Genomic DNA, 142,158 nt, shown 5'->3' on the forward strand with positions numbered 1-142,158 from the left:
TAATCATCGATGGAAGGCGGAAATCAAGTAGGTAGATATCGAATGGGAGAGCGAGTGCATGACAAATGTTTATGGGTTAGATACGAATTCAACTTTACCACTTCTCAATGTGGGAATGACTTTGATATTCCATATCCTTGCGTCGATGCCCAACAAAGTACCAAAGTCATACATATACTGGCTCCAACTGAGGCTGATGCTTCCCAAAATTACATCTGACTACTATCCTCATCCTCTACGTACAATTGAAAAAAAAAAAAACAGAGAATGGTAATTTTAACACTAGGTGAATTTAAGTTATAGCGTTGTAATTTGAATATGCATGAGTTTTGAGGTAATATGAAAAAATGATAGGTTAGGATTCTTGGAAAGGTGATCGACTTATTTTCATTTAATTTGAAATTTGACATAAACACAAAGCTTATTACGTAACTTGACCCAAATAGTCAAACAAATTAAAATTAACTATCAAGATGAATTTTAATTTGTACTAACTTAGCTTGAAAAAATCCAATCGATCGAATATCCACTCAATATCAAAACAAAATGATGTGTGGGCCTATTCTCATCCAGTATCAAAATTATATACCTACTTGATTACTACAAAACTACCTCTACTTAAACTAGAACTTATGTGACAATAATATCGATTGTTTGACTATTTGTATCATGCACATAATGAAATACAAATACGTAATACTAGTATATATGTTCTTAGAATGAGAAATTCCATGTACAATTTTACTTAATTACTCTCTCTGTTTTTTTTTTTTTTTTTTTTTTTTTTTTAGAGTTGGATTTGAGACACAACTTTGACCATTAATATCTTAAATTAGAGGTTAGTAAAAATTATGAAAAAAATAATTTATAAAAGTAGACATTATGACAAATCCAACAACATATTATATGATCATATTTATATATTATATATTGGTAAAAAAATTAAGTCAATGATGACCTATGAATAGTGAAATTTTCCAACTTTAGCTTATAAAAAAAACGGAGGGAGTACATATGTTTTTTGATTCGAAAGAGGAACAATAAAATTCCAGCAAGAAAGAAAAAACAAAGCAGAAAGAAAAAACAAACTAAAGCAAAAACATCAAAAACCCACCCCAACTACTTCTACTCCTAACCTAAGGCGAGACTAGGCGAGGGAGAGCCACTCACCTAGCATCCTCCTCAAGAATCCTACCAAGCTCTATTGGAACAAAGTTTACAATATTAAGTTGTACGTCTTGAATGACGTCGCACTTGGCCAACCAATCCGCCGCTCGATTTACTTCACGATACACATGAGCTACTACCACTTTCCATCTATCATCAGCAATTTTTAAGGGAGTACATATGTAAAATAAGTAAATAACCCATTGTAACTTAGACATTCTACTTGTCTCTTTTTATCAAGTAGGCACCTCATCACAAAGAAAGATAAAAACAAGTGTAGTTACTCTAATGTGTTGTACCATATTCAAAAACCTAATTAATAAGTCAACCAAACTTTCAATCTCAACCCTCCCCAAAAACACAAAGAACTTCAAAACACTTCATTAGGTCATCACCACGTGTGATCATCCATTTTAACACTCATAAATCTATCCCCTTTGACCCCTACCTCACACTTAATTAACTTCATTGACCAAAAAAAAAAAAAAAAACCCACTAATTTCATTAACCCTCCCAATACAAAAATAAACACCCAACAAACACTCAAAGTCTAGTTCTTGTTTTTTTTTGAAACAAATTCTTCTTATGTTCATTTTTTTTACAATGAAACCATTTTTTTTTTAAAATAATAAAAAATAAAAACACAAGAAAAACACTCAAAGCCTAATTTTTTATTATTTTACTTTGATATAATCAAAATATTAAATATTATATTAAAAAAAATAACCCAACAAAAATACAAAGCCTAAAAAGTTTTATTATTTCACATTTTAACAACCAAAATAAAAATTAAAAATGCTGTAAAAAAAAAAAAACAACAAAACACTCAAAAGCCTAATTTATTTCAATTTACTTTTTAACAATCAAAATAAATAAAAAAAAATTAATTCCCCTCATTTATTTTAATTTTCACCACTACAAAAAAAAATTTCCCTAATTATATCTCACTTTCTCTCTCCTCAAAAACACCTTTCTCTCTCCTCACAAAAACCCAAACCAACCCTATCATCCTCCTCTCTTTTTACCCTTTCCACCGGGAAACCGCCTTTCTCTCTCCTCTTTTACGGCGGCGATCGTTTCTCCGATTACACTCTCCGTTTTCACAGTATATTTTTTCCGTATTAAACAAGTATATAATATTTTTCCGATTTCCCAAAAAACCCAACAAAAATTAAGGAGAAAAAAATATAATTTTGTTTTTTTTTGAAATAGTAGTCCCTCCTTTTTTTGATTTTCCGGCCAATTTTCCGACGGGTTTTCGAGAAATTGTGCGCGCGATTATTTAACCGGCGCATTATTTTCTCTTTGATTTTCATTAATACTTCAATTGGGCTTCGATTTTTGCAGGTATGGTGGATTTGATTAGTGGGTAGTGAATTGTTTTTGAATTAGGGATTGATTTAGGGTTTTTGGTGTTGGATTTTGGGTCTAGATTCGATTATTAGGGTTTGTTTGTTTAGGGAGTTTGTTAAGTGTTTAGCTCGTTTTGTTTGAAGTGTTCAGTGGCCGATCCATTGTTTGCCTATTTTAATTTGTGTTTGATTGAATTTGGATTTGATTGATTGTTTTGGTATTTGGGGTTGATTTAGGTTTAGTTTGTGATCAATTGGACGTTGAATTTCAATTTTTTGTGCGGTGTGCTAGATATTAACTGTATTCTTGGGTCTTTGTCTAATCATTGCATTTGCTTTAAACATTTCTGGAAGTTTGATTTAGTCATCAAAAAATTTGTTTTTTTTGTTGCATTATTGTCTGTTTGTGTTGTCGTCGAGCTTGCTCTGCTTGGTTTCTCGGACAGTGATTATGGTTGATCACTCAGAGTTAAGGAAAAAACGGGTTTTAATGATAGTCAAAGTCGCCACATATCGAGTCAAATGCCACCATTCTGCAAAGGTTTCTCATAAAATTCAGCTGATGTCCCGTGTTAGTCGACTCTGGTCTCTTCATTCACTCGTCTTACATTAGTTTTACCGACTTTGTACTGCTGTTCTTCGGAGCTCTTACTAGATGCTTGCTTTAGTTTGGCACATGCAATATGAGGATTTTTTTGCTTCATCTGATTGTTTTTTTTTGTTCTTGTGTATTCCTAGGAATTCATTAGGTTAGCAGAGCTTTTGGAATTAAGCTGGTAGCTAATCTGTAGATTATAATATTACAATTCCATGATAGAGGATGGCATTTTTTAGGGATTATTCGAGTGAGGCAGTCACCCACAGAGCCATGGAGGACAAGAATGCTAGTCGCACTGTGAATAGAGTACACAACTCGATAGACATAGATTTGAATTCAAGTGAAAATGACTTTGAAATGAAGATTGATGGACACTATCAAAGTGATGTTGAACCGGATGCTAGCAGACTACCTAATGAGGTGGCTGTCAATGGTGGTGCTGATATGGAACCATCAACTTCTCATACATATGAGAGAAGAAGTAGAGGTTCAGCTGAGAAATGGGGGTCTACTTTCTGGAAAAGCAGTCAGCCAGTTGTTACTCATGATATTTCGGACTCTGGTCATGAATCTAGAAGTGGCTCTGAGTATAAAAATGATGAAGGTTCTGAAGGTAATTCGTTTGGTGGGGAAGACAGATTAGAATTAGAGGAATATGAAGGGCAGAAGGAAACAGAAAAGGTTCCTGCAGACGAGATGTTGTCCGATGAGTATTACGAGCAAGATGGGGATGATCAGAATGATTCATTGCAATATAGAGGTTATAATGCTGCTACGTCCAATCCAAGACCTCAATCAAGGACTATTATGCCAGCTAATGCAAATCCACGAAATCGGAGGAGAGCTTATGATAATGATGAATATGCAGAGGTGGAAGATGATGAAGATGATGATGAAGCAGATGGTTAGTCAATTATTTTTCTTCTATGGGTTTTCCTTATGAAAAGCATTGGTCATACTACAAATATATGTTAGGAAATCACTCCTATTACTTTTCTTCTAGCTGTTTATAGAGGTGCCAGAATTTGGAATATCGTGCTTTAGAATTTGCACTTCTTTGGCATTGAAAGTTTCCTTTCACAATTCTTGCAGAGGATGACCCTGATGATATTGATTTTGAGCCTGATGGAGTTGCTGACGACCGGACAAGGACGAAGGTTGTCTTATGCAAATTTTTAATGTCGAAGACTTTTTATCTGTTTTTATTTATTGTGTTTTATGCTTCAGCTTTATTAGCGTACCTTGTTAAATGTTACCGTGTGAATACCTTCAGGACGATGATTGGGAAATTGAAGATTCAGAAGTAGAGGTTGAAAGTGAAGGGGAGGTTGATGTTTCTTCTGACGATGATTCATACTATAAGAAAAAACCTAGGGGTGGTCAGCGAGTTAAAAGTGGAGGAAATGCAAAGGCTAGCAAGGGGCAGAGATCGCTCTCTGCCCCTACTCGAAGAAGAAAAGGTAGGGTATCAGATGATGAATTATCTGCTGAGGATTCTGAGGATGTCAGTGATGAGAATTTTAGGACAAGGAGAGGTGCTCATCTCCGCAAAAATAGCAACTTGGGACGAAAAAATGAGGCACGCACTTCCAGCAGGTCAACTCGCAAGGTTTCATATGCTGAAAGTGAGGAAAGTGAAGAAGTTGATGAAGGGAAAAATAAGAAGTCTCAAAAGGTTTGTGATTCTCATACTCAGTCTTATATTGCTGCATAATTGTGCATTGGCCTCTTTATTGTAGTAAGATGGGCTAAGGTACCTTTCGTCTTTTCTCTTTTCTGACTAAAAAATGACATGGAAACTATCTGCCTTTTGAACTTAAATCTTTCATAATCCAATTGAATGTTGATTGTCCTTGTGATTCCAATAATTATATACGCTATACTATGTATCAGTTTATTATGTGCCTAAACTTATCACTTCAAGCTTTGTCGGTACCCTCGTCTAGAATCTATGATTAAGTGTAATGGACTCCATTTTAATGGTGCTATTCAATTGGTTGACTTATCTCTGTGTTGATGACTTGCTTCTCTTAAAACTTTGAACAGAATGTCTTTTTTTAATTGCTACTTCAACCCTCTGTTTATTTTTGCTTGTAGGGTGTATTGGACTTGTATTTTTTCACGTTCCTTTATTAATACATTCTTCCTTACAGGAGGATAATGACGAAGAGGATGCTGATGCAATTGAAAGGGTTTTATTTCATCAGCCAAAGGGAATGGCCGAGGAAGCTATGAGAGCCAACATATCTACTCAGCCTGTATTGCTAGGCCACTTTTATGATACCGAATTAGACTGGAATGAAATGGAATTTTTAATTAAATGGAAAGGCCAATCTCATCTACACTGTCTGTGGAAACCATTAGCTGAGCTGCAAAATGTAAGTCTGCATTCATCTGATTTGCCTGGTCATTTCTGTGCTGTCCTGACGAGGAATTATTTCTAGTCATACTGAATGCTGTCCTTAAATTTATTGTGGTCCTTTTCTCCTGTCTGTTCTTTTGATTTTATTATCTTTTCCTTCTCTTTATTGTCTTCAGCTCAGTGGTTTCAAGAAGGTTTTGAACTACATGAAAAAGGTTGCGGAGGATGTAAGATTTCGGATGTCTGTATCCCGTGAAGAGGTGAGTTTCTTTATATATCCTACTTCTTCAAAAATAAGATAGTTCAGATTTAGCTCTTCCCAGAGCATTTGCGGGTTGGAGGTCTGGGTGTGCTGGAATATTGAGTACTATTTAGTTTCTGTTTGATTTGTACTCCTTTTATTATGTGATTTATTGCAAATTGTTGTCACTTTTCCCTTGCCTTTGTGTTTATCGTTTATGTGATGGAGCTATGGGCGGTAGTGGCAATTTGCCTCTGTTTTGTTGGTGGAAGCCATTGCTGAACAATTTATCACTCTCAGTATTCCACAATGTATAATGTGTCAAACAGTGTTAGAATACTTGCATATGTGCATGTTTTTGATTTTTTTCTTGCTCCAGCCTTTTCCATAGACTTCAGGTGTCATTACTTTTGCTTTTTTTTTTGGATATGCTGACATGCTTTGGCGCCCAAAGTTTGACTTTAGGATTTACGTATTAACTTAATAAAAAGGCCGCCATGACCCTTACTTGATTATAACATAAACCATGTATGATCTGTAACCCTGACAGCCCTTGATCATATGAAAGTTAAACAGGAATTGAAAATTGTTTTTGCAAAACCCAGGTGCTATGTCTACTTGCATATATAGTGTCAGTAATTCTGTCTGAATGTGCAGCTTTATGATGAAATCTTTGGATATCAACTTATGTTATCTCCGTAATATGTTTTCATATATTAAACTGCGTTCTTAGCTGTTAAGTACAAGGCTTTGATAAGAAATTTTAACTGCCTTTGTTTTTGCAAATTGATTTCATAGTTCAGCATGACATAATAGTTACAGAGTAATAATTTCAAAAGATAAGGACAGAAATACTTCTTCCGTTTTTTAGATGCATCACTTTCTAAGGGGTTGTTTAATTACACAAAGAGAAGGGGGGAAGTGGAAAATCATGGGAATTTGACAATGGAGGAGTTGTTTAGTTGACAATAAAAAGTGTAAATGAGGGAATTGCAAATTCATGGGAATTGTGACTTCCCACAAAACATGGGAAGTTAATTATCCAACCCCCCCTAGGTAAGTCAAAATTCCCATGATTTACAACTCCCTTCATTCCAACCAAACAACTTTATGCAATTCCCATGAATTTGATGTAGTAATTTAATTCCCATGAAATACAAATTCCTATGGGAAGTAAATTCCCATAGCAACCAAACGACACCTAAATAAGGAAATTTCAAATTAGATGCATCACTTTCCTCTATTTCTCTCACATCACATGGGTCCTCCGTTTACTTTCTCTCCATTTCTCTCATCTCCAAAAACTCCCTAGGAGTCCGTATTTTATAAAATGATGCATCTAAAAAAAACGGAGGAAGTAGCAATCATTTGGTGTAGTAATATGGACTAATATCATGCCCACAACTGTCAGATCTATGCCTTTTGGAGTGTGGACCATTGTACTAATAATTGCTTATTATTCTTGTAAAAATAACTATAATTGCTTATGTACCTTTTGCTCATGTGTCTTCTCCCTTCTGTGTCATTGGGGTTCAAAATCTGCTTCAAAATGGCCTCCCAAGTCCCAATGTAAAAAAAATTAATGACCGTCTAATTTGCATCGATCCCGCCAATATTACTCACATGGCTTTTTAGTTACTTTGTTGGCATTCTTAATTAATATGCTTTTATAAATTTGATAACTCTTAAATAGGAAATAGGCCTTAATATGGTTCACCTACTCTTTGTAATGTAATATTGCTGCATGATTTGTTAGATTGAAGTCCATGACGTGAGCAAGGAAATGGATTTGGATCTTTTCAAACAAAATTGTCAGGTATTGTCTCATAGACCTTGAATTTCGCGTTCCTATTGGTGCTTTCATATATGACCCAATATATTTCTATGGTTACCTCTGGTGTAAGTTCATTTGCAATTGTGAAGATTTGTATCTGTGTATTACATATATAGGTTGAGAGAATTATTGCTGATAGGATCAACAGAGATAGCTCAGGTGAGGTGACTCCTGAGTATCTGGTGAAGTGGCAAGGATTATCTTACGCAGAAGCCACCTGGTATGTTTTTGATCTCTGTTTATTGGTGTGTGTGTGTGTGTGTGTGCGCGCGCTTGCTGTACAAATCTTTTGAAAACAACTTCTATTAGAGTTTAGGTGGTTTGCATAAAAGTGCATTTTGATCTTCCAATGACAAAGCTTTCTAACATGGTGTTTTCTTTGTTGTTGCTGTTTTTTTTTTTTCTTCACATGCATATGATTTCTGGTCAGATAGCTTTACAGATTGTTTTGCTTCATTGGTTTTAATGTCCTGCTGTTCCCCTGAATGCCTATGGTTATTACTGGTTGAACTAAAATTTACACATTGTATCACTTTGTAATTATGAGTTACATGTTATTGCAGGGAAAAAGATGTAGATATTGCATTTGCTCAGGAAGCTATTGATGAATACAAGGTAAAGTATTCAGGGCACTGTGTTTTATTTCCTCTGTATATATTTTTTTCTTTCACATCATTTCTCTTCTTGGTTAGTATGGGTTTGTGTGCTTGTAATTCTTGGACTATATTGCTTTATCTTTGCGTCAGATGGATGTACAATGGTTATATATGGGTCAATAAAGAAGTCACAAGCTGATTTGTGTATTGAACACTCATAGTATTAGTTTGGTTGCCTCATAATTTTTTTAAAGTAGATTACATGTGGATTGTGTGTTTTTGGTCAACATAAGTGTTCCGTTTTATAGCCCTGGAGTTTTGGGTCTATAATTATGAATTTGAATTGTAGAATTGCTTTTGATGCTGCAAGATAAAAACCATTACTATGCTTATTTCATGGATGATCAAATAGCTTCTTCACGGCTAATCATGATATGTTTTCATCCTCTATAGATATGAATGACTTGATTGTGGTATAACTGGTATCTTGTAAAAATGTACATATGTAAACTTCTGCATGGTACCCCTTTGGTAGATCCAAAAACTCCATATGTTACCCTTTTCTTTCAACTATATACATTTTCTGACAATTCAATGGCTCTATGCTCTGCGCTCTCTTTCCAACAAATCTTCCATAGAAGCTACCCAACAATTCCATTGGCCTTCCCTCTTACCACTCTCCCACTCCCCTCTTTTTTACTCATTCGCCAACCACCAAAACCAGAAATTTACATATCCACTATCATCTCGTGCCAATTTCACCAATTCTTTTTCTCTCCCATCTTTGTCCACAGTACCCCCTTCAATAAAATTATTATTGCTGCTGTAATAAATTAGACCACGGTTTTGGACTTTTTGGTCACTAAATAGAGTGAAAACTGCCAGCAGTTCTAGATTTAGGCAGCCAGTCTTGACTAGCTAGGGACAAATATAGCCTATCATCACCACTAAGAAAGGTTTCCCTCTTTTTCCCTCCTTCCCCTGATTTGTGTTCTGGTTGGGAGGCGGTGAAGAAGTTGATGGCTGTGGTGTGATTGCTGGTGTAAAGTGCAGACTATTGGTGGGGATGATTATGGCTATGAAGGGGAACCGTTGAGTGGCTACCATGGGGGTTTGGGGGTGTGGTGTTAGGGATGGCTATCTTTGGAATGGGATGGGTGTGAATGATTGGTTATGAGCAGTTGTTGGTGGTTTTGTGGTGAATAGTGGAGGTAGCGATGCTGGTGAGGGAATGCTGAGGTGGGTTAGGTGTTGGTGAATTGGTGGCTTGGTGGGAGAAAAGAGAGGGAAAGGATGGTTTTGTCTCCTTTTCCTTATTGTGAGGTGAGTGGTATATCTAGTTATTTCAGCTATGTGAGTATGTGACATGAGTACATAAATAAATAGTTCACGGAAATTGGACTGAATGTTATGGTGTAAAGTTGGTTGCAATTGATATGGTGCCAGATAAATTTCTAGAAATTTTGGTACCAGATTGAATTGATGATATGATTATCTGCCGTTGGTTGGTTGGGTTGGGAATTTGTAATGCTTGATGGTAATATTTGTTCTGCATGTGGCATTGGGGTGTTTTTTTTTTTTTTTTTTTTTTTTTTTTTTTTTTTTTTTAAACTATTTATTTGTGAACTCACTGTCTTACTTTTTTATTTTTATATGTGCATAATTTGATTGTTCTTTATTATATGTGGTGCTTTGATCAGGCTCGTGAGGCCACTGTAGCGGTGCCGGGAAAAACAGTGGATGCACAGCGTAGGAAGATTAGAGGTATGGCATCTTCAATAAGTGCTTCTTGTTTTCATAAATGAAGCTACTTCTTGCTACAAAATTATCGTAGGTGCATGATTTTTGGTTTTATATTGTAAGAAGTGGTTGTGTTCTGGTGGATGTTGTCAAGTACTTCCTCCGTTTGTTTTAATCTCAACGTGTGAAATTTTACACTATTAACTCGCACTCATTTGATCGTCTTTTGTGATTTATATGTTGGAAACATATAACCACGTGGGATTTTGTTAGATTCGTCTAGAAATATACTTTCTTAATATCAACTTTTTATAATTTTTTTTTTACTAAAATACAACTTAAGATATTTAAGTTATAAAATGTGCATTGGCAAGCGTGAAATCCCCAACGTTGCGATTGAAAAAAATCGGAGGAAGTATTCTGTTAAACTATTCCTTTTTATGTAGTTACTTTGGATTTAATCACATTATGCTGTTAGCACAAACAATCCCTTCTATATCGATATTTTTTTCTGTGTAGGAAGTTTGCGGAAGCTGGATGAGCAGCCTGAATGGCTGAAAGGTGGAAAACTACGTGATTATCAGCTTGAGGGCCTGAATTTTCTTGTTAACAGGTACAGAGTGATCTTATGTAGTTTTCAGTGTGACTCCTGAGATTTGTAAATATTTTTTGGATAAGCAACGGTTTTTTTAATTTTTTTTTTATGATCCTTGATTCTTATTAACTTTTTATGATCCTTGATTGGCTTCAACGTAAATTAGCTTCAACGTAAATGTTTTTGCTGTACTGGGGCATGAAGTGTTAATTTAGCTTATGTCTGGTTGAGCATACGGTGGATATATACTGCATACTTAATGTGTGAATCCTCTGAACAAGCAAGTACTTCAGAGGGCTTTTAACACATAAATGAGCTTGAGTGTCCATTCTTTTCCAGTTTGTGAATAAACTATATAAGTTATGATCCTATTACAAATTATTTTGCAGTCAACTAGCCAACTAGGTTTATATTTGTTTTGGGATGCTTTCATATTGTTTATTTTGTTTTAAATTTTTTTATTTATTTAACTTTTTTCCCTTGTGTTTCTGGGGAATGAAATTGTCATTTAAAACTGCTTGGTAGCTTTTTTATTTGCAATGATTGTTGCCACTTTCTTGTTACAGCTGGAGGAATGATACTAATGTCATTCTAGCTGATGAAATGGGTCTTGGCAAAACTGTTCAATCTGTTTCTATGCTTGGTTTCTTACAGGTAGAATTTTGTTTGTATATGTTCAATAAATTTGCTTCCCTTTTTCCAATCAAATCTGTAACTGGTGTTTTGCCTTTTTGCAGAATGCCCAACAAATTAATGGTCCATTTCTTGTAGTTGTACCATTGTCTACCTTATCCAATTGGGCAAAAGAATTTAGGAAATGGCTTCCAAGTATGAATGTTATAGTTTATGTTGGAACTCGTGCTAGCAGAGAGGTGATTATTTCATTTTTTTTTTAATGTTTACTTCACTATTCTTGCATGTTTTATTTCTTATTTTTCCTTGGCAGAGTTTGTCTTTCTTTTTTGTTCTTCCCCTTTTTGTTATGTATCTGATCCTACCTTATGAAGAAGGCATTGATCCATTGTTAATTCTCGAGTTTTTGGATGTTTCACATTGTGAACCATATCTTTATATTTAAAGGAAGTTCCAGATGCAATTTATTATCATAACCTATTTGCAAACCTTGGTTGCCAGTACTTTTTTGTAAGGGAAGTTTTTCTATGGTTTATGTATTCTCTTTTATATGGTTAAACAGTGGGGGCTAGTTTTTCTTTCACTTGCAGTAGTCTGTATTATGTGCTTATGTGATGTAAATTTATTAACATTGTCCCTACTTTATTAGAGTTAATTGCTTATTTTTTTTTTCTTTATTTGTTTTGTTTTGTTTTGTGGAAGAGACACTAAAGGAAAGGATGTATGTTGTAAAAGATTAGCTTCAAGATATATAGAAGTCAATCCATCAAAGCTTTAATCCCATAAGTGGGGTCGGCTTTCAAGGTATATAGAAGTATTGAAACCAAAATAAAGTAGGGACAATGTATTACCATCTGCCAGATAAGGCAGGGCTAATTGTAGACGACCTGATTTTTTGAAAGATATGAAACTCGAATTAAAACCTTACCTACTTACCTCTTGGACCACATTGTGTTTGCATGCCAGTTTCCTTGTTCCCCTGGCCCTTTCACTACAAAAATTGATTTTTTTTCATGCAGTTCTATACTTTCCTTCTCTCTCTTTTCAGACACCTTGAAAACATTAAAGGATGATTAGTGGAAAAATAAAAATGCATGCCTCCTTAGATGAATATAAGCCCAATCATTTTTTTTTCCATTATTGAATAATGCCTTGATCTTATATATTTTTGAATATATGGTTTGTTTTGTTTTCTTTCCATGGGTAATACTTTGTATGAGTCTACCGTTTCTGGGTTGTTCCATGTTTCGTGTATCCATCTCTAATCGGTTTGGAAAATTCTAGTCTGTTTTCCCCATAGTTCTTCCTTTCATTTGATGTTAAAAAGACCATAATCCTTCGTATTGTAATGTTTGGAAGATTTTAGTACCATTATGATTATTTTGTTTAATGTATAGCTGGAAGTTCTGGATGTTTTGCATGTAATGTAATGGTGGACTGCTCCATTCTCTGATTTGCAGGTTTGTCAGCAGCATGAGTTTTACAATGAAAAGAATACAGGCAGAACGATTAAATTTGACGCCTTGTTGACAACATATGAAGTTATTCTGAAGGATAAGGCAGTGCTGTCAAAGATCAAGTGGAGCTATCTAATGGTTGATGAGGCTCACCGGCTAAAAAATTGTGAAGCATCGCTATACACTTCTCTCTTGGTATGCCCCGTTTGCCAAATATTGTATTGGGTTACTTTTATATAAACTTAGTGTCTGTTCCTTAAATTTTGGCAGGATTTTAGCACGAAGAACAAGCTGCTTATTACTGGAACTCCATTACAGAATAGTGTAGAGGAGCTATGGTAATTATATAATTACTGAAGATATTTCTGCCTTTGTGGATGCTTACTGTATTGTTGTCATGCGAATTAGTATAGCACCCAATAGAATTACATGGAGAATGCAAATAAATTACGTTGTGGTAGAGGGGGAGGGAAGAGTGGTGAAGGCATTTATTAAAGCTGATTAGATATACTCTATGTAGATACCAGTCATATAGATGGGAAATTCATCTATTTTCTTAAAATCTGATATTGGATTGAATCTTGCAAGTAGCTTGATACAACGTGGACTGTGGAGTGGATTATTGATCGCTACAGGAGCTCTTATTCTCTGGGTGTAGGTGATAACATATGGCTTAAAAGGTTTTGTTTCTTTGAGGCCATGATACCCTTTGTATGACTAAGCTCTCAGCTCCTGAATGACTTTTGTGATATGTTGTTATTAGAGATGAAAATGAGAATTTGAATTTTTTCATTTGTGGAATCATTCTATTGTTTGGACTAACATTTAAACCCTTAATTGTCTTTTTATTAAAAAGTTAATAAGAATTATTGCTTAATTGTTTAGATTAGTAGTAGTCTTAGGGGGTCAAAACCCTATTAAATTAATCTTTGTGAGAGTTGGATTAGTTCTCTTTCTAGATCTAAGTATTATTTTTTTAACAACTAATTGACATCGATTATTGAGCAATCCAGTCACTTATTCCAACTTCCTTTAAAGCTCCAATAGCTGAATTAAGATATGTCTCAGCCTAAACGTGGGCATTCTTTCTTCCATCTGCATCAAGCTTTTCAAGGAAGCAGATGGGTTACTTTTTGAATAAGCTCTAACAGCTGACTACATTAGAGTCATAGCTACTGTTTTTTCTTATGCCGCGTTAGCTAAAAGGCATCTGAGTATGAGGAGTGCAGATGTGTGTGATAAATTGTCTCTAATAACCTGAGCACCATAATCTACAACAAATGCCAGGATGCACTCACCCCCAGCTGTCTCTAGCGCTATGTTTGTAAGCTTCTGGGGAAGCAATGGTAGAGTAGCAGATCAGATAATACAAAAATTTTAGATAATACAAGAGTATGATCAATATAGATTAATTGTATTTTGTATGAGGCTTTCATACCGTAGTATATCCCAAATCCGCCATTTAATTGCTATTGCTTTAACTTGGCCCTAGATTAGAAGCCTTAATTCAATTAATCCCCGAGGTATTGAGTCAATCAAAACTGGTGGTTTCTGGTCAAATTGGGTGAGTAGCCTTGGGAAGCTCTTCAAAGTTTGCATGGGTAAAAGAGAAATTTACTAGGAGGACTGTTGGTTCTTTGGAGTCAGTTGTCATGTTATAAGTAGTGAGTCTGTCAAAACTGGTGGCTGGCGGTCAACTTGGGTGCGTAGTCTTGGGAAGCTCTTCAAAGTGTGCCTGGGTAGGTGAGAAGTTTACTAGGAGGCCTGTTGTTGGTTCTTTGGGGTCTGCTGTTACTTCCAAAGGAGGGAGTTCTAGGCTTGGTAAAGTCCTGAGAGGCCTACAAAGAGGAGAATAGGATCTTGTTTATTGTTCTACCATGGTTTCCTGAGTGATAATAGCCATTTGGGGTTGTGGAATCCGTGTCTGTTGTTAGACCTATTATTAGGTTTATGAACAGATTCTCTGTTGAATGCTAATACTTCTTGAATAGACATTTTTCTGAGAAGAAGAATCTGCTCACTTTTATAGTTGGCATAAATTATGCCTTTTTTATTTTATTTTATTTTATTTATTTATTTATTTTTTTTTTTTCCGGAAATAATAAATGTCTCCTTGCAAGTCTTTTGGAAATGGATTCCCAATGCTTTGCCTTAGTGAAATTAGCACTGTTTAATTTATTGATTATTTCCTGGTTGAATTAACTCTTGCCCTGTTTTGATCACAGGGCTCTGCTTCATTTCCTGGATCCTGATAAGTTCAGGAATAAAGATGTTTTTGTTCAGAACTACAAAAATCTTAGCTCATTCAATGAGATTGAGGTAAGATTACTTTTGGTAAATTCTTTTTGTTTCAGTTATAATGATTAGAAAACTGTATTTTTATCCTTAAAAGTTTTGCTGGATTTTTGCTAGCTTGCTAATCTTCACATGGAGTTGAGGCCTCACATTCTCAGGAGAGTTATTAAGGACGTGGAGATATCTTTGCCACCTAAAATTGAACGAATTCTTAGGGTTGAAATGTCCCCATTGCAGAAACAGTGAGCACTTAAACCAGTGTTCTTTTTTCTTATTCTTTTTTTTTTTTTTCAGTCGTCTGCTGTTCTTTTATTATTTTTATCCATTTTAATGCTCTTATGCCTTGCATATAGGTATTATAAATGGATTTTAGAACGCAACTTCCATGACTTGAACAAAGGAGTTAAGGGAAATCAGGTAAGTTGTCTTCATTGATGTTTTTAGTATAGCAGATGTTAAAGATTTTATATCTTTTTCCATACCACATTTCTTATAGGACATCTTGTTGTGCAAGGCTACATGTTGAATTAATTACCTTTTAGCCTCTTAGTAATTTCTGATAGGAATTTATATTGATTGTGCAGGTTTCACTGCTGAATATTGTGGTGGAGTTGAAAAAGTGTTGCAATCATCCATTCTTATTTGAAAGTGCTGATCATGGCTATGGTGGGGAGTCTAATGATGGAAGCAAACTTGAGCGAATGATCCTTAGTAGTGGCAAACTAGTGATTCTTGATAAGCTGCTTGTAAAATTGCATGAAACAAAACATCGAGTTCTTATATTCTCACAGGTTTCTTCTGGAATCTTTTTGTAGTTATGAAATTATTGTTGTTTTTATTGTGACATTTTTCTTCATCTGTTTTGAAGTTGCTTATTAACTTTATTTAGCTGTTTAATCATTATTTTGCAGTACTGCTGATTGTTTGCATTGTGTTAAATGCTTGATTATCTGTGGTTTGCATCTCGTATGACTAGTATGAACTTTGTGCATCACTGCATCTTCATACAGACCTATCAAGTTGGATGTTTGGCTACATTATATCTTGTGAGATCTAAGCTGTTGTCAGGGGGTCTCACAGAATGTGTGAAACTATGTGCCTCCTGGCATCGAAGTATTTTGTGTAATTTTGCATGATATGTCCCCCCCCCCCCACCTCCCCCTCATTCTTTTGTATTGTTTATTACACTCTCCATCCCGTAATATTTGCTTGTATTCTTTTTTTGGTGTTCTGAAAATGTGGTATCTTTTTTCTAATACATAAATTTGCCATAGTACATTAGTACCCCAGCTTTTTTCCTTTTCCTATATAAAATAGTAAAAATACCCCAGCTTTTTTTTTTTTATTTTTTTCATTTTTTTTTTAACGTTTCCTAATATAAAAGTAATAAAACACCTATGTTCCTTAAACTTTTCCTGTATATAAATGACCCCTTTTAAGATTATTATTCACTCCCTCTTCTACCCTTAATCCCCGTGAAAAATGAGAAACGAGCACTATATTGTGGGACGGAGGGAGTATCATGTAGATTTAGGTATTGATGGTTGAAAAATAAGTTAATGGACATGCTATGAATTAACACAGCTTAAGCATCATTAATGGCAGATAATAGCAAGAACACGGTTTTTGATTAATCAACTGAATTACAGCACTTTTGTATGATAATTAGGGAGGTGGATTTCATCTGAATTTTGCTTTCTAAAGCTAACCCTAAGCATTAAGCAATATTCAACATAGTGATATCTTCCTAATTTTCTCTTCTCATAGCATTTCATCCCTAACAAACTCCTTAACTTATTTCCCAGGCTTCCCCCATAACTAACTATAATGATACTGTCTAAAATGCCCCTGTCCCCTTAAATCAGTTGATTGCAGAACATTAGTCTTTGACTGTGGAGATTCATCATCTATGTGTACTCTTGTTTGGTGACTATACTTTGGCTAGAAAAGAGGAGTTTTTTCTGCTATTTGTATGTTCGTGTCACTCTTAATTCTTATTTTAAAATACTTGTAGACTCTTTTTTTCTATTGTTTTACTTGTGTATGCAACTGGTTAATCGGAGATAATTCTAGACTTTTTTCTAAGTATTGTTTAATATGCAGATGGTAAGAATGTTGGACATATTGGCAGAGTATTTGTCTCTGAGAGGATTCCAGTTTCAAAGGCTTGATGGTAGTACTAAGGCTGAGTCACGGCACCAAGCTATGGAGCATTTTAATGCCCCAGGAAGTGATGATTTTTGTTTCCTTCTGTCCACTCGGGCTGGTGGACTGGGCATAAACTTGGCAACTGCTGACACAGTTATTATATTTGATTCAGATTGGAACCCTCAGAATGATTTGCAGGTTTTTAACTAGAATACGTGAACTCTTTACCTATTTGTAGAAACAAGAACTTTTTTTTTTTGTAAGAATTCATCCTTTTATTAGCAATTTAGAGAACTTAAATCCTGTACAAAACCTCCAGGCAAAGGTGAGAACATAAGAAGATGATACGGTATTTTATTCAAACAAAAGCAACCTTGTCCTAAGATCTGTAGCACTTACTTGTCTTGGTAACTAAATTTTGGACTGTTTCCATCATTGCTACTGTAATCTCCTCTTTTTCTCTCTACTTCCTCTTTTACTTGATTCTTTGCTGATTTTTATATTTTCCACTGTTGTGGTAGGCAATGAGTAGAGCTCACAGGATTGGGCAGCAGGAAGTTGTTAACATCTACCGTTTTGTAACAAGTAAAAGTGTTGAAGAAGATATCCTTGAAAGGGCAAAGAAAAAGATGGTAAAATGATTGACTCTTATTTGGCCCTTGATGATGGTATATTTTCGTATTTACATTGTTAAATTTTAATTGTATTGTTTCCTTGTTATAGGTCCTTGATCATTTGGTGATCCAGAAGCTAAATGCAGAGGGTAGACTAGAGAAGAAAGAGGCTAAAAAGGCGGTTACCTTTGACAAAGTAAGATGAGTAACTTCTTATCTTATTGATTACTTTGGCCTTACCTTTGTCTCCTTCTTTATGTTTCCTTGGTATTTAAGTTTTGACTTTTTAATTTCTGTTTTTTATTGTTCGTCTTTAATTTGCTGTTATCTTTGAGACTGTCTGATTTGACATCTTCTTTCACTGTAGAATGAACTTTCAGCAATATTGAGGTTTGGAGCTGAGGAGCTATTTAAGGAAGAGAAAAATGAGGAGGAAAGCAAAAGGAGACTTTTGAGCATGGATATAGATGAAATTCTCGAGAGAGCAGAGAAGGTTGAGGACAAGGGAACTGAAGGGGAACAAGCCAATGAGCTTCTCAGTCAGTTTAAGGTATGATCTGATGTTTCATTTGTTTGATAAAGCTCCTGTGCATCTTTAGGCAATGAATTTTAAATAATATTGGGGGCAAACATATGTAGGTTGCAAATTTTTGCAATGCTGAAGATGATACTAGTTTCTGGAGCCGTTGGATAAAGCCAGATGCTGTTGGGCAAGCAGAGGTTCAATTTATTGCTTTGTGTACTTCATCATTTGGTGGCATTTTACTACAAATCCTTTATATGTTTCCTTATAAAATTGATATATGCAGGAGGCATTAGCTCCTCGAGGAGCAAGATATACTAAGAGCTATGTGGAGCCTGTCCAACCCGATGGAAGCAACAAAAGGAAAAAGAAGGAAGCTCCATCAGTGAGGGCAAATACAAAGCGTCGTAGAGGTGAATCATCTCATATGGTCCCAATGATTGATGGTGCTTCAGCTCAAGTAAGAGATTGGTCTTCCGGAAATTTGCCAAAGAGAGATGCAACTCGTTTTGCAAAGGCTGTAAGATTCATATATCTTGCCTCCCTAGTTTGAGTTATGGTCTTATGGATTGTAGATTTATTTGGGAGAGGGAATTTGATTATTCCCTATATTCAGTATAATTTTGTTCTGTAGGAGGGGTGGTGGAAAAAGGGGCTGAGTTTTTGTGGGCATCCCGTTAGATTTGTGTTCCTTTAATGAAATTTTGCTAATATTTATTTGTATTGGTCTGATGGAATAGGTTATGAAGTTTGGTAATGCAAGCCAAATAGACTTAATTGCAGCTGATGTTGGAGGTGCAGTTGAAGCAGCTTCAGTCGATTCTCAGGTTGAGCTTTTTGATGCTTTGATTGATGGGTGTCAAGAGGCAGCTAAAGAAGAAAAGATTGATCCAAAGGTATATATTAATGTAAATTTTAAAGGCGAAGCCTATTCAATTTTGTTATGGCTGTCTCTTGGCTGTGTGGCGCTTGCTTATGTTTTCATGTTTATCTGCAGGGTCCTCTTTTGGATTTCTTTGGTGTTCCTGTGAAGGCTAGTGATATGGTAAATCGTGTAGAGCAGCTTCAACACTTAGCTAAGCGAATAGGTCGTTATGAAGATCCCATTTCGCAGTTCCGAGTGCTAAAGTACCTGAAACCTGCAAATTGGTCAAAAGGGTGTGGGTGGAATCAAAGTAAGCGAATAGTATGATCTATTCTGTTAAGGTTTATTTATTTATTTCTTTTTTTTTTAACTGTTTGTTCATGTTTTTGTGAAATTTGTGATTTGTCTAACCTGATGTATACTTGTTAGTTGATGATGCAAGATTGCTTTTGGGTGTGCATTATCATGGTTTTGGCAATTGGGAAAAAATTCGGTTAGATGAAAGGCTTGGCTTAACAAAGAAGATTGCCCCAGTTGAGCTTCAAACACATGAAACTTTTCTTCCGCGGGCTCCCAATCTGAAGGATCGTGCTTTGGCACTACTTGAAATGGTATTTGAACTTGGATTAAGAAAGCTGTACTGGTCTGGATGTGATTTATATATATTTTTTTCTCTATTATTGGTTCATTCTTTGCTTCCCGTTGTGTGTGAATGAATGTAATGCTGGTGTTATTCATCAAAATCTTCGGAACTTATGTATAAAGTTCGTTTATGCATTGTCCAGGAAATTTCTGCTGTTTCCGGGAAAAATTCTAATCCTAAGGGGCGCAACAAATCTTCAAAAAACATGGAGAATCTTCATAATGTAGCAAAACCTCGCGGCCGAGGGCGGGGGAGGCCGAGCTCACCCAAGCTTAACCAGATGGATAAAATCAGGTCCCAAAGATCCCAGAAAGTAGAACCTTTAGTTAAAGAAGAAGGAGAAATGTCTGATAATGAAGAAGTTTACGAGCAATTCAAGGAAGTGAAATGGATGGAATGGTGTGAAGATGTCATGATGGAAGAGGAAAGGACTTTGAAACGTCTTCAGAAGTTGCAGACTACTAGCGCTGACCTTCCTAAGGAGAAGGTTGTTTTGTCAACTTTTGCTATGTCAACAACTTTGATGTCTTTGAAGCTAACGTTTGTCTTTTTTGTAACCCTGTTCCCTTCTTGGTACAGGTACTCTCAAAGATCCGCAAGTATTTGCAACTTATTGGCAGGAGAATTGATCAAGTAGTTTTTGAACATGAGCGTGAACCGCATAAACAAGATCGTAAGTTCAATTGCTTTCTGATAATTTTGTTTTACCTTATTTTCATTTGTGCCAACCTGGCTAGTTTGGGAGCTCTGTTTTCAGATAGTGAAACAGTGTGTGCTGCTTATCATCACTGCTCTTCAGTTGAATCCGGATTTAGTTCTTTTCGAATGATATTTTAAGTCTGATGATCTGATCCTAACTTTCTCCGTTTGTTAGGAATGATGATGCGTTTATGGAAATACGTTTCAACCTATTCTAATTTGACCGGGGACAGGTTGTGTCAAATTTATTCCAAACTTAAGCAGGAACAGGAAGATGAAGCTAGGTTGGGGCCGTCCCACATCAATGGAAATAACGCCTTCCAGCGTCAGTCAGCTAGACTGAAGGGACTACAGAACAATAACTCTTATCAAACAGGTGAACCGGGTCTCAAACTCCATGATCCAGCAAAGTTTGAGGCATGGAAACGGAAGAAAAGAGCTGAGACAGATGCTTTCTTAGTGGCGGAAGACCCTTTCCAGAAACCTTCGAGTAATGGTCAGAGATTGCCAGCGTCAAATTCTTTGGGAATATTGGGTGCTGCACCAGCTGACAGCAGGCCTTATAATAATGAGAGGCCGTACAAGATACGTCCAGGCGGTTTCCAACAGAGGCAGGGTTTCTCATCAGGTATTAGGTAGCTGTCCAAATGAAGGTGGACTGAATGCTGTTACAGGAAAGATTTCAGATTGCTCTTTTGCCACCTGATGGGGTCATGCTCTTGCAGCGACTAGCCCCTCAAAATTTTATTGGCCCGCGGGGATAATAATATTTTATTTGTTGTCAAAATGGCCAACGTTAAGCCTTGGGATGCCAGATAGCAGCGTCCTGGTTTAATGGTTAGAAAGTACAATCATCTACACTTTGACATAAGCAGTGACAAGTAACACAGACAAATGAAGATGTATTTGTCTATTTGAGTCCTGGCAAAAGCTGTGTTTTGTTTTTTCTTTTAGATAGAGGCCAGCAATTTGCTTACAAGTATAGTTTAAAGTAGAGAAAGAAATGTAGAGAGGTCTTTAACCTAGTTTCTTTGTAATCTACTCATACTGGGTGGATGCTGTATTTAGTACTTACCGAAGTTAGCGCGCCTTCAGAAATGTACATTATTCAGTTTTGTTATCAAAATCAATTTTGGTCACTGCAAGCAGCTTGTAGATACTTTTTGATTGATGATAAAAGTTTACATTCCCATTTATACAACATTGAGATTGATTGCTTTTGTTTTTGTTTTGCAATTGTTCTGTTGCTCTCTTTTTCTAACCCATTCACCCAAATCAATGAATATCTGCTGTAATCTTTGTTTTTATACTCCGTTACTGCTAACTGTGCTTTTCTCTGTTGTTTTTCCTTCACCATCTGTATCTTGAGTCAGATGAAGATCTTTTTCTTAAGATGGTGAAATTTGATCGCTCAAGGTGCATCGCCAATATGAGGTAACAGTGCATTCCATTCTTGTCACATGTTTGCTATCGAGGATAGGATATCTTTTACAGTTTTATTCTATTGAATGCAGCTGGTTTATTGCCAGATTCTTGAATCTCCTGATAATATATCGTTTTGATTGAATTTACGCTGATGCTTCCAATTGATGAGGGCCTGACTGCCTGATGTTCAAAGTGAATCAAGATCTGAATATTCGTGCGTGATGATTCTCTTGCCATTTGTTGATCTGGACTTCACTTTAAGGTCAGTTCTTGCTAAACAGCTTAAGTATGATTCTTGTTGGAGTCTACCTTATAATGACACCCAGGTTATCTAGAATCCTAAGCGGTGTTTGACAAGAGAGCTGTCACTTGGACTCAGGTGGTGCTCATGTGAGACACGGGTATGTGTCCAAGTGTCTTACTGAGCTATATTATGAAAAATATCGGTGTATTGGTCCATAGTTTAGAGTGTTAATTGTCTAGGATAGAAGAAATGAGCTTTTGCAAGTGAAATTAAGAGTACGAGAATCATAGGCCAATATTATGTGTTTGGGAATCTTTGTTACATGGGCAAGTTTAAACTAAGTTTACTACTAGCATTAATTCATGAACTTCAGTGTTTATTAGACAAGTGAGAATTATAGAACTTCAAGAACATGTTTCAGACCCAGGGAACTAAATAGAATCAATAATTGGTTACCAATTAAGATCTTTATATTTTGATGATGTCTTTTTCTATGTAATTAAAATGATTTCCATTCTTTTTGTAAGTATTTGCAATTGGTCACTCATGTACTGCTGGCGAAAGCTCGGACTTTGGAAGTATGTTTGATAGCCTAATCCTAATGTTTTTGACATTGCTAAGATGAGGTTCTGGAGGAATGCTCCAAATGATCACACGTCCCCGGTGTTTGGTTTCTTGTTTCTCTATAATGTATGTACAAATCTACAGTAGAGAAGGAACAAAAATTTGAGAAGGATCCACATCATAGGAAAACACATCGGAGCAGCTATAGCGCGTAGTTGTGTGGTAGTTGCCTTCCTGGGAAGATTGTGGTTGATGCTTCGTTATCTTATTATCTATTACTTAGCTTTCTCAGCCCCAAAATAAAATAAAATTAAATGAATAAAGGATTCTACATTATGTAAAATTTAATTTTGCACTTTTTACAATTTTGGGAGGTTTTATGCTTCAACTTTGTTGATGTGTATGGTTATTAGAACTTTTTCTTTTTTTTTTTTTTTTTTTTTTTTTTGAAAGGATATTAAGATTTTTAACTTTTTTTTTTTTTTTTTTTTTTTTTTTACGGGATATTAATCTTATTGTTAAGGGCTTGTTTGACATTGTTTTTTATTTTTAATTTTTTGTTTTTTTAAAACAAAAAACCAAAAACAAGAAAAGATGTTTCCACTTTTCTGTTGTCGGTTTTCAAAATTATCATGATTGACTCATTTTTTATTCATTATATAACATATATCATATGACAATGAAAAACAAAAAACCAAAAAACAAAATACCACAACGATACCAAATGAACCCTAAGTTAAGTGATTAAGCGTTTTAAATTTTTATTTTTTATTTAAATTGCCATGGATAAGTGGTATTTGGTCGAACATAGGAAGTACTAGGGGTGCTAATCGAGTTGAGCAGCTCGTGAACAACTCGAACTCGACTCGGTCAAAGCTCGGTCAAAACTAAGTTCGAGTTGGCTCGACTCGAATTCGGCTCAACTCGAGATGTAAACGAGCACGAGTTGAGCAAGCTTTAACTCGACTCGATAATCTCGTGAGCAACTCAATAATATATTTTATTAGTATATAATTTACAAACGAAGTTACAATGTTTAAAATAATTTGACACTTAATAAGAATTAATTTATATTATAAAAAAAGAAAGAGTAAATCTTTAATAATAATAGATAAATAAATAAGAAAACTATATAAAGTGAACAAAAAAAATTATGGCCTATAATTTTAAAAGGACCAAAACTTTCACGAGCAGATCGTGAGCTACTCGACTCGACACAAAACCTCAACGAGCACGAGTCGAGCAGGTCTTATTGACTTGTAACTTTAGCGAGCACGAGTTGAGCACATGTAAAAAAATTTTGAGTCGAGTCGAGCACCTCTTAGCTCGTGATCGACTCGCTCAATTAGCACCCCTAGGAAGTACTCTAGGTTTGTTGGAATCATTGATACACATTTTTCAATTATTAATACAATATATTTAGTCCAATATACTACCTCCGTTAACAGTTATTTGCAACGATTTGACATAAATTAGAGAGGAAAAAATGTCTAATCGTTGCAAATAACTGTTAACGGAGGTAGTATTAATGGTTAATGACTCAATTCATGTTGGATACTCTGAAAGTTCCATTTAGTTCAAAAAGGAAAGAAGAAGCATTTAAAAAGTGCATTGATTTATTAATAATTAAAATTTGATAGAAAAAAATTGGAAAATGATAGATGAATTTTTATTTTATTTTTTTTTTAAAAAAAAAAAAAAAAATCATTATCATGCATTTAAAATGAACAGCTACAACATTAATTGAGGAACTACATTCCAATGTGCAATATGCAATATGCTATAAGCAACACAATGAGAGATCTTATCTCTAATACTTCGCCAACTTAGACTATGTCTAATTGCTGTTCCAACTTATTTCGTGAAACTTATTAATTATACGTATAAGAATCATATCATATTAAATTACTCGTAGACTTGAATAATCCGGGCAATATAAATTATCTAATTTGCATTTAAACATTGCCAGTTATTTAGGATAATATTGTAATAATTTTAAAATTAAATATTTGAAACGCATACTATTAGCATGCCGTTTATAATGTTTTTTTTTTTTTTTTTTTTTTTTTTTTGTTTTTTCCCTCCAAATAAGAACATACAAATATATGATCAAAGTTTACTCAAATTAAAAGATAAGATACTATAATAAAATTTAAAAAAATTTAGACCAGAACAATTTATTTCAATTTTTTGACTTGAAGTGTAATTTTTTATTTATTTCTTGATAATATTGTTGAGCTCTATTTTAAGAGCTGATGTAAGCAATTTTCGGCCGCAAAGGTTGGAAGAAGGAGAATCCTTATCTGCCACGTTTAAGGATATGGCGTGGGATCCACCTCAGTGTACGTTAAATAATATCATATCATATCCCTCCTTGTAAAAAAAAAAAAATCATAAAAATGGTGGTTTATATAATATTCTAAATTTTGTGTTTTCTCTTTTAAAAAATTTTCTTTTTTTTTAAACAATATTTAATTGGCATACCTTAACTCTTTTGGGTTGGTTAGTACTTAGTATCAGTCAGTTTCCTCTGCAACCTGCTACATCATTTGGGAGTTTGAAGCAAGATTTTCTGGTAATCATGCCTTTGACTTCTGTTTTTGCCTTTTTGCTATTTTTAGTAATCTAATATATAGTCCTCTATGTTTTAATAACTATTTGTAAATATCCTACTAGATGTTTTGATAATTTTTCTACTTGAAAAATCTCGGAATAGTTTATTGGTAGTCAGGCTGAACGGAAAAATTTATACTTGTTGATAAGATTGCGATTATAAAGAAGTTTCATTTCATAAGGTTTGTAATCTATGTAAACCATTTGTAGGATGTATATGTTATCAATGAAATAGTATCCTTAGTGTTTGTCAATAAAATTCTATTCAAAGTAGTGCTTACTTTGAGACTGGTTCTCATGTATAGTTATGAATCGACCAAATAAGTACACTTTACATTCTAAATTCAACTTTTGATGATATGAAGTTAAGTTGACGAGTGGATGCTACTTTAGCTCTAAAATCCTAGGACGGTTGTATACAAATCCCAAGTAAAAAACCTTCTATAGCATTTGGTTTTATAGTGGGGTCCCTACTCTTTTGAGAAAATATATTCATGCAAGTATGTAACCCAAATTGACTGTGGAACTATTGATTGACAGAATTCTTTATTGTTGATTTGATTTAATGAGAAGGGTGGGCAAATATGTTGTGCCTAAACATTGTACAATTGATTGACAAATGCTTTTATGCCTTAGCATGTGGACTTTCATGTGGTTTTCATCTTGAAGATTCATAAATATAAAAATATGTATGTAAATAATCTTTGATGGCAAATATAATTTCTGTACTTGTGACATAGTGCAGGATTCCTTCAATGATACTATTTTCTGTGTTGGTTTTGCAGTTTCAGTGACTTAATTTAACAATAATTTGACATTTTAGTTAAGGGGAGGAGAAGATGGACTACATGAATGGGCCAGGGAGACATCATCTCTTTGTTCCGGGACCTGTCAATATCCCGGAACCTGTCATTAGAGCCATGAATCGAAACAACGAAGATTATCGTGCACCTGCGATTCCAGCACTGACAAAATCACTTCTTGAAGATGTCAAGAAAATTTTCAAAACTACCACAGGAACCCCATTTATGATCCCCACTACAGGTACTACTGTCATTTTTTTACTGTAAACTGCAGGCATCTTTTTTTGAATTTTTTTTGTTACTTCATGATTCATTAGGTACCTAGGTTTACTGCTTGCATACTATCTTTGTACCATAAGGTATGTAGCATAGATAATTGTATGAATCTAACGGGACACATCTCCTTGCTTTAATTATGAAAAAGCCACAGGTACTAATGAATCCTACAAGAAAAAAAATGCTTGAACCTGTTAAATCTTTGTAATATTGATGCTTGAACCATAATATTGTAAATTTTCAGTGGACATATCAGTTAATATCTACTATATGGCTCTTTTACAGGTACTGGTGCATGGGAAAGTGCACTGACAAACACTTTATCTCCTGGAGACCGAACTATATCCTTCCTGATCGGGCAATTCAGCTTGCTCTGGATTGATCAGCAGAAACGCCTTGGCTTCGATGTTGATGTCATAGAGAGTGAGTGGGGTTATGGTGCCAACCTTGAAGCCATGGCATCAAAACTGGCAGCTGATACTGCACACAAAATCAAGGCTATCTGCATTGTCCATAATGAGACTGCAACTGGAGTTACCAACAATCTGGCCACTGTCAGGAAGATTTTGGGTAACTTTTCTACCTCAGATCAGATACATGTTATAGCTTATATGAATTTTTCAGTATCGATTACATGAAAATCATTGAATACAACAAATATTTAATTGATTAATCGTTATCTCGTCAGCCTGCAAAAACTGGTCAGAGCTGTTAGAGAAATAGAGTACTTTGTTCTAAAAAAAAAAATGGCCTAGTTAAAATGAAATGTACATGGTTTTATTACATAGGCACCATTTTTCTTGGGACTGCTTGGATAATTTTTTTGTCCATGTTCTTATTTCTTGAATATATGAAAGCTAACTTGAAGATTGTTCTGACTATTTTCAGACCACTACAACCACCCTGCACTCTTTCTTGTTGATGGAGTGTCCTCGATCTGTGCTCTAGATTTCCGCATGGATGAGTGGGGAGTAGATGTTGCCTTGACTGGGTCTCAGAAGGCTCTTTCTCTTCCGACTGGGATGGGTATTGTTTGTGCAAGCCCCAAAGCTCTAGAGGCAAGCAAGACAGCCAAATCTGTCAGAGTTTTCTTTGATTGGAACGATTACTTGAAGTTTTACAAGGCAGGAAGTTACTGGCCTTACACTCCATCCATCCAACTCCTCTATGGTCTCAAAGCTGCTTTGGAACTGATTTTTGAGGAAGGCCTTGACAATGTCATTGCAAGGCATAGCCGCATGGGAAAAGCAACCAGGTATGCCTATTTAAATCCATCCAATATCTGTGATAACGGCTTTGTTAGTTCTTCTCATGTCAAAAACACCATCTTATCATATTTTGTCTGCGCGTAAAACTATCTGAACTTATTCAAGCTTAAATTTTCCTGAAACTTTTTTTTAAAGGTGATAAGAGCTATAGTGAATGCAGATAGAAGATTCTTTCTCAAATTCACTACCATGCTCTTCTGAAACACCTGCAATTGCACACATATTGTGAATTCAGTTCATATATGTGATTAGGGATGATCATTTCATGCTCTAAATGTGGATGTTACATAGCTTGTCCGGTTAAGTACAGTGTCTAGGTGGGTGTGGGGTTTGACACATACATTGCCTCTTCATCAAAAGAAAGATTGATAGGAGAATATATTGTAGATGCTTATGATCTTGAGATGCAGACTTGCAGTAGAGGCTTGGGGTTTAAAGAACTGTACACAAAAAGAAGAATGGTTCAGTGACACCGTGACTGCTGTGGTCGTTCCTCCCCACATTAACAGCAATCAAATTGTGAAGAGAGCATGGGAGAGATATAATATGAGCTTGGGCCTTGGTCTTAACAAAGTAGCTGGAAAGGTTTTCAGAATAGGGCATCTAGGTCACTTGAATGAGGTACGCGCAGTTTCCTTGTTCAATCATGTAAGAATATTAAGCACCTTCAGCTCTAATTTGTGTCTAACCCTTCATACTGTGTTGCAGTTGCAACTGCTTGGTTGTTTGGCTGGGGTGGAGATGATACTTAAGGATGTGGGTTACCCTGTAAAGCTGGGTAGCGGAGTTGCAGCAGCCGCTGCATACCTGCAGAACAGCACACCGATGATCCCTTCTAGGATCTGAAGCTAAATCTTGTTTCATTTCCTTGTAATTATCCTTGTTTATTGGTATACTCCTGTAAAAAATAATGTGTAATATTTGCCTTCTTCCTGCCTGTACTCTTTTAAGGCTTCTTTGGACATTGACAGCCATTCGCTTCTCATATCATGAAACCCAGTATTTTTTAGTAACTGAAATCATATTATTGTACTTGAAATAAATTTACTAAACTTAAAATTATTTTATCTAAATACGGAGCATTATTTCTTCAAGGAGAAGAGAACGGGGCCTAGAGAGTAGATTATGCAAGATACATTCAATTGTCACTGTACAACATATAACAACTGATCACAAAAACAGAAAATAGTCAATTAAATCAAATCAGAGTGATCAGACCATCAATCTTTAAGTAGCTGCTTTGCAAGTTCCCTATAGCTAACTTTCTTCTTCTTCACTGGTTCTCCAGTGGGTGATTCCATGGAAGAATCCTCTTGTGTTAGTGTTGATGGTAAATTAACATTCGCATCTTCAGACAACCTTTTGAGACTTGGGATCAAATCTAGCAACATCCCTGAAGTAGAGTAATCACTATCTTTATCAGGTTTACTGCAAGTAACAGAGCCAGCATTGTCCAAGCAGTGTGTCCCTGTCGCATTTAAATCAGGCTTGTGCTCAACCGTATTCTCTTCATTCTTTTCAAGACCAAACTTTCCTGTTGCATTAGTCTTCCGGTGACTAGGCTTATCATCCAGTTCATGTTCAGGGCTTGCTTTCATCAGTTCATCAGTCTTGTTTTCTTCCTTACTCTCCTCGTTACTGCTTGATAAACCATGTCTTGAACCTAATCCAATATTCTCAGTTTCAAGACCAGATTTTTCCAGTGTATCAGTATCTTGCTTGGCAGGCTTATGATCAAAAGCAATCCCCTGAAAAACATGATCATGCATTTTATGTTCAGGGCTCGCTGCAACTGGTGCATCAGCTTCTTGCTTACTAGTCTTGTGACTCTCATTATCAAAGGCAATTTCCTGTAATTTAGCAGGCTTGCTTCCAACTCTGGCCCTTTTTGTTACTGGAGGTTTGCTGACAACGGTTTTGCTTTTCTTAGTGCTAGTTCCAACAGGCCTTCCTCGTTTTCTTCTGGGTTCCCTAATATGAGGAATGGTTTCTAAAACAGATTCACTCGACTTTTCTTCATGAGCAGAGGAAGTTGGGTGCTTCCCATAAACATTTTCATCTCCACCTTTCTCCTCTTCAGAGGTAGATTCTTCATATGTAGTTGGCTTCAGGTTGTATGCTACTTCTGGCAATTTCTGCCCCTCCTTGAGACAATCCTCCAACCACTGTGATCCAATAACATGTAGTCTTTTTCTACGTAAGATGTACTTTTGGTCTCCTGGAAAACTCTGCAACAAGGTTTCAAACTTCAGCTCATGTCCGGGAATTGACATGACTACTATATGAGTTGCTTGAGAAAGGTTGTCACAAACTTTCCCACCACCTACAGAAACTTCTGCTTTCATCCTCCTTGTGGCTATTTTCAAAAAGATGTCCCAATTAGAACAGTGGGACTTTGCACATAAATAGAAATATATGCAGCAACCATGGAAACGACCCCATTTTTCACACGGACAGTACTTTTTTTTGTAATGGTCAACCATTTTTGCATCTTCTGATCTATTTACATTGCCAAAAGTCTGTTTCAACTCAGCAACATCAACGTCCCAAAAGTAAGAGTCTGAGAATTCATCAATCTCCTCCTGTAACTTCTTTCTTGAAGAATCCGAAAGGAAGACAAAATGTTTGGGCCTCAAGGGAAGAAGCTGCTTCTGCGAGCAACAATCGAGAACCCAAGAGTAGTGGATAATGTCACATCCACGGCTCTTTGTTACCTCATACTTGATCCCTCGACTCTCTGCACCGATGCAAAGAGTAACGGTGTCATTCAAATTCATGGAGAAAGTTCCACCATTCTCGACAGCCAACTTGTGCATAGAATCCAAGGAATGATCAGAAGGCACATTCACAAAGTAAAACACCTTATTAGAAAATATTTGTGATTCCCCCTTCACACTAGAAACATCAGTCCGAGTGAAATGAGAAGGAACTGTGACATTGAGCCTTCCTCCCTTTATTGCAGCCCTTCCACGTTTTGATTTACCATCTGAAAACCCTTCTGCACCTCCTCTTCGTGTTGTCCCACTCGATTGTATTATCTCCAAGAAAGACTGAACATCAAGACATTCATGCCAAGGCTTGTCATATCTTACCCAGTCAAACCGAGGAAACCTCAAGGAGTAAGGTGCGGCATACACATCAGAAAGTATGGGACGAATATCACTAGAAATTGACATAATCACTGACTTCTCAGGGCTCTCAACCCAAACATCGGGCTTTTCCTTATTAGTAACTTCATAAAAACTCGGGGCTGACTTCTTCTCAGACTTCCTAAAATACGGCTTCAACTTAGTCACCAATTCATCACGCTCTTCATCAGTAAGTCCTGTACCCACCCTAGCAAAGGAAACAAACCTCCTAGGGTAAGTACCTGGAGTAAGCCTCTCTGCAAGGCCAACCAGAAACTGACCCACCTCCCCTCCTTGACGACCTGAACCATAATACCCTCCAATGATCAGAACATCCAAATCAGACCCAGCATTAACATAATCAGGCTTCACTTTAACCCACTTCTTCTTATTCCTATCACCCGGTTCCCACTTCGAACCAAGGTCTTTTATAACAATCCCTTCTTCCCCCTCATTCCCAACCTTCTCCTTAAAAAACCTCTCAACATCATCCACATGGTTAGCCACAATAGACCAACACGGCTCACCATCACCGCGATTGGCATTTGGCACCGAGGTCTCTAAACGACCCTTTACAGTTCTCACAACCTTCCTAAGATGTTCATGCCTCTCTTTCAATGTTTGATGAATCACACTAGTATCCCCAACATACAAAACATCAAAAGCAACATAACACAATTTCCTATCACTCTCTATACCTTCCCTAGCAGCCTTAGCCATCTCCTGATTCAACCCGAACTTGGTAAATTTATTCCTCGAACTATCCCAACCCAACAGCTCCCCATCAAGTATACACTTATCAACTAACACATTCTCAATTATAACATTCGACATAGCAGGTTCATATTCACTATGATCTTTATAATTTTTAGAATAGAATTTTACCTTCCCGCCATTCTTATGAACTTGAAACCTTTCTCCATCGAACTTAACCTCGGCGACGACTTCCTTCCTATGAAGCCTCTTCATAGCTTCTCCACAGCTCGCAGCTCTCTCAGCCATCTGAGGTTTCACAGCTTTCCCAACCTCAATGTCCTGCCGCTTATGCCGGACTTTCGGATCAGTCAATTTCTCACAAACTAGCCGTAAATCACACGTTACGTTGAACAATTCCTCAGCATCAGGATGAAACACATCAAATATACTCTTCTCAGTCATCCCAATCTTCAACTCCTTCAATATGATCACAATTATCCACTTCATCTCCGACGGATTCGTCTTCCTTATCATCTCCCCCAGCACATCCACCTTCGCATTGCGAGTATCCGCATTCGCAAGCCGATCGAGGAGATCATTCACTTCCCGGATAGTCAACTCGCCGGAGACGGAAGACTGCCGCCGTTGGAGGAATTCGGCGGCGACCATAGAGAAGTTTCCGGCGTATTTTCCGGCGATTCTGGAACCTCCTTTTCGCCAATTGATGAGCTTCTGGGCATCTTCGGAATCCCGAGAAACAGCGAGTGCGTCGAGAAGGAGGAGAGCGAGGGAAGCTTCTTTGAGACCATAGGAACCTCTTTCGCGGTCTAATGAAGGTAGAATTAAGCGGATTGAAGGGAAATAATCAGTGGGTTTCACGCAGTAAGAATCGAGGAATCTGCGAAATTTAGTGCGTTTGATTTGGGCAGTTCTTGAGGTTGAAATATGGTGGAAGAGTCTTACCAAAGCGTAGAATTTGATGTTTTCGCCCATTGTTGGAGGAGAGAGAAAAAAGAAGATGGTGGAAATGGTGAGGGTTTAGGAGAGAGAAACCGCCATTGGAGGGTTTAAGGGAAGGTGAAAGCTTGTTTGAGACGATATGAATTTGGAAATGAATTTTGGGCTTGTTTTTTTTGAATTCCATGTCCCTAAACGATATACGACGTCGTTTCGATGCATAAACCTTTTTCAATTTTTTTTTATTTTTGAAACAACTTTTTTCAATTAAGGAGTACGTCTTAGAAGTGACCTTGGCTCGGCCCGCTAGCCCGGCTTAAGCCGACCCAAAAATAAGGCGGGTTTGGATAAGCCTAAAAGCGCATTTTCAGTTAAATACTTGATCTGGCCTGAAAAAAGTTCGAAAAGCCCGCTTTGTCTGATAAATCTACTACTTTTTGCGGATTTCGACATAAAATATGACGTTAAGGCTCGACCCGGCCCGATTTTTTATCACCTATAGTATCACTCCAAACCTTTAACCAACCTACTCCATTACTTTGATCTTTGTTAATGATCTATACTCGTGTAAGAAAATTTTACTATCTCCTTTTTATTTTATTTTTTTTCGTGTTTACTACCTCCTTTTTTATTTAGTTGAAATATTTCTTTTATTACGCTTGCCAACGCATTATTTTGGCGATTAATATCTCTAATTTTCGATATTGTAAAATTATAAAAAGTGAATAAAATATACATTAAGACGATTCAAATAAGATCTCACTTGACTAATTTTTAATGTAGTTATAAATCACAAAAGTTAGTCAAAGTGTAGTTTATGAATAGTGTTAGTCAAATGGTGTCAACTAAAAGAATAGAGGAAGTATGTGGGATACATAAAAAAAGTTGTGTAAATATTGATAAAATAACTAGTATGTGATATTTTTAGAAACATACACAACATTTTTAGTCACCTAAATGGAAAACAGACACTGCTTTAAATATGTTGTGACCGTTGGTTACCTGGTTAGCATATTAAGTGTGACACATGTTGTTATTTAATTGGTTGGTTTTTTAATTAAAATAAATAAATTTGAAAAATGGGCACTGATATTAACAAGCCCGCAATACATTTGTGCCATCATTGGTCTATAAGCCCACAACTTTGTGCCATCATAAGTCCGCAATACAAGACCACAACCTCTTCCATCCCTTTTTAAAATTCTCTTATCTTCTAAGCACATGTAAAAACATCTCCAATGTTTGTAGTTAGGGAATTGCTTGCAATTTAGTAAATTCTCTAACTACTGGCTTGACCATTTGAGCTAAAAAATGAAATTAGCTTGGAAACTTGCCGAAAAGAGGGGTTGATATATTTATAAATTTTAATTTTAAAAGCTAATTAAGAAATTAAGGGTCATTTAAATCACAAACTAGTAACTAAACCATTGAGGCACAAATTAGCTACAAAATGCATTAGCTTAAAATCTCATGTGGTATAACAAGCTAATTGCTAATTAGCTTACCATTAAAATTGCTCTAATTGGTCTTTATTAATGAATGATAAAACTTGTTACTTGCATATTGACAATTGGCATATCATGGCATCAAAATGAATCAAAATCGAAATGGAGAAAATAGTATCTGAAGTTTAATTGGAAATTTTGGCATTAAAGACAAGCTTGATTTGATGTACTCCATTTGTTACATATAATCTTAAAATCAACAAATCAATTTCCATAATTGCAACGGTGTTTACCCATCGTCAATTTGTCAAGGAGCACGGTTAACAATAGGCTCTCCTTGTTCCTGACCAAAATATCCAATGCAATCATTGCGTATCTGTGTATAATAACGCAAATAATTACTTATTAACCAATCAAACAATTTAATTTTTTTTTGGTTTTTCTAAGCTATACCCCTAAAGTTGTCGAGTTTCTAAGGTGTACCCATGCTTTTTCAAGTTTCTAAGCAGTGCCCTTCAACTGCTTATTAATATTAAAATGTACCCGTATTAGTTGTTTAAAAGTTAATTGAGAGTGTGGTTTCGTGGCTTCAGTTTTCGTTATTAGGGTTGCGGTGACTAAGATTTCTTTCTCCTATCATTTCCTTACCTTTTATCATCTTTTTTATTAAATTTATAGTTAACTTTAGGTGACGTAGAAGTCCCAAGGAGGGTACCATTCATTAATGGTAGTGAGTTGAGGGGCACAATTTAAAAATTTGAAAAAGCATGAGTATACCTTAAAAACTCGACTAACTAAGGGACATAGCTTAGAAAAACCCCCCCCCCTTTACATACTCTTCTTTTCTCGAGATTGTGAGAGGATTTTTTCCAATGTTATGAGTGGATAGCATAGGCACATGACCTAGCTTGGGAAATTATCTACTTGACACTGCCCACTTGCGTTGCCTAGCTCCCCACCCCCCAATAATTTAAAAAAGAATCAAAATGATCGCACAAACAATTGGGTTGCTAATGTTAAAGTCAACTTTTCCAAAGAAAACAAATTCATAGTATTTCATTCTATATGGTACTAAATTTGACTTCTATATTTCCACTAATAAGTGAATATAATTGAATTACATATACTCCATACTCAATCTCATCATTATATTAAAAAGGATGGGTAAATAAGATATTTAAAAAAATGACATTACTTAGTAATAATTATGCATATACATTATATAGATCAACTAATACTAAATTATTACTACTCGTATTAATAAAGTATATAAAAGTAGTTGTCTTACATGCTGGAAAAACTAAGGCGGTTACTTAATAAGAAAGAGTACAATTATTAAGACAATTGGGTGCATGAAACGTAGCTTCCCCTTCATTCTATAATTTAAAACACTAATTAATTATTAGTTAAAAGTCAATAATTAATTAAAAGTCAAATTAGACTGTTCCTAACAAGTTGGTAATAATTCGTCAACATCAACAGCTAATATATATACTTGCGGGTAGTGAAAGCCACAAGAAACTTCTAAAATTTTCAAGATTCAAAAAAAAAAAAAAAAAAAAAACGAAGTAGTACTACTTCCTTTTGCTTTTCAATTATTGATTAATATATTATGAGATTGGTTCAAGTCTAAGTTAGCTCACAATAGAGAGGAAATTGCAAGTTTGGGGTTGACCATTTACATGTATATAAAATCAATTTTTTTTTATTTTTTTTTAATATATATGCCTAATTTTTAATATTTATATTATACGAGCTTGAGCGGTTTTTATTTATCATCTATTTAATTGGGACCTTAATTTGTGCTAAAAAAAACAGTATTTTATTGATAAAAGAATAAAGTTTTTATGAAAGGATATTGGCTTGTACATGTGAGATGTGTTTAATTTACCTTATTTATCAGAATTAATTTTGTCTTATTTGAATTCATTAACCATTATCCGAACTTATTTTTTCATGACTTTATCTTACCTGAATTTGTTTGGACAAAATAAAGCTTTAATATTCCGAACAACATGACCTACAAAAAAACCGTACTAAACAAGACCTTAATCTCAGTGGTCCACAATAAATTAGTGTAAACCGGATTCATTTAAGAGTTTGTAATATCTCACACCACACAACCTATAAAATAATATCTAAAACCACACACTCTATCACTATCTACATCTGACTTATTAGCGAATAAAGTAAGGAAATCGCAAACCCAATTTCCGACCTTTTTACAATCCAATAATGATAATTCCATACAAGGTACTAAGAATAATCCAATACTTTAATGTTTAAGACGATAATGCACCCTTTTAAAAAGAAAAATCAAATAATTGATAAATTTTCCCCTAAAATTAAAAATAAAAATGATGCACTCAACATTTATTTAGATATTTATTTTGATGGGACCTAACATTTCTTTTTGTTAGTTATTATTGCCAAAATAATTCTTTCTTCAAAAAGGTTAGATGCACTATCAATTTTTTAATGGTGTTTTTTTTTTTAAAAATATTTTTTATTATAATAATATAGATTACGATAAGTGGATATATGGATTATTATTGTAAAATAGTGAAAATATTGGATTATTGTGCGTAATCTTCTTTCATAAAGTTGAGAGAATAATAACATTCTAGTGAATATGTAACCTAACCCGTCCAATATGGGTAATCTATATTCTTTCTTTATTAAAAAAAAAGGGGAAAAAAAAAGTAGTTAGCACCATTAAACAAAAAGTAATATTCCTAACTTTTCATATTAATTATAATGTGAATGCATTGATAATATTGTCCTTTTGATTTAGAGTGTCCTTATCCAATGTCCAAAGAATTAGATTCTTTATCAATAGGACCAGCCGCCACGTCTTTTATCCACCATAAGCCGAGTAAAATACTTTGATATTGTCAAATTACTCATATACGTACTCACTGATCACTAAAGTATGTATCTCGTATTTTCGTAACCACATCATCGTCATTTAGTGATCCAGCAAACCGTACGAGTTGAGGTCTGATCAGCAAAATCTACTCGTTAGTCACACTTACATCAATGTCATTTAAAAACAATCATTAAAATTCTTTTCCACGGAATACACGTAGTTACGTAAATCACAATTTCGATCATACACCTAGCCACCTAGGTGAACTAAAAAACATAATCCTTAACACCATTAGGCCCAAGCACTATTATTGAGCGGCAAACATGATACAAACATGTCATGCATGTAACACATGTCACACAAACACTGATGCATATCGGTATACGGCATGTGGTGCCTTAAATATACGTATACCCCGTCACCACTCGAGTGTACCATATACACGATACAATACGGATATTATATTGATGATATGCAAGTGTGTACTCAATTAATGAAGAAATTAACCATATAGATGAAGATGACATAAAAGTGGACCAACCCAGATATTTTTCAACGTGGCTAAATATGCGTCAAACCGCGTAGCTAATAATCACGACAAAAAACTCTCCTACAAAAACCACGCTCATACCCACCATAAAACCGCCATTTGTATTCCCACTTCAATCATATTTTCTCTCTCCTACATTATAACAACAAACAAATTTCACAAACCCAAAAAGTTTATTCAATCTTCAACTTCAATTTAATGGCAGATTTGTTATACAATCGACCAGAAGATCAAATTATGGAGGGAGTTGATTATTTTGATCTGATTCCAGACCCAATTCTTAATTTGATCTTCAATAAGATTTTTGATGCGAAATCATTATGTCGTTGTCTTCTCGTTTCTAAGAGATTTGCGACGATTGTTTCTGAGGTTGATTCAATTTCAATCCAAATGAATAATAATCATAGTAATGGGAGTAATAATCACCCGAAATCGAAGAAACCCAGTGAAGAATCTGCGAAATTATCAACTGGGTCGAAGAGTTTCTTCAAGAATTCTATCTTTAAGTTCATCTGTAAGCCGATTAATCTGCTGCAACAGGCGATTTCAAGCAAGAAGATGGCTAAAAACGGAGGTGGGGTTGATATTATGAAATGGGTTGGAAATACTTTGAAGAATTTCCAGGATATTGAGTCGATTAAGCTCGAGCTCCCCTGCCATGGCGGCGAAATCGGGATCAACAAGAACATTCCATTGTTAAAATGGGAAGCTGAGTTTGGGAAAGAGATGGAGATGTGCGCAATTTTAGGGGCAACTTCGATTGTTGAGAGGAGAGAGAAAAAGGGGCCAGAAATTGAGGGTGAAAATGAGGTGCAGGTTTTTTCAGATGAAGAGCTGAAATTGAGGATTATTTGGATCATTTCTTGTTTGATTGCATCATCAGCTAGGCATAATTTGGTGAAGAAAATGGTGAATCAATGTCCAAAGTTAAGTAACGCGGTAGTTTCGGATGCTGGGAAACAGGGGAAGCTCTGTATGAATGCAAAGCAGATTCAAGATCTGAAGGACTCAATCGAGATTGCAACAGTCAATGCTAGCAAAAGTGAAAACCCGGCACCGGAATTGGAACCGGAACCCGAAACCTCAGGTGAATCAACAACAGCAATGGCTTATGCAGGGAATTTGGTGATGAAAATGTGGTATGTGAAGGAATTGGAATTGCCCAACTCAGGGAAAGTTATGAAAGGAGCAACACTAGTTGTGATTAAGCCTGAAAAGAAAGGAAATAATGGTGAAGAGAAAGAAAAAGAAAAGGAAAAGAAAAATGATGGAGTGAACATGTTGAAAGCTTTTCAAGGTGAAGATGTTTTTGAAGAAGCTGCAATAAAATTGTTGAAGGGGAAAGAAAGGAGAATGTATAGATTAGAAATGAATTCCTTTTGAGTTTTTTTTTTTGGTTTGATTTCCATTTTGTTGCTAATATTTTGTTTTTAATTTTGTAGTTTGTGTATACATGATACATATATGAGATTAATTCCAAGTTAGTTCTCTAATTCTATATGAGTCTTTAATTTTAGGTGTTGGAACAATGTGACTACTTTATCCGAACTCTAAAGGATACCGAAGTATCAAACAAAGAGGTTAAGAGGGTGATATAAGAGTCGTAAGCCCGTAACTAAACACTCTAGAGAACTGTTTTGCTAGATTTGGGCACAACCACTATAGCTATGGCTTTACATAAGCCTTACTACCTAGGAACTCAGAGACTTGATCATCGGATCAACAAAACAATCCAATCTGATGTTTAGGCAGTAATTTACTACGTATATTGTTCTTGTAATTATACTCTGAATGACTAGTAGAAATGAAGGGTATGTGGTGGTTGGGATTAACATGATTTTGATTACTCGGAAACAGCCTATCAACCAGCCACTTTTACCTATTCATACGAGATGTTCTAGAAGTTGCCTAGTGAACTCCATAGGGAGATGAATGCCAGTCTAGGAAGATTAAAACCTTGCAGATATCTGCACCACACGCGTAATGCTTAATGTGACATCTGACATAGACGACGTTGAAAAAGAATAGTAAGAAGAAGTTGACAAGGCATACTATAACAAGTAAATTTAGGAGTGGGGGGGCACAAAATCTCCTCCACTTTGCTGATGGTATTTCCATAACATGATAACAACTGCTGTAGCCAAAACTGACACCATTTGCTTACAGCTTACAAATTGCTTGGTCAGATGTGACTATCCTTGCCAGCAGAAATTATTAAAGCAGAAAATGGTACGATGACATTCAACCGTGATCATCTCAAAAGAGAGTCAGAGAAAGAGAGGGGGAGACAGGGAGGAGAGCTCTATTGAGACGTTACTTTGTGCAATTGTGCTGAAACATTGATCATTTTATATCTTCATCATCAAAAAAGGCCTACAAATTTGTTTACCAAGACTAATTTAACCTTACCTAACTTAGAAGGATCTCTTCAAAACCTATACAGTAAATAGTAATACCAGGCAAAATCTCCATTTACAAAGTAAAATTAAGAAAAACTATGGAAAAATTACTCTCTACAAGATGTATCTGAAAGATTAAATCTGAACCTGTCTGCTTGATGCAACATGAAATCAGTAGTGCCTCCAATATTCAGAGAGATCACTCCGCATGCACCAGCCAATTACTACATGGCAGCTTCATCTACAATATAAATACATGGTCAATACTCAATAGCACCTTCAAAGATTCTAATAGAGTTTATATCAGTACATTACTTAACAAATATTAGCACAGTAATTTCCTTACCATCACCACCATCACTCATGTTGTAATCATCTTCATCATCATCAAAATTTTCACCCTGCAAATTTTATCTTAGTCAGAAATAAAACTAACCAGGATGTTCACCCAAGATTGTGAATCAGCTCATTTAACATGCTTTTGCACAAAGCAGTAGTTATTTAATAGAAATCTGAAGAAATAAAAAAATAAAAAAAAAAAAAAAAAAAGCATTAAGCCTACAATGCCATAATAACTCATTATATTAGGCGAGCCATCAGATTTAGCCTAATAGCCAGTTACCACTCTCCCTCTCACTCTTTGAACTCTAAAATTTAAAATAGAGAAGTATTTTATAGATATGCCAAAAAGAAAAAAGTTAATTATTTCAGTAATAGATTTGAAAAAAAATAATAATAACATTTCAGGTACACAATTAATTCTAGTTAACATACTGTACAATTACATATCCATCAGAGCCAATACAAAACAATAAATTATCAGTAATAAAGTACAAAACTACAAATGTTGTCTATATTTGACCCCTGATCACATAACTGGGGAATATTCCGATAGGCATTGAGTTATAGTGTAAAAATATACTATTGGTTGATTCAAATTGAATTCAAGAAAATCAAAATAAAAATCAACTCAAACATTGCCCCCTCTGTCCCAACTCCCAACCCAGAGCAAGAACAATGCAGTTAAACCCACATTGCCCTAATAGGTTTCACGAATGATTTATGGAGCTAACTGGTGGATATAAAACTAAAAAAATTCTCAGCATGAGATTTGACAATGACAAAACCTCTTAACCAGTTTTGCAATATTCTAAATATGGGTTGCAATAGCCAAGGGGTTTTCAGGAAAAAAACACACCTGCACTCAAAAAAGATCTTCAATAGTTCAATCTACGAGTCTATAACCAGTTGATCATATTACACCAATTGTTTTGGGACAATGGGCGGCAGTTTCAAATACATTCAGCTAGTTTTAGATGGAATGTGAGATTTTTGTTTTTGTTTTTGTTTTTGGAGTGTCTGAGGTAGGATGGGAGTGGAGGACAGCAACGGATGGTACTGATATTGCAATGTGAATGTTATTTGTACATGAAATAGTGGTAGATGAAGCACATAGACACACAATACATTTGTTTCCTATAATAAGCTAGCACCCTATTATTGAGAAGGAGATGTCACTACCATAAATGACATGCATCATGAAACTATCACTATAATACTGCAGATTAAAATCTTAGAGTGACAGATTTCCAAAGGTGACTATAGAAGTAAATTCATCCCCAAAAGGCCCAAAACAACAGAAAATAAACCTTTCAAAGCAGCAGTTTTGACACTAGAAGAAGTCATCACAAGGGTAAAACAAAGACACCAAACTCCAAAATTTGTTCTGTGTTATGAATTTATTAACTTACAACTCAACCAAATAGTTCAAATGTCTAAGCAGATGAAAGCATAAGAGCATCTCCAATGGTAAGCTACAAAGGCTTGTAGCTTGCTTTGCCACGTCAACTTTTAAAGCTACAACCTATTTAAGCTACAAAGTACTCCAATGGTAAGCTACAAGAAGTTGTAGCTTGATTTGCCACATCAATATTTCAAGCTACAAAGTACTCCAATGGTTGGCTATAAAATTTTATAGCTTGCATGTAATACTTTATTTACTACACTTTCAATATTAAATTTACTCCAATAATATAATTTCATATAAGTTGTATTGTACTCGTACTATATATGAAATGACTTGCTTGCGATTTGATTATTTGAGCTTATACGAAGTATTAAATATTTTCATCAAGAGTATTGATAACCTTTCTCCCTAAATTTATTTACATATTTTGTAATCAACATTTGACAATACACTAAATAAAACTAATTAACAATACCCATATGCTCTAGGATTAAGTTCAGTACTCAACAATGATATTGCATATCTTGTAAACTATACGAGTAAATGTTAGTCAATTAAAAAAAAAAAAAAAGTCTACCTATGCTAGGATTAAGATTAGTCAACATCTCCTACCTATATGTCAGTTGATAATGATGAAAATAATATTTTAAAATTTATTTTATTTAGAAAAAGATAAAAAATGATGTTGCATTATCTTTTATAGCAATTGCATATCACGTTTCATGGAAAACCAACCGTGTCCCCCACTCTCCAAGTTTTTAGATTAATTTATAATTGCTTAAAATTTCCAAGCAGTGTAGCTTAACTCAGCAGTACTAGGCAGAGAGCAGGTATTTCAATAGTCCTCCAATGGTCAAGCAACACTTTTAATATTTTTCAGATTTGCAAGCAGGTCCTTAAAAAACACCATTGGAGATGCTCTAAGCCAAAACAAGGCTTACTCATATCGAACAAATGGATAGGCAATTGGACAATCATACTCGTCACTTGCAACTGTTGCAAGTATTATATTAATATAAAAAAAAAAATACTTAACAGAGATCTAAGAAACCACAGTGTCAACTTTTTAAACTCATAACTGCGGGCCATGTTATTTTGACTCTTGCATCCATCTCAATCCAAGTAATGGTCACGATAGGAGGGGGGAAAACAGACATATTAAGTTTTCTGGAGATCTTTAACACATAATTTGCTCCCAAATAGCAAGAAAGATGCATTATTTGTCAAATGAAAAGCCTTATTTTTTAAATCTTTTTTTCTTTAAATCAAAACATCAATTAGTGAATAAACAAGGTATAGATAGAGAATTGAACCTTTCCGTAATCATCATCAGACTCAACATCGTCTTCTTCTTCCTCTAAATTCTCCTCTTCTTCCTCATCCTCGTCACCTTCTTTGTCTTTCTCTTTCTTGCCTTTTGAGTCTTCATTCTATAGTCATCAAATTGAAAGGAATCATATAGTCATCAAGTATTACTACAGAAGAAGGGGATTCAAACAGAACATAAAAAACAGTGAACATATTTTATCTTCTGCAACTCTACATCCTCAATAAAAAATCTGAAGGATGACCCATCTTCAGCTTTTCAAAGGACATGCAGACAAAGTAGTAGGTCTTTAGAGCAACTTACTTCAAATTTCTTCTCAAGTTCCTCCAGTACATCCAGCTTCTGAAGGTCTACCATAGAAAGATCAGAGTTAGAAATGATTATACATCTAATGATAAGGACTAGTGAAAGAGATAAATGCAAGTCCATATGCAAAATGTTCTGTCACATTAACTGGCGAGACAGCCAAAAAAAATTGCTTTGTTGTTTATCTCTGTCAATTCATGGAACATAACATCACAGAGGACAATAGTCCTTAAAACAACATAGGGCATGAAGCTCAGGGCTAGCCAAGTGGCTAATGAGCAGTGAATTAGCCTAAAAGACCAAAAAAGTCTTAAAATCTAATCACACGCCAGTTACAACATGAACAAGTAAAGAGTAAGCTAGCAGAAGCTGCAGAACTATCCTGATTAAATATACCTCGTTTTGGATTCCAATGAACCTTCCTCCTAGTCTTGAATTTTGTGCCTGAAATGATACTCTATTGTCAAACCACCTTTAGGGGGATCAATAAGAAATTAAGAAAAGAGCAATGGGCACCATAAATTATTTGTCTTTTCAACAAAAGCTTCTCACAAGTTTAAACTAACCTCGAACAAGCTCTAGCGGAAAATATCCAGGTTCAAGTTTCAAATAACCAGAATCAGAAAGTGAGCACCGACCAAATCTACTTTTTTTGTTGACCTTATCAGAATATCTCTCAATGTCTACAGCTTCTTCTGCCAAGATGACAATCAACAAAAATAAGGATAGTTAAAATAGTAGCATGTAAATCTCAATAATTATGTTTAACTGCAAAGAGTATTTATGTTAAATGTTACTTTTCAGAAAAGAAATATCTACTTTCCAATCACTGAGAGAAGTTGAGTTCAGTAATAAAGAGAAAACTTAATTCTACACCTATGCTTAAATACCAAATTCAATACCAATGGAATTTACAAGATAAGTTCACCAGAATTTACTGGTTTGTGTTGGAACACTCGGGAAGTCGGGAGGGGCAATGTCAAACAGAGTAAAGAGACAAGAGCACATAACCGACAACACAGGTAGTGCAAAAAGCATCCTGAACAGACATAGCTCAAGTACATCCACGTTACCATTGAGCTTAGTGATCTTCAATAAGTTTACATACAGTATAAAATAACAAAACCAAACTGTATAGATACACACTATCACAAACTTCATTCTCCTTGACAGTTGACTTTCTGACTATGAAACACAAGCACACCATTAAAAAAAATGCAGCCAGATTGCTTACCACCAGAGAATGTTTCCTCAAGGTGGTACGGTGAGCTTTGAAAGTAGTTCCGAAACTTAAAATTACGTAATGCTAAATCCTTCTCTTCAGGAACATTGTTTCTGTCAGGCAACTCAATATCCTGTGGCAAATTAAAAAAAAAAAAATGTATAGCATTAAACAAATTAATACAGCAATGATCAAATATGAAGGTGAGGACTGAGGACAGAAATCAAGGATTTTAGGGAGTGATATAAATGTTAGAAATAAATCACAGGAACGAGTGTCAAACAATAATTAAGAGTGAAAGTTCCCCTAATTAAGAATGTAGCGGTACACATAATAAACCTAACCAAAATCACTACACTACCACCAGTTAAAAGATATTATCTTAGCCTAAATTTGATGAGCTTGAGCAAGTGCACTTTACCATTTCCACAAATAATAGATCCGATTGAAGACTATACAAGACAAACGGCCTGATGTTTACCAACAGATTGTCCAACACAAGAGATTACTAACTTCCAAGGTTCAACTTAGCATATATTCCTGTATGTTGATAATATCCTTACAAAATATATACGACCAACTATAAGTCAATAACATCTTCAACAAGTCCAACTTGAAAGACATTTCCTCTACCCTCTCTTCTAAAAAGGAAAACAAAATTATGGTCTGCATTTTTTCCAGTAATGATCCAGGCAACAGCCACGTATGTGAGTCTTACCTCTAGTGAGACTAGATGGGAACAGGGCAATTATGAAGGTTTCAAGTGATCAAATTCATAAAATTATTTGGTTTCTCCTACAACAACAACAACAAAGCCGTAGTCCTTAAATGAATTGGGTTCCGCTAACATAAACTAAATAATCAGGTTCTTTCGTCAAAGAAAAAAGCTGGCAAAGTTGCATTACAACAGTTGTTAAGAGCAAATTTTGGCATCCAAGATCAAAAGATTCAAAACAATGAAAAATGATAAAATTGGGTCAAATTATATACTCACCGGAAAAAGTACAAAAGATTCTGGCTTCACAAACTTGAAGTCACTTCCACCAAATCCTCTCCCACGTCCTCTACCTCTAAATGCCATCTATATGTCATCAAGAAAAAAAAAAAAATACTGCTAATTTAGTATAAAAATACGAGCTTTAATCTAACAAATTCCACTAATTCTCACATAATTTAAGGGTTTTGCACCACATTAGCAAACCAAATTTGACACAATTCTCAAATTAAATTCTTCTCACTTATAAGAATATCAGTAGCAAAACTCTAGCATTTCAGCAATTAATAAACACCAAAATATAATTCAATAATCAATTCATTTTATAAGAACCCTAAATTGAATTAAATCAACAATTAACACTAGATTGTGAAAATGATATTCAATGATTAAGGAAAAACATCTTACTGGAGTAAAGAAAGCTCAGAAGATGCTTTAATGGAGGAATTGTATGTGAAAAGCTTCAATGTAATTTCAAATAAATAAAAAAAAAAGTCATTACTGATAAACAATTATAATGTAGTATAAGTAGTTTAATCTAACAAATTGAAATTCAATTTAATAAAAATATTTGCAATAAATTACGTACTAATTAGACAAATAATATGATAGCAAATAGAGAAATCTACCTTACTTACGGCGGCGCTACGGCTGGGCGGCGGTCTAAGTGGTGGCGGGGCAGCAAGTGATGCTTTCAGTTCAAGGGAGATACTAAAATTGGGCACGGGTTGGGCTGCTCAAGGGAGATGCGCCTTAAAAGTTTTGGTCAAGTTAAAAAAAGTCATGTTGTGTCAAGCTCGTGCTACACTTTTAGTACTCGTATAAAGTAATTTCATATACATAAATACATAATACATGACTTATGCATGAAAATTGGATCACTTGTCAGGTAAATAATAAACGGATTAACATGTTAGTCGTCATATAGTGCTCGAGTAAAGATCGTGCTAAATTTTGGAAATGATGTTCATGCATGACTCCTAGGCCACCAACTTGCCTTTGGTGCTGTGTTGGGTTAATTCTGTTTTGCGCATCACCTCCCTAACCCATGTTAAGTTAAGACTTTTGGAGACATTCTCATTTTTCATGAACGAGTTCATACAAATGTTTATTGTGTTAGCCTGTTGCAAAGTATGTTTTGTGCTAGACCCGCGAATCTGGGAGCTCACATTTACAAGTCATGATTTTCAAGTAAAGGTTTTAACACAGACAATGCTCGAGGTCCCATGTGACTAACCTATGCACTTGAGCCAAATTTCGTAAAATGTATATAAAAGTATACTTATTATGCTCTTTATCGTGTAATGTGTTTTTTGAAAAATAAAATAACTTTAAGGGTAATTCTCAATGGTGACCCTCTATTTTTGGGATATTGAAATGGTGACCATCTTTAGGTTTTATTATACAACTAGTGAAGTAGACAGACAAATAATAGCTCCATACCTTCTAAAATTTCATATGCAACGCTTCTAAAATCTTTTATTTCTCCTCTAAGATTTGGAAGCCTTAGGCGGGTCATTTCTATTAACTCTTAATTTCATTTCAAACCCTTTATTCTGTCATCAACAGATTCCAACATTTTACTCTCAATGATTGAAACTCAACGCAATTTTAGAAATTTTCTGCATTAAGAAAAGCCTATTTACACACATACCCAGTTTGAATTCAAGTTTAGACAAACTTTTTTCTAGTGTTACATGAATTTCATTGTACCACTAATTGTTCAAAATAACCTAATCATCAAAACAACGAATTACCCCAATCTTCCGAGTAAAAAAAATCAAGTTTATATCTCTTTCTTCTTCTTCATGATGCAAAAAAAATAAACAACATTTACATAAATTGATTGACTGATTTCACCCAAATAAAAAAAAAAAACCCTAAAATCGAGATCGAAATTGTTGGAACAAGTGTGTTTTGGTGTAAATTTTGTGGAAAACAAAAAGTCCCACATTGGTGGGAAATAGAAGTTTGTCCTCCCTTATATTGGAGAATGTGGAGTATTTGGGTGTGGCCCTTGGGCTACCCACATTTTGTGGAGAGGGAGGACTTACCTACCAAGCCCACTTATCACACACGCGCGCCGAACCGAGCCGAGCCGGGCTGGGCTGGGTTGGGTCGAGTCGGGTTTATTAATTAAACTTAATTTTTGCTCAGTTTTTGAACAAGGTTTAATTACGTAATTAGTGCCTTGTTTTTTGCTAAACGGTTTTGACTGGTTATCTCTCTAACGTTTATTTCCAGATTAATTAAACTTTGGCCGTTTTACTAGCTGTTTTGACTGGGTAAATTAACGTTTCAATTGACCGTTTTTGGCGTTAATCACGCTGGTGTTGGAACGGTTTTTGCTACCGTTATACCATTGTTTTGCCTATAAAACATCATGTTATGTTCACTGTTTTGAAAGAACAAAAAATCACAGAATTTTTCTAATCCCTTTTTTCTCTTACAAAATATTCGAGCAGTGTTCTTTATATTTTTTGGTGGTTAGTTGTCCACTGGTTCTGTGCAAATCCACTGGTATTTTCCTTGCTTAGACAGACTGTTTTATCCTGGGGAACATCCGGTTGTTGTACGAGCTGCTTGCACAAATTAAAGGGCAGTACCGTGAATGTTCTAAAGAGAGCGACATAGTCCGCGACTCAGTCTAATTCCCGGTAACTTTGTTCTGTTTTTATTGTTTACAGCAGTTCGGTTTATAACAGAAATAACCAAAAAAACGGTGAATATTAAATTGAGGTAACATAAAAAACCTTAAATACTGAATTAATTGCAAATGAAAAGAGATTGAGGAGACAGAAATACCTTGAGATAGGGTAACTTTTCAACGGTGCTTATGACGGCGGAGAGTAGCAGAATACGGCGGCCGGAAAAGAGAAGACGGCGTAGGAGAGTTCAGTGGAAGTGGAACAAAAATAGAGTACGGAGTTAATGTTTTATTTTGGAGTATTTTTTGAGGATGGGAAAAGTGTAGCTACTCTATTTCTTAAGTGCAAATTTTATTTTTTTTTTCTTTTACTTTGTTATAGTTTTATGCCTTTTTAGAAAAAGCTTTTTCTTTCTTTTTTGTATGGCAACATTGGCAAGTAAAGAAATGCATATCAAATTATCAATAATGGCTTAAATCATTAAGTTTTAGTGAATTGTTTTTGTTTAATCAAGGTGTCAAATTTGAGTTTTGGGAACGCAATGACACTTGTTGAAAAAGTTTTTTTTTTCCTAAATGGAGTTTGTCTAAGCTTGATTTCAGATTAGTCAGAATCTAATAGGCTCTACATTACCGATAAGAATGACACTGGATCAGGTCAAATGGGAGACCCGTCCCAACCCCACTTAAGTGGGGCGGAGACGAAGGGACGTTTGGTCGGTGATGAGGCGGGGATGGGTATAAAAAGTTTGCCCATCACGGGTGGTGGGGTGGGTATAGATTTTAGAGTAAACCCGCCCCATCCCTGCCCCGCCCCACCCCATCACCCTCCTTAAACTAATTTGTGTAAATGTTAAAACAAACTTGAAAGAGTCTAAAATCTTAATACTACTAGGGGGTCTAATGCGCGCGATATGATTAGCCCTTTGAGAAGAATAATTGCAGCTGTATGCCTGTTACAAATGCTTTATGACTATGTATATGGTATTTTGTTGTAATTATTTGCAAAAATGACTTTTTGTTCATGATTAAGGTTTACACATTACTCAAAGTATATAACAATTTTGAAAAAAATCTCTAATTTTATCTCTAATTTTTAAAAGCTAGGAAAATTACTTTAACTAAGCTACTACAAAACTACAAGTATTCTGCAACATCTAAATAATTCAATAATGTAAATATTATTTATTAGTAGAAATTAATATTGGAAGAAAGAAAAACGAACAATTACCATTCCACGGTAGGATATATACTCTAACTATGCTACTAACAAAACAAAACTATTACCATTCCACGGTAGGAAATATACTCTGACTAATTAAGCAACTACAAAACTACGAGTATTCGTAACATCTAAATAATTTAATAATGTAAATAATACGAAGTATTTATTAGTACAAATCTAATATCTTATATATATATAAATTAAGCAACTACAAAACTACGAGTATTCGTAACATCTAAATAATTTAATAATGTAAATAGTACGAAGTATTTATTAGTACAAATCTAATATATATATATATATATATATATATATATAAAGTAGGTATTTTTCAGGAGCATTCGGCGCGTCACATAAGCAAAAGCATTAATTTAACCAATGAAAAATGAGATTTATATTTTATTTTAAAAAATTAAAAAAATCAATCACCACATAAGCAAAATGAACGAATGAGATTAGAGATATATAAATGCACATAGATTAAAAAAAAATATTCTCTTTTTTTTATCTTGCAAAAATAAAAATATTCGCTAATCAAGAACAAACTTTATCATATTCAATGATAAAAATTTATAACGACTTAATATTTATCATTTTTTCAATCCCTATATAACCATCTAATGATAATCCCACATACCCACATAAAAAACATACAATTTTATGAAATTATTATCCCAATTGCCAACAACTTTTATAACAAAAGAAACTATATATAAGAACCCAGTCAATAACCAAAATTAATGAGAATACTTTGTATATAGAGAAAGGTATGGTAAAATGTCGGACCAATTAGGATTTGGCTCTAATGTGTCTATCGAATTCCACCTTGATTTCCATGTATTCATTAAAGGTTGATAAGACAGTGGAATTATTTGAAAGCTTAGAAAATAAGACTAGGGTGTCTTGGAACGCCATGATTAGGGATGTCAATGGGGCGGGGCGGGGCGGATGTTGGCCTTCCTATCCCCATCCCCACCTAAAATTTTCATACCATCTCTATCCTCGCGGCGGGTCTAAAGTTCATCCCCATCCCCGCCCCCGACGGATACAACTCCAAAACCATCCCCGCCCACCCCCCACTTGGATATCCACCCTCACCTAATCCCCACCTAAGACCCGCCTCCCAAATACACAATCTTTCATAATTAATAAAGATTGAAAAAAAAAATATATATTGTTAATATTACAGATTTTTTGTTTATAATATAAGTATATTACAAAGTATTATATTTACTATTTTATTTTACATATTTTTATTTTTTTTATTTTGAGGGGAACATAATTTTTTTTTATAAAATAGTATAAAAGTATATAATTTTGTTTTTTTAAAAAATATATGGATGTGGGGATGGGACGGGTACGAAGTGAGGCGGGTGGGAATGGGACGGGTACAAAGTGGTGCGGGTGGGGTGGGAATGGGGCGGGTACAACCTAAAATCCACCCCCACCCCTCACCCATGGCGGGTATGGTTTTTATTCCCATCCCCGCCCCATCACCCGCCAAACCAACACCCATCCCCTTCCCAACGGGGCGAGGATGAGGTGGTTCTCCTATTTAACCAGTCCCACTGACATCCCTAGCCATGATCATAGGTTTTGTATAAAATTGGGTAAATGATTATTGTATAGCTATTGATAAATTTGTGTAAATTTTAATGTTAATTTTTTTAACCTTTTTAATTTGTTTCACAATTTTCAATTTAATAATTTTTGTATAAAAAAATTTGAACATGTTTTATGTTTATTCTATTTTAAATCTTTCTCATGCAGATAAAATTTAAATGTTAATTGCATGGTTTTTAATAAATTTGTTTATATAAGTGTTAATTTTTGTATATAGTTAAACTTTAATCATAAATTACTATTTTTTTTTTTTTTTTTTTATTTTTTTTGTGTTTTGTTTTGTAGGTAAAATATTTTTGAATGAAAGGAGAATTAGTACCCTCATATATAGTTCACACTCTTATCCCCGATATCTCAACATGTGGCACTAAAAAAACCGAGGTACTGTTTTACATTAAAATCAATTAGAGTATCACCAAAAATAGAAAAATACACTACTCTTAATTATTCATACATCGCATTAAGTTGCATCACTAATAAACTAATGTAACAAATCGGATAGAAACACACAAGTTTTATAACTTATAAAAAATCAAAAAATAACTAAATCCCTTCAATTACATAAATTAATAAAAATTATCTTTTCTAATAGTCATCAATAATATTATTAAAATATATTATTGTTTAACTAATAAAATTATTCCTTAGATAATATCAACCAATAAAGGCACATTATTACATAAAGATAATAATAATTATCTTTTCTAATATAATAGACAATAGTATTTTAATTAAAATATTATATGATTTAACTAAGAAAATTATCTTTTCTTAAAGATTTATGTATAAATAACCGTGCATCGCACGGGCTTACATCTAGTTTATACTATTAGAAGAAAAAAAACACTATTACCATTCCACATATACTAATCTAGTTAGGTACTAATATCTTCTTAACTTTTTTTTAATTGGGGGCAAATTAGTAAACAAACATTTTGAGGGATATAGTTGTCTTCACACTATTCATAAGAACATTCTCATACTTTTTATAAGATTGAGAACAATAACTTTATTTGAAAATTTTATCCCCACCCAAATTCCCGAAATACCCATCCTTGATCCCTATCCTACAAGTTAAATTTTTTAAATAAGGTCATTTTGTATAGTACTGCGTATAAAATAAAAAGAATCACCATTTCAATGGCTTTATGATAAGAGGGTCACCATTAATTTAATTTTTTTTTTGAAAAATAAATCGAGTGCAAAAATAGGTTAAGAAAGGGGATGAATATTTGAATTTGAAGTATTTTACTAATCTATTACACCCATTAAAGCCATCATGATTATCAATTTATCATGAATATCATACTGACCTAGTTGAATACAAAAAATTGGGCAAATACCCGCGTTTTTTTGGTTCGAGACGAAGCAATAAACCAAACAAATTAAATTAACAAGTTGGTGGGTGTCTTATAATATTAGATTCCTTAATATAATTAGACGATCCCATGATTAGAGGAGTAAGACTTTGTTTGGAGAGAGAAAAAGGAGAGATTTCGATTCAATTTTTTTTTGATAATGTCTTTTTCCAAAGATAATGTAATTGGGTTTGGATTAGCTCTTTCATCCAGTGGTTTCATTGGAGCTAGTTTCATCATCAAAAAGAAAGGATTATGGAAAGCTGGAACTTCTGGGGTTCGAGCTGGTATAAATTTTCATCTTTTTTCATCAATTTTATTTATTATTAATTTTATGAATTAATCAGGGTTTTTTTTCAAAAAGAATTAAAATGGGTTTTATTTTTCAGGCCATGGAGGATATACATATCTGTTTGAGCCCTTATGGTGGCTTGGTTTGTTCATGAGTAAGTCTTTGATTGTCTTTTAGAGCTTATATTGTTTGTGGGTCATTTTGAATTTTGATGTTCATATAATATAATTATATGCTTGTAATTTTGTATCTGTTGGTTATTTCTCAATCCGGGTTATGGGCAATTTGTTTTGTTGCAACATGTATGGGGTTTTTGCCGTTTTGGACAATTTGTATTATGGCCACCAATAGGGCGACCTTATTGGATAGCTAATGCAGGACATGTAATTGATACATGTATGTCTTATTTATTAATATTGGATAGCTAATGTAGGACGTGTAATTGATATTTGTTGTCTTTTTATGAAGTATTATCGAGGAGGACTAATTAGGTCAAAGCGCAGCTAGAAGGGTTCCTAATTATTTGTACATGTACATTACCTAGTAAAATATTTTAGTTTTTTTTTTCATACGTGTTTGGATTGAAACATACTTAAAGAGTGTTATTTTGTGCACAGTGATTGTTGGTGAGGTTGCAAATTTTGTGGCTTATGCATTTGCTCCAGCTATTCTTGTTACCCCACTAGGAGCCTTAAGCATTATTGTCAGGTACTTCTTGTAACCTTTCAGTATTTCTTCTTTTAAATTCTTCCAAACTCTTTCTGGGTTCGAGTGAATCGGTTGAATAAACTTTCATATCACATGATTTATGCTATTGATTAATATGATGGATGATATGCAGTGCTGTGCTGGCTCATTTTATGTTGAAAGAGAGATTGAACAAGTTGGGGTTCCTGGGTTGTGTAATGTGCATTGTTGGTTCTGTGATCATAGTGGTTCATGCACCCAAAGAACATTCTGTCACATCTGTACAAGAAATTTGGAACATGGCCACTCAAATGGGTAATTTCTTTCGCGTATTTAGTAAGCAGGACACACTATATATCAAGATTAAAGCACGTAACCTTATTACTGTAATGTGTTTCTATTCCAGCATTTCTTCTCTATGTTGGCTCAGTTCTCGTGTTAGTCTCCATTCTGGTGCTTTACTTTGCACCATTGTGTGGACATTCAAACGTGTTGGTTTTCACTGGAATTTGTTCCTTGATGGGTTCTCTCTCGGTATAAAACTCTATCCTACATCATTTTGTTCAAAGTCATTAGTTGATCTTGAAATTAGAGGAATGCAAAACAACAAAATGCTCTATACACATTTGTCTTGGCTTTGAATTGCTTTCCAACAGCTATCAGATTCAATATTTTTTCCCTGGTAGTCTAATCATGTTTAACTTTTTTCACCAAATAAAAACAAATTCATAGTTCAGCTCAGTGCCTCAGACCATAAGCTGGAATCCCTCACGCTTTTGGTTTGCTCAAGTTATTGCCTAAAATGAGGAGTAACTAACCTAAAAATTACTTGTATTCATATTATTCTAGTGATATTTTCACTGTTTGGTTTTTCTTGGAGTGCATGATACGATTCAGAAATCTCAATTCTTTGTCATTAATGCTTTAATGATTATGTAGGTTATGAGTGTCAAAGCCCTTGGAATTTCATTGAAATTGACATTTGAGGGAAATAACCAGTTACTCTACCCAGAAACATGGTTCTTCACTGTGGTTCTTCTAACATGCGTCATCACTCAAATGAATTATCTGAATAAGGTTTGTAGTCTGAAGTTGATTTTTGGTATAAAAAGCTAGTTTTTATGTCTCTGTATAGATGTAAATTCTTGCTTCATTTTACATAATTGAAGCTTATATATGCAATCTATTAGCCAGGCAAAGCATGATCTGAATGTGTGCACACTTCTTAAAAATATTTACTTAATGATTTAGATGAATAAACATAATGAGAAAAATAAACCTTTATCGAGGAATGCTTTATGATCATCTTTATTCTTTGTTCAAGGATCATGGCAAAATCATGTCTCTTGTCCTGCTGAAGCCTGAAGTGTATAACTAGGGCACTATGAGAATATCATATTAAATTAAGACTGTTACAGGCTCTGATTGATGTTTTGCATACATATCATTTACTAGTATATTCTTGAGCAGCTCTCTAATTTATTTGTTTTTTACACAAAGAGCTCATTAACATTTTCTTGGTTTGCGTAACCAGGTGTGGCGTTTGAATATTTGAATTTTTGTTTGTTAATGGTATCTCATAAACCTTAATATCTGGTGTTACTGTCTAATTAAATGAATGTCAGCCAATAATATTTCATTATCTGTTTGCAAAATTGTGTAACAAATGGTTTTTAATTTTTTTTTTTTTTTTTTTTTTTTTCAGGCTCTGGATACTTTTAACACTGTGGTTGTGTCCCCAATATATTATGTTATGTTCACAACACTTACAATTCTTGCCAGCGTGATAATGTTCAAGGTACTTTCAGATCATCTTGCTTCATAAAAACCTTTTTTATCCCTCAAATGATGTTCTTTTAGAGGTAAAGTGCGTCTGCTATCTGGTAAGAATTAAGATGTACTTCGTAACAGCAGTCTTTGAACTGCCAATCATGCAATGTAATTGTTCTTTTCGGAAATAAATGAAGCAGACTATCAATCTTGACACTGTGACTATGAAACAGTGGAGAAGAGTTAGAGTTAACAAACATACTACTACATCCGTTTCATATTATTTGTAACAATTTGACATAAAGTGTGGTAAAAAATGTCTAATCGTTGCAAATAATATGAAATGGAGGTAGTAGATGACATTTGTTAGTTGAACTGTTATTGGAAAATTAATTCTGATCAGAACTTTTATTTTTGAAGATACTAGTATCAAAGCATTAAACTGGTTCATTTGTTATCATTCTTGGTTTCATGTTGGGTTTGAAGTAAAACCAGACACTGTAATAGAGGCAGTGTTCTGACCTGATACATATGATTGAACATTTGAATGCATGCAAATTATCAAATTATCAGACTGTGTGTTACATTGTTCTTTGCTGTGGCTCCTCTAACTTCTATGAGAGGATTGAGGAACTTGCACTGTGCATGCCTCTGAGTCAACAATAGCATAGTTTTACAAATTTGCTTTAATGTTTCTGGTTTTACGTGTTAATGATGTAGTTGGTCTCTAGTGTCTAAAAATCTTTGTTGTTAACTTATGTTGTGGAATGTATATCAGGATTGGGATGGTCAAGATGGAGCTGCCATTATATCAGAAATATGCGGCTTTATTGTTGTCGTCTTAGGAACGATTTTGCTGCAGATGACCAAAGAGGTTATGGAGAAACTGCCATCTTTCAAAGGTAGGCATTGGTAACCTTTCCATTGACTCCTTTATGGTCATGATTAAAGCTGTAAAATCTATAGCTTTCCATGGTCACCTGCTTATTATCATTAAAGTACGGCTATATTGCCACTTTGCCTGTTTCATAAGAATTTAGCTACCTAACACTCAATTATTTGTGTTGGGTACCTAACATAGAGTTTTCTTATTATTAATACACTATATACTTGCAACAGGTAATTCTTACGCACCCCCTATGTCCCCCACTCTCACAGCCGGGCTTTGTGCTGGAAATTCGGATTTCCTAAAATGCGATTGGGATGATGTGGAAAATCCAGAGGAAGTTTTGTTGAGTAGACAATACTCATACACCTAATTTGCAAGCCTTCAATATTTCTGACCCAATGGAGCAACGATACTTGTGAGCTCTAACATGCGCATATTCATTATTCCCATGAGGTCTTGGTGCTCCCAATATTGGTTGAGGAAGTGAGAACAATTTTTTCACTAATAGAGGTTTATTGCCGAAAATATTAGAATGAGTAAGAGAGTTATTAAAGCAAGAGAACATGAGACTGATGCAAGTGCAGTCTGCCGTTTCTAAGAATGGAAAGTGATGCTTGTTTGAAAGAAAGTTTTACCTGTATATTAAAGTAGTAATGTAGTACATTGTAGCCTGCAAATATGTATATGTGTTTAACTATTATATAATGTAATTAAGATCAAATCCATCATTATTTTCCCACATTGTAGAAACAGTTTTACTACTGAATTTTGAAAATGTTCAAGGTCTGAAGTCACATGGTATCATTGTGTTCAAAGTTTTGTTCAGACAGGGTTTATTACCGGTGTAATACATTGTAATGTTCTTTATTTTCCTTTCTCTCCTTCTTGTTTCGGAGAGGGTGGTACACTGGTGCTAGACTTCTTTTATAGGGCAAAATAATCTTATTAACCAAGAACATCATATCTGTAAAATTCATGAAAGGGGGATTAATAAGAGTTGAAAAGAACGAGTGCATTCAATATAACATTGAATTATTAGAATTGTTGCAACTAGAAAGATTAATGCCTATAACTTCTTAATGTTCTTATTTATTAGAAATGCTCTAATTTAAGGTCTCAATATCCATCACTTCCCAACAAAGTTAGTAAAAATGCTCTGTAATCTCCTGAAGTATCTCCAGCTACAGCTTGATCAAGGGAAATGTTGTTCCTCTCCAAGTATAATTCCTTTATTTCTTTCAAGTCGATTTCTGCTCGTGTAACAATCACACGAGTAAGAACATCTTCATCCGTTCCAAGTCCAACAATCGCATTGCGCAAGATCTTTTGAAAGAGAATTAACTCCAATCAGTATTCTAGTTGAAAAAAAGAGTAAGTTGTACTTAAAAAAAATGTAATCATAGCATCTGAATTTCATACCTTAGCAAAGTACTTTTGAGGATTTTTGATGCATTTAACAGCCACTCTTACAGTCTGAAAAAATTCTTGTTCTGGTGCACCTCTTAGAGCCTAATTCCTCACATAAAGGTTATGATTAGTAGACTAAATAATTTATTTAATGCAACTTTATAGTGAAAAATTAAATTAATTATTTAGTGACAAATTATTAAGGGTATATACCCTTGAAATGGAGGTTCCATGAATGTCCTTGAACTGATTGAAGGTAGCCAAGAGTTGTTGCTTGCTCCTTGTGCTGATAATTCTTGTGACCTCGTCGTGGAAAGATTGTTCATCCTGAATTTCATCGCGAAGAGTATTTGCATCTGAGTATGCTACTATCTCATCAATTTCATCACCATGGTACTTGTATGTGCTAACAATTCCCACCAAAAACTGCGCGAAAAAAAAGAAAGTGCAATCAAGTACTCAATAAGGTAGATGACATTTGACCTCGAGTTTTGGGTACTATCCTACAAGACTTTAAGTAACGTACTTTTCTAATTTTACCAGTGGTGTGAGCTGCAACATCTTCTTCAAGCGCGCGCTTGTAGATTTTGTGATAAGCACGCTTAACTGTGAGGAGTTCTTCAGGTGATTTGATACTCACAATCTCCGCTACTAAATTGTAATCAGGTATTGCTTTCTTCAATGCCTCATGGATTAGAATTGCATCACGATCAACAGGATCGATAACCCATTGGCATATTGCTTTCTTTTTCATTTTTTATTTTTTTGGTGATGAAGAAAATAAGTAAGTACTCCATAAATAATTAATTCAACGAGTAACATAGTAAAAAATAACAAACATCAACAATTGAAGCCTTAATCCTAATGATAGGGTCGGCTACATGATACCAAGATTTCATGAACGTACCCACCAACCACAAGTAATAGTAACATGGACAGGTTTATAAATATTAGAGAATGAATAAAGATCGAAAATGCAGCTTTAAAGACAAACCTCAAAATCCCCTGAAATTTCACATTTAAGCTGCTTGATGAGATCTTCCTGATATACTTCTCGATAAGCTTGTTTAATTAGCTTTATTTGACTTGCATTTCGGTGACCCAACAATAAAATTATTGCTGACTCATCGGTTCCTAATCCTAAGCACAAGATAACTTAAGATCAACAATCAATTATCACCTTTCAAATCTCACAAATTCTTATATTGGACATATGTAGATCTAAACTTATAGTAAGGTATACTTGGCAACGAGTACACTACATGCACATCATGCGCCATGCATATGAACATCAAAATTAGACTTGAATTTAAAAAAAAAGTATTCCGAATATCCACCAATGGCACAATGGGATATTACTTTAGTATTTGCAACTCTTTAATTATGTTCCGCACGTGTTCTCGGGTCTCAGGATCGTGCAAAGTGCAAAATTTAGGGGGAAAAAACTAATATTGTTTGGTTAATACATTTTATATTTAAAAACTAGCTAGAAAGGTTATTTGAGAAATAAAAGATTTCGCAGGGGAATATAAGTAGAGAAAAACCTCTGCATGATTTTTTGATAACATAGGCATCATCAATAGGAGACGTCTTCTCAGGAGCAACAATCGTAGCCATTGTTTTAAATTATTTTTTCTCTCTTTTTTCCTTAACAAAAAATGAATATAAATAAAATTGTACATAATACAGAAAAGCTAATCTTTATTTTATAGTTGTTCTAAAGTCCATAAATATTCGAAACATATCTTTTAATTCTATTCTTGGACAGTAAATTACACAGTTAATCATTCAGTTATGCGGTAATACAAAGCATGGATTTTAGGTAACGTGAGTCATATAATGACATTTTAATGTAACAGTTATCGTTCTTGAACAGTTATCATTCTGACTGAGAATGTTACTTTACGAGGATATACCAACAAAATACTAGTATAACATTAACAGGCAATATCATCTTAATGATTAGTTATTGTTGTTTCAAGGTGGTAACATATGAAATATGACTAAATTTAATTTTTATTACTCCAACCTCTAAAATTATTACTTTGTAGTGATTAATGTAATGTGTAAGATTAACACATTAGATCAATTCGTCCATTACTCCAACCTCTACTCGTTTTACTCTGTAGTGTTTAACACGAGTCCATATATGTCACTGATCCTTGTTGAACAAAGGCCGGCTGAGCTGATTATAACAAGTCGTAAGCACTCTCTAGCATACAAAAGTATTGAAAGACCTTATAAAATTTGGTAACGTAAATTAGATCCTACACGGTAGCATAAAATGTGATTATTACAGCAAAGTAGGTTGAGCAGCAAACAAATAGCCACCCTCAAGGTTCATCATTCATGTATGTTTGAGCAGAGCCAAACATATTCTATAACAACCAATACTAACAAAATAACAAATACCATAACACTAATACCTGAAAATGTTTATTTTCCTTGATAACAATTCCTATCATATAACTCTTCAGACTCGTGTTTTTGAGATCCATGACCGTGTACATGTGAAAATTACAAAACGCAACACTCGTTACAAGAGATAGAGGATACTAAATTCTCCTCTCTATCCTTTCACTTCCAAAAGGATAATTTTATCCACTAATCTATGTTACTGTAAACTCGTAATGACAAGTTAACATGACGCACATCAGTATTATGCTCCTTTCTTACAAAAGTTTTCAAGCCATTCCATTGTCACACTCTTTGGCCTTTCTAGCGGCAAACCAAGAGCTCGATCCCATATTAGCTGCGAGAAGAGGAGACAAAATTAATGAACAACTGGTCCCATACTTGGCTATAGTTTACAAAGGAAATTGACAAACAATTTCCTAAAAAAAAATGAACGAACCTGCGAGCAAATTCCAATACTCCTTGATACCCCAAATAGGACTGTATAATACCTGTTAAAAAGAGTATATTTAATTGCAATGTAAGGAAAAATAAATTGAAAATTAAATCACAAAGGAGAATCAAAGAGTACCTTGCTTCTGTCAAGCCATAGTAGTTCAACAAAACTCCACTATGAGCATCAACATTCGGCCATGGATTTTTAACCTACAAGATCCAAATATTCAGTAACTTCAGTTAACTACAACATCTAGTAAAAAACTAGCGAATTTTCACTTGATTAGAGCATCAGAAATTTAACAAGAACAATTAATAGCAGAAAATATGCATAATTAACCATCTACCTTTCCAAGCTCTGTAAGAATAGGGGGCACCACATCATACAGCTTTGACACCTATATTTGAAAAAAAAAAAAAGAAAAAAAAGAAAAAAAAAGAAGTGATCTCAAAAGTATAAAAGTCAAGAAATGGCATTAGAAATTATAGAATCCTTTATCTAGTTAAAATTCAAAAATACCAATTGGAAAAGTGGATCTTTAGGTAGGTGCTTCAATGCGAATTCTCTCTGGCATGTGTATCTTGGGTCTGTCTTTCGAAGAACTCCGTGACCAAATCCAGGAACAACCTACACATTTGAAAATGTATGAGGTGAGCTGACACAGAAATATTGTATGTAGTATAACAAATTTCTATCTACTCCGGTATATCATTAAAGGAAAACATTATACGAAGTAAATAACATTGAATAAGGAAAAAGATGTCCAACATAAAAAAATATTATAAAGTTATCGACCAAATATGATTATTCATTCAATGGTCAATTTCATCACCTATTATCAAAAAATGATGTTTTGAAAAAACTCTCATTAAGACATGCATTCGTTTTTTTTTTTTTTTGGTAATGAAAAATCTACTATAACCCCCATGCAAAAGGCTGAAAGTTGATTTTCCTGATATGTATGACGCTAGCCTACAAGATGCATAATAATATTTCCATAGCCCCTCTACCAAAGGGCTCAAGTGTCCTGTTCCCTCTCTTAATCTCCTAATTTTTACTAGAATTGATTCACCCTATTTTTATACCAATATATGCACCTGCCCTGCAAATGATGATAACATCTTTGTTGCAGCAAGATTTTCCAGGGAAAACATGACTTAGTTGTTAGTTCCCACCTATTTGCTACAATTATCATCCAATCATCCACTGAAGCTTGTACTTCATCATAGTTGTCAGTCTTGTAACAAGACTTTTGGGGCCATGTTTTAAGAAATGAAGGAAGTTCTAGCAGTTAGAAATACTGAAGAGACTATATGCTGGCAACCAAGAATTTATTCATTTACCTTGCCGCTGTTTAATGTCTTCCAAACATAATCTTTCAACTGCTCAGTCGAGATGTTCTCTCCACATTCATCTACTACTTTTTTGATCCATAGCAGGACTTCCTGAAACAGAACAAGTCAAACATGAAACTTAGACCATTAGCAATTTTAGGCCACTAATGGGACCAAGCAAAATACAATGAGGGAGGGAATAATAGATACACATAGTAAACTATTCAGGATTTGCATGCCGTTTACTTATTTGAACTACAATAGGAAAGCTGTGTTACTTGGACTCTTTATTTCACATCAAGAACCCATGTACAATTGGACATGGGTAGGACACTATATTTCAAACAAAAATCATGGACAAATTTCACAAAATAGCCAACTTGGACACATATCCATGTTGGACATGGGTACCAGAGTCCGAGTAACATATAAAACACTGACACTCAATATGAAATACAACTACCATTACCAACAAAGAGTATAAGTGAGAATGTTTTTGGAATTAAACATGTTTAACGGTGTAATTACAGAATTTAATAGGAGCTGAAGACCATGCCCATAAGTCTGCAGCTTATTGAGGGCATGAACATAGAGAAGCATCTCTTCAGAAGCAGGAAGAAGAAAAGAATTGTCCCAAGGATCTTATTCCGCCAAAAGTGTATAATCAGGCAATCAGCAGTATGAACTTGTGCTGTATAATCATGCAGGAAGAACCAATTAACCAGAGAAATGAAAAAAGGTGAAGTAAGATATTATACCTGGTTGGCTAATCCATGAAGTGGGCCAGCCAATCCATTTAAAGCAGCTGCGAATGACAGATAAGGATCTGAGAGTGCACTTCCCACCTAAATAGAGTTAAGAAACTGGTCAGACTTCCAATGCTCAAGAATAATATATGTTGCACAAAGATGCTTCCCGATTTTCTTATATATATCTTTCTTCAGCATGAGCTCAGAAGAATTCCATAAATTCAGAAGCAAAATAACAGTAAGTTGATTTCCAGAAGCATTACCAGATGGCCAGTGTGTGCACTAACATTTCCACCCTCATGATCACTGCATGATAAAAGATTGAAGTTTATTAAGATTGAAGTAAATTCTTTTATTACATGTGGTTTCTGAACAATCTGACCAATGTTAACCTGTGAATTGTGACATATAGCCGCATCAGCTCAAGCATTTCAGGGCTGTCAAATCCCAACATCTGTGCAAAATTCCCTCCATAATCAAGAGAGTCATCCAATGGTATTTTTTGTCCATTCTTATACATCCTTCAGCAAGAAAATAAAAGATAAAATGAGATTAAGCAAGCTGAATCAGCTGATGAACAAACCAAACCATAAATTGCCACCTTCACAGAATCACAGTTTACACTGTCCAGCTGCTGATATGGATGAATTGACATAGAAATGCAGCAACAGTGCAGAAAACAGACAAATTCTTACAGTTCCAATCTACATATTTGTATATATTTATTTTTTATATCATTCGCTACACTATAGAGGAACCATTATAACGCATAAGAATATGCGCTAGGCAATCAATTTCAAAGTAATAAATCACCTGAATCACATTAAATGCCTAGAAACTTCAACACTAATACTTAAAAGCTCATTTTATTTTTTCTCTCTAACACCCGAGAGCTCATTTCTTTCAATTTTTTCTGCTTATTAAGATATTATATACAGAAACACTAACAATATGTAACCATTTTCCACCCATAAATCACCACCACCACTAAATGGCTTGTGGAAGGTTTACTTACCTACGGTAAATATAGGCTGCAACGACAGGAACTTGAGCTATCAAACTAAGGCAGTCCTCATATGTTGGCTCCCAAAACCTGGAATCAAAATCAACCTTAACATTTGACTAGATGAAGACACTGCAAGACAGGTAAGAGTTAAAACCATCATAAGAAATAGCTTACTTTGTTTTGTGGATCCCTTTCTCATATGCCTTCTGAAATTCGCTTTGAACCTGAAGAAAAGAAAGACAAGAGACAGCTGTATATAAGATGCAAAATAGCAGCAAATTTTTTGGTAGAAAAAAATGACAAAAATGTTCAACATGATAACTCATAAAGAATAAAAGCCAGAGGTCATCAGTTGGAGGTTTTCATCAATGCAATGCAGTAATATCATATTCAGGAGGACTACAGCAACCACTTCCAAGTAAGAGATAGAGAAGAAGAAAGAAAAGAGGAGCTATCCTTTAGAAGTAAATTTTACATAATAACAACAATGAACAGCATTGCTACAGGAAATAGCAGCAGGAATTAATTGGGAAAATACAGCAAATATGTATGTAGTCAAATAAGAGGGAAACTGTATAGCAACAAGCAGTACCTGAAGGGCCATAATACCAGTAGTGAACTGAGTCATAGGATGAGCAGTAATTGGTAGGGCATCAATTGTTTTGAACACATGGTCTGCAATTACAATATATATAAACAAAATCAACACCCAAGTGAAAAGATTCATTTCTAATCCAAAGAGGCAAACACACTAGCAAAACCAAAAAATCTTATCTTAACAAGAACTACTAAAGAAAAGGGAAGACAATAGACACTGTAAAAATAATCGATCACTATACTTTTGAAAAGTTCATTACCTCCCATATTAGTCAGTGGATATCAAGAAAAATACAAGGAACAGGACTTAAAAGGCAAAAAAATGAATATTCATACAGATATAACATATCTACAAAACAGACACCAATAGGAACTAAAATTGGCATAAACATTGCAAGTATACATTGTCCAAATACTTTATTGTTAGTGAAATAGTGAACCTGGGACTGAAGCACGTGTTCGCAGTTCTGCTGATAAAGCATCTACTTGTTCTTTGCTCGGAACCTAAATAAATAAAAGGAAAATTAGAATACAATTGATAAAAAAGAAGCTAGAAAAAAGCATACAACAAAAGAAAACAAGATTTGACAGACATCAAGGTATAGCTACATCGAAGAATAGCAGTGTAATGAACTCATCCCAGCCCTAAGGCCCTAATATTCTGCTAGTTTCATATATCAAAAGTATGCGCATGGGACTACAACAAGTAATTACAAAGAAGGTGAGAAGCATTTCTCAAACCTTTTACCATATATTTCTATAATTTTACTTTCTTCTCTTGAAGAAATTTTCACCTTAAATGAGAAGAGCAAGGTAGAGAGATCCCTTCGTCCCTTTTCTACATTTTTAGGATACCAAATACTTCGTACAATTAACCACTTAGAACAAAATAAGTATTTATCAAAGTCGCATATGTCGAAAATGATATACGAAACACAAAGTCAACCTTCTCCCACATAAAGTGTCAGTGAGATGAAGACTTTTCAGCAAAGCAGAAGACTAAACCTTATTAAGGTTCAATTATAGATGAATTTGGGGGAATAATGAACAGAACTAAGACCCAAAGAAAAGCACAATTTTTTTTAAAAAAAAAAAAAAATGTATTACCAATTAAACTAAGGCTAAGAATATAACCTTTCCAGTTAATAGAAGCCAAAGAAGGCCTTCAGGCAATGGCTCTCCACCAGGACTTGCAGCTGGTAAAAGTTTCTGACACTCGGGTATAGACAAACCCCTAAATCGAATGCCCTACAAAAAGTACCACCATCAATGAAACGAAGTTACATAAAACCTTGTTTAAATGAACTGGAGGGAACTTACAATTGAACGCAAGGGAGAAGTACTATACCTCATCTGGGTCAAGTAAGGAGGTTTCCCAAAGTAAACCAGTCATCCCTCTCATTCCGCCCAATACCTATTAAATTAATTCTTAATGAGATAGGGGAAACTTTTACATCATAAAGTGGCCTTGAAGAGAAATGATTGCAGGTGTAAGGCTGCAATACTGACTTATTATAACATGATTATCAATATTATTCCAAACTCCACAGTTGAGAGTGGCCAACCATATTCACGCCAAACAAGTATTTTGACACCTTTATGGATATGAATACATAGGCATGATCCTTAAAAACAAACCAGAGACATGCAAAGCTTGACATAATTATTTTTATATTTTGTATAACTTATATGTTCAAACGAATCTGACATTACTGAATGTCCAAGTATCATAGATAGATAAGAATATAGATTCATGATAATATTTTACCATGTCCACATAAACCTTCCCCAGCTGGACACTTCCATATTCTTTCTTTATCTTCTTCAGACGTTCCTACAGAAAAGAAAACAAGATCAAGAACATTTCTCAATAAGATACTCATGATTGTGAACTACATTGTTGCATATTTTAAAAATCAATGTTTAACAAAGTATAAACCGCTCATTTACCAGTTACTGAAACCCTAGCTCTGATCACCAAGGGCAACAATACATTTTTACAAAATCTTTAGACGTTTAAGGAATAATTGCATCGTAATTTGTAAATAAATATTTTAACTTGTACTGATAATCTGAGTAAAGAAAACACTATTAGATAAAGGTAGCTACCAATTGAAAATGCAAAGATACAAATTAAGCAAACTAACCTGTTGTTCAGGAATCAATTCTTGTAACTCTGAACGTAGGTCCTGCACAACATATGAAAATAATTCAAATATGTTAAAATAAGCTCGACACAACCAACAGGAGAACAAAAAAAAAAAAAAAAAAAAGGGCATCATTTCGACGTCTTTGAAATGTACTGCGTAATTATTCATGTCGGCCTCATCATTCTTCGCTTTGACAAGGCAGATTTCAAAACTAACTACCACATTTTAACCAAGACTTAAACCACTATGGGTCACTTCACAGTAAATTATTTTTCCTTCAACCCCTCAAAATTGAAGCAGTGACACTTATTATTTATGTTGAGCTTATGCAAGATAACATTAAGCTAAAATCAATACTGCAATACAATACAAAGTTATTTTCATAGTGTTTTAATACTGCTATAATTCATGTAAAAATGATAATTTGTCATCGATTTCGCAAAGCGATAAATACTACGTATATTAACTGCAACAAAGAGAGATAATATACCAGGCTAGAAGAACTTTGCATCTGAATCCATCTCACAGAATTGCTTAGACAGGATTGCTGTCCCTGCAAGTCAAAATTCAGTGACATAAATCAAATAACTACCAGTAACTCAGAAATGAAGGGAACTTACAACTATTTCTAAATTAATGCACTGCATTAACTCAAAAAATTAATAATTCAACCTAAAAAATCAAACAAAATGATGAGCAAAAATCGTACAGAACTAGACCGAAGCTTTGAGAGAGTTGAAAGACCTCTGAAAAACGACATGATCAACCTAAAAACAAATTGAATAAAATTAAGCAAATGAAAATCATAATCTGCGAAATTAACAAAAAAATATATTGAATTATGAGAAATTGATGCAATTACAGGAAATATCAAATCTGTATGAGATGAAGTGATTGAAAATCTGGAAAATGAAGCATTAATCAATGGCAGAAAGAAGAGAGAGAAAGCGAAAGAGAGAGAAAAAGAGATACCTTTTTGAAGAAGAAAGTGTGAAAAAGACGAGTAAGCGAGTAATTCGGAGAGAGAAAAGGTAGGAACTTCGAACGAGTCTACGATGACTCAATGAGCAGCCAAAACCCAGCTTAAACAAATGTTTTGGCGTGGTCGTTATCGTTGTGTTCTGTCGTGTTTTTTTTTTAAAAGAATTTGCATATCATATGAATATGACGTTGAATTTTTAGATTAAAAAACATAAATGACGACCTTTCTTCATATTTGACATTTTTAGACACCTAAATCGACAAACTATCCTACTCCGTAATATATAATCATTATCTGGTAATGTTTCGCATTTAATCAGGCTTCCATGTATTGTTCATGATTTATCGTCGATGATAGAGCATATTCACAAACATATATCTATACAATTGGGATAATGGTGTAAGAAAAATACACCTGATTTTAAAAATCTTTAATCCCACAAATACACAAACTCTCAGTAGGGAAACAACAATTCTCATTATATACAAACATAAAAATCTAATAGAGGAGGATGAGTAAAAGAATATGGTCATAATCATAACTAAATTGAACTAGCAAAAGAACAATACAACTAAACTATTAGAGGAAAAGGAATTAATTTTAATTTACGGAATGAATAAGCAAAATAAGGTCTGCAGGTAAAAGAAGTGTGGTAAAATTGCAGATGACCTCATTGGGGTTTGGAGAACACTGGACCTAACTAACCCATCAAAAATTGAATAGAGAACCAACGATTGATATGCCCATATGGTGTTTTCCCGGAACAGTGGACATTAGCAAGCTTCATGAGCTGCATTCAAGAACATGAAGCTCATTCCTATCTCACACATAATTGCAACTGCAATTGCAAGACTCGTGCATATGTGCAATTGCAAATATTTTTGAGGAACATAGCAGAAGTCGACAATAGGAGCCTCTAGTGATTCCAGCCATAGAATATTCAGACTTTGGCTGTTTTGGCTGCATCTAGAGCTTTTGAGGTTGGCAATAACAACAGTATCCATCCCAGAGAGCCTTCTGAAGTTCTGAGAATTGCTCAAAGCAACATCTACTCTCAATCATCAGAAAGAGGGCACAAATCGATTACATCCATACAAGAAGACATGCAGGACAGTTGTACTGAAACAGAACATAAACATCAGAATTGTCTTCAAGTAAGCATTAAATAATCAAGAAATGAGAATGTGAATGAAAATTTCCAAATGTTCCTATAGTGTCCAAATTTTAGAAAGTTATCTGGAACAACACTGACCATTTTTCAGAAACTTGTGGAGATGCTCACCAATTAGTTGTAATTTTCTTATCTGATATGACTTTGGGGTAAGCCAATAAACCATGCAGAAAATAAACCTCGAGTGTCTATGAGTAATACTCATCAGACAGCGGCCAATTTGTTGGTAACCACAGTTTCAGTCTCCATGAAAAATGCAAAAAACTTGTGTGTTGCAGTATCAGCAACCAGATGCCACAACTTTGAAGACGGCACCTTGTGCCAGCTCACTCTACAATATCAACATTGATGCCAAGTATTATTGCAGATCAATCCAGAGAAATCTGAATTACCCTAAAGGCAAGGAATATTCTTTGGTATTTGGGAGATGAAGCTTTAGCCAGTGCCCTTTTCCATGCACCAGTCATCAGACAATACATGTAATGCTACCTGATCCATCAATTGATAAATCAAACATCAAATTACATGTATAGCATCTTGAAGCATTTTTTTTTCATGTTTGGACACAAGTATAATTTTGATGTATTAACAAGCCCGAGGCTAGAAAACACAACAAAAGCTTTAGGGTTGTTCGTTATCGTTTTTTGTTTCCAATTTTCAGTTTTTTAAATAACAAAAAACCAAAAATAAGAAACAAGAAAAAAGTAGTTTTCACTTTTTTGCTGTCAGTTTTCTTAACAATCATGATTTTTACAAGTCAAACTATTTTTTTATTCTTAATATGACATATACCATGTGACTTTAAAAGCCAAAAAACTAAAAAGTACAATGATACCAAACGGCCCTTAGTTTTTTGTTTTCTAATTTTTCATGCACATGAAACCAAAAATCAAGATTATTACTGAGAAGCAACAACTCTAGGTAGCCTCCCAAATTTTCTTGAAATAATGGGACAATGGGACAAGCAGAGAAGTAAACTACGGAGTACTTGACAAGGAATACAATAACAGGGCAATTTACCTGTGTTGCATATTTAATTTTAACCAAGTTGTATAAGATGGTGTACCTACCGCAAGATGGCATTCAAAAAACCAGAGATGACTAACGCCCCAACATCTGTATCATAGGGAAAGCATCTTGTTACATGATCAATTCATCACTTAGTTATATTTCAGTGCTCATGAATATTCCTGCAACAGTAAGAAAGCATCATCTTAACATCCTCCTTATAATTGAAACAAACGATCAAACACAAGGGCTAATTAGTAACTCACCCTTACGCACAACAGAGTTATCCTGTATCCATTGGAACTATACAGTTCTTGGGTTTTGTTTCTACATCTGATAAATGTAATGCCAGATTTTCCAGCATATTATCTCCTTGCTCACCTTGTCCTTTGAAATATTCTAACAAAAACAAGAGAGCCGATTGGTTTACTAAGACACCGCCCAAGTCAAGAGGAGCATTCCCATTCGTATTTCCAAGTTTATTCAAAAAATCAGCCACACTATTGGAGAGCATTGATGCATTAGTTATGGTCCAATGGGAGAGAATGGCAGCAGCGAAATCAGGGAACTTGTCACTAGGCAATAACATGACGGCACCAACAATTTCTGGTGTGGGAGCACAAGAACTACATAGCGCTAGAAGTCCACCAACAGCAATACCACTAGCCTTTGAATCAAAATCAGTTGAAAAGAAACAGCTCAAAAGCAACTTCTCCACAGGAAACCTGTTAACAGTGAGCTCTGATCTGATCAAGCCCCAAATTTTGTGCTGATCTTCGTGCTTCCAGTAAATAGACCTTTTAATTAGTTGAAGAACTTTTCGAACATCTTCACCAAATATAGTGAGCCTTTTCAATCCCAAGTCCATTTGCATGTACAAAAGATCAGCATCTTCCAACTGACTGACAAGTAACAGTATTACACTTTCATCACTAAGAGATAGATCAGGAAGATACAAAAAGATACTGCAGAAGAGAAACTTCAAACTTTTTCCCTTCCATAGTGAACTAGACACCACATCCATTAAGGGGAGCTTACCAGAAACCGACACTTCTTTACTTGAAACATCCTTCGCATGTGTAAGAATAGTCCTATATGAGGTGAAAGCACTATCAATCATGTTGGAGATCAATTTTCTATCAACCTCGGGGGTAGGAGTAGTTGCTCCATTTACACAATCCTCATTTTGGTATGTAAGTGCCAAATACTCTTCAATGTGACACTTTAGCAAGGGCATATTTTTGTATGTGATCTCACTGGTATAATCACTCCATAGCCAGCTTCGTGTGCTTCGTGTGCAAGTCTCAATGCATATGACAACAAGTGGGCTCCAACTAAACACCCATTCCTTGACCACCAGAATAGCATCTCTTTGATCCGTTGGTATTGAGAAATAATAAATGTACGAATAATCACAGCTGCTATAGATTGAACTTCATCATCACTGTTTGGAAGACTTCCAGCAGGTGAAAAAAGATTGTAGCCAGCCAACTCAAGCTCCTTCTTTAATTCACATGCTAAATAGTCAGAGCCAATACCACCAAATTTATCTTCATTGGTAGGATTTATGTACAAATGCAGAATTTTTTCCACAAGTTGCTGGCCTTTCCTGCTTGAGCTTTTCATGAACTCTCCTATTTTGCCGATCAAATTTGCCAAATTACCAACTTGGCTCTCGTAGAACGGAGCAGCTGAATCAGTTGGTTTTAATACAGGGCTGTGCTGAGCATTCAATTCATCATTTCTATGACATGCAGGAAGTCCTCCAGATAAATGTTCCTGAATTGCCAGATCAGGTGGATTAGGCAAAGTCTGGGATGACATATCAGACGAAAGAATTCCAGGTGGCTGAGGGCCCTTAGGCTCTTTGTAGGTTCCAGATTCGACCTTGAATATAAATTTTTGAAGCATCTCTTTGACCAAAGGAGACAGTACGTTGCAAGAAATAAAAATGTCAAGAGAAACAATCACTCCTTTAGTGACTAGCATACTTATAGCAGATGACGCACCTTTGTAAATGACATTTTTCCTGTCCATATCATAGTTATCCACAACTAGTAACAAGAATTCTAGTAGAGAATTGGTCATATCGATGTACCCAGGTATAGAGTTCACCATCAACAACATTGCAGGCTCAATATTCATAACATTGTCCACCTTTTCATAAAAAAAAAGCCAATCATAAAACAAGGTCAGCTTCACATTAGCTTCAAAGTATTTCTTTGAACATAATTGCAACAACCAACCAATAACAGCCCACCTTGGAATCACATCTGATTGAAGTATCTCATTGGAGGGATGGTGTGCACAGCAAATGAAACGAACAATGTCGGAGACAAGCGTCTCTCTTTCTGGCACAAATAGGAATTTCCTAGTGAACCATGCCTGGTGCCTTCTCTGAGACCCCAGCTTTACATGGGTAAGCAAAAACCGCAACTGAGTCTCCATTTCAGGAGTTATTCTAAGCAAGAAATACCTACTAGATGTCCTCATGCCATAAATACAAGAAATGTCTAAAAACCCGGAAGTCCCAAACGAACTCGGATTCAACAACAAATCCTTCCATATAGCTCGAAACTCGGGAATATGAACCAAGTCCTGTAAAAGACGAACTAAATCCCTCCTAATCCTCAAGCACAAATGAAACTGCTCCCTCAACATTCTAACACAAAGCTCAATCTCCTTCCTCTTTAACTCATTCAATTTCGGACTACGCGCTAGGCGATAATGATCAGCCAATAACCTAAGATATGTATACAAAGCACAAGACAACACTAAGGGCTCCTCATTCAATATCAAATCCCATTTCGACGAAAACAGATTAACCATCTCAAAGAGCTCAGCCATAAATTCCCATCACTAAAATCCCCACCAACAATTTGCCTCAAAAGAGACACCAACAAACAATCCAAACCTATCCCAGAAACATCAATCATAACAGAAGCAACCCAAATCAACTGAACTTTAGGAAATTCCAACATCTTTGAATACAACCCATCAACAATTTGTGAAAGTAAATTAATAAACAAGCAATACCCATCATTTACAACAGCATGTAAGTATTTAATATGAATTTTGGCCAAACTGGGTTCACATAAAACCCCATAAACAATTGCTTTATTAAGGTTTAAGTACTCTTCTGGGGGAGGGATAGTTAGCTTTAATGGAGGTGTTAATTTAGGTAAAAGAAGATTATAAGCTTCTCTTAGAGAAAGTTCTAATTGATTTGGGGATTCATGAGGTGCTACAAGAATCAATTTTGAAGCCATATTTGTGATTATAATGGAGCGAAGAAAGAATTAAGAGGGACAAAAGAATTGGGAAAGATTGAAAAAGTTGAAGAGATTAAGAGGAGTACCTTGTTGTGGTGGCGCTTTCATTCTGTTAATTTTAATTTGCCAATGACTATTTGGCGGTGAAGTGGTGGTTGTGTGGGCATGCGGGGCCGCGAGGGGTTCAGCGAAGAGGAGAGAGAAAGGGTAGATGCCGTAGAACATCTGTCGTGTGGTTCGGTTTCGGGCCCGCTAAGTGGGGATTGGGCGACACAATTTTTTGTATTTGAGTGTCCATATCGTGTAGTCGGGGTTATTTATAAGGGATTACTTGTTTGGTTAGGGGTTACTTATTGTGGAGTTACTCGTTTGGTTAAGGGTTACTTATTTAGGAGTTACTCGTTTAGTCAGAGGTAAATTATAGAGGGTTACTTGTTCAGGTGTTACTTATTCAAGATTTCCTCGGTCAGTCAGAGGTTACTCTCACACAGAAAACACGCTAACCAACTGAGTAAGTAACCCCTACAAGTAACCCCTGGGTAAATAACCCCTACAAGTATCCCCTGATAAATAACTCATACAAGTAACCCTTGAATAAGTAACCCCTACAAATAACCCGTGCCACATGGTGTGGCCAACCACATAGAAAGTTGCTGGGCGAACGGGTGAATATGGGACAAAATGATTTCAAAGTCACTGCCTACCCACTATTTATGGGTATGACTTTTGATACCTATACCTATCAAAAACATACGTTGCTCCAAATGAAGTGGGTACAATGCGAAATCCATAGATAATGTACAAAGTACCCATCTAACTCATCTGTCATCTCTATTTGAGTGTATTGTTTAGGAAAAATTGACAAAAATAATCTCAACTTAGTCTCATTCCCTCAAAATAATCCCAATTTTCGATTATTTTTTAATAATCCAAACTTTAATTGTATTTACTTTCAATGATCCTAAACAGTAGTTATTTGACACATGTTGACACCTAATTGGTTAAAAAAATAAAAAAAAAAATCCACCAGCCAAACCACCTTCCCCACCGCCCACCACACCAGCCCGATCCCCTGCCCCCCAAGGCCCCAACTCCGGCCGAGTCCAGACTCCAGACCCATCTTCCACCGCGTCGACGCCGCGCTAACCCTCCTCCCCCATGAATTCCCGTCCCGATCCTGGCTCGTTTCGCTTCCTCCATCTAGATTCCGCCCCATCCCCTTCCTGATCCTGGCCCGCTGGTGGTTGTAATGGGGTTTCGAGTTTGTTGGTTGAGGGGTGGGAGCTTTCGGGTTAGGTTGTTGTGGTTGGGGTACGGTGGTGTTTTTGTTACAATGGTTGTTGTAGGGGTAGGTGTGGAACTGGTGGCTCAGGGGAGTTAGGGTGGTGGAGGTGGCTGGGTTGGTGGTGGTGGTGGCTAAGGCGGTTTGCAATTTTAATTTGGTTTTTTTTTTATTATTTTGAAAATAATTATTTTAGAAATGGTTAATTTTAAATTAGTTAATTAAGTGTTATTTAATAACTAATAATCATTTTTTTAAAAAATTATCTTATTATTGACCAATCACGTGCTGACACATGTAAATTGATTTTTTTTTAAAAATTACCTATTAAACAAGTTACCGGTTAATTGGGACCATTGGAAGCAAATTCATATTAAAGTTCGGATTATTAAAAAATAAGCTAAAGTTGGATTATTTTGGACAAATGAAACAAAGTTGAGATTATTTTTGTCAATTTTTCCAATTGTTTATATTCGCTTGAGTTTCATATAGAATAACCAAGTACATTAGCAACTCCGTATTAATGTATTATGGAGTATATTAAAGAGAAATATTCATACAATTTCATATTATCTTAATTTAAATAAAATGTAATTACTATGTAAGGCAATATGACATTATTTTATCTCCAAGATTTGTTTACTCTCTTTCATAAGATTCTGCCTGTTTATTTACTAGAATATCATAAATTTTGAATACATCACATTTGCACATTGATTCTGCCTATTGATTTACTGGTTATTGCTCTCCATCACATTTGCATACTGAATTAGTGATTCTGCTTAGGCCCTGTTTTTTTGAACTGTTCTGCTTTGTTGAACCCTGCTCTGCTCTACTCTGTTAAAATCTGCTCTGCTCTGCAATGTTGGAAGCTCCGCTCTACTTTACTCTGCTGAAATTTACTCTGCTCTGTTAATCCCTAAAAGAACAGGGCTTACGAATTTCCAAGAATATCATAAATTTTTTAATACATCAAGATGAAATATACAGTAATGAGTTATCTATGATGTAGTTATGTAAATGAGATTAACATCATACAAAACAATCTTTACATCATTATGAAACAAATTTCGATTAATTTGTGTTTAATTGTTTGCCGAAATGAGTTTACATTGACCTTCACATAAACTATTGACGAGTCACGAATGTATTTGTCCCTTTAATCTGTATATATGAACAGATTCACCTTAAACAAGAAAGTCACAACCAATTTGTATTATTAAGATAAAATTATCAAAAATTCTGAACAATCATCGCGGTATGGTCAATGTTCAGCCAGTTATACATGGAGACTGGAAAGCCCTGTCAAAGAAGGTTAGAAAACCTGAAAATTGCTTTCATTTAATCAGAATTTACAAGGCAGCTGCTTTTAACAATAGCCAGCAACGTACAATGAATATACATTTCTCACCCTCAATCCTCACACATCTTACAATTAAAAAGAAATTAAGGAAAAAAAAAAAAGAAGGAAGCTACAATCAAATTTTAGGGACTAGAGAAAGAATCAAAGAAAACAATCGAACCTCTGCATCTGGACTGTTAATATTAGTCCAAGATTCATAGCTTCATAAAGATCAGCACAAAATCGTGTGGAACAACAGAATGCATAAACTGTAGGAGAGAAACTTGAAACATGAATCTCCAAGTCTACAAATTTCATTTATCGGTGATGAATGAGCCAAGGTCACTTTCAACACCAACACTCGACTTATCAGATGTACGAACATTGTAGCGCTCGTATACTCTTTCTCGGTTTGCTGCCCACCACTGTTCTGCTTGTTTCTCACTAAACCTTTTCCGGCTGCAATAAACAGGGTAAAACAATAATTATTAACTTTAACAGTCAAAATGCCCCTGTATGGCTGTATCTGACGAGCCAAGATAAGTGGCCTACAGACTACTTGGAGTATGAAATTAACACGTCTACAACAACTTAAAACAGAATCTAAAATAAGACTACAGAAGAAAGAACTCACCTAAAACGAACTCTCTTTAGATCCTTGATACCTCCAGGTAAGGAGATAAATGTAATATATACACCAGGCTCATCCTGCTCAACCCATTCATTCTCTGGACGAGGCTCACCTTCTCGAGTTCTATTACCATTTCTTGTCGCCTCTGTACTAGCTACTCTACTTTGAACAGAACTACGGCTACTAGGGGTAGCTGACCCATTTGAAAACATAAGACCATTGAAACCATATGAGTCAAGGCTAGGTATCTGGTCATTACATTGGTCGATTGAGGGATTCGAGATGTCAGCAAAAGTAGGAGTGGAGGACAACGATGGAAATACAGGAGACTTGCTATTTCGCGTAGCTCCAACAGGTAGCCTTTCAGCCATCTCTTTGAGCTGTATGAAGAAAGGTATATATTACTCATCAACGCAAAATCACATCAATGATCAGTAGACAGTTGCAACAAAATAACTATCATTAATTCCTGTGAATCAAAATCAAACTCATAACAGGTGCACCAAATTATAAGAGAAGGCTTTATACTTTGTAATGAATTCAAAGTAACGTGATAAGTTACAAGAGTCCAGAACAATAAAGAAATATAGAGAAAGTGAAGAAAATCTAAAAGATACCTGGGCAGTTAGTGATTTGATCACTTCCTTGGCCGCTTTGCATTTTGCAGTCTCTTCACCTGCTATTGATATCGCCTCCTTTAATTGCTTATTTGCTCTTTCCAATTCAACCTCTTGAACCTGAGCTTTGCGAGTGAGACTTTCAACCTAAAAGAAAAGAACTGGGTAAATTATGACCATGTTGGCAACAGCATACTTTAAAAGTAATTAGACTAAAAATAACAGTTCACTCACAATTGAATCTAAAAATACCAAATGACCATAAATTTGAACTCACAGATAATCATCCTCATTTCCATAACAAACTTAATTAACAGATCTCCGTTATGAAATGTAATTGTTACAAATACACAGTAAACTTTCAAAAAGGCGTCTTATCATAGAAAAATGGAAACTGGAGTGATGCTTAACAGCATTGCTTCCCTGCTTGATACAAGGGATATGCCAAGAGTGTCCAAAAGTAGTCTTATTGTTAATAAAAGATTAGAGAAGACATTAGCAAGCATATAATCCAACTTCCAACCATTCTAGCAAAGCCACTAATGCCTAATGGTACTTTATAGAAATGCTAAAATGTTCAATGTAAAGGGATAAATCAATAGTCACAGAAGTAACATAATAACAAGTAGAAAATAAGTTCCATACCTGTGCTCTCAATCGGATAACCTCCTGGCTAAGGCTATCATTGGTCCCCTTGGCATCATCAACAGTCACTTTTGGGGACATAAGTCCTGAGAGGGTTGGGGTAGGTGTGGTTGAACGAGGTGGACTTGGCCGTCTAGAGATTGGTGAAGTTGCTCGAGAAACTATTCTGGATCCTGGAACTGAAGCGGAGAAAAATTTCTTTGATGACCCAAACATAGGATTGAAAGATTTAGATATATTAGCTCCCCATTGAGACCCTCCATTTGGTATAGGTGATACACGACTGCTATCATATTCATACTTCTTATTTTTCTTAGATCGACCTTCCGAGGAGCCCATTGAAGAGTATCTTGCAAGCTGACCACGGGATCCAGAATCAAGCTTTTCCTCTCTCTCATTAGGCTCAGTCCCTTGATTCACGATTCCTCTTCTACTAGCAGAGGAACGGGTTGAAGCACCAGTTTCAACTGCTTTCCTAAGTTTAGTAAGACAATTATCACAGACCCGATAAGGTTTGTTTGGATTAGGTGCCATGGAAGCCTTGAAAGACTTCTTACTACTACATGAATGACAAAATAAAAGCCCACAATTGTAACAGTTATGCCGTTTTCTTTTGAAGTTAAATGGCAGGCGACAGCCAGAACACATTGACTGATCAACACCTGAGACCCACTTATGTAGACATACAGCAGCAGTGAAGTTTGTACCACAAGCAATACTTCTCACTTGTTTATCTTTTAGAGCATCTACTAATGTTGGGCCATTTCGATCTTCTGTATCCCCGTGACCTAATCGTCCATTGGCACCCTTCCCCCAAGTGTAAACTTCAGTTCTTGAGGTCAAGGCAGCAACATGATAAGCACCACAAGCTATCTCCTCCACAAAACACTTTAAAAGCTTTCCTTCCACACGTGTCGGGAGCTTCCCATCACTATGAGGATTACCTAGTTGGCCATAAACAGGGCTACCCATCGTATAAACATGACCAGATGTTGTAAGTGCAACTGTTATGCTATGTCCACAGGTAACCTGACAGAAATTAGGCTCTACAAGATCAGCAACACATGTGGGCACAAGTTTTGCCTCCTTATCACCATGCCCAAGTCGGCCTTTATCTCCATCACCCCAAGTAAATAGCTTACCTGAAGAGCAGTTGCTAGACCCTGAGCTGCCCACCATAACTTCTACAACTGCAGCAGTATGCCAAACACCACAAGCAGCTCGAACTGTGCGAAGACCCTTAAGGGACTCCACTTCTCTGGGTATGGAAACACTTTTACGGTCTCCATGGCCCAAAACACCAAAAGTGCCATCTCCAAAAGTAAATAATTGCCCAGCAGAAGTCACAACAGCTGTGTGCCAGGGTCCACAGGAGATGTATGAGACATGTATGCCCTCTAGCGGACCATTCACTCTTTTCGGGACCCAGTGGCTTACATCATTCCCATGCCCAAGAAGGCCAAAATTGAAAGCACCATCACCCCAGGTATACAATTCACCAGAAAGGGTGACAGCACAAGTATGATGCTCCCCACATGCTACAAGCTCAATGTTGGTGGTGCTGAGGGCATCAATGAGCTTTGGATGTGATACATCAGCATCCACCCCATGCCCCAGTCTGCCACCTGTTTCCTCACCCCAAGAAAAAATCTCCCCTTGCTTGGTAACTAGAGCTGCATGCCGTCCGCCACAAGCTATGTTCTGGACATCCAGCACTACAGCCGACTCTAATGCCTTAGGCAACAAAGAATCCATCTTGTTACCAAAACAACTACCTGTTCTACGCACTCCACCACCCAACACACCATCTCCTGTACCTTCTCCCCAGATAAAAACATCACCCAGGGCATCCCCCTCATCAAGACCAGAACCTTGACTTGATGAGCTAACAGCACTTGATAGACTGACCCTAAAAGTATCTGCACCCATTCCTTTCATTTGACTATATACACTATCTGAACCTGAAGAAATGGAATGGACAGACATAGCAGCAGAATCTGAAGGGAAAAAACCCTTAGGAGGCGCAGTGAGCATCACATCTGAGACTGCTTTGTCCAAAGCATTTTTAGGGGGGCTGTCGTATGGACTATGAAGACGAAGGTGTTCACTGCTATCCTGAGTTCATTTAAATAAAACTCAATCAAGCATGGAATATAAAATATCAACAAGGAAATGATACTTTTTTTATTACTTCTGTTCCTTTTTTATTATGTCTAACCTTCTGCAAGCTATCTCCACTAGCAAAGGGAGAGTGTAAAGGAGAGCTTCTTCGTGTATAGGTCCTAGGACTATTTGCTTCAGATGGAATGCTATCACTCCTTGATTCTGTTCTCCACTTCCGTTGCTGACTCCTTGAAATCAAAGCTTTGAGACCACTAAACCATACTTCAGCTTCATCCTTATCCTTGCAAATCTGATGATAAAAAGTAACTTGAAAATTGCTTGAAGAGAAATTAAGAAACAAAAGGGCTGGAAGAAGGAGAATTCCATATAATAAGGTACAGAGTATAGAAAATTCGTACCAAGTCCAATGATCTATCATTATATATGAGAGAAAATGACTGGTACTCCTTCTCCGGCCGAGGATATCTTTGAAAAATTGGCTGTATGGAGATGTAATTGTTTAGTACAGATCCACATACATCCAAAAGAGTTCAGTCAAAATCGTACAACACCATTAGGAAAATTCCAAATTACCATCAAACAGCAGCTTACAATCCCTCATTCCTTCCCCTACCACCACCCCCAAATAAACTTTATTAAAAACAAAAAAGGCAAACAATATACCACGTGAATCACACAAAACACACAAGATATTTGGTTATTCACAAAAACAAAAAATTTACATATTCAAAAATAACTAGATTTTTGGTTTTACTTTTCCTAATAATATCTAAAACAAATTGTGAAAGTGACTTACTGTGCGCTGGCCAGAAATTATTCTGGAAACATGGCTCAGCTTCAGGTGCTTCTCCTCTTTCCCCGAGAACCATATCAAAACAGATTCATCCTGTAATCAATATTTCAGTCATAAAGATACTAATGAAAGCATTCAGAGTACTATTACCCAGTCAAATATCTGAAGCAGGAAAGAACAACATAAACAAACAAGTTCAAAAAAAAGAGAGAAACTTACATTTGATAGCCGGAATGGACAGAACTTTGGCTTTCCTCTTCTTCCATACTTAAGCAGATATGCACCTTTTTTAAGGGCAGTAATCGCCTGAAATGAATCCAGCGAATAGCCTATAAATGATCAAAATGATCGTTGAAATGCTCAAAGGATATTATTATACTGACACCTTGTGTTTGACTCCTTGCAAAAAGACTTTTCCATGTGAGAGGACAAACTATACATGTAAACCATCTATTCTAATAACTATGATATTCAGGTGGCCTCTGTTTTGTTATAGAGGGACCGCAGACAAGAACTACATACAGAGTTACTGACAGGAGTAATCAAACACTAATACTGAACTACATCTAGGGAACTGCTGGTATGAGACTAAGTGTAACATGGTTGAAATTGAAGATCAGCAATTTGAAAGATATAATTCCAAACCAACTGGTGTCTCAAACTTGTCGGTAATGTAACTGTATCTAACTCCCTTTCCGCAATGTAGCCTTTCCAATGACACCTAAACTTCCCTCTTTTTCTAGTAATATTAGCAGTTCATAAAACACTCAATTTTTTTAAGCTAAGCTTAGGCATTGTTACAACAGTAAATCTTGAATTTGCGCTCAGTGTACTCTTAAATTCCATTACTATCAGAAACAAAACCACGAAGTTGCATAATATATCAAAGTGAAGTTGAGTTGAGATCGCAAACCCTTCATATAGGCCGACTCAACAAGATACCAAATGCATGGTTATATTGTCTATGAACATCAATGTTACTCATATTCTTCATCACCGAAGCAATATTGTCTGATAAAAACACTTGGTAACGAAACTACACTCGTACCCTCCTAATTTGATAATTTACATAACAAATCAGCCAAATTTGGTGTCAGACAATTTTCATAAGTTACCAAACTCATAGCTAATTTTTCCTCGGATTTACTACTAACTAACTCCTAGTTACTCATAGTCCACTTCGCGATAACAATGTCATCTAATGTCACACTTGAACACGAAAGAACAATTCGAAAATCTCTAATTGGCCTAAACACCTAACAAATTTACCGAATTCGGCTTCAGCTATTACCATACATCTCAACTCCAAGCAATCATATTATTCATGAATGATAAAACTATTCATACTTTTGATTACACCAAATGTTCATAATAAGTTCAAATCATTTCAATTTCGCCTAAAAATAGCAATTACAACTCTAACAATCAAAATTGCAAAATAATTACACATAAAAAATTCGAAAAAAAAAAATAGTAAGAAATTAAGAATTTACCTGCTCAATATCCCTTTCAACAGGACCATTGCGAGTAAGATCTGTAGTCATTTTATCCATCTCCTCAAAAATTGAAGCTCAAACCAGATTTTTCCCCCAAAACCAAACACATAAAATCCAAAGAAATTCAACTCAAACTCAACTTAAATTCATCCATTCTCAAAGTAATGAAACCCTTCCATACATCAAATTTTCAATTAAAAACTTCAATTTCAAAAAAATTTCCTCAAATCAAATTTCACTTCATCATCAAGTAATCCAGAAACTTCGGATTTCCGGCATTACTAAGAAGCTTAATTTCAGCTGAATTACACTAAGAACTAACAAAAATCACACTCAAATAAGAACAAATTCGAAATCACAAAATGCGAAAAAATAGTGGAATTTATTTTTTGAGGGGGTAATGAAAGTCAAAGGTGGATTGACTAGCGCCGGAAAAAAGAGGAGAGAGAGAGAAGAAAAGAGGAAAATGGTCAGAAATGAATCAGCGAAAAGGTAGGAGAGAGAATCTGGGAGAGTAAATGATCTGAAAATTAGTTGCAGAGTTCAGAGGAAAGAGAGAGAAAGTGATATAGAGAGAGATGAGTTTTTTTTGAGGAGAGAGAAACTTGAATGATTTACTAATTACTCTTCTTAAAAATTAGAATTTGGTAATGAAAACAATAATTATAAAGTGATAAAGAAAAAGGGAAAAAATTAAAGTTGAAAATTGCTTCATCTATATCTATTGATCTATATGCATAGGTAATACAACTGATATGTAATTAGTATATACCTCTATCTTTTTATCGGATATACCTAGAAGATCTTAGAGTGTGTTTTTTTGTACATTTGGAGAATTTAAACGAGCAAATTAAAACAAAAATACGTGGATATGCCTAGAGTTAAGTGTACCCAGGTTCATGATTTTAAAAAAATGAACATGATATGATTGTGATGGACAAAATTATCCAAATTGTGTACGTGATTAATGCATGAATAATAAGCTATGAATTACCAATTTTAATTTTGAAAAACTTTATCAGAAAAATTATTTTTTAAAAAAATACATTGTATATCTATTAACTACATTCTTTGTATATCAAACATCTACTCAATTTTATAAAATTTGCATCATCCATAAAATTATTGAATAATTTATACCAAAATCACTTACACTAAATCGAAAGATAACTTAAAATCAATCTTACAACATAAGTTTAGTTGCTCAACCAAGTTATGTATCATTTATAATTAATTTATGAAGTTAGGTTAGAAAAATTATGGCATCCAACATTTGCTTACTACAATCTATGTCATGTGCTATAGTTCGTCATGACATTATTGAGCAAGAAAATATCCAATAGCATGGATGTAATCTCAAGGCTCCCTATCAACAAGAATAATGTCCATGTGCAAAGAATAGATGGACTTTAAGGTCTTCCAAATGCTCTTGTTAAGGTCCACTTTAATGCCATACAAACTTTAGGAGTAAATTTTATCAAGAAATATGGGGACAAGTCTCAAGATTTCTTCAAACTTTTGTTACATCGAAGTGATCAAATGGTCCTACCCTTTATATTGCATTTTGCATGAATTATGTCATCAATTAATTGGGTATTTGGGTGTATAGCATCTAAACCTTAATTTTATAATTGCGTAAAGAAAACACTAAAGGATTGGATTTTGTCTAACAAATTTAAAACTTTAATTTTATAATAGCGTAAAGAAAACACTAAAGGACCTTGTCTAAAATATTAAACACATTGTTTCAAAAAAAAAAAAATTATTAAACACCTGATTTAACTTAAATACGTACAATTGTACACATTCTTTGAAGAGGAAGCTAAAGCACCACCTATGCAAGGAGGAATTGGAAAGAAAGCATTAGAGTTTACATCATCAAAACTTGCATACACAATCTACCACATTATTTTTCAATTTAAAAGTGAATCTAAATTCGCTTGTTATTAGAAAAAAAACACAAAAATTAATACATTTTATTTTTATTTTTTTGAGGAAATACAGTTCTTTTTTAAGTATACAACTAACGTTAGCAATAACCCGCTTTAAATACGATAAACAATATTCAATCCCAAAAGGAAGTGTTCTATGTGCAAAAACATTATTCAATGGTTTTACTTAAGTGGTCCTATCTAGACCAACCCTACTCTAACTAAAATTGACTATACTAGTTAGATTTGTAGTAATAAAAAGTGGAGAAACCTTTTTTTGATTAAAAACCCCATAGGTTTGCATAATGGTACTATCCAATAATTTATGAAATAGTTAGACCCAACTTTTTCATGCATCCAATCTACATTTAGAAACTTAGCAAACGTGGGGTGGCAACTTGTTAACTAGCAAGATCTCATTAGAAAAATCCCCACATAATATACATTGGGTCAGGTCTAGAATGAAGAAAATAGTGTCCTAAAGATCATAATCATTTAGTTGGATGGTACTGTTGGTTTGTTTGCTTTACAGTACAAGAATGTTAGATTTTCTCTTCATACATCTGGTTCCTAGTTCAGTCTTGGAAGTATTTCTACTAAGTACAATCGTGAGTCGTGGTTTCACTGCAAATAAACGTTGTAAGCTCAACGCAATGTGTAGATGCCGATTTAACTTAATTAGTTGATCAAAGACTATGGGTGTTATTATCTGAGATCAAATTTCATCTACATTGTTATCAGAATTTCTAACAAAGTGAGATGTATAAAGATAATCATAGAAGGGGGTATTTTGAAGCACCAAAAATAAGTATCAAAGTGGAGCTTTGGTTAAGGTCTTAGACCACCTAAGTTATTAGATTTTGTCTGTTTTAAGAATTACACTAGGGAGATACTTTCTTTGTTCTTTAATAATTTAAGTGTATCTACAACAAATTGGTTCCTACATTCTCTTTTCTACTTTTTGATCATCTTACTTCATCTCAAGGTATACCATTAGTATAATAATTTAGGAAATACATATAATAAGGATGTTAATAGTCAAAATAATACATTGAATACGTGAAAATTCAATTATTGCGGTAGATAAATAGCGGATGAAGTATCAATGCAACACTTTATTAGTTACTATTCGCAACTCTGTTTAATACAGATAAACATGCAGACATGCGTTATGCAGGCACAAATACATTAATACCATACACATACTTTTGAGCTAAAGTGAAAGCGAGTCCTCGAAAAAACATGGGTAGAGAAATTTAATTAATTATCTTAGTCTTTTCATGTATTGTGTTAAATTACATTCAAAGTCGCAATCTATTTTTACATTCAAAGTCGATTATTTTAACAGCTATCATTTTTCCCGAGTGATAAAATCTAGTTTGTTATATGGGTAAGATGGGGCACATATTATGTACTATAGCTCCTCAAAAAGATAGTGTGGATGAATGTTTTGCGGTATGTAAGCTGGTAGTGTAAGATGGTGGTATGACTGGTATCAGACTATCAGTTAGATGAACAAATTAAAAGCACCCATGAGATACATCGGAAAACAGATAGATTAATCAACACTAACAAAAGAAACCTAAGCCGTGACATAGGCAAAACAGCACGTGCAACGTAACTTGCAGGTGCATAACAAAATTAGTTTCTAAACAAGAACAAATCAGATAATTTACACAATATATGACAGGGCCAGGATTGATTGAGTGATCAATCTTAACGACAAAAGTTGATCAAGCAATCTTGCCAAAAAGGACATCGCTAAAGGAGCAGGAGGGAGGGGGGGGGGGGGGGGAAGAGAGTGACATAGGTTTGGACTTTGATGGGGGCATAGAGCAATGCTGTTCCATCTAACCAGCTGTACAACCCACCAATGTACTTTCTGAGGGTGCAAACACTTTCATCAAACCCGAACTGCGAGCTCACTTGCATTAAAATTCTTTTCGGCCAGGCCTGATCTGAAATCTTACCATGTTTGACATTACATATTCTCAGTCCATAGAGGAGCTAGTTTCTGCAGTCTCATCTTCACTGAAACTCGATGGCATTTCTATTGGTCTGCAAGGAACAAAATTCCAGTTTTGGTAAAGCAAAGGAAGAAAGTTATATCTATGTTAGTTGCTTCCATACTGTCCGCGAGTTTATAAGGTCAACTTAGTAGTAAGTAACCCTTTACAAATCTTACATAAACAGCAAATTTGCTAACATAGAAAGCAGGCAAGCAGACATGTGATGAGTGGAAAGTTCAGTTGAGAATTGGGTCTAGTAGAAACTATATCAGCTCTTTACAAATGACATAATCAATCAATCAATCAATCAATCAAAGCCTTAATCCCATAAGTGGGGTCGGCTACATGAACCAAATTTGATTATTCCGTGAAATCATCAACAAAAATCTTCCTCCTCCATCCCTTATGATCCAATGTCTCATCCTCATGCAAATCCATATACTTCATATCCTTTCTAACTCCTTCCTACCAAGTCATTTTGGGTCTCCCTCTCCATCGTCTAACCCCTCCATGGGCCCACTCTTCCACTCTTCGTACCGGTGCACCCTCAGGGTCTAATACCACAATCATTACATACCCCCTCTGTTCAAACATATTAAGGACAAGACATGATTCGATATTGTCCCCACACCCTCCACAACTCCATTACTTGTTCTAAGCAGGTTAATTTTGAAAAATACAATCATAAATTTCGTGTAGACCTTACATATTTATTATCATACATCTCAAGGTACAAAATTTTAACTTGATATTGGTACTATAACAAAACAAAAGATAAAAATAAAAAACGAACGCAATGTCATATTTAGACAAATACGCGATTGTTTTAACTCACCCTCTAATCTGTCTTGACCACTGCGGTGGCTCTTGAGATGATGGTTTGATAGCAACATAACCTTCCTGTCGCAACTCTTCTCTCCCTCTTTTGATAGCCTTAAAATGCATACAAAAAAATCACAACCATATGCAAGAAAATACTTTGTAAGAAATTAACATAGAATTTTGTTGAAGGCAAAATCTCACTCTAAGCTCATTTGGACTCATTTTCGATCTGATTGAATCATGATGATCAACTATCGGTCTTCTCTCTGCATAAAATTCTTCATCCTGCCATCCCTTAAATTATTCAAAATTCAATATAAAGCTCATCCCACTCACAGATTTTAAAGGCTAAAATATAATAAAATGAAAAAGATGCGGATCTAAACACACCTTCATTATCCTGCTAGGTGGTACTCTGTCTTCTTTATCTATGGGGTCCTTATTCCTAACTGGTGCAGCAGCAGACCTGGAATCTAATCGTTCCCTTGTACGGACAGCCACAGAATTCCCGTTGTCGTAATCATTCCACCAGGGCTCCTCTGGTTCACTGGTAAATTTTCCGCCATCAGATCCCATACCTGATGGTCCATGCTTACGCAGGATACTGTTGTTCATACTGCCATCATAATCTGAGCTTTCTCTAGCAGAGTAAGAGGCCACACAAGATGATTTATGTGCTGGAAGTACACGTCCTTGATTAGGATAAGTTGACTTCTGTTTAGGTTGGCGGTAAGAGAAACTGTCTGAGTCTGTCTTATGCAAGGATCTGTAATCAGCAGGAGCAACAAACTTGTCCTGATTTCGTATCTGTAACAATAGACATGTCAGTTTGCAGATAGTATAAGAGCAAAGAAGTAACTACATTTCAATACAAACAAAAACTTCCCAGTAAGGCAGTACCTGCCCACAGGCATACATGGAGCAAAGGAGAGGTTAAGCATTCAAAAAACATAGATGATGGGACATTAAATATCACTAGTATTAATTTCTAGGCATTTGTTACGAGTACACACTACCACATCATGGATATTCAGTTAGATGAGATATTCAATATCACTGGAATTATTTTCTAGGGGCAGAATAATACGAAGTAATTAATTTTATTTTTTTTAAAAAAAAGGGCTAGTTTGTAATTAAAGTACTTCCTTGAGCACCAACAAGGGAAGAATAAGGGGGGCGGCGGCGGGAGGGGAACAAAAGCACTGAGCTTTACTTCCTTCCCCTTGATAATTGCTTTGAATTTCAGCTAAACTAGAATGTAAATAACAGCAAAAACTTTGCATGAGAGATGTGGAAGAACATATCAATTATATACTCTTTAGCATTTCTTTCAATCTGACTTAAATAATACATAGTAGAGCGGCTTTCCTGGTGATCAGTCAACATCTTCTTCCTGCTTTTACCTTATCTCAAATTCCCAGTTCATAACAGGTGATTGTTTTCTTGTGTCCTTTAACAGCCTTACCTTATCTCAAATTTTACATGTTGCTACCCCAGATCCTCTAAGCAGAAATACTTAAAATCTTGAACCTATACATGATTATAAAAAAAATAATAATAATAATAAATAAATTTTTTTATAAAAAAAATCATAATTCCACTTACTGTGCTAAGGCTGGGTCGCTTGTGAATGGCACCAATATCAAGAGAGCTAGAGCCAACAGGTACTGAAACTCCATAAGCATCTGTAGAACGAAGCAAAAGAGCCAAGAACTTAAGAGTTGGAGATGAAATGCAATGTGATCATTCATTGGGATACATGTAATGATGAAAAATCACATAAGATCAGAAACATATCTTGGCCAAGTTAAACAAAGCAAAATACAACATTCAAGAAAATTTGTCCAGAAATAGTGTCCCAGGGTACTACAACTACAATGAACATAAGAAAGTGTTTGGACCCTCAACAAATAAATCCCACCAAAGCACTACATATTAAAGCGGAACAACTTTTTCTTATACCACATACCATGAATTACTCATACAATCATCAAGGATAAAATCACCTCAACTTTGACAGGAAGTCAAAGTCAGGACTTCACTCTCTTAAGTTTTAAGTAAAAAAACAAGATCAAAATTCCAAATTCTTTTGCATTGTAACATTTAAGTTCACTAAAAGACATGATAAAAGACCATATGATGAGGAGAACAAACTTACCAGAATTAGCATTCTTGCTTGGTGATTCAAACGCACCTGGAGGAAGTGGATCAAATTCAATTCCAAGGGGAGGACCATCCTCTTGATATTGCCTTCCTAGTTGTCTCTTGACTGCAGTTACAGCAGCATTTTCCGTCTGACCCTTGATTTTCAAGTATCCTGAGGGTCCCACACGCCTCTTATTTTGAGCTATAAGTCCATTTGGTACCCGATATTCTGTTGTTTCGACCTCCAAAGAACTCCTTTTATGGGGGTAAAAGCTACCCTGCAGAGCTGAATTACTTTCTGAAGATGTATCATCCATCTCAATTCCATCATCAAGCACCCTTTGTTCATAGTTTATCTCGGCAGCAGGAAAATCATTGTTACCAAACCTCCGACTCTCGACCTCCCTCAAATCAGCAAGCCTATAATCACCTTGTTTGGTGCTACTGCATGAATCCTGTTTTAGCCCACTACCACGATCTTGTATAACACCACTTGAAAGTTCCTGTCTGCCAGGTGGGTTTAGCTCACCATTTATGATTCTCTTATCCTTCAATCTGCGGTGGCAAAACCATCCAGAAATCTGCTTCTCAGTCAGACCTATATTCTCTGCAAGCTCTGCCTTCATGGACTCAGTTGGGTACTTATGTTCTGGATAAAGAATCACAAAAAGCAAAAGAAAAAGACATCAATCATTTGCACTACAATGATAAGAGTTTTAATTTTGGGAAGTTCAAAAGACAAGAAGAATTTAAACCATTATAAAAATCCTCCAAAGCTTGAAGCTGGTACGGTGTCTTGAACCGCCTTTTCTTGTTCTTCTCCGGAAGTGCTTTATTTTCTTCACATTGTACTTCGTTAGAATCTGAAACATTGAACAACATAATAATTAACAAGCTAAACAATAATCCTTTTCCACGAGATGGAAACCATGGGAAGGTTAGTGAATTTTTTTTTTAGTATAGACCAAAAGCACTCCCATTCCAATCTAAATAGTGCTTAATACATCTTTAACCAAAATGATACCAAAGTAAAAGCATTAAAACAAATAAGCAAGATTTCAAGGAGAGTAATTTATGATGATTTTGGTGGCATAGCCAGGTTTCAGTTTTACATGACACGAGTATCAAAGATGATATTGCTCATTAAGATAATCATAACTTGCAAAAGTTTTGAATCTCTAGTCTATACTATACATCCAAAAGACACCAACCAAGACATCGCAGGAATATGACTAAATTTTAATTGGAAAATCAGTAACAAGGTGTAACAACATCATCCAAACTCTAACTATTAAACTGATTATGGCACTTTTTATCAGCAAACTCCGCAGTTTCAGATCCTATCTGTGAGACGACAGTAGAGATGAAAACAGCAGTATGTACTCATAAAAGTGCCTTTATCATGCGAAATTATCTCAAGAATCATCTAATTGGGATACAACACATCACGTTGATCTCCAACACTTGTTATCTCATCTTATAAACACTAGTTTCAATGACAAACCCACAATATAATACGCAATTATGGAGCAAATCTAACAAGCTCGTTAGGGATATAAAGAGAACAAATAAAACACAATGTAGGTTCACTCCAATGTGTAGATCGAAATCGGAACAAACACGGCGATAGTCACCCATAAGCTTTCACATGATTTGCCCTTCCGTTAAAGGTATCACTCCTTGAACAACAAGCAATTTATTACACACAAAATGGGTTTTTTTTCATCCAACACCAAAAAGGTGATACCAATTGAAAATTCATAGATTTCCAGTTGACAAACAAAATAATCAGTAAACATGCCATCAACATACACATAATAATACGATTAATTTAGCAGTTTGAACAACAAAAATTTAGCAGTTCATACAAAATATCAGCATAAAAATAAGCAATATAAACTGGCTTCCCTAAACATAAGAAACCCCCAATTCCCAACAAATTTAAACAAATAAAACATCAAGATTACATGAAAAACATGCAAACCCAGATCAAAAACAATTATTTTACACAAATTAAACTCAGAAAATTGTATGAAAACTCCTTAAAATTTCCTCCAAATTGACTAAACAGGATAAAATGCTGTAATAAAAATCAAAAAATCCAAATTTTAACGATCTAGGGTGGACATATAAAATTCCCATTACCTTCCATGTAGTGTATACAACTCCAAAATCCAATCAAAGTTTTTGGGTCAATAAAAATTTCCAATCTTTTTTTGTTCAAAAGTTTTTTGTGGTTTTAATGGGGTCTTCGAATCTGGAATCCTAAATCAAGAGAAAAATAGAGGAGAGAGAAAGAGAGAAGAGGGGTCTTTGAGGACAAGGCAGAGATAAAATAGCATCTTCTGAGTTTCCCATCAATTTATGCAATTAGTAGTATTTTTTCTTTTCCAGAAAATTGATTTCTGATCTCGGATTTTGTTGTTTTAATCCAAATTATGTTGCGACCCTTCACTGTTCGTGTTTGTGTTATTCATTAATTTTTTTTTTTATTTTTTTTTTTACATTGGAGACTTGGAGTCCTACTCTTGCCCCGAGTCGATTGAACTTGTACACCACAAGGGGTGGGCTTAAAAATCCGATTTGCGATCCGACTGATCCGACCCAAAAAGGCGGATACTATACCCAATCCGATTTTTTAAATTTTGGATTGGATATCCGAAAATTTTGATGACGGATTCGGATCACGAATCATGAAAAATTAGATGTCTAATCTGATTTGATTTTACTTTTTTTTTTTAATATTTTTTGTATTTTTTTTTTGTATTCCAATTATTATTTATTTTAACCCTCCATTATTTGATTTTAACCCTTCACTATTTGATTTTTAACCCTCTAAATTAAGTTTTTTATAAAAAAAAAAAAAAAAAAAAAAAGTGGATGAGAAAACACACATAACCAGCCCATAAATTGATCAAAAGTGCGAGGACCAAAACCCAATCAAAATACCTCAAAAATGTTTGGAAATTTGTATGATGCTAGCCCTAGATGTCTACAAGACTCGACCAAAATATCAGCCAAAAATTCCAAGCTAAATGGTCGCAAATTTTTTTTTCCCTCAACACTGGCAGATTAGTTTAATTTTTGACCAGTTGCCAAAAACGAACCTTGTTTAATAGCTACGCTACTTCATATATTCTCATATTTTGCAAGTAAAAAATAGACAAAAAAATTAACCAATTTAGAAAAAAGAATCACCTCAAAAGCTTTAGAAACGAAGGAGAATGATGTCGATCAATCAGAGCTTCGAAACTAAGTTTTTTGATAAGATTTGTCAAATTCACCCCTCATCAAACAGCAACTACCCCAATTTGATATGGATTTTAATGGATATAACCTTCAATCTTGGTTGAAAGGTTTGGAATCTTGAGTTTTGGTCCTGAAACGCAAAGCTACACGAGCATAAAATCTAAACTATGCCAAGAATACACAAGCACAAGCTTACGTAAAACTTTACTCCCTGAGTTTCATAATAATTACAACACTTTTCTTTTTCATTCATTTCATAATAAATACAACACTTCCTTCTTTCCCTTTTTTTTTTTTTTTTTTTTTTTTGTAAGGACCCACAATTTTTTATTATTTCTCTCCTAAAGATATCTAAAATTTGAACAAATTTTTATAATAGGTGGTAAAAGCTTTAGTTATATTGTCTTGAAGGGTAATCCAGTTGTTTTCCTCATTTTTTATACCTTTTGATTTAATTTATCCCTTTCCATGTTTTTACACATTTGATGAAGTAGCTCGTGCATCAATCTATCACATACTGAGTTTTGCTCTCTATTTCAAGTAAAAATGCTAATTGTGCATCTCTTCAAGCACTTCTTCCTTGTTTCTTTATCTGCCCATGCCTCTTCACAACTTTTGAGATTATTCTGGCTTCCTTGAACCTGTTTTGAAAGAATAGGATAGTAACTTGTATCTTTCTTTGGACTTTATGCATGCTCAAGCCATTTACTGGCTTATTCCATTCCTGCTTGACTATGTTATTGGCTTCTCCCATATTTAGACACCATTCTTCGAGCTATAAGGTCTTCTTTTCTTGCGGAGGGAATGACTAGTGTGCAAAACTATGCGAGCATGATCTGAGATATGAATCTCATGATTTTATATGAAAGATCAGGAAATTTACATTGGATGTTCCTGGATTTTATATCTTAATGTCATATTATCAATGCAGGGAAGTCAAGGCCATGGCTGCAATGTCTCACCCTAATATTGTCCGCTATTACTCAGCTTGGGTTGAGAGGAAAATAGCTGGTAACTTTTGAAGCTAGAGAGGAAAAGAAAATAGCTGGTAACTTTTGAAGCTGGAGAGGAAAAGGGGTCATATCAGGAACCTAAATGCATAGATGATCCACTTTTGTACATTCAACCATAGCTATGTTCAGGGGCGGATTTAAGTTCAAAGCAATGGGGTCAATTGACCCCACTTATTTTTAACTAAAAATTATTTTTGAAAATATTTATAAAATGAAGAAATAATGATTTATTTAACATTAAATTAATTAATATGAAAATTTAAAGTAATGTATCAATACACATTGAGTTAACTATGTGCAATATAATATTTACGTAGTTACACGTAATTTGTTATTTTATAAATAATTTTAATATTATTTGTTTTAATTAATTTTATTTCAACAATAATACCGATGAATTACACATAAACTTAAATTCAGTATATACATTATATAAATATATTAGAGTTGCCGTATTAATCATATGAATATATACATATATATAAAAAAAAAAAAACATATATATATATATATGTTTTTTTTTTATTTATTCATATGATTAATACGGCAACTCTACTATATTTATATAATGTGTGTGTGTGTGTATATATATATATATATATATATAAAAGTAATGATTTACAAAATAAAATTGTACTCATAATTATTTTTATAGCAAAATAAATGGTTGTTTCTCACTAAATTATTTCTCCATGCCATGATGACAACAAGGAGAAGATGAATTTCATATGTTGGTTAACTCATTCTGATCTATATTTTAGATCTATCATTCATATGAAGCATAACGCTTTTGTCGTCAAATGGGAACACTCAGCTTTTGATCGAGATTTTGAGAAATTGAAACTATAACTTCTTTTTTGTCAAAGTGACACCACTGTTGCCCCTTGTTCGTTGTGTAATAGGTTATTGGGATACTGTTGTGGGATGTTCTTCCAATACATAGGTTCAGCAATGTTGTCGGGGATGAGGAAGATGTGCCTAAGTATATTAACGGAAGTTTTGATTCAAATGCAGGATCGGAGTTGAGAATCCATTTCAAGGAAGAGAGATTCATAAGGAAGCCATATTTGCTTCAACCTGTCATATGGATCCTTAAATTGAAAATTTTGAGAGAAGCTATAGCTATGCTAGAATTTTTTTGTATAGAGCATTATTTCAGCACTCAAAAGTCAAAACTCATGAGCAACTAGTTAGTGTGCAAAATGGTTTTGTACAAAGGTTTAATATACTTGATTTTTTGTAAGAATTAGAGCCCTCATATCAAGTGCCAACATGAGGTGTGTAACCGCTAACAGGAAGGCCAAATGAATATTTTCATTGCCCACAAGCAAAACATCTATGTAGTTTGCTGTCGTTGATTAGCTGAAACTCTGCCCAACTTCCTTGCTTCTTGGCGTTTTGACAAGCTTCTATAGATTTGACTAGGGCTATTACCACACCCCACAACCCCTTCCACACACAGCCTAACTAAGGTTGATATCTAACACGGTCTAGCAGATGTGAAGTCCAACGTTATAGCACTCGTTGAGTTTACCTTATTGATCAAACTACACATCGAGCATTGCCATGTCTCTTGACTTTTCTATCTTCCATTGGGGAGTTAGGGTGCCTGAGATCGCACATTTGAAGTTTGGATGTCGTCAGTCCCGTAACAAGTCTTCGGTAAGACCTCAACTATAAGTAGATTCTCTTTAACTATTGTGTTTTTTAATTTTATTAGTATATATTTTTGCCTAGCTATTAATGGTCTCACCAAAGACCATCTTATATAAGTTTTTGTATGAGTAAGTGTTGAAATATGCCTTAATCGGGTTTAGGAGTAGCGAGCTATAGCTCGTGAGGTAACTCAATAGTTTTGAAAGCATATGGAGTTGCGACGGAATTGGAACTATAGCTCCTAGGCGAGTGAGCTATAGCTCACAAAGATAGTTTGGTTCGAGCTATGCCAAATATGCAAAATAGTTATGGTTTTTATTGTAAAAGTTATATTATTTTCTATAAATTTGTGGTTTACAGATTTATTATATTATTGAAGATGCCGTATAATTATTAATTAATGATATTTTCTTCTTCCCGTCGGGAAAAAAAAATGTTATAGAACGAAAGTGCATGTGAAGGGTATGTCAAATTCTAACTAATAGTTTCATAGTACAAGCCTATAAGGTCGTAACTCGCAGAACAAGGGTGTAAGGAGGAATAAGCAAGTGTTTATGGATTTTTTTTATTTTTTTATTTTATTTGTTTGTTGTGTTAAGAGAGCCACAAGGACAGACAATGAGAATCGATCCCAAGATCTCTTAAACCAAGAGGGAATCTTTAATTATCTGAGCTACCTCATTCTCATGTGTCCAAGAAATTATGGTAATACGTAAAGCATCTTAACTAACATTTTAAGTAGATCTTTTTCATTGAATTTGATCACAATTTCTTACCCCACATACTCTATCCGTCGATATTACAGAACCTAGATGGGATACTCCGTAAAGACAACTCAACTTTTGTATCAGTTCCCCTAACAACAAGCGCTTGATTCGTGCACACTCCAAACATTTGAGTGCCACGGAGGGTGGTCTTGTTTCAGGAATATACCATCAGCGTTACACGCAGCCCGGGGACAGGGAAGGAGGGATATGAGGATCAAACATTCAAACACCTGATCTCGGGTGCAGTAGGTTGAAAAGCTTACCAATCCTCCAACCCCTCATCCTCATTTATGCGTTTACCTTCGCCTACAAATAAGCAATTCAAAGTTTCTAGAGAGTAATATATAATATGTTAGATTTGAAAAGCAGCAAAATCAGTTAAAAAAAAAGAGCTCCGTTTCCTATTATGGGGCTGCTGATAATGATATTATCCACAATTCCATCAAAATCTTTTACAAGGGTACTGTGTGAAGGTGCATAAGTTAGAAAAGGCCCCGAGAGTTTGAGAAATTCCAGCCCCTAATGAAACATAATTCAGGAGCTGCAATGTAACTGTTTCTTCGTCTAGACTCTTCTATTCCTCTTTCTTACTAGATGCAGAGTTGCTGTCATCTTTAGATGACGTATCCTCGGCCAACTTTGACTCGTCAAATTCCATCAACTGAACATATGCAAAGCAGAAAAATCAGAGAAAGCAGGAAGTGAAACAGATACAAAATTGAGCCCTGGGAATTAAAACAGGAGTCACAAACCGGTTTAATATCACCGTTCCACGTCACGTGTACAGCCAAAAATCCAATGACAGCTGGTACAATGTAAAGAAGTGCAGGCTGAAAGGAAAATTAAGATTATTAGAAAATTTAATATAATGCCTAATCTAGCTAATTCTGCTTTGAAATACACAAGAAAGATTGGGAAAATAAGTCCACAAGGAATCGGTAGGAAAAGGAAACAGTTGCGATGGCAAGGAAGAAGAAAGATGCACCTGTGCAGCTTGAAACCAATTCATCACAACAATTGTAAGGATCATGCCAGCTGCATACCCGACAAAAGCACTTTTGAAGTATTGGCTTTCTTTCCCTCTAGAAACATCAAATCGTAATGCCAGTGCCACAAAGATGCCTAAAGAAGTTGCAAAACCAAAACCAAATCATTAATTATAAGGAAACGCCTTTGCTCATATTACACAACAAAATGTCATTTTCTAAAAATGTGCAGGAACTCATATGAAACCCCCCTCCCCCCCTCTAAAAGGAATATCCATTCACAATAAAGATGCCTTTCCACATCCAGTCTCCAGTAGTAGGAATACCTCACATTCCCATGGTCAGATAACCCATTTAACAGCAAAACACCTGCAGGGACTTGTCACCTTTTTATCAACATTTTGCTTTTGGGGTAACTACTAGGGGGGTCCATGGCTGTATGGTACTGATAAACTACACCACAGATATACCGACTAGGCAACTACGCAGACCTAAAGTACCCTCTATTAGTGCCTAGCTTTCCTGGGCCAAAGTCAGATCTCAAGCAAAACTACAGAAATTAAAATATGCCAGCCACAAGTTAGTCTTCACAGCTACACAAATTCCATATATATTCCACGATGCCACCTACATTAATTGCAAAATCGAACCGTATACTTTGCACACTAAGTCGCTAACACAGACTTCACATCTCAGGAAGAAACAGGAAACAATAATAATTACAAATCAGTAAAAGAGCCTAAACAATTAATTTTCCTACTCTCACCAGGGATAACAATATCTCCTAGTCCCAGCATGGAATATGGTCTTGCTGCATCTGCCGTGGGAAACAAAAGCTGCAAAGTAAATGAACCATTAACAACGATAGAGCAAGCATAGATCATGTAATTCAAAGCAATACACAAATTAAGGCACTGACTTAAAACTTACCTTGATGGGTGCATCAAAGGACTTGGCTACACTAACCATAACTGGAGTAAAGAAAACCCAGAAGATATCATACAGGAAAAGTCCACCCTGTAGTTTACCAATAATTATTAAAAAAAAGAAAAATGTAAGCTGAAGAAAGGATGAACTTTACAAAAGGCAGAACAGACGCCAATTGGCTATGTTCACGGAACCACAAATCAACAAAATCTATCCAATGACTATTCTTAAACATTACTGTAAAAGTAGAACTTGTTAAAAATAGTAATTTAAAGGATCTAACGAGAAGAAGAAACCCTTGAATGAATTCAAGAAGCATTAAAAATATCCAATTTACACAAGCACGTACAAACTGAGAAGCACATCACCGTCATTATCATATTGGTGTACTTACTAATATCATTATCATCTTTGGGAGTTCAGGCAAAAGATGTTTAAAAGAACAAAAGACAAAAGTGCTGCCTCCAATTCTACACTATATCAATCAATCAAACCCTTAATCCCATAAGTGGGGTCGGCTACATGAACCAAATTTGATTATTCCGTGTAATCATCCACAAAAATCTTCCTCCTCCATCCCTTACGATCCAATGGTTCATCCTCATGCAAATCCATATACTTCATATCCTTCCTAACTCCTTCCAACCAAGTCATTTTCGGTATCCCCCTCCCTCGTTTAACCCCTCCATGGTCCCACTCTTCCACTTTTCGAACCGGTGCACCCTCGGGTCTCCGTCTTACATGCCCAAACCAACGCAGGCGATTTTTCCTTAGTTTGTCTGCAATGCCTGCCTCACCTTCTTTCTTGCGAATAACCTCATTTTTTATTTTATCTCTTAGAGTGTTCCCGCATATCCACCTTAACATGCGCATTTCTGTAGCCTCCATCTTTTTAAATGTACTCTTTCCTAGAAGCCTAACATTCTATACCATAGAGAAACACTGGTCTTATGGCACTCTTGTAAAATTTTCCCTTCAACTGTAAGGGAATGCTTCGGTCACATAACACTCCCGTGGCCGCTCTCCATTTAAGCCACCCCGACTTAATCCTATGGGTCACGTCTTGATCAATGTCACCATTTTTCTGGATGATCAACCCAAGATACTTACAACATTCACTCATGGTCAATTCTTTTCCATCCAAACTCACCACTTCATCACTTGTCCCCCACTGAGTACCAAAGCGACATACCAAATATTCAGTCTTACTCAATCTTAGCTTAAACCCTCTAGATTCCAACCTTTACCTCCATTGCTCCAACTTGGCATTAACCCCATCTTAAGTTTCATTTTTTCCCTAAGTTATATTTTTTCTTCACTTGTTATTCTCTCATTAACTACTTTCCATACATTCCTATCTAAGACTAAAATCAAATTTTCATAGTATGATCATGATGTTCAGACCTTCTATATGTTATATAAAGAATTTTCCAACTCTCGAGTAAATCATTGGAAAAAAGGCCAGGAATCCCAATTTCTAGTAATCAATCAATCAATCAAAACCTTAATCCCCAGCTACATATACATGAACCTAAGTCCAAAAGTGATTATTCCGTATAGTCATCCACAAAAAACTTGCTCCTTCATCCCTTACGATCAAATACCTCATTCTCATGCAAATCCATTTGCTACATATCCTTCCAATATCTAGTAATCAGGCACATTAATTTATTAATATCTAAAAATACAAGCCCATAAAATGTTTTATATGCACAATATTGTGCAAGGCAGGCAAAAATTATCTGTTTTGGATGGAATACTAAGAATAGTTCAAAAACAAAGAAATAACAAAGTCAGTCAAGGTATAGGATGACTTTAATTACACGTATTCATTGAAACCTGCTAAAAGCCTATAGAGAAGCCCAGAGAAAATCAAGCAATACTTAGTCAGAACTCAGAAGTAACAAGTTGGCCAAGTACAGAAAACCACAAATTTAACAGAAAAATTACCAAGAGAATAGCACCAGTCTTGAAAGAGCCAAGTGAAAGCATTTCGATTCCCTGAATGTTAAGGGAAAAAAAAAATAGTTAAATTCTACAAAAGGAAAGGGCTAACTCATAATAAAGGACTGAGTGGGCAAATCAATAAAGTTAACACTCTAAAGAGCCTAACAGTCAAACCTGAATGCAGAATGCCAGGCCCAAGATATTGTTGGCTAGCCAATGCTTCTTTGCAGCATACCAGACACAAAAGAAGAATCCAGGGATTGCAGCAACTACCTGAGACTTTGTGAACTCAATCTCCAAAGCTGTGTGGCCAAACAAAAAGCATCATTGTTGATACTACAACCAACCACACATGAAAACCTCATTTTAGGTAAGCTTAACCAATAATCTACTTCATCAAGCAACACAGCAGTGTGCAAGGGCACAAACACACAGGGAGAGAATTTGGCATTTGAAAAAAAAAAAAAAAAAAAAAAAAAAAGCACACAAAATGGTTGTGCAGGAACGGGAGCGTATTGTTAAAATCCAAGATAGTGAAAACAGAAATCTTACAACATTAACGAACTACCACGAGATCGTTTCCCATTTCATTGGAGTAACTCATAACATTTCTTAGCCATTCGACACATTATTGATGGTCTTCCAAACATAAGATATGTATTAGTAGGAAATATAAATAATAAAACAGATTAAATATACTCCTAGCTATTTCCATAAATGCAAGATCAAAATCTCAAACCACCACCCACCAAAAAATGTTCATCATGTACTTTTATCCTTTCAAGCAATTGCATTACGAAAAATTGAAGCAGTACCAAATACAGAGTAAATATTTCGTATAAATATATTAGCCTCGGCCATAATACCATAGTGGCAGACTACAGATACAATTGCATAACAATAATTAAAAACCAGCGGCAGACCACAGAAATAACAATGATAATGTCAAAAGCTTCAAAAGGACTAAAGGGCAAGTAACATACAGCGGAAGTAAGGAAAGCGCCAGACAATAACATTTTCATTCCAGTGCTTTGGTAGGAAACGCTTTATTGCAGGTAACAATGTTGCACTGCAAAGGAAGACAGCGCATAACAGAACAAAAATAGGTTTTAACTAAGGGAGAACCATCAACGATACATTTGAAAAATATTAAAGCAATAGGCTGCACCATATGGTGAATACTTACGAAAAAGCTAATATTCCAAGAAGAAAGAAATAGCAAGTCAGCACGGCATTGACCAAGTCCTTTGAAAAGAATTTGAAAAGTAAAAACAGAGATAACAGCATGGCACTCCCAACCAATGGAAATCTCATAGCATGTTCATTGGACATGGTCTCCTGCATCAGACACACAATCATATAAACAAATAAGCAACTTATAAGGTAAGAGCCGCCTCCACCATCCCTATATAGGGACATTCATTGTATAGCAGCATTGCATATTCTTCAGTACTTACAGTTGGTGGTGTATCCTTGACTGACCGGTAACAGCCAACAAATACAGCAAGACAAGCTGTTAATACCACGTTTACATTTGGATTCACCTTCACAACAAGTGGTGCCAAAGACAAGCCTGTAAGACCAGCAAACCCATGGCATCAAGATACAATTTTCTTTTTTCTCTAGTAAAAAAAAGGGGGTTAAAACACAAATCAGAGCATCATTGAATCGCAAATGAGTAACTAGATACTAATTACAAATAATATGAAGAATTCAAATCTCAAGAGCAACCCTTCAAATCGCATCAACCCCCGTCATGCTACCACAGTCACTTCTAATATCAACACCAACTAAAAACCAACTTGCTCGAGCACAACCATGACAACTACAAGAAGCTTTGGAAAGCTTAAAAAGTCAGTCATAAGCTCTACACAATTAGCCTACTTAACAATTCAGCAACCTTATATAACCATCTGCTACTAATATTATACTGTTTCAGCAACAATTTTGGGTAAAGCCATGGAGGAGTACGTTTATGCTGCCCCGCCCCACCCTAGTCCACGTCCCCGCCCCACGAACCAATAATGTATGTTCAACAACCCCGAGGCCAGTTTCATTTACATCTGACTATCAATTCAGAATGCCAACTACTGTATAAGCCTTCTTTTATCCTAAAATTGTCATATATCAACATCATATGCATGACATCCAACATACCAATTTCAATTAAAAACTTATCAAATGTCACTAATCAAGCCATTTAATACCCATAACTAATTGAATTAAAATATAAAAGAAAAGGATACTAAATATACAATTTATAGTACATTTAAAAAATCAAGCATGAACAATAACTCAATTTATATCATAACAATCATTGAAACAAAATCACAAACCTGCAAGGGCCAGATTCGCTAAACGTTCAAGGTTCTTCATTACTTCTCCAAATTTTACACTTAATTCAGCTTAAATTTCCCAAATTCAACGACCAAAATCCCGCAAATTCAAAATTACTTCTTATTCTATAAAAATTACACCTGCAAATCAACAATCGAAACCAATCAACACCAAATTAAATAAAAAAAAATTACCCCAACTAACCAAAAATCCAGACAAAGAAATACCTCTGGAGAAGAAATTAGATCTGATAATTAATTTTCCCAAACTATGTCTTCCCCAAATCAAATCAAAATCGCGGATCGAAGAACTAGAGAGAGAAAAAAAAAAGGGGGAAGAGGAGAGAGAAAATTAGGAGAATTGAAGAACTAATTAAAATGATAAGTTTTATAATTTTCCAGATTGCTAAATTGAGATCAAATCTAAAAAATAAAGTTTGGAAATTAAATTAGGGTTTTTAACTAATTGGTTGAAAATTTTTATTTAATGTAATATAACCGTTAGTTTTGGGGTGATAAATTTGATGAAGACATGTAGTTTCACTTAAACTGGGTGACAGACGAATCAGAGTTGAAGAGGTTATGACGTGGCGGTGTTTTATTGGCTGTGAAATGTTTGGTTTGAGGTTTTGTCTTGAGAGGAATGAAGTTGGATTATTTTGTAGCGGGTAAAATATGTTGGAAAATGTTTATTCCACGTCAGTAATTTACGTGTTGATGAAGTGGCGAAACCAATCAAAGAATGCCATGTCAGATTTTAAAATATCTCAGTAGTTTTTGGATTTGTTTCCTAATAGAGAAAATTAGAACAAAACGACAATGTGATGTTAGAATTTAGAAGTGTTGAAGGTTGACTTTGTTAACACTAAGCATTACAATATGAATGAAAAAATTGAAAACTATGCACCATTAAAATAGTACGTAGTATAAATAATTTAAATCTCAGTAAAGAGTATATTTTAGGGTATGTTGAATAATGTTTTAGTTTATAGTTCGAGATGAAGAGAGTGGTATAAATTGTAAAAGAGAAAGGTAATGTTAGAAAATTACTTCGTATATGTTGAGATAATTCTAACAAATATACTTACACGACTATATTTAATTTTACATAAGCACATACATTGATTATAGTGGCCTAGTGTATGTGTATAGTGCAAAAGTGAGCAATTAAATAAAAATAAATAAATGTCTTAATTGGGACAAATTAGCTCATTTGACCAACATTAGCTTACTGACTACAAAGATAAGTTAATTTAGAATGTTTGGTAGAAAGTTGATTCAAAGAGAGTATTCCACTTAATAGGCTTATTTTCAAAATGCTTATTCTACTAAATAAGTTCTTTTCATTAGCTTATTCAATATTTTAAGGTGAAATTACACTTATACATCGATTTAATCAAAATCCCTACCCCAACTATCTACCCCCACAATTGGCTTATTGATCATTTCGCAAACTCAACCAACTATAAGGAATCAATTGTTTACCAAACAATTTTATACAATTAGTTAGTTAAATTAGTTAATACAACCATCTAGTTAAAATCAATTGACACCATCTTATTCAACTTTGAACTTTTTACCAAGCACGGCTTTAGTCTTACCACCTTAATTTTGCTAAATTGAAATTATGTTTATTGAACTATACTTATTTTTACAAGAATTTATTTATTTTTTGTTGAACTTAAATTTGTTTTACTAACCTTAAATTTTTTTTAATGATTAAAACTTATTCAACGGATCCTTTGTTATATTTGTTCATTAGAGTTTTTTTTTTTTTTTTTTTTTTTTTTTTTTTTTTTTTTTTTTTTTTTTTTTTTACTGAATTGAACTTATTTTTACTAATTATTACTCCCTTTTTCCTTATTTTTGTTTTTTGTTTGTTTTTTTTTTTGCCTAATTTGACTATTCATGGTCTTCAAGACGCAATATCTCCATTCTCATACGCGTAAAAAAAATATATAAAATTGATATTAATAAAATATACAATGAAACAAATTCAATAAAACCCCACATGACTTCATCATCTCTTGTAGATTAATGAGAATTTATGGTCAAAGAATTCAAAATTCAACCCAAAATTTAGTTATTGGGCAAAATTATTAGGATGGATGGAGTATTTGAATATGAGAGTATACAAGTTTATAAAAATGGACCCCATACTAGTTGATTTATTTACAAATGTGCCATGATGACTAGAAAATGGACCCCATAATAGTTGATTTATTTACAAATATGCCATGACGACTAGACAAAATTGTTGATTTATTTACAATTTTGCCATTTGATAAACGAATTTTGTTTATCAAGGAGATAAATTGAGACTTCCTCTTTGAATATGGTGAAGTGAACAAGGTTGAAGTATTAATTTCCATTTGCCATTTATTGCGTTGAATGAATTTTTCATTTGCTAAACAGGTGAACATATACTATGATTTGTTTATCCATGTTGACGAAATTTGACCGAAGCAGTTGATTTTTTTTTTCCCCCGTAAGAATAAATAATGAGAGACATGTTCGACATTTCAAGTGGACCTACTCATCTCTTAGTTACAAAGTGTTCAAAATAAAGTTTATGTGCCAAGTAATGTTTACCATCAAAAATATTGTGTATGTTGTCTATACAAAATTCGAACATGCAACCTTAAGTTTTTAGTGCTTTATTAACACTATGTATTTTCAATAGGTTTCTTCCCCAAACAAAAAAATCAAAAGAACATTAAGTCATGATTTCCATGTAAAATACTACGGAGTACATACTACTATACTAGTAATCATTTTCATGTAATGACCAGAAGTGTCCAAACCCAAGCTAACTAAGGCCCTGTTTTTTTGAGCTAGCAGAGCAGATTTTAGCAGAGTAGAGCAGATTATATTATTATTATTATTACTATATATTATTATTATTATTACTATTATTATTTTTTTTTTAAATATTATTATTAATTATTATTATTATTATTGTTATTATTATTATTATCACATTATTATTATTAATTTTTTTTTTGTTATTATTAATTTAATATTGGTTATTAAAAAATATTAGTTATTATTATTATTAAATATTAATTATTATTTTTATATTATTAAATTAATATTAATTATTATTATTATTAAATATTAATTATTATTATTAATTTTTTTTTAAGCAGAGCAAAGCTGAGCAGAACAACTCAAAAGAACAGGACCTAACTTAACTCAAAAGTTACAAGATTTAAATTTCGACTGAACTTAGTGAACTACACTCGATCCGATTAGACCGAACCAAACCAATAGTTTCAACAACTCAAAAGTGCCAAGATTCAAATTTTCGATTGAACTTAGTGAAATACACTCGACCCGACTAGACCGAACCAAACCAATAGTTTCAAGGCTTTCAGCAACGTTTAATCAACTCTTACTGATGATTTTTGTTTTCTGGGAAATATCATTCACCCCTCCATAACCTCTCGAATTTCCTTCTATGCCGCGTTTCACAGGAAGCTTGGCGGTTCAACGCCTAATCTTTCACCAAACAACTCTTCGATTTCACAAATCTCTCTCCTCAAATTCATCCCAATTTCCCAGCATCCCACTTCACCTAATTCAGCACCATCTTCTCTAAAGGTCGACAAAATCCTTCTGAATTTGAAGCTTGGTAAGTCCACTTACTTTCATAACTATCGCACATTAACCCCTTTTGATATTGCTCAAATTCTGTATCAATGTCGTGAAAATCTGCATCTGGGTTTAAAGTTTATTGATTCTTTCTTGTTTAATTGCCCTAATTTTCGACATTCCACGCTTTCTTTGTGTGTTATGGTTCATATGTTGGTTAGGGGTAGGAGGGCATCGGATGCTCAAGCTTTGATTCTTAGAATGGTTAGAAAAAGTGGGGTTTCGAGGGTAGAAATTGTTGATTCTTTGATGGGGAGTTATGATCAATGCGGTTCGAATTCGGGTGTTTTTGATTTGTTGGTTAGGACTTTTGTGCAAGCCAAGAGGTTGAGGGAGGCTGCTGAGGTGTTCAAATTGTTGATTAGTCGAGGGGTTTTCGTGTCGATTAATGCTTGTAATAGTCTTCTTGGTGGGTTAGTGAAGGTTGGGTGGGTTGATTTAGCGTGGGAGATATACCGAGAAGTTGTTAAATATGGAGCTCAGTTGAATGTTTATACATTGAATATAATGATCAATGCTTTGTGTAAGGATGGTAAGATGGGAGATGTAAATTCCTATTTGTTAGAAATGGAATCAAATGGGGTATTTCCTGATAATGTGACTTATAATACGCTAATTAATGCTTATTGTAGGGATGGGAATGTCGAAAAGGCAATTCAAATGATGCATTCGATGTCAGGTAAGGGGTTGAGAGCTGGTGTGATTACCTATAATGCCATATTAAAAGGGTTATGTACAATGGGTGGGTATAGTAGGGCTAGGCAGATGTTGAGTGATATGAGGCAAATGGGTTTGTGTCCTGATACTAATAGTTACAATGCGTTGTTGATGGAGTGTAGCAAGAAAGATAATGTTCTGGATGGGGAACAGTTATTTGATGAAATGATACGACATGGTGTGGTTCCTGATGTAATTAATTATACATCACTTATTAGTTTGTTTTCGAAGAAAGGGCAACTTGATCAAGCCTTGATTTATTTTAAAGAGATGAAGGCCAAGGGGCTGGCTCCAGACAGTGTTTTATACACCATTCTTATTGGTGGGTTTTGTAAATCGGGTGTTATGTCCGAGGCGTTAAAGATGCGCAGTGAGATGCTTGAAAGTGGTTGCCTTATGGACGTGGTGACGTACAACACCATTCTGAATGGCTTGTGTAAAGAACATATGCTTGGTGAGGCTGATCAATTATTTGATGAGATGTTGCAAAGGGGTATATCCCCTGATTTTTACACTTATTCAACACTTATTCATGGTTATTGTAAGGCTAAGGACATGAACAAAGCAGTGGTATTGTTTGAAACTATGATTCAGAGGAACCTTAAACGAGATATTGTAACGTATAACACTTTGATGGATGGTTTTTGTAAGCAGGGTTTCATGGAAAAAGCTAATGAAACATGGGTTGACATGGTTCATCGAGGAATTTACCCTAATCACATTTCCTACAGCATTTTCATTAATGGATTTTGTAGTGTGGGGCGTCTTAATATGGCATTTAAGATTTGGGATGAGATGGTTAAAAAAGGTATTGAGCCTACTATTGTGACTTGTAATACCGTCATTAAAGGCTATTGCATATCTGGAGATGTAGCTGAGGCAGAAAAGTTCCTGACCAAGATGACAGCGAAGAGCATTCTTCCTGATAGTTTTACTTACAACACTCTTATACAAGGATATATCAAAGAAGAGATGATGGACAGAGCTTTTGTCTTGCTTAATCAAATGGAGGATCAGGGGATATTACCTGATGTCATATCATATAATGTGATATTAGATGGTTTTTGTAGACAATCTAGAATGGAAGAGGCAAACTTGATATACAAGAAGATGATAGAAAGAGATGTAAATCCAGACAGATCTACTTATACAACGTTGATTAATGGTTATGTTAGTCAGGATAACCTGAAAGAGGCCTTCAGGTTCCATGATGAAATGCTTCGAAGGGGCTTTGTGCCAGATGATAAATTCTGATGCACCTGTCAGGGAGTTGAATAAGTTGGACAGATAATTACCTCTCTGGTTTGGCTGTATGGAACTCAAATGAACTCTGATTATACTTTTATAAGGTAGCTTGATCATATCTTTTTTGGCCTGCAATATTGTTCCTGCTTTGGTTGCAAGTTATAACACTCCAATTTTTGGATCAGTTGTGTTTCATCTCTTAATGTTGCTGTATTTTTACTCATGCATTGTGGTGAACTTACACACCGATTGTGTTTGCTTGTTTCCAGGATCAATTTGTGAAACTGCACTTTGGAATTGCAGGTTGCTAAACTACTAGGAGCTTCTTGTTCTGAGTTATGAAGTCTGGAAAAAAGGTATATGATTTGCTGCTTGTCTTTTGCTGCTAATATTTCTGACTTATTGCATTATAACATATGCACTGTTTTCGTGTTGAACTGTTGTTTGCACTGCTTGTACCATCAGTCTGATATTTTCTTTCACTGTTTCTACAGGTAAGTCACAAGGGCTGATTGCTATGAAGGAGAATCTCAGGTTCATACCACTGTGAGCAAGTATGAAGTATTCTGCAGCTTTAATGTATTTAGGCCTCGTTTGTAGGAAATAAATTCTCATGGGAAATTCTAAATCATGGGAAATTATTTCCTTTATAAAATTCCTAGGAATTACACAAAGGTGTTTGTTTGTCATGTGGGAATTTGTAAATCCTAGGAATTGTGAATGGCCAAGGGTAGGGAGGGTGAATGAATTTCCATGTTTTGTGGGAAGATGAAATTCCCATGAATTGTGACTTCATCCTTTTTTGCTTTTTAATGTCGACCAAGCAACATGGCTAAAATCATGGGAAATTTGAGTGCATATGGAAATCAAAGGCAACCAAACAGCACCTTAAAGTACTTCTTAACTAAATCCTACGTAGAGATATGGCATGAATATTAAGGTGAGGAGAGAGAAAGGGAAAAAAAAAAAACAAAAAAACCATGGAGCAATGTAGGTATGTTGCATTTCTTCCAAATTCAACAATATCCAAAATACGGGGAGCATTCCGTTTTTTGTGAGAACAAAAGGGAATGTACTTGAATTGCTTGTTGATATAATTAGTTTTAATTCACCTCTTTTTCTTCCTCTACTTAATAACTCTTAAAACACGTTTTTGACCTACAAAGTTTTTTATTTTAAGAAGATGAATTTTGTTGAAATTCTATGTGATGACTCTATTTTATACCACTTTTCTGAGCTTTGAAATCATGTAGAGTTGTTTATGTTCTGTTACTATGGAACCATTAAAAGTTGATTATATGCATATCATTGTGTCTTTGAAGGCCATTTCAAAACAATGAACACCGATTGGGGGCTTGAGCATATAAGAATGTCAATGCTTAATTGAGCACGGTTACTTCAAACATCAACTTAATGACTAAAACATCACAAAAATGAGATAAATACCTTTCGGTAATTAATTTTTGACTAAATTATTCCAAAATAATAAATCCAAAAAATTAATGCTGTATGTGTACAAAACATTTTATTTTTTCCAAAGTTTTATTTTATAGAATGTTGTAGAAGTCTGGTATATTCATGGTTAGCATTGAGAATTTTCCCATTTTGTATTAAGCTAAAATAAAATTACTTGGGCTTTATTTCACTAAAATGGCAATTGTGTGTATGAATTTTGTCTTAATCTATTGCATTATCAATGTGATCTCTTGATATATGATTAGTTTGCAAACAGACTTTTCTAAAGGGTGTTTACTTGGGTCCTACTTCCTCCAAATTCTTCTTGGAAAAGTAAGAGACATCTATTCTGGACCAACAAACTGGCTTTTCACGAGCTTTTAGTCCTTTCTTGTTCTACAAATTCTGATCAAAAGTGGTTTTGCATGAAGCTGAAAGGTCAATTGCTGAGAAAAATTGTGGAGGTACTTGGGGGTTATGCTGTAGTAGGCTAAGCTCAATAATAGGGAAGTGAGGATCAGTCAACTGGTGGAGCTCCTGTTTATTTTCTAATCTTAAAGAGGCAGTTTGAATCATGTGTGTGCTATTAAATCTTTGTTGTAAGTCTTTATCTGGTGCCTCTTTCATGACTACGTTCTCATCTAGGTTAACTTCTTTGGATTGGCTCTGAGAGCTTTGCTGTTTTTTCTGAAGGATAAAGGAATATGTTCTGGGTTGTCATACAAACTTGAGACCATGCCCTTTATATGACAATGCTTAGTGTCACGAGCTGGCTCGTCCTGTGACATTAGGCTTTGCTCTCTTGGATTAGCTAGGAAAGCTTCTCTGTTGTCGCTAAAGAATAAGGAAAGACATTCTGGTGCGTTTTCTCTTGATTCTGTCTCTGAATTAAATTGTTTGAGCTCTTTCTTACACACATAATTTTGACTATAAATCAGCCTTTTCTCCCCTCTCCCTCGCCTCTTTATCTCCCTCTCTCTCTAAACTCTGGAGGCATATTAGACATGTACTATGCTATTATTTATTATTGTTGTTAACATCTAACTTATTCTGGTTCTTTTGCTTTTTAAGGCAATATGAAATATTGGTTTTATGTTGCTGCAGATTATACTTAATTGCCCAAGTATCCTTTAGTTGATATGCCTTTTGTTGCTGATGAATATCATCCCTCGGTAATACTTGGATCAAGTTAATTGTCCTAGTATTCTGTTAAACGTTAAATTCCACTGTGTTATTGCTGGCCAGTATAGATAGCTAATACTATTCCAGCATCCCCCAATGCCAGGTATTAACATATTGGGCCAATGAGGGTGTGCATGCCTGGTGGCACGTATACCAGCTTTGATCCATTGCTATTTGGTCTGTTTTTACTGCTAATTGGAAAATCTAGGGGCTTTTTCGTAGGCTTTGGATCTTATATTTTTATTGACTGTCCATTTTTGTTCAAATTTCAGGGGGTTAATAATGGAAGTCGTGTGGTTGGTAATTTTTTTTTAAAATTTCTATTCAAGATAGACGCTACCTTCCATCCAATTCACAAGCGTCAGCTAACGTATAGCATTTCCAAGTCCTTTACGTTTATTGCAAAGCAAGTTGAGCAGTTTACTCCATTATTTCAAAATGGTGAGTACTTGATAAGTATCAATCATATTTATAGCCAAGTAGGTTGTTTCTTTTGGCCTTGGTCTAAATTTTCAGCAGATTTTGGACCTATTCATCCTTTGATTATTCACGTTGATGTAATGCAAACTCTAATCTTAGTTACTGACTAATCGTGACTATGATGCTTCATCCTATACATTCTCAACATGCATTTGATTGTCGTTTGCCCGTTCATCTGAACAAAAGTCTTGTATTTATCCTACTAAACAAATATTCTGATGTGACTTTGATTAGGTCATGACTCATGAGCTGCTTATAATCTGCTCCTCTTTTTTTTTTTTTTTTTTTTTTTTTTTTTTTTTTTTTTTTTTTTTTTTTTTTTTTTTTTTTCTTTCCATATCATGTCATCAAACTAATCATAAAGCTGTTTCATTTTTTATAATTTTGACTGCCGATTTTCAATTTATTGTGAAGCTAGGTTAGTTGGAAATTGGTTAAACAAATTCTGCAGAAACACTGATGCAGGTTTAGATACTTTAGGCAGAAACACAGGCTATATTACTCATTTTGCTCTAGTTTTACATTTATAACTTCTTGTGAAATCTGGAATCACTCTGCTGTAGTCTTGACTCTTTGTATTGCATCCTGCTGGCGGATGATGCTTTTGATACTCGAGACCTCGCGTTGGGTTTTCCTTTTCCTTCATTTGTGGAATCATGAAGGTGACAAACAAAATTATGCTGGCTAAGATTGCTTTCTTAATATTTGTCCACAAAAGAACATTGATCTCTTAATTATGAAATGCAATGGAATTGCCCATGAAAGAAATTTCGGGGGTCTTTAGTTGTAGAGCATGTACTACTGTATATAGTTTTGTACTTGATACTCCATTTGTCCGAATATCTTTTTTTTTTTTGAAAGACCAAGATCCGCCAAAAATTGTAAACTTTGGGGGAAAGAGTTAGTACGAATCAATTAATCATTAGGACATTAATTGTCATAATTTCAACCCTAATAATTACGGAGTTTAGGACATTTAATTCCAAACATTGTAAAATAGTGCATGTGACTATAAGTATTATTCTATTATATCTAGACCGAGTGGGATTATGTGAATCTAATAAACACATTCATACTAAGTTGCCAATGCTATCCGCCAATAAACTTTATAGAAATCTCTCCCTTTTATTTATTTTTTGCTTATTAAATAAATTTCTCCTTTGTTTATACCTCATTTTTGGCGTGTCTTAAATCTCTAAATTTTTGTTAAACAACTTTTTTAATTGAACATTTACGAATAAAATGTCAATTGAGTGTGGGGTTGGGGGTGTTGTTTGATGGATTCTCCTAATCGTTATGTGTAATTTTGACTCTTAATAATTGTGTTTTTGTTGCGCAGGCAATTACTACTTTTCTATATTAATCATAAACGTATATTTTAGTACATTTGTATATAATTATAAGCGTATGATTAATATTTAATACGTTTATAATTATAATTGTTTGTTTATTACTCTGTGGTATTAACGAGTGTTTACTAATTCTTATAGAATTACGAAATTCATTTAATTTAAATATATAAATAAAAATTAGACACCATGATGATATTATAATGATGATAATGGTAGAAATGTCTTTATTGGTTTGGATTATACTCAAAGTAGGTGGTATGCATACGGTATGCTCACCCACTAATCAAACACTTTCCTTTTTATATACGTACTTTCATTACATCACTTGTAAGTAGCATGAAAGGAGAAAAAATTATAAGACTTTTTAACTTAATTTTATTTAATTTATTGTTAGAAAAATGTTGTAGTAGTTGTTGTTGATGTGTATTTTTTGCAAGCAAAATAATTTTTAACGCGTGGAATTAATGTGAGTTGTTTGTTATGGATATTGAAAAAATAAACAAATGGGCAACAAATTTTATGGGGTATTGAAAGAATAATAATTCCTACATTACGCATTACATTAATCAACACCCAATCGATAGTCTAATAATATAAACTACGAATAGTAAGCGTAAAATAATTTCGAACTAGCCTGGTAAGGCTTAGACTATAGTATCAAATTCCACTTCAGGGTGAGAATTCTGTTATCCATCACCCTCATTCTTAATGAGTTTAATCTGTAAAGATGAACTGAATTGACCAGTGAGAAGTGTCGAATTTATAGGATTCTTGTTAAAATAATAATCGTGAGCGGATTTGGATCATAGTAATGGTCCAATACTCCAATGTAATAACGGCCTGCAATCAAGCACCAAATTTTGCAGATAATCATGATGAGAAGAAGGGGAGGTTTGTGCATGTGAATGAATTAATTGAATTGAACATACAATCTGAAAATGACTTTGTTTTGACCAAAAAAAACATAATGATATCAATACTATTTAAAATTTATTTATATGTTTAAGTTTCACCAATTCAATTCGATTTGTAACACATTTTGGTCCGACCATTAATAATGGCAAAGAGGAGGCGCATGAATAAAGCTTCATCACTTTCCCAAGTATCTTGTGCATCTACATATAGATATAGTGGGCTGCTTGTGCTTCAGTCTACTAAGGGATGCAGTCAAACTGCCCGTGGTTTATTTTTTTTGTTACTTTTGATCATTGTTTTCTAAGATCGTCGTCAGGAGCGGAATCAGAAATATATATTAAAGGGGGTCATAATATAAATTTTGTACTTTTGGAGGAGGCCGAATATATAAATTAACCTATTTTAAGCAAAAATTAACAATTTTTTTTTTTTTAATATTTTTAAGAAATATTAAATATTGGCGTGGCCACGGCCCCCGTGATATTCCGCCACTGATCGTCGTGATAAGTCATCTCATAATAATTGTGTGCAGATTTGGATCATAATAAAATGCATGTTCTCTTATACCATATGCGTTTAAGATATTATTTTACGTGAATACATAATATACTTCTTTGTTATGAGTTATGACAAGTCTCTAACACAAAATTATCGTTATAGTAACTCATATTCGAACAAGGAATTTCACATAATCGATCATGCAAACTAATTTTTTTAAAATATGTCCATAGTTTTTTAGGTTGTTGTTTGACAATCAATTTTTTGTAAGTGGGGTGAATGAAGTAGTGCGCTGTGATCATTATGGTCAACTCTATGTATCTGGGGTGGTGGGTAAGTAAACTAATTACATGTAAGTTTTGCATCAAGTCATCAACAGCAACTGATCATGAAATTATGGGACATGATTGGTAGAGTATTCAACTAACTATTTTGGTAATACTTGGTTTTTTAGATAGCCACAAGGGTGAATGATGAGAATCGATTCTAGAAATCGGGAGAGAAGCTTCAACCACTTGAGCTATCCCTCATACTCTCGTTTTGGTAATACTTGGTAGTCTATATTCATTTTCGAATTACCATTTGGATTATGAACACTTTTTTAAAAAAATTATTATGTAAAATTTTCATAATATTTATTACCAGGAGTGTGCTAGTAATTATTGACTGGATGTGAAAGAAAATCATTAGAACTATCTTAAAGTTTTTTTTTTTTACATGCCATCAATAAAGACCTTTGAATTGCATACAAACTGAATCATGTCATTTTAATTCATGATTTTCAATTGTGCCACTTTATCTTTAACATCAAATAACCTTAAACTTCTCAATAATAATCAATGGATTCGTTGATGTTAGTTTTTTTTTTATAAATTCACTATCAACTCGACAACTCATACATTTTTTTTAATGAAATTGCCAACAGTTACAAACTACTCCATATTTGGATTATCACCTTTAGAATTCTATATATCCGTCATCCATTTTAATACAGTTAAAATATTATCTTTCTACGGTATATATAATTGTACTTGGAAATTTTGTAGGGAAAAAAGGTTAATAAGGAAAGCATCCCTACACAATTACTATAAGATACCAATGAATAATGATTGAAACGTGACACTTAGTGGCTCTTGTTTAGAGGAGGGAGAGTCAAGATTTTCCAAAATTATTGGTAATATTGACTCCTTGATGAAGCTAGAATCGTTGACCTTTTTAAAAATTTTGGACACTAGCTTGTAATGGCACCTCAACTAGACTGTTTTACCTATAAGTCAAATAATGTATTCAATGAATTTTTAAGAACCTAATTAATCTTGTTTCACGTGACAATGGAGTAATAAATAAAAGGAACATGTAAAGAGTACAACTTGATATTTAAAGTATTCAAAATTTTGATTATCTAGATTTGAATCGCATTGGTATTCAAATAAGGTATATGTTGTTTTATTCACGAGATTCGAACTCTTAGACAATTAGTTTAATTGGAAAACTCGATCCTTTACCTAAACAAACAATGTTAAATTATTACTCTCGCCAAAAACCTATTATAACATGAATTATAATATGTAAGCTAGAGGATTGATCCCAGGCAAATGCAATCTTGTTACCAAATAAAGCAAGTATTAAAGGTTAACAATTATGAAACCACCCAATCATCTAACAGTGTTTTATTTGTTAAAAATCAATTTTAAATTAGTCTTATCTTTTATTGCCTATTTCCTTCATTCACTAAAGGGACAAAACATTGTCATCTCATACACTCATGCGTCATTTCTTACAATTAATAAATAAATCCAACATATATTAGTATCAATATCAAAATTTGAGATTTAATTAACCCCCTAATCATGTACTAACACTACATAATTAGCTGTTGATCCCGGAACAAGCAACTAAGCACATGACAAATAGCACAATTAATAACTAAATAACATGACTTTAGTTGCTCAATTAATTGACTATACTAAGCCAATTAATCATAATCATATATATCCAACTTCCTTGATAGCTACAACATCAATGACCAGTCCACACACAATCGCTTTCATATTATCGATTAATTATCCAATCTGATCTAATCTGAATTAATTTAAGACCAATGCCTTTCAAAATAATAGTGATATTGCATGCAACTTATAACTCTTCAAAGCCGGCATAGCTGACCACCGTCCCTTTTTAAATCCCAAAATTAACCTCATTTATATATACTAAAAACAAATCTAGACTTTTTCCTACCAAATACTATACAATAATATTAATTAAATATATATGGCCCATTCTAATAATTAAAATTAAATTAAACTTTATGACTTCTTCTAAAGTCAAACTTATGTATATACCCACCTCTATATATTATCTTGTCTTGTGCTTCTTCATTCCCCCAAATATTGCCTAATCTCATATCATCCCTTAAAATCAATTCCATTTTTTCTCTCCAAAAAATGGTTAATTTAGCAATATTAACCAAGTTTAATCCAACAATATCATGCTTTAAAGGAGTTTCATTATTGTTATTATGTACAAATCCAAGAATAAAGCTTATATTATGTGAAGGTAACACAAAAGTGTTAAAAGGGCGTACAAAAATCAAAGCAGGAGAGATCATGTTTGAGTTCCCGGATTGTGTAGTTTGTCACGCAGACTCCTTCATTCTAGGCCGTCCGATCCCAGTCCTAGCAATCCACGACTACCTCGTGGCTGGCCGTACATACTTCGTCCTCCCCCTTGACCGCCTTCCTCGTGGTGGACCACCCCTCTCCACGGCCTCCTTGCAGTCCCTCTCAACTCCTTCTCCTAACAACAACGGTAACAGTAACAATATTATTAGTAGTTGCCCTAGTAAAAGTAACAATAATTATTGTAAGTTGTTTAGTGGTGGTAATGACAATGGTAATAAGAGTCCTTTTGAGTATATTAAGGATAAAGATGGTAGAGTACTTATGATTAAGGTTGTACCTGAGTTTATTACTAGGATAATTAGTGCTAATAATAACAGTCCATCTACTAGTCCTAATAATAATACACTTATATGTACCACACCGGAGTTGCAAAAACAATATGAACAACTTGTTAGGGCTAAAGATCAAGGATGGTCTCCAAAACTCGAAACGATTTCCGAGCACAAGATGAGAGCTTCTCCTTCTAAGTTATTGAGGTTGGAATGGATACAAATCAAGCAAAAATAATAAAAAATGTATTTATAGTTTTTTTTTAAAAATAATTAGCACGTAATTAGTTTTTTTTAATTATTAGAAAGGTTTTTAGGGTAGCTTTTTTGTTGGTGATCTAGAGTGATCAATATTTTTTTATTATGTGATTATATGTATGATGCTAATTTAATGAAAAGTTAAGCATGCATCATGATATATGGTTTATTATGGTTGATGTTGTACATATAAATTATACCTCTTTATTTTATTTATATGTAAAAATGTTAATACTTTGTATTTTGATGATTATAGAATATATATTTTATGTTGATCCGATCCTACATGTACTTTAATCAGTATGTATTAATCATGTGATCAATTATAAATAAGCTAGGTAATGCAATGTCAGCAATGTTTTAGGCAAAGCTAGAACTTTTTTAAGCACACTCAAGCATAGTGACATCGATCTCTTTCAATTCATTGCTTAATTTTGAACCGATCATTCAGAACGAACCCATTATATAATCACGAAAAGAGAAGAAAAACACTATTAATTATGTAAACTCGATACATGTACATGGACTCGTAACCTTGTAAACTATCCCTTTTTAATGGTGAATCAGTGAAAATCGACTTCTTATTATTAGCAACATAATAGGATACTAAAATTGATAATAAGTTCGTTCATTCAAAGTATAATGCATGTACAATAAAAATCTAAAAAAGTGTTTGATTGTAAGATTTGATGAGTTGTTTTGATTATGTCTTGTTACAGTTATTATTAATGCTGTTACTTCTTGATGACTACAACAACGATAACGATAATAGTAGTTGTAGACTTGTAGTAGTATGTTAGAAACTTCATAATGTTCCAGCTGATTGAAAACTATAGATCGATCGTTCTAATTTAAATAAGATTGAGTAAGTTTAGTCAATTGTAGTTGAACTAAACACACTTTTATTGTAAAGTAGCCTTTGAATTATTTACAGCATTCAAAAGTATCACAAGATTTTTCTAATCTTAGAAGATTATCATAATATGAGAAAAAACTACTACTCTCTCTGACTATTATATGTTGTCAAAATTGACATATAGTAATACTTTTGATACCCTAAAACCTTAGTTTGTAGTTATTATTTATTTATTTCCAAATATATCACATGTATCTTGCAAATGAATACTAAAAATTAATTCAATTTATTTGAAGTTTCAAAACTTTTGGACTTGGGTGAAATACCGAAATTCGGATATTATGAGGTGGATAAAGTACGAGAAATTGTGATAGTCTTCTCAAACTATGGTACTCAAAAGGGTTGAAACTATGAAATTTGTTCTATTTGCATTGATGAAATGCCTTAAGCCTCCAATGACTCTAATCGTACATATATAATACTCCGTTCATGTCATATAAATATATAACTAACCAGTGTTCTAAGTAACTATGTTTTATATTTTATATTATTTGTCAAATGCTTAAAACAACATTAGTTGTCATTTTTTAATACTTAAACTATAAAACTACCCTTATTTATTTGGGCAATAATCTTAAAAACACATTACCAATTAATGTGTAAAAAAAAAAGCATCAAGTGGGCAATGGCTTAACAATAAGATGAATACTGGTTGTTGGGCCTTTAAAATACCAGGAACTCGTGTAATGGGCCTTTAGAAAATCCACATCTCAATACTTTTGGGACCATACTTCTTTTGACCCAAATCTCCCCTTTTTTTTTTTTTAAAGAAACCCACTACGGGGAACTAATTATATAAATCAGAAGAAGCTACATCAAGGATACGAGTCGAGATTACATCAAACCACATTCGTTGACCCACTTCCCAAGGTTGAAAACGAGCCAACTCATACGCTACCCTATTCCCTCCTCCTTTAACAAACGACCAAGAAACACTAGCAAAATAATTACAAAATAAAAAGATATCTTCGATGACTAAATGAAAATTGCTAGAGCCAAAGTCTTTGTTTCTCAGAGCTTGAATAACTTGCAAACAATCGTTTTCCACAACAACCTCCTACACACCTGAGCTTGCTGCCAACCTTAGTCCCCAAAGAACAGCTTGTGCTTCAGCCACCCTCACCTCCCATTTCTCCCCTCCTTGCTGCACACCAGCAGCCTGAACAATCCCCTCACCATTCTTAATCACAGCACCAAGCCCACAGCCCAGCTCCCCCACAAACCCCGCATCCACATTGACCTTGGCAGCCCCTGCAGATGGCACCAACCAGCAAACAGGAGCAGAAACCCCCCCAGCCGCACTCTGACCAGCCCCCATCCTTACTGAAACCACCTTAAAAATTTCTTCATTCGTCTTCAAAGCATAGCGTGCAACATCAGCAGGGTCCTTTCTCACACCCTTTACCACCAATGAGTTCTTAGCCCCCCAAATTGCCCAAGAAATAGAAATAACATTAGCCACATCAATGTCATCAAGCTCCAAGAAAACCGAGTCCCACCAATCAACCACATTTTGGGATCTCATGGAAGAAACAACCTCATAATCAGTTTTGCTCCAAATCGCCTATGCATAAGCACATTCTTTCAAATCATGAATAGTGGTCTCGAAGTCCCTGCTGCAGATAGAGCAATCCGGATCATAGCTATGAATACGAGACTGAATTGAGCAGCAGGTAGGAAGTGCGTTTTGACAAGCCCTCCAGGCGAAAATTTTACTTCTTAGAAGAACATTCAACTTCTAAATTTTCTTCCAAATATCACACGCACAGGTTGATTCTGCCTCCTCCCTCTTCCAATCATCATCAAACAAAGCACGGTATGCAAACCTTACAGTGTACTCCCCCTTCTTATCGAGATCCCAGCAAATTTTATCATCAGATAAACGATCACTGATAGGGATATTACGGACTCTATCTACTTCAAAAGGTAAAAAAATCTGAGAAAACACATCTACCTTCCAACAGCCCAGAGTCGAGTCTATCAAATCACACACTTTCATTTCCTTAGTATGATCACCCTTGGGAGACAAAATACATCTCGATTGAGTACCTGACACCCACTGATCAACCCAGACCGAGATATTTTCCCCATTCCCTACTTTCCATCTCATCCCTCTACGCACAACCCACCTCGCCTCCGCAATCCCCCTCCATGTATAGTTGGGATTAGAGCCAATCTCGGCCTCCATAAAAGAAGAATTCGGATAATACTTGGCTTTTAGCAACCTCTGTAGCAAACTCCCTGGCTTAGACAGCAATCGCCAAGCTTGTTTGCCAAGCAAAGTCCAATTAAAGAGCTTAAAGTCTCGAAATCCTAAGCCACCATCCCCCTTAGGCTTACACAATTTCTTCGTTCCACGATAACCAGTGAATCTTCCTCTCCCCTTGCTTTTGCCCCCACCAAAACTGAGCCACAAGCGATCTCAACTCATCAAAAAAAGAAGATGGAAATTAAAACACGCTCATTGCGAAGGTAGGGAGAGATTGGGCCACTGCCTTTATCATAACCTCCCTATCCGCCTTAGATAACACCATCCCCTTCCAACCTTGAAGCTTTTTCCAAAGCTTCTCCTCCCCTCTAGTGATGACTTTCTTGGATCTTCTGACAACAGTAGGAAGACCAAGATAACGATCATGGATATCAACCTGTCTCACACCCAAAAACTCCGCCAACTCCGTCCGTTTCATCACCGGGACACCCTTACTAAAAGAAACAGTCGTCTTATCAAAATTTATTTTTTGGCCTGAAGACCACTCATACATCTCTAGCACATCGCGAATCACCTCACAATCCCCCATAGTAGCCTGCGGAAAAATAATACAATCGTCTGCAAAAAGCAGCTGACTAATAGAAGGAGCCGTTAGGGCAAGCAGAACACCATGCAGACTACCCTTTGTTGAGCTTTTTAAGTTTTTTTTCTCTTCTTTCTCAACTCATGAAAAATGGCACGAAACTTTGAAGCACTCCATTCTTTCAAGTCGCCAGCACACATGAAAAGCTTCGACTCCAAATTAACACCCCCCTTCCACGCATCCTCAACTACCCCATCACATCCATCATCAGACTGCCATATTTGCTCAAAGTGAAATGGTTTATTACCAAGTCCATTAATCTCATTCTTCTATAAGTAATACTCAATCGGGGCATGGTCAGACCATTCCTGATCAATGTGAATAAGATAAGCATCAGGAAAAGCTTCGTTCCAAATTTCGGTAGCTAATGCACGATCGAGATGACTTTGAACGTTCTCACCCTCCTCCCTACCGTTATCATAAGTAAAATCATAGCCCGAGTAAGGAATACAAGTAAAACCACAAAAAGAGGTTGCATCTCTGAAGCTAGCCATTTGCCACTCTGCTCTATCATTTCCACCATTCTGCTCCGATGCAAAAAAAGTTTCATTAAAATCTCCCAGACACACCCACGGAAGGTTCGAGTGAGAAGCAAGTTCCCTCAATAAGCTCCACGATAAATGTCGATTATTGATATCCGGCCAACCAACCATAAAAACCCGTAAGTCTCCACACCCCTTCCCCCAAGCCACCTCTAATTTCAACATCGACATGGTGAATAAACACAGAGTTAAGAGCGACATCCACACCCTTCCTCCATAACAAAGCAAGACCAACCGAGCGTCCAGCCAAATCCACTACTACACTATCACCCAATCTACTTTGAACTGTTTTAAACTCACTACTGCTCAACTTCGTCTCTGATAAAAATACCACAGACGCGGCCTCTCTTCGGACTAAGTCACAAAGACCATTAACTGCAGAGGGATTGCCCAACCCTCTACAGTTTAAGCTCAAGATACTCATGGAGCTCGGCAGGGTTGCTTAATTGCAACCTCCGCCATCCACAATCCATCAAAAACATCATCACTCTTTTGCTTCTCACTTTCTGTCACCAATCCAGAAATATCATTATTATCATCCCTATACCTCTTGCCCAAAACCTTGTCCCCATCCACTTCCATAGCACCACTTCCACTAACCCCCTTCTCCTACCCCAAAGCACGCCACTTTCTACCAACCCTTATAGAATTCCTGACCCCCTTCCCTGCACTAAAAGCAAACAGCAACTGAGGTAAAGCACCCCCATCAAACATCCCTCCCACTCCCTTAGCAACACTACTATTATCACCCGCCACCACTGTCTCACCCCTGCACACAATTAAGGCACCCGAGTCTTCCAACACTCCCTGCTCACACTCGTTTTTAACCCCACCAGCAACCGCTTTCTTCCATTATACTCCACATTCGACGCATCAAGGTTAATAGCAGACAAGAGAGCAGTCTTCACCATCCCCAACTCCCTCTCCTGACTCTCAAAGTGTAACACCCTAATAATTCTCTCTTAAAAACCTGTAAATACCTTTAATAATTTGCAAGAGAATAACTGATTTGCTACCGACACGTGTTCAAACGTTAAAGCTAATTCAGAATTTAACAACGGAAAAACTAACTCAGTTATCAATAAGTTTCAAAACCAATAATCAAAACTAAATTTAGTCTTACAAGCTGGAACCATTAAGGCCCTTATTCAAAACCCAATAAAAGTAGTAAATAAATCAAACCAGAGTTAAGATAAATCCAAACTTATAAAATGGAATAAAGTGTGAAATATCCATCACTCCACTCAAATCCCACCACCTTGATGCATGTTCTGATTATGTAAAAACCTGTGATTAATCTGCTCCCCAATACTAGAAGTGTAAAAAAAATTGGATCATTACAGGGTCATTGAAAGGTAAAGGCCATGATCAGGAAAGAGACACACAAAAGCACGCAATCAGCAATGCTGAGTATATACAAGCTACAAGATATAGCAAAGAATCCCTAGCATGTTACTAAAATCAATCAGCACACACAATTTAATTATTGACTCAAGCACATGCCTCAACTGTTAACATTACTAAGACATCACTATTAACAATAAATAATTCATTTCATTACATTCATTGATTAGATTAAGCAATAGACAAGGTTGTCTCCCCATGTTCCATTTCGGAACATCAATAAAAGAAAAACCCCATGCCTCATTTCGGAAACATCAACAAACATCCAATGGCAGACGGGCGCGACTCTGTGGCCGTTGCTAGTATGAGATCTCATCTAACTCCTTACAGTTTTAAAAATTATTTGAAAACAAGAGACTTCTAGATCAGACGGCCTCTAGAAAAGTGCACGGCTAATACCCCGTGTACCCCAACCCCTATTTGTCAATACTCTAGATGTGCAAAAATCCAGAGTTTTATTGCTCATCCTTCTTGCACTTTACGTGATTTACCAGTTTAAACTTGGTGATGACTCTAATGCAAAATGATACAACCAATCATACATCGATCATTCAAGCAATTCAAATTCCAATTCAATTCTTGATTTATTAGTGACAAACAATATTTAGTATTGAATCCCTTAATTACCTCGGTGTATAAACACCTTAAGTGCATAAAGCACCTCAATCCTCAACCTCGTCTTATAAGACTTTAATTCTCCCTTTATTCATTCCATTTCAATAATCATGAACGAGTAATAAAATAATGCATTCCACATATTCACGTACCTTTGCCTCTAAGCTCATCTTGCAAGTTAATGCATAAATAATACTTACAAGATTAATTAATCCGCATTTCTCATACATGAAACAAAACCAATCATCACATTAATCACCAATCAAACTTACTACCATACAATTCCAACCAATCCACAAGTTTCCTAACATGATTCTAAATTTTCCAAGTCCTTAAACATGCTTCTAAAGTCAAGCAAGGTTTTTCGTATCCTTATACGTACCTTGAGTAAACGAGTTGGTTGGCCACTTTAGGTACTAGAAATCGCCTTCTACAAAGTTCTCTCCTAAACCAAACAATAATAATTCAATCAATACCCAAGCAATATAATTTACAGCAGTACCAACCTACTTTTAAACCCCATAAACCATTGAAATAATGCCTTTAAATTGTTCCCAATAGCCAAAGTTAATAATTTAATAGTTCAACTATAAGTTTATACGCTAAAATCATGAAAATATAGCTTATAACATGAAATTCCAGCAACTTTAAGGTAAGAACATAATCTGAAAATTTAGTTTAAAATTATAAAACAACCTTATAGACGTCTCTACTTGAAATAATGATTATGTAGTATATTAGTATGTTAAAAACCTAAAAATCCATCATAAAACCATGATTTAAAACCTTTAAAACCAAGATTAAAAATCTGAAAATTTAATTTAATAGTTGAATGTGTGAATACAACAATCTAAACTTGAAATATATAATTAGAATTCAATTAGTTTCATAAAAACTCAATCAAAACCTTCAAAATTCAATTAAACAACACTTTAAAACCTTCCTTTTTGCTAGAATTAAAAGCTTATATATTGTTCTTTAAATTTCTTACATAAAAACCTTAAAATACACCCTTATATATGAAATTACAGCAAGTTTAAAGTTTAATAAAAATTTGAAAATTTATTTTATACATGAAATCTCAAAATTATAGTAATCTTTGAAACTACCTACATTATATATTAAGTTAGTAGGCTTTAAACCCAAAAATTCACCAATTCAACGCATTTAGAGGCTTCAAAAACAATAACCTAAAATCTGGAAATTTTTTTTTTTTGCAATTAAACTTTAAAGTTCAAATTTTACAATCATAAAATAACCACAACCTTTATTTAATGAAGTTAGGACTTGAAACACATGAAATCAAACCCAAGATTAAAACTTTAATAATCTGAAAATTTATTTATCATCAAAATATTTGAGTTTTAACATAAATTAAACATAGTATAATCAAATAACTTTAGCTACAGGTTTTTAGGCCCTAAAACCATGAAAATCAAGTTTTAAACCCTAATTTTCTTAACTAAATAAATCTGAAAATTTACTCAATAAATTAAACATAATAAAATCATAAATTTGAAATCTTTAGTATTAGATAAACACTTTTAACTCATAATAACAACAATTTAAAACCAAAAACTAATAAAGATCATAACTTGGAATAAACTAACAAAAGAGAGAAAGAAATAAGGAAGAAGAGGGAAAGGGGGCTGCCGGCTGTGGGCAACGTAGCCGGAGGTCAGGTGGCCAGCGGCCGACAGTTAGGCGGCGTGGAGGCAGGCGGCAAAACAGAGCAACTGTGAGGAAAAGTGAGAACCAATCTCACGTAAGGAAGAAGGAAAGAAAAAGAAAGAAGAAAAAAAGAAAAGGAAAATTAAAAAAAAAAAATAAAAAAATGAAGGGAAAATAAAATAAAGATAATAAAGGGAAAAGAAACAAAGACTAACCTTTTTGTGTGGGGAAAAATTTGGGGATTCGTGGGCTATTTATAGGAGAGAATTATATGGTAGAATTGGGTCTCATGAAAATAATGGGCCAAATAAATAAACAAATGAGTTAGGCTTTGTTTTTAATGATGATGGGTTGTAGGATACAGGTTCATAAAATCATTTAGCCTAAAATAATTTTTGACCCAATTAATAATTTGAAACTTTTAAAATTAAATTCTGGAAAAATACAAATAAATATTATAAATAAAAAAAAAAATCATTTATAAAATATTTAAAAATACGGGAATTACACAAAGCCCCCCTTATCATTAAGTTGTGCCACCAAATCCTTACCATCCAGATTCTCATCCTTACTACACTTCTCATCCTTCGTAAAGAACAATTGCTTTCTTGAACTCAGAATAGCGTCAAGTTCGACGCGGCGACGCCTTAATCCACCTACCCCATCCTAACTTCTTTTTCTTACTCTCCACTGACACCATCACACAATCCTTTTCCGAATGTCCAAAAACGCCACAAGCATAGCAAAAGAAAGGCAAACGTTCGTAAGCAAATTCCACCATAATATCCTTCCCACTTTTGTCTCGAATTTTTTGGCATCAACACAAAGGTTTTTTGTCACATTAAGCATCACTCTCACTCTACGGAAACGATCAAGCCCTAGAAAATCTTCTTCGATCTCTAAGACCTCCCCTAAATTTGTCATAATCTCCCTAACATGATTGTCCGATCAACAATTAAAAGGCAAATGGTTAATACGAATCCAGAAAGGGGGAAAAACCGAGCGATACATGTTCAGGTTGTTCATCTCCTTCCACCTCTTTCAGCACTAACAACATATTATTGAAGCACCATGGCCTCCTACTCAACACCTTCTCCTTATCCCTCCGATGGAGGAATTGAAACGCATATAAATTAGGGCTAAGGACCCTAATAATCACCTTGTCCGATAGAGCCCAGACCTTAGTTATAGTACTCTTGAACGCCTCGACATTATAAGGACTATCAGTAATAATCTTCCCTATCAACATCAAATTGAATTTCTCAAATGAAGAGGACGAGTCCACTGCTCCCAAATCCACCACACTCCCTTCCTCTTCGTTAATGTTCAGGTTTGCATAGCGAGCAAGAATGTCATCTGCCATTATTCCAGTCTAAGAAACCCTAGGCAAGTAGAGAGGAAGACCCTTTTAATGGGCCTTGGGTTGGTCTTCACATCCTAGCGGATAACTATGGCAAATAAACGAAATACACTTCTTCGTTCTATGGTTAAATATTCAAATTTTCTTCTAAACATACTTCTTGATATGTGCGTTTACAAAAAAATTAGATTAAACATCACCGGGGGTACTATTGCATTGTAGACTTATGTGTATATTTCTTTTATCCTCTCTCCACCCTTGAGGAGTGAAGCTGTGAAGATGTTTACGATTTATTGAATTGGGAGTACAATATAAATGTATAACAAAACCTTGTTTTAGCCCAGATTTATTACATAAAACAATTATGGTGATAATTTTAAAAGTTTCAAAATAAAAAAAAATACTTTGTATATAAACAATTATAAGGCATTAGTTATAAGGAAATCTATATATCTGATGAGGGAATAAAATTATGGAGAAAAAAAGAAGCAAATTAAAAAATTTAACTAGCACAGGTTCTTTGGATCTAATATAGGTAAGGGTGTTCAAAAATTGGTCCGGATCGAAAAAATGGACAGGACCGGACCAAATTAATCGGTCCGGTCTCCGGGTCGAGAAATTTATTTTTCCAGTCTTCGGTTCGGTGCAGTCCAAAACCCTATAAAAACCGGTCTTGGAAAGGACCGATTTTTTGCTTAAAAACATACGTAAAACCTTTAATAATGATTAAGATTACTCTTAACAAGTTTGGAAAACTTTAGTCGTATGAGCCTTTTTGTACTAAAGATTCAAAAAAAGACGTTAAAATATTGTTTTTCCTTTATTTTTTTCGAATTTTCGATAAAGTATTTAAAATTTAGGAAATTTTTTTTATAAAAATTCTAAAATCGGTCCAAACCGGTGCGGTCCAGGTTTTGGACCAATTTTTTCGGTCCGGTCTTCGGTTCTTGAAATTCAATTTTTTGGCTTTCGGTCCGGTCCGGCCTTGATCCGATGAACAACCCTCAATATAGGTTGTGGGATTTAATAGTTGAATATGAGAGTGGTCCCTTGCTTCACCACGCTTCATCAATGATAAGGGAAGGAATTTGGTGCCAAATATGTCATAATCTTCAAAGAAAAGAAAAAAAAAAAGGATTTCCTCAAAATAAAAGGGATTTATAGCATATTATTTTGACTTCAATCATTTAAATACTACATATTTTATTAAGATCCATAATCTAAGCTTGAATTTATTGATTTATAATAGAATATTATAGGTCAATCATAAGAAAGAGGTCCAAAGCTTCTAAATTCATATACGTCCAAATTTAAAGTTTGTAATGCTACGTATATCCAATTGTTTGTAAGTTGTTTTCTAGAGCAAAAAATGATAAACTAAAAAAATTTAGATACAAAAAATTATTTTTGGGGAGAGAATTTATATTCTTCATTTTTTTTTTTTTTGCAAGCAGAAAGGGCTAGAATGATAAACTTTGACATATAGGGCCAAAGCCCCGAGCCCTAAAAGAATTAAGTGGGGGCCCAGCCTAGTATATTTGCAGGCCTCTTAGCCCAATAGGATGTTTGAAAGAGACTTTGTATTTTGTCACTTCTGTTGTTTATTTACTGTACACCAAATGACTGCCACCATTTGCATGTCGTGAGTATTAATTGCTGAATTAAATTGATGATATATTTTTTTTTTTATAAAACAAATAATTTCAAAGGGTAAAAATGGTTCAAAGTTACTCCATTAAGTTATACAAAAAGTTTACAAAATTTGCTACCCATAGGATTCTTAAAAGATTTGAGAATTACAACAATAGTATTATTTATCAATCAGTGTTATTGATTTTTAATAAGAGTAATTCTTAACATCTCATTTTTTTTACTCGTACATTCTTATATGCAGCCTATATATCAATTTTTTTTTTATTTTTTTTTTAACTTTTGTACTATGTAGTTATACATATATAAATACTAGTATTTAATATTATATCTTTCTCCTTTCATAATCCCCACCCAACCCCACTACTACACATTTTGTATTTTTTATTTTGTAAAATTTATAATAATTGAATATTAATAAACTATTTATTGGGTCGATTTCAATAAGTATCCACAAGACTATATATATATATATATATATATATATAAGTCACAAACATTAGTCAAAGACTGAAAGTGAATTACATGAGTAGTGCAAAAGTCAAAATATTTCATTTGTTTAAACATGATGGGAGTATATTGTTGTATTTATTTTAATGTATAACATATTGTATGTCATATGACTATACAAGTACAAATAATTCAAGGAAAAGAAAGAATCATAAGTTAAAAATCTTACTCCCTCCGCCCCACGTTATAGTTCATGTTTTCTTATTTTAGAGACCAAAAATGTTGTTCTTATTTCTATTTTAGAATAGTATATAAAGATTATTATACCGTCATTTTTAAAAGCTTTATTAATTGAATTTCCTAAATTACTCTTGAATTTTCCACTTGTATTGTACTTTTTCAGTTTTTCTCTCTAACTTTTATCTATAATTGTACTTTTCACTTTTTTTAATATTTCATCCACTTTCTCCTACGTTTCTTAATTACCGTGAAAAATAACAAATAGAAACTATAAAATGGGACGGAAGAAGTAGAATATTAGAATAAGGGGGTGACTGACAAAAAGATGAAAAAGGGGGTGAGGTGCATGATAGAGTAAGAGAGGACAATAGATATGTGTAAGAGATTAGATTGTGTAAGAAAAAAAGAAAAAAAAAAAAGTAGGGCAAAATTAAAAAATGAAATTACCAAGAGAGTTTACAATCCAAGGTTGGGTGGAGAAAAACTTTTTGGCAGAGTACTGGTCTGCTTGTTGATTAACAGACACAGGGCTCGATGTTATTCACCTCGATTTCCTCTTTCTCTCTCCTCCTTAAAACATGCCTGCATATCCTGCTCTTACCTTTCTTTCCTTTATTTTTTTTTCCTTTAAATTAATTTGTAACATTATTTTCTAGATTAATTTAATTTAGTGTTAAATATAACAAAAAATACTACTCCGTAGTAATTGACAGGGAAATGGAACCTAACTATCTAAAATTGAACCTCGAATTTAAATTAGCTAGAGGAGTGAACAGGGTGAGAACAAAAAAAAATAAAACAAAAAATAGTTTCACAAAAGAATTCTTCTAGGATCGTCAATGTCATCATTAGTGCATTACGGAGTATGTGTGTTTGACGTATATGGTATGGGATCTAGTAAGGATTTTGCGTGGCATATATTATTTTATTTTTTAAAATTAACTCAGTAATTTATTTATAACGATAATAAAATGAGTTTGCGTCAAATTGACAATTAATACAGTAGTACTTTACCAAGTTATTAATCTCTTTTTTTTTTTTTTTTTTTTTTTTTTTTGGACGGGCAAGTTAATTTATCTTAGACCATACCAAGTTTAATTTTACTCTTGTTTACAAATCTAGTAAATCCAACAGATAGAATCATGCAATTAAAACAGCATTTTAAATACTCATACTCCGTACATTATAATTTCCTAATCCCAATTAGCAACATTAATAATAAATTAATAATGCATCATCTTGTTAATGAAATTTCACATATTCCCCTATTATATAATTCCACTTGTTGCAAAATATGATCGTCAGATTCGTCACGTTATACACTTTTACTAATAACGTATATAAGATGGTAAAAGAGTTATACGGAGTAACTAATTTATCGGATTGCCAAATATTTTATTTTAATTTACTCTTTATTTTAGTAGCCATTCAATTGTTGAAAAGTGGAAGGAGAAAATCAAGGCAGTAAGACAGAAAAGTCTTTTTATTTCCAAAAAAAATAAAAATTCTGTATAATTCTTTTTTTAATAGTAATATTAATCCATTATAAAAGGTCATACGACATCTACAATGATAATCGAATTTAGCAAATACATAATTTAAATCAAATAAAAATTTCCTTCATAAAAACTACGATCGTCAAGCAGATCTTACAATGTGAAACATCTCTCGCTTATATCTTTGGAAAATACAGCCTTGTTGAAGAGACAATCTAACGATTTCTTGTAGTGAGGATTATTTCCATCGGATTCATCTGACCGTATTCGAAAAATTGAAAACCTTTGCGACCCCGCATAATTTTTCACCAACGAAACAATTCCATGGCAATCCATCAAATCTATTATCCCAGATTTTAAGCTAAAGAAATTCCCTCTCAAATAGAGGAGAAAAACCTTGTCTTTCGAAGGAGATCGAAAAACCTTGTCTTTCGAAGAACATCGAAAAAACCTTGTATTTTAAAGGAGATCGAAAACCCTTTTTTTCGAGGGATAAATTATTATTATAAACCAAAAACACAAATAAAAAAGTGTAAAGAAATAAAGGTTGGGGCTTCCATTGGTAAAAACCGATGAAAACCCCTCAAAAATCAAGAATGAAGGTTGATCCTTTTAATGTGCTGAGCTTTTAGCCAAATAAACTACTGATGGAAACCCCCTCAAAAATCAAGAATTAAGGAGAGAGGAGAGGGGAGAATTTCTGTATAATTTAATTTAATTATTTTAATTTTTAAAGGCATGCCGCCGCATTCTTTTAGCCAAATAAACTTTTGGGTTTATTAATATTTATCGAAAAATATTTGCCGTGTATAATTTAAAATGTTGATCCTTTTAATGTGCTGAGCTTTACTGTTTTCGGCTGCTGTTTCCCATGTATTTGGCTTACCTCAATCACACTTTCAATTTTCTATTTTATAAATTTAATCATCCTTATTTTTTTTTTTTTTGCTTTTTTTGGAACAAGAAAGGTAAAATAAAGTTACTCCATAAAATGGTTTTCACTTCCTCAAAAAAAAAAAAAAAAAAAAAAAAAAATTTAAAATTATATGGTTTTCACTAACCCTAATTCATCCAAAATAAAAACTAAGAAAATTATGTAAAAGTCAATGTTATGATGTTTCTAAACTTTATTATTTTTGCCTTTGCAATACATGAGACAAGATGCAACATCCTTTAAACGAGCCAATAACTGTTTAGCCAATTTGTTATCATCTATTAGAAATTTAGAACCATTATAATTGAACCATCTAGGCTTTCTAGGGATATTGTGCATTTGTGCTTTATTTGCTCTATAGATATTACTCTCATAGTCAATAAATTACCACCCTTAATAAAAACACGATGAATATTTTGTTCAATACTGATTAGCTAACAAAATGTCTCCAATAGATGATACATTGGTCTTAAAAGTTTGTAATTAAGCTGCCTCTGTTGAATTGATGCATGAAATACTACGTATGAAGTAATTAATCAATTGGAAATGTTCATGGTATTAGAACATCACACAAACATTAAATTACTCAATTCTTTAATCTACAACATATAAATATACATTATTTGGATCAAATATATACGAATAATATTACTATTTAAAACGTTCCAAATCAAAGGAACTAAGCCAACATTTGGCCTAATAATCATGTTTGAGCTAAATGACAAGTTACAAATCAGAAGACACATCTCTTTCCTAAGATTAGAAGCTAGCCGACATTAATAATATAATAAATATGATTATGTTAGCTAATTAAACCGGCAAAATTAACGTCATCCTTGTGATCAAGCACCCAAACGTGCGGCTCCATGAACACATTCATTGTCACTAACAACAGTAAATTAAAGCTAGATTTTGGTATGTCAATTTTTCATGACACATAATAATAATATGCCATGATTCGAATTAATAATTTTGTTTGTAATTTATTATAATAATAAAAATAATAATATATTATTCAAGGTGTTAAGAAAATGAGAGCAAATTAATAGTACTTGGTCGATTGATCTATTGATTTTCATCAATTGTTTTCAAAGACTTTTTTGTCCCTTGGTCTTTTTTTTTTTTTTTTTTTTTTTCTCCTTTGTTTGGAAGGACAAGTTTGTTGCACAAAATTGAGGCAAAAAAACTCTATTATTGGTTCAATGTTGATTAAAGTTTTTAAAGGTTATCCTTGCAGATATTTACACCAATGGTCCCAAATGGAATAGATCAACATAATTCTTGCTCATAATCGAAATTGAAACCGGTAACATTTGAAATATTTTATACGCACTTGTGGGTGTACCGTGCAACCTAACTTACCCATAGTTAGTTTTTCTTTTCATTTGATGAATAAATGAAAAACAATCATTAAAATGAGAACAAAATATTCATGGGTGTACAGTGCATCCATATGTATATAACAATCTCTCTGTAACATTAGGAATCATTTCAATAAAATTGAAACGGGTACGCTGAGGTTTATAGTTAGTTTTGCATATTGGTTATGATACATTAGTAATATTAGACCTTTTTTTTTTTTTTGCATATCTAATACAGTATGACATTGTTAATTATTGACCAATTTTGTGATTTACCTAATTAAGAAAGTTTGAATCCAAAATACTAGGAACTAGAAAGTGCAACGGTATCATCTCAATTCGATATTATTGTAGATTTGTTTTTATTGGTGATTATTGAATTAAAATCTTGGCGATTTAAACTTATTAAGTCATGTAGACAATTTTTAATTTTTTTTTTTCTTTTTCTCAACCCTACTCCAAATATTGAAAACTCCCATATTGATAAACAAGTGTGGTTGTGTAGAGATGGACCCATTTAAAATGTGCATTGCATGGTGTTATATGAATCTATGAGAATTGTCATTAAAAAAAATAAAAAAAATAAAGGTACTTGTAATTAAAAAATATTAATGAGTACGAATCATTTCGTTCGTTTTCTATAGTGTAATGCTTCAAAACAGTGTTATTTCTTCAAAGTAATATAATGTGGCACAAATTAAAAACAACAAATATTCATGACTTCACATGGAACTGAACATCCTATGTTAGTGGAGTGTTATTATTGTACGAGTAATAATGCTTAAGCACACAAAATGGATTACCCCTAGTAAATTATCAAAGAAGCTGGAAAAGAATAATATCACTTGCTAATGAAAGTTTAGTAATTTGAGGTCGCTCGATTGAAACCTACGTGTATACTTCGTATATCACTAGCTAATGAGTTTGAATATAATCACGATATTCATCGATTCAACCCTTCATGATTGGTCATTTACGTACACTTCTAATTATCCGAGTTGGGCTCTTCAATTTCCTCAATTGCTAGTAGGTTAGAGGATTCGTCCTTTAATTTTGATCTTAAGGTTACAAGGTGGATATTCAATCAATTCTTATTTGCCACAGTAATGGACTAGGAAAGATGTTAAATAACCTAATTCTAGCTAATTATACAAGTAAGCGACATGTTAGGCAGTGAAGCATACGTGCAAAATCATAAACTAACACTAATTTACTTTATTTGTTGCTTTTTCAAATGATTAGGCATATATGAAATCATTGACACTACCCCTCCTATTTTGTAATTTTCAGCACACTAATAATTATACAGTGTTTAGTTGTACAATTATTACTAATGATACAGTAACAAACATTATGTTAAAGTATTTAATTGATAGAGTAGAAAATACCACCTTTTTTTTTAGTTGATAATGCATTTAACTTTAGCACTATTTACACAATTTCTTTTGATCATATTTTGTGTTTTATATATGTAATAAACATAGTCATGTGATATCTTATTAGATTCATCACAATATATATTTTAAAATATCAACTTTTCATAATTTTTACTTATTGATAATTAAATATATTAATGATTGAATTTGTACATTGATAAACATGAATAAAGAAATGTGTCAACTATAAAAAACGGAAGAACTACTATTAAGAGTGTTATTAATAATATGTAGTAATAATAATGTACAGTTTAAAGTTTAAACAGTAATTGTTTCTTAACAGTAGAAGAAGAAGCCACTTATTATTAAGAAATAAACAGTAATTAATAATAATGACTACTGTAATTACCTCCACTAAAGAGGTCACAAAGTGGGTCCCACATTGAGATGGTTTCAAAAAAGTAAGGCAAAAAATGAAGATGGATTTGGATGGCTAGGTTTATAATCATGATAATTACTGTAGGGGTGAGAATTTAACGATAACTTATTAAAAGTTTGATTTAATGTGACGTGGATGAGACATTTATTTCATGGTCGGTGATTTTATTAATCAAAGCAATGGCTCTAAAATCTTACCTTATCATCAACCTAAATAATCCATGCACGTGACTCAATCATCTTATTTATTTATTTATTTATTTTATTTATTAACCTTAAATTTTTAAATAGATCATGTTCTATTCACTTTGTTTAATATTAACCTATTTATCAAAACAATCTTGCTAGCAATATGGTAAATTTAATTAATCCACTAACAAATTATTTTGAAATTGTTATAAAGAACGAACGGGCCTTCAAATTATTACAAGTCACAGTAATACAATACTACTTTGTATTAACTATTTATCGTGTTGGGTTTTATTCACATGATTTTTACTTATCTGAACTTATCTAAATTTACTTGAACTTATTAGACCTTATAAAAACTTATTTTAATTGTAATTTGTATTTGGGTAACCCTTATAAGAACTTATTTTCCTTGCACTGAACTTATCTGAACTTAATTGAACTTATCTGAAAGTATTACACTTGAAATAAGTGAAAATAAGGTAAACAGAACAGACCCTTAAAATATAAACCCTTATCCAAACTTAAGCTAATAAGTGGGCGTGGCATGTTGGGTTAAAGCAATTGGTTAAATAGGATGAAATTCTTAACCAATAGCCACTAATTTCGTATTGAATTGGCTAGTCGTAACACTTTTTGAGTTTTTTCCACCTCTACCCATGAAAAAATATCTACATTAATGTTGAATAGAGTTAATACTTCCTCTATTTCTTTTTAGTTGACACGTTTCTTTAGTCACGTTTGCTAATACACAAATCAAACCATTAATATCTTTAATTACCACTAAGAAAGAATTATGAAAAGTTAATATTTTGAAAACATATATCATGACGAATTAAACAAGATCCCACATGACTATATTTTTCATTACGTATAAAGCACAAAATACGGTCAAAGGAGAGTATGTGAATAGTGCTAAAGTCAAAATGTGTCAACTAAAAAAAAAACAGAGGTAGTATATCCTACTAACTATACTTAATATTATGACGTATAAAATTCTCATTTTGGCTTCACTCTAAAGTTTTCCTAAAATTTTAAGTCCTCCCTAACATTATGATGATTACGAAACAGAGGGAGTAAAAAACACTTGAGGAGAGGACACGGTGCTCAAGAAGGCGAGGAAGGGGAGGGAGGGGGCCATTATTTGTAGACAAAGCGAGCCATATATTGCGGAGGGGGCGTGCTGTCCGCAATTCCGCCCTACAGTAACTGCTGTAATAATTTTGCAATTAAAATTAGAAAAATGATCTACTTATATTAACCTTGATTATTCATTAGTAATTTTATTTACTGTATTTATATTTTGGTGGTTTTGGTACCCCACATGGTGGTATGTCCCCTTTTAGCAAGTAGATCCATTTTTTATGCTCATCTTAACCCAAATCCAAGAAAATTACTATTACTTTTTTTTTTTAATTGTTATAGAGATTAGGGAGTTTTGGTAAAGATTAAGTAAATTTCTTTAATATGGTAGCTAGTTAAAAATGAAACACAAGTAACTAGGACTCTAGGAGCAAATAATACGTAAAAGATATAGAAAAACCAACATATAATGAAAAAGTCAACTAATTAAGTCATCATTAACCGAACATATAATGTAATTTTCTTAAATTTCAATCAATTCAACCGAGTTATATTATTCTATATTAATGTTACGGAGTACTAATTAAACAAATATTATACTAAGTGTGATATATACATACAATTACGTTCACTTATCCTAACAGATGCATGTATTGCTTAAATGGTATTTCGGCAACATAGATCGTATTGTCTAACAATGTCTTTCATATTCAAGTATTCAACCCTTTATTTTTTTTTTTCCGGCTGTATTACTTCGTATATTGATTGATATAATTGAATGTTACTAGATAATAATTAAGCTAAAACTCTAGCTTACTAATCTCTTACAATATACTTCGTATATGATTATTACTGATTACAAATTCACAAAGCAATTAAACATGGTTTTTTTTTTTTGTTTTTTTTCCAAAGGAATGATATTTTAAAAAAAAAAAAAAAAAGAAAAAAAAAAAAAAAGAAAAAAAAAAAGATGTTTAGGTCCCTCGTTTGCTGCTCAATGATGTTCGATCTAGTCATCCAACTTAAGGAGTACAAATGATATTAATAATTAGAGATAGGGAGCAGAAAACAAAAAAAGATGTGAATACATCTATATATTTTCCAAAAGATATGAATCTTTACCTTTGTTTTTAATTTTATTTCAATTCCTTCAATTGTCCTCCCTAAAAGTTAAGCTAACTTATTTAAACAATGTGCAAAGATATTGCTGTCTATGCAAAAAAATTACTAAAATAAAAAACGAGTGTTATTCCCCTTACGAGGATGCTTACTATTTCGAAGCCATATGAACATCTTAGCTTCTCATGTCCCTATAATATATTTGTTCGTTTTAAATTAATTGCAACAGTTGATTCTTGTACTATTTTATTACTAATATAAATGTAATTTTTTTACTAACATATATAAACAAACTTTTAAGTAAATAAGATTTCTAGATTTATATCAATATTAATTTTCAACAAAAAACAACTTTATATACATACTGCAATTTTTTACTATTATTAGATAACTAAAGATATTAATAATCAAAATTTGTTATACATTTACTAACCAAACTATTGCATTTAATTAACTTGAAATGGAGATAATGCTTATAATCGGCGTATCAAATTTATACGATCATTGTTGATCCAAGTTAAAGAGAGAATGTATAGCATACACAAGTGTTTATTCACAAATACCTTGTAAGATTAAATTTAAAGAGAAAGCAACTAATTAAGCAAAAACCAACAAACAAATAACCAATGTTGCTAGTAAGTGTCAACCTAAACTAGCACAGAAAGTCATAGTGACACAAAATTCCACTATAGTAATTAAACCATATACTCCATATGGGAATAAAAATTTGCATACTTTAGGCTATAGAATTAACTTATACATATAATTTATGTCAGAATTATGTTCCCTATTTTTGATGAAAAAAGAATACAAAAGAATTAATACAAATATGACCATTACATCAAATATACAAGTAAAATACAATTAAAGTACTTGTACTTTGTATAAGCTATAGTGCCCTAACCGTTAGCTCGAATTTAGCAAGCTAGCTAGCTAGGGTTAGGGTTAGGGTTAGGGTTTTAGGTTAGGTATGTAGGTTATAGGGTGAGGGTCTCCATACAAATTAATCCACAAACAATTATATTTACCTTCCATTTTTTGTCATGCGAGTGTTTGTACTTTGAGAAAGGGAGAATATTTCTTTCCATCATCCGCCCACTAATTAACCGTACTAAGCTCAATGGATAATCTAATACAAAATTGATAGATATTTAACATTCAATAAGTTTGGATAGTGGCTATCTAAATTCAATATACAATTATATATACGAAGTATAGGATAGTGAGCAATAAGTTCAAATGATGTGTCATTGTCTTAATCCGAATAAGAGCTTTTTATGATTGTAAACGATTGTGAATTTGTTAAGTACGTCAGAAATGCCAATTGGCTTTATTTAGTTTTTACTTAGTTTAAGACTAATTTAAACTTATTTTCTCTAAATTGAAGTTCATTACCTAATATTGTACAATCCACCAATTGTTTATTAATATTATACTTCATACTTTGTAATTTTTTTTAAAAATTGTATATAGCTTCTTATATAGGGTTTGTTTTTTTAAACTTCAGTAATTTTATTTCAGATAAAATATGTTCAAGTAAGAAATCAATCCATAAACATTATATTATTGATTAAAAATAACAATAGAACTAATGTATTAAGGTGTCATTCATCACATAAAAAAAATGTGTAAAGTCTACATCAATTTTCTATCATTTCAATCCCTTAAATATGTCATGTATGTGTCTACTTTTTCTTTTTAGTCACAAATCAGTATAAAGATTATTGGATAACCTTAAACCTTAATGCAAATATTTAGTGGTGAAATGATAATCATAACATGATTAATTAGTGGGGACCTAAATTGGCTGTCATACTTAAGTGATTTTCAATGCGCATATATATATTCCCATGTCATGTCATAAAAAACAAGTGTTACGTCAACATTTATATAAATCAAATATCACCTTATTTTTGTAATTTTAATTTGTGGTTTGTGAATGTGCATGGGAAAAAATTCATAACATCCATCATAGCAATTTCATTCATCTGGGGATTAGACATTTTGGAACATACCAGAGTATAAATATGATATGGAGTTGAATCAGTTGATACACTGAGTTTAACTAAAACATTAATAAATCAACTTCTTTTTATTTGATCTTATAATTTACTTTAGTCGTGTTCTTTTGAGTTTAAATGAGCTAAACCGAAAATAAAACCAAAAGAATAGAACCTTTGTATATGCCTATACAAAATGATTGACCACAATTCAATTTGTGAATTGAAAAAACATAATGCGTGAGGAGTATGTAAGATCAAATGGATCGGAATGAATTATACAATGTATTTCGTAATTTTGAAAGATCATTGATATGAATGATATCCCTTAAACTTCATTTGTTACTATAATTGGCTATCTTGGTGTGAATGAAAAGTGATCATTTGTACCTAAACCCTAATTCAAGGCATTCAAATATCTTACACAGGAGGAGCATGGACACCGAGATTGTAAGATACTTTGTAATTTTTAAGAAGTTTGTTGACACGGTATGTTAATTATATTGTGTCGTTCCTACGTCAAGCGATGTTTGATGGTTGAAATAAATGAACATAAATAAAATGTACCTTTTAATCTGAGTCAGTCTGGAAAATGTCGTCTATGTACAAAAGTTAAGCGATTAAGGCCATGTTCTTTTGGACTTATTTTTAGATCAATAAAGTTCAGTTCAATTTAACTTATTTTAGTTTAGTTCAGTTTAGTTTTACACTACATACATTTCAGTTCAATTTAGTTCAACTCAATTCAACGTAGTCAAAATAAACCTAAAGGAACGGGACCTAAAAAACTACTCGTACGCAAACTTACTTATGTGCGCGTCTTTAATGAAACAAACTAGAGTCGGTTTATAGTTATGAATGTACAATAGATCAAAAAGTGACGTAAGAGAGTGTACTCAGTAATTAAGTAAGAATGCGATAGAGTTTTTGTCCACATTAGTTGCGTAACTATTTAGGAAACAATTTCATAAATGGACCAGCTTTTATGCTAAAAATGTACTACTCTATGTTATCCTACAATGTTACTCTTAGTAGTAGCATGTAAGAAACTGCACTAAACCCAAAGCTGAATTCTGAATAAGCTACTCCGTATTTCTTACAACTACTACTATAGTAGTATAGTACTATAAGCTATAAGCTATAAGCTATAAGCTAGGTGATGGTAGAAAGAACTGAAAACAAAAGCAATAAAAACGCAGATCTCAAGGGAAGGAGATGATATGAAGCAAGCTGAAAGATGTTAAAGCTGAAAGCTAAAGGACTCAGAATTTGAGAATCTCTCTTAATTATGAAATTTTTATAGAAATATAAAAGAAAAAAAATGAAGGGAAAACAATTTCTGAATCTTAGCTTACTTTTTATCTGATCTCTTTGGTAATTGGGAGTTGCTAGGAGATAGTACTACTACTAGTCTTCTACTGTGTGATGGTCAACGGGAACACAGTATTGAATGGTGATGAACAAATGTTTGTGGTGTAGAATCAAAGTCACCTTTTATGGTTTACGGAATTACGGATAAGGCTAAATGACTAACATGTTACAAATATCTAATATGACGATGAAATCACCGTAAAAGTTAAGGTTATTGCATTGACTAGGCATTACAAAAGTGTAGCTTAGTTAACTATCGGATTATATTAGGCAGTAATAATTACGATCATGCAAGGTATGTAAAGATATATAGTTATGGGTTGAGTCAAACTTGTGTATTCTAGGACTTGTTAAGCCTTATCTATGGTTGTGCCACTCACTACGTGTTGTGTCAATATTACATGCTTAAATCGAAATTTGCTTAAATTAAAGTACATGTTTTGTCATGCTAGATTGTGTCGTGTCATGTTTCTCCAAAAAAAAAAAGTGACTTAGGCCTTGCACGCAGTTGTTACTGTGCCTATTTTGTGCTCATGCCTTAACGTGACATTTTGCGTATTCAATATGCCATGACGACTCAATGCCATCTTCAATATTGCAAGGTGATGTTTATTAATTTAGATATTTTTGGTTTTTGGGGTTTCACAAGTTGACTTAACATTTGATGTGACTCCCCCTTAGGCTTTGATTGTTTGATTACAAATTAAAGGTGGGTTTGCTCCTCATTATTTTTCTCTTTGAGTCAATTGTGTCAGATGCTGTGTTCTTTTTTTCCTTTCCCTCCAAACGGGGATCCAGCTTCACAATCACACATACATTTACTATTTACTTTACTTTCTTTTTGATGACAAATATAAAGAACAAAATCCCAATTCAATTCTCTCATGATCTTACATGTTGGCTGGAGTATGTATGGTTTGGAAATGATAATGATAAACCTAAAGAAATTCGGATAAGATTCATTGAGTGTGGATCATCATCATCATCATCCTTCCATATCTTTCGTTTCGATAATCATTATAAAGTCATTTTTTTTTTCCAATTTTAAGCGAGTCACAGTAATTGTTACAATAATCTCTACTCAGAAGCTCAAAAGAACAAGGCCTAAGAGCGCTGTGAGTACAATAAATGGAAAGTGAATTATGCATTAATAAGATTGAGATTATCGATCATTAATAGACATAATAACATTGGTACAAAGAGGCTGAATTTTCACATCAAATGATATTAAATTAAAGTAGTGACCAACAGACCATATGATAAGTCACATTTAGAGCAAGTGTTTGGGGGTATAATTTACATGTTCAAAAATGGTAACCTAAGATACCCTAGGTTTGCTATAACAAGGGTGGTGGACTGGTGGTTACTCTGAGCCATAATGCTTCTACCCCTTCCATCCACAAGAAAATCCTGCTGCCAAGCATTTATTGGACAAACCTTCAATTCTCTCTTAAGGATCAACTGGTAACAACAACAAATGTGCAAGAGGGGACAGAAAGGGAAAACAAATCCCTCCTATTTATGTAACTGTTACAATTATTACAACGACGAGTATTAACAACAGGGTTTCGAGATGGAACTAGTGATCCGAGATCAAATTTCGGCTTCATTTCCTGTCTTTATGGTTCCATTTCCACATAATATGCAAAATAAACACCGTAGTAACAAGGATGTACCCAGCATTATTTCATCTATCTCATTTTAATGTTTACACTCTCTTTTATGTTTATTTATACCAAAATAAATTTGAACTAAGATAATAATACTTTACTTCATCAAAATTCTTAAACGGGTAAAAATGGGTTGCTTTAAAAAAATGGAACAAAGGGAGAACTCGCTCATATCATATGCGCGCACCTTGAAATAAAAGGGCGCGCGTTACTTGATGGCTTGATGCAACTTGTATTTTGTACAGTTGAAGAGAACAAACTTTAGGCATGAGCAAAATTTTTGATAATGATGGAAGTCATACATACTTGGATAAAAAATGATTACCTTGATGGTATAATGATGGAGAAATTATATCTTATATTCACAGAAACTACAGTCAATGATGGTAAAAATTTGGTACATTTGTCGGTCTAGTGCCTAGCTCTCAGCCAGAATGAAGCTTATACTACCTAGGTCGTATTCAACAAATTATAATTGCTTGAGTTCACCTAAATTAACTGAGGATTACACATTTCGTAACTCTAGGTCAGCGAATTAATAATACCAAATCCAAGTTCAAAATTGTAAGAGGGTAAAAAAGAATTACAATTACAAAGCGAATAAAAGAAACAACAAAATGGGGAATTGTCTAAGTAGTAATAATACGCCATACATGAGGTATTAAAAATTGTTAAGGTCTGATCCGACCTGAATTTTTTATCACCTCTAAATAAGTGTAGTGGTAATTTAGTACAGTATAAAAAGTCGCCCTTGATTTGTAAAATTTAAATTGATATGATGTGAGGCAGTTGAGTATAAATATAATTTATATTTACTTGGTGAGGAAAGCCATGCTAATAAAATCACTGCGGAAGTTAGAATATTATTGCTAGTAATTGACAAAAAAAAGGTAATTTGTGGATTGATATTGCCTTGTAAATAGCTAGGGTTGATGGTTGGTGGACTTGAAATTCAAGTTCACTTATTGGTACACTTATGGTGTGCAACATCTTTGGAGCTAGTGGCTAATTGAGGAATATTATTTCCAATCAATTTTTCTAAATTTTGTCACTTTGGTGTAAATTCTAGGGCTATTGTATGTTTATAGGTCCTATCTAATTAATTATAGACCCTTGATTAATGTTTTGTAATTGATGTATAGGTTTATCTACCTAGCTATTTGTCCTTGACTTGTGATGTGTTTTTGTTACATATGATCTGATCTTTTGGTGCATTAAGCTTAACATTACAAGATCTTCTAAGCTTAGAACGTTCGGGTACACCGAATTTTGATCTGTTCCCAATATTCACGATGTTATAATTCGAATATGTGATCGTAACACTACCATACATAAAAACTGTAAAAACTGAGATACTTACTTAACAACTGTGAATACGGCCATAAAACTTTTTTTCAAACTATCAAATAATTAGAACTCCTATTCATTAGGTTAGTGTATCAGTAGAATTATAGGATTGGATGTGAGCTTAAACAATGCATGATGATTGGACATATTGAGCATTGATAGGCAGTATATGTGATGATTGGACATATTGAGCATGATAGGCAGTATATGTAACTATGCAATGTGATGAGAATGTCACAAAAACAACAAATTACAAACAGAATGATATTATTCTCATTTGCTAGCTGAATTTTCCAGAACATGACTACAAAAGATCAGATTGGTGGGGGATATTAATAAGGTAATAAAAGAGAGAAATTATATAAAGTCACTTCAAAAACGTGCTTAGGAATAACAAAGGGGACTACTTTGAATTAACACGCTTAACTTCTCTTTTA

General features: G+C 34.3%; 13 protein-coding genes and 1 pseudogene across 20 annotated transcripts; 6 read left to right on the top strand and 8 right to left on the bottom strand.

Annotated features, from left to right (window-relative positions):
- The first annotated feature begins 2,078 nt into the window (after positions 1 to 2,078).
- LOC110736276 (protein CHROMATIN REMODELING 5-like) lies at positions 2,079 to 21,584 on the top strand. Of its 2 annotated transcripts, none has more exons than XM_021916453.1 (31): positions 2,079 to 2,514; positions 3,258 to 4,021; positions 4,210 to 4,274; positions 4,391 to 4,792; positions 5,271 to 5,495; positions 5,656 to 5,739; positions 7,477 to 7,536; positions 7,671 to 7,774; positions 8,118 to 8,169; positions 9,851 to 9,914; positions 10,410 to 10,503; positions 11,052 to 11,139; positions 11,223 to 11,357; positions 12,579 to 12,770; positions 12,846 to 12,913; positions 14,801 to 14,894; positions 14,988 to 15,112; positions 15,224 to 15,287; positions 15,455 to 15,661; positions 16,974 to 17,216; positions 17,540 to 17,650; positions 17,742 to 17,828; positions 18,000 to 18,182; positions 18,272 to 18,352; positions 18,442 to 18,675; positions 18,896 to 19,051; positions 19,153 to 19,330; positions 19,450 to 19,631; positions 19,806 to 20,150; positions 20,243 to 20,336; positions 20,538 to 21,584. In XM_021916453.1, the coding sequence occupies exons 2-31, from the start codon at positions 3,340 to 3,342 to the stop codon at positions 20,999 to 21,001; spliced, it is 5,163 nt and encodes a 1,720-aa protein (XP_021772145.1). In that variant the 5' UTR covers positions 2,079 to 2,514; positions 3,258 to 3,339; the 3' UTR covers positions 21,002 to 21,584. The 2 variants fall into 2 exon arrangements, with proteins under 2 accessions (XP_021772145.1, XP_021772146.1); XM_021916454.1 differs by having other exon boundaries at positions 3,354 to 4,021.
- Positions 21,585 to 24,963: 3,379 nt separating this feature from the next.
- LOC110736278 (serine--glyoxylate aminotransferase) lies at positions 24,964 to 28,594 on the top strand. 2 transcript variants are annotated; one of them, XM_021916456.1, is made up of 6 exons: positions 24,964 to 25,170; positions 25,994 to 26,252; positions 26,573 to 26,857; positions 27,176 to 27,542; positions 27,966 to 28,176; positions 28,264 to 28,594. In XM_021916456.1, exons 2-6 carry the CDS (start codon positions 26,048 to 26,050, stop codon positions 28,399 to 28,401), a joined length of 1,206 nt encoding a protein of 401 aa, XP_021772148.1. In that variant the 5' UTR covers positions 24,964 to 25,170; positions 25,994 to 26,047; the 3' UTR covers positions 28,402 to 28,594. The 2 variants fall into 2 exon arrangements, with proteins under 2 accessions (XP_021772148.1, XP_021772149.1); XM_021916457.1 differs by having other exon boundaries at positions 24,966 to 25,170; positions 26,032 to 26,252.
- A 57-nt stretch (positions 28,595 to 28,651) lies between these two features.
- Positions 28,652 to 33,061, bottom strand: LOC110736277 (DNA ligase 4-like). Its single transcript, XM_021916455.1, has one exon. The coding sequence runs from the start codon at positions 32,370 to 32,372 to the stop codon at positions 28,776 to 28,778; it is 3,597 nt and encodes a 1,198-aa protein (XP_021772147.1). The 5' UTR covers positions 32,373 to 33,061; the 3' UTR covers positions 28,652 to 28,775.
- Positions 33,062 to 37,398: 4,337 nt separating this feature from the next.
- Positions 37,399 to 38,948, top strand: LOC110737192 (F-box protein At1g30200-like). The gene is made up of 2 exons (XM_021917565.1): positions 37,399 to 38,431; positions 38,845 to 38,948. The coding sequence occupies exons 1-2, from the start codon at positions 37,399 to 37,401 to the stop codon at positions 38,946 to 38,948; spliced, it is 1,137 nt and encodes a 378-aa protein (XP_021773257.1).
- A 578-nt stretch (positions 38,949 to 39,526) lies between these two features.
- LOC110736279 (DNA-directed RNA polymerase III subunit rpc31-like) lies at positions 39,527 to 48,386 on the bottom strand. 3 transcript variants are annotated; one of them, XM_021916460.1, is made up of 11 exons: positions 48,001 to 48,386; positions 45,825 to 45,947; positions 45,604 to 45,656; positions 45,196 to 45,282; positions 44,214 to 44,334; positions 43,546 to 43,674; positions 43,376 to 43,423; positions 42,977 to 43,023; positions 42,660 to 42,776; positions 39,946 to 40,000; positions 39,527 to 39,840 (listed from the first exon to the last, which is right to left on the bottom strand). In XM_021916460.1, the coding sequence occupies exons 4-11, from the start codon at positions 45,280 to 45,282 to the stop codon at positions 39,824 to 39,826; spliced, it is 621 nt and encodes a 206-aa protein (XP_021772152.1). In that variant the 5' UTR covers positions 45,604 to 45,656; positions 45,825 to 45,947; positions 48,001 to 48,386; the 3' UTR covers positions 39,527 to 39,823. The 3 variants fall into 3 exon arrangements, with proteins under 3 accessions (XP_021772152.1, XP_021772150.1, XP_021772153.1); XM_021916458.1 differs by lacking the exon at positions 45,604 to 45,656 and having other exon boundaries at positions 48,001 to 48,384; XM_021916461.1 differs by lacking the exons at positions 45,604 to 45,656; positions 45,825 to 45,947.
- Positions 48,387 to 51,808: 3,422 nt separating this feature from the next.
- LOC110736280 (probable magnesium transporter NIPA6) lies at positions 51,809 to 56,471 on the top strand. 2 transcript variants are annotated; one of them, XM_021916463.1, is made up of 9 exons: positions 51,809 to 52,335; positions 52,438 to 52,494; positions 52,958 to 53,048; positions 53,182 to 53,342; positions 53,434 to 53,561; positions 53,967 to 54,104; positions 54,733 to 54,825; positions 55,576 to 55,699; positions 55,956 to 56,471. In XM_021916463.1, exons 1-9 carry the CDS (start codon positions 52,209 to 52,211, stop codon positions 56,054 to 56,056), a joined length of 1,020 nt encoding a protein of 339 aa, XP_021772155.1. In that variant the 5' UTR covers positions 51,809 to 52,208; the 3' UTR covers positions 56,057 to 56,471. The 2 variants fall into 2 exon arrangements, with proteins under 2 accessions (XP_021772155.1, XP_021772154.1); XM_021916462.1 differs by having other exon boundaries at positions 51,811 to 52,335; positions 55,917 to 56,471.
- Positions 56,472 to 56,758: 287 nt separating this feature from the next.
- Positions 56,759 to 58,710, bottom strand: LOC110736007 (annexin D8-like). Its single transcript, XM_021916168.1, has 6 exons — positions 58,638 to 58,710; positions 58,088 to 58,233; positions 57,620 to 57,838; positions 57,307 to 57,519; positions 57,106 to 57,195; positions 56,759 to 57,009 (listed from the first exon to the last, which is right to left on the bottom strand). Exons 1-6 carry the CDS (start codon positions 58,708 to 58,710, stop codon positions 56,803 to 56,805), a joined length of 948 nt encoding a protein of 315 aa, XP_021771860.1. The 3' UTR covers positions 56,759 to 56,802.
- A 629-nt stretch (positions 58,711 to 59,339) lies between these two features.
- Positions 59,340 to 66,884, bottom strand: LOC110736282 (citrate synthase, mitochondrial-like). Of its 2 annotated transcripts, none has more exons than XM_021916465.1 (20): positions 66,643 to 66,756; positions 66,490 to 66,547; positions 66,271 to 66,333; positions 65,778 to 65,819; positions 65,399 to 65,464; positions 64,979 to 65,044; positions 64,765 to 64,878; positions 64,071 to 64,134; positions 63,626 to 63,708; positions 63,208 to 63,257; positions 63,043 to 63,120; positions 62,420 to 62,548; positions 62,291 to 62,333; positions 62,037 to 62,123; positions 61,288 to 61,389; positions 60,464 to 60,571; positions 60,291 to 60,341; positions 60,080 to 60,153; positions 59,948 to 59,999; positions 59,340 to 59,845 (listed from the first exon to the last, which is right to left on the bottom strand). In XM_021916465.1, the coding sequence occupies exons 2-20, from the start codon at positions 66,538 to 66,540 to the stop codon at positions 59,753 to 59,755; spliced, it is 1,416 nt and encodes a 471-aa protein (XP_021772157.1). In that variant the 5' UTR covers positions 66,541 to 66,547; positions 66,643 to 66,756; the 3' UTR covers positions 59,340 to 59,752. The 2 variants fall into 2 exon arrangements, with proteins under 2 accessions (XP_021772157.1, XP_021772156.1); XM_021916464.1 differs by having other exon boundaries at positions 59,366 to 59,845; positions 66,753 to 66,884.
- Positions 66,885 to 69,005: 2,121 nt separating this feature from the next.
- Positions 69,006 to 72,720, bottom strand: LOC110736281 (annotated as a pseudogene).
- Positions 72,721 to 74,796: 2,076 nt separating this feature from the next.
- Positions 74,797 to 81,870, bottom strand: LOC110736283. The gene is made up of 9 exons (XM_021916466.1): positions 81,141 to 81,870; positions 79,867 to 79,953; positions 79,651 to 79,740; positions 79,253 to 79,333; positions 78,949 to 79,143; positions 76,731 to 78,845; positions 76,086 to 76,232; positions 75,472 to 75,848; positions 74,797 to 75,296 (listed from the first exon to the last, which is right to left on the bottom strand). The coding sequence occupies exons 1-9, from the start codon at positions 81,198 to 81,200 to the stop codon at positions 75,152 to 75,154; spliced, it is 3,297 nt and encodes a 1,098-aa protein (XP_021772158.1). The 5' UTR covers positions 81,201 to 81,870; the 3' UTR covers positions 74,797 to 75,151.
- A 2,716-nt stretch (positions 81,871 to 84,586) lies between these two features.
- On the bottom strand, positions 84,587 to 90,803 carry LOC110736285 (homeobox-DDT domain protein RLT1-like). Of its 2 annotated transcripts, none has more exons than XM_021916468.1 (8): positions 90,196 to 90,803; positions 88,806 to 88,913; positions 88,064 to 88,699; positions 87,511 to 87,590; positions 86,296 to 86,712; positions 86,107 to 86,190; positions 85,919 to 86,016; positions 84,587 to 85,132 (listed from the first exon to the last, which is right to left on the bottom strand). In XM_021916468.1, the coding sequence occupies exons 1-8, from the start codon at positions 90,200 to 90,202 to the stop codon at positions 85,066 to 85,068; spliced, it is 1,497 nt and encodes a 498-aa protein (XP_021772160.1). In that variant the 5' UTR covers positions 90,203 to 90,803; the 3' UTR covers positions 84,587 to 85,065. The 2 variants fall into 2 exon arrangements, with proteins under 2 accessions (XP_021772160.1, XP_021772159.1); XM_021916467.1 differs by having other exon boundaries at positions 86,107 to 86,199; positions 90,196 to 90,802.
- Positions 90,804 to 95,109: 4,306 nt separating this feature from the next.
- Positions 95,110 to 101,393, bottom strand: LOC110736286 (signal peptide peptidase-like). Its single transcript, XM_021916469.1, has 12 exons — positions 101,160 to 101,393; positions 100,932 to 101,072; positions 100,053 to 100,168; positions 99,782 to 99,933; positions 99,579 to 99,664; positions 98,770 to 98,897; positions 98,599 to 98,649; positions 96,652 to 96,738; positions 96,488 to 96,557; positions 95,721 to 95,857; positions 95,488 to 95,565; positions 95,110 to 95,396 (listed from the first exon to the last, which is right to left on the bottom strand). Exons 2-12 carry the CDS (start codon positions 100,969 to 100,971, stop codon positions 95,310 to 95,312), a joined length of 1,032 nt encoding a protein of 343 aa, XP_021772161.1. The 5' UTR covers positions 100,972 to 101,072; positions 101,160 to 101,393; the 3' UTR covers positions 95,110 to 95,309.
- A 2,925-nt stretch (positions 101,394 to 104,318) lies between these two features.
- LOC110736287 (pentatricopeptide repeat-containing protein At5g01110-like) lies at positions 104,319 to 109,838 on the top strand (the record flags this gene model as incomplete). Its single annotated transcript, XM_021916470.1, has 4 exons — positions 104,319 to 106,651; positions 106,817 to 106,903; positions 107,042 to 108,601; positions 108,696 to 109,838. A coding segment is annotated over one exon (2,238 nt), but the record flags the coding sequence as incomplete, so codon positions are not given.
- Positions 109,839 to 114,873: 5,035 nt separating this feature from the next.
- On the top strand, positions 114,874 to 115,617 carry LOC110737193. The gene has a single exon (XM_021917566.1). The coding sequence runs from the start codon at positions 114,874 to 114,876 to the stop codon at positions 115,615 to 115,617; it is 744 nt and encodes a 247-aa protein (XP_021773258.1).
- Positions 115,618 to 142,158: the final 26,541 nt, after the last annotated feature.

This window comes from Chenopodium quinoa, unplaced genomic scaffold, assembly GCF_001683475.1.
Source record: "Chenopodium quinoa cultivar QQ74 unplaced genomic scaffold, ASM168347v1, whole genome shotgun sequence".
Taxonomy (NCBI): domain Eukaryota; kingdom Viridiplantae; phylum Streptophyta; class Magnoliopsida; order Caryophyllales; family Amaranthaceae; genus Chenopodium; species Chenopodium quinoa.

Excerpts from the sequence above, each read along its gene's own strand:
- LOC110737193 (XM_021917566.1), top strand. The coding sequence starts at position 114,874 with ATGGTTAATTTAGCAATATTAACCAAGTTTAATCCAACAATATCATGC.
- LOC110736277 (XM_021916455.1), bottom strand. The coding sequence starts at position 32,372 with ATGGGCGAAAACATCAAATTCTACGCTTTGGTAAGACTCTTCCACCAT.
- LOC110737192 (XM_021917565.1), top strand. The coding sequence starts at position 37,399 with ATGGCAGATTTGTTATACAATCGACCAGAAGATCAAATTATGGAGGGA. Across the intron at positions 38,432-38,844 it reads TGAAAAGAAAGGAAATAATG|ATTTGGGCACAACCACTATA; the intron begins GTGAAGAGAAAG and ends CTGTTTTGCTAG.
- LOC110736286 (XM_021916469.1), bottom strand. The coding sequence starts at position 100,971 with ATGAAGAACCTTGAACGTTTAGCGAATCTGGCCCTTGCAG. Across the intron at positions 100,169-100,931 it reads AGCGAATCTGGCCCTTGCAG|GCTTGTCTTTGGCACCACTT; the intron begins GTTTGTGATTTT and ends CTGGTCTTACAG. Across the intron at positions 95,397-95,487 it reads GGAACGGTGATATTAAACCG|TTGATGGAATTTGACGAGTC; the intron begins GTTTGTGACTCC and ends GCATATGTTCAG.
- LOC110736285 (XM_021916467.1), bottom strand. Across the intron at positions 87,591-88,063 it reads AAGCAAGAATGCTAATTCTG|ATGCTTATGGAGTTTCAGTA; the intron begins GTAAGTTTGTTC and ends TTCGTTCTACAG. Across the intron at positions 86,713-87,510 it reads AGCGACCCAGCCTTAGCACA|ATACGAAATCAGGACAAGTT; the intron begins GTAAGTGGAATT and ends CTATTGTTACAG.
- LOC110736276 (XM_021916453.1), top strand. The coding sequence starts at position 3,340 with ATGGCATTTTTTAGGGATTATTCGAGTGAGGCAGTCACCCACAGAGCC. Across the intron at positions 15,113-15,223 it reads ATGTCCCCATTGCAGAAACA|GTATTATAAATGGATTTTAG; the intron begins GTGAGCACTTAA and ends CCTTGCATATAG. Across the intron at positions 18,676-18,895 it reads CAACTCGTTTTGCAAAGGCT|GTTATGAAGTTTGGTAATGC; the intron begins GTAAGATTCATA and ends CTGATGGAATAG.
- LOC110736282 (XM_021916465.1), bottom strand. The coding sequence starts at position 66,540 with ATGTCGTTTTTCAGAGGTCTTTCAACTCTCTCAAAGCTTCGGTCTAGT. Across the intron at positions 65,820-66,270 it reads TGCAAAGTTCTTCTAGCCTG|GACCTACGTTCAGAGTTACA; the intron begins GTATATTATCTC and ends TATGTTGTGCAG. Across the intron at positions 60,154-60,290 it reads TTCTTACAGAGCTTGGAAAG|GTTAAAAATCCATGGCCGAA; the intron begins GTAGATGGTTAA and ends TGGATCTTGTAG.
- LOC110736283 (XM_021916466.1), bottom strand. The coding sequence starts at position 81,200 with ATGGATAAAATGACTACAGATCTTACTCGCAATGGTCCTGTTGAAAGG. Across the intron at positions 79,741-79,866 it reads GTCCATTCCGGCTATCAAAT|GATGAATCTGTTTTGATATG; the intron begins GTAAGTTTCTCT and ends TATTGATTACAG. Across the intron at positions 76,233-76,730 it reads TTATCCGATTGAGAGCACAG|GTTGAAAGTCTCACTCGCAA; the intron begins GTATGGAACTTA and ends CTTTTCTTTTAG.
- LOC110736278 (XM_021916456.1), top strand. The coding sequence starts at position 26,048 with ATGGACTACATGAATGGGCCAGGGAGACATCATCTCTTTGTTCCGGGA. Across the intron at positions 26,858-27,175 it reads CACTGTCAGGAAGATTTTGG|ACCACTACAACCACCCTGCA; the intron begins GTAACTTTTCTA and ends GACTATTTTCAG. Across the intron at positions 28,177-28,263 it reads ATCTAGGTCACTTGAATGAG|TTGCAACTGCTTGGTTGTTT; the intron begins GTACGCGCAGTT and ends ACTGTGTTGCAG.
- LOC110736007 (XM_021916168.1), bottom strand. The coding sequence starts at position 58,710 with ATGGCTACGATTGTTGCTCCTGAGAAGACGTCTCCTATTGATGATGCC. Across the intron at positions 57,196-57,306 it reads ATGGAACCTCCATTTCAAGG|GCTCTAAGAGGTGCACCAGA; the intron begins GTATATACCCTT and ends GTGAGGAATTAG. Across the intron at positions 57,010-57,105 it reads CTCAAAAGTACTTTGCTAAG|ATCTTGCGCAATGCGATTGT; the intron begins GTATGAAATTCA and ends CTCTTTCAAAAG.
- LOC110736279 (XM_021916461.1), bottom strand. The coding sequence starts at position 45,282 with ATGGCATTTAGAGGTAGAGGACGTGGGAGAGGATTTGGTGGAAGTGAC. Across the intron at positions 44,335-45,195 it reads AATCTTTTGTACTTTTTCCG|GATATTGAGTTGCCTGACAG; the intron begins GTGAGTATATAA and ends AATTTGCCACAG. Across the intron at positions 43,675-44,213 it reads TGAGGAAACATTCTCTGGTG|AAGAAGCTGTAGACATTGAG; the intron begins GTAAGCAATCTG and ends TCATCTTGGCAG.
- LOC110736280 (XM_021916462.1), top strand. The coding sequence starts at position 52,209 with ATGTCTTTTTCCAAAGATAATGTAATTGGGTTTGGATTAGCTCTTTCA. Across the intron at positions 53,049-53,181 it reads GCCTTAAGCATTATTGTCAG|TGCTGTGCTGGCTCATTTTA; the intron begins GTACTTCTTGTA and ends GATGATATGCAG. Across the intron at positions 53,562-53,966 it reads CCTTGATGGGTTCTCTCTCG|GTTATGAGTGTCAAAGCCCT; the intron begins GTATAAAACTCT and ends ATGATTATGTAG.